The sequence below is a fragment of the Cibotium barometz genome, chromosome 47 (assembly GCF_041138505.1).
Source record: "Cibotium barometz isolate CiBa-2024 chromosome 47, ASM4113850v1, whole genome shotgun sequence".
Classification (NCBI taxonomy): Eukaryota; Viridiplantae; Streptophyta; class Polypodiopsida; order Cyatheales; family Cibotiaceae; genus Cibotium; species Cibotium barometz.
The window spans coordinates 30,420,724-30,560,973 of NC_141092.1; the positions used below are offsets into that span (position 1 = coordinate 30,420,724).

The 140,250-nt window shown below is 41.3% G+C and overlaps 2 protein-coding genes across 4 annotated transcripts; both read right to left on the bottom strand.

Moving 5' to 3' along the window:
* Nucleotides 1-7,431: 7,431 nt before the first annotated feature.
* On the bottom strand, nt 7,432-10,949 carry LOC147611574 (uncharacterized). Of its 3 annotated transcripts, none has more exons than XM_086784658.1 (6): nt 10,757-10,949; nt 10,135-10,442; nt 9,460-9,533; nt 9,008-9,113; nt 8,243-8,578; nt 7,432-8,034 (listed from the first exon to the last, which is right to left on the bottom strand). In XM_086784658.1, the coding sequence occupies exons 2-6, from the start codon at nt 10,393-10,395 to the stop codon at nt 7,675-7,677; spliced, it is 1,137 nt and encodes a 378-aa protein (XP_086640784.1). In that variant the 5' UTR covers nt 10,396-10,442; nt 10,757-10,949; the 3' UTR covers nt 7,432-7,674. The 3 variants fall into 3 exon arrangements, with proteins under 3 accessions (XP_086640784.1, XP_086640783.1, XP_086640785.1); XM_086784657.1 differs by having other exon boundaries at nt 10,135-10,495; XM_086784659.1 differs by lacking the exons at nt 9,008-9,113; nt 9,460-9,533 and having other exon boundaries at nt 10,135-10,949.
* A 41,897-nt stretch (nt 10,950-52,846) lies between these two features.
* Nucleotides 52,847-120,730, bottom strand: LOC147611575 (protein TAB2 homolog, chloroplastic-like). Its single transcript, XM_086784660.1, has 5 exons — nt 119,842-120,730; nt 93,028-93,097; nt 92,758-92,929; nt 53,398-53,541; nt 52,847-53,260 (listed from the first exon to the last, which is right to left on the bottom strand). Exons 1-5 carry the CDS (start codon nt 120,417-120,419, stop codon nt 53,001-53,003), a joined length of 1,224 nt encoding a protein of 407 aa, XP_086640786.1. The 5' UTR covers nt 120,420-120,730; the 3' UTR covers nt 52,847-53,000.
* Nucleotides 120,731-140,250: the final 19,520 nt, after the last annotated feature.

Below are 140,250 nucleotides of genomic sequence, written 5' to 3' on the forward strand. Positions count from 1 at the left end.
AGCTAGCCAATGCAAGCCTTAAGGCTTAGGAGTGTTTGCCATGGTGATTTAGATGGTGATTTCTTGGCTATGGAGAAGTTTCTTCAACAAATTTCTACCATGATTCCTTCATAGGAGCTGCACCATGTTTGATCAAATTGAGAGCTTCCTCTCTATGATTTGAATGCCAAAAATCATTGCTATGGACAAATGGTAAGTCTTCTTATGATTCATGAGCTATATCTTGTTTTTCTCCATGGATGAGCTTGGGGATTTACCATTAGGACTAGCATGCCTCAAAATGTTGAGAATCCACACCGTAGCTAGCAAAATTGATGCAATTGATGGATAATGGAATGGCTAATACTTTGATTAAAGATTATCTTGCATGATTCACACATATCAAGCAAGATTTAATAAATTGGTATAATCAAGGGATTTGAGAGATTCTTCATCATACAAATACTTTGATGCAATCTATGCTTAATTGATGCCTTCTTGGATTGCCTATTCTTCTCTTATGCCATGGTAAGGGCATACTATGGACATTTGATGTGTTGAGATCACTTGGAAGCTATGGTACTATGACTTAGAGATGAGACGAACATGAGTACATGCTAAGAAATGTAAATGGATATAATGTTGACATGAGCTCATGCAAACATTCTTGTAGGTGAAGTTACTAATCTCTTCAAACATTCTACACAAATCCCACACACATTGTATTCACATTTCTATTCCTTGAACCTTGAATGTGTGTAAGGGTACCTTGGAATTTGGTTGGAGAGGCCAAAGGGAGAATGTCTTGAATCTTCCTTGTCGCTGTGAGTGCCGTGGTAAAGCAGTAAGGAAGAGGATTAGGTACTTGGAGTGAAGAGATGGCCCCAATGCTTGCCATTGGATTCTAAACTTTGGTAAGAGGGTGGGAAGGCTTGGCTAGGAGATTAGCAAACAAAGCTCTCCAACCATCAACAAACAAATCTCTTCATCAACAACAATCAATCTTCATCAACACAAAGGTCATATGTAATATGCCATTGGCCAATGCATTATGCAATAAGGATATGCCTTGATGCTATGCCAAATGCCAAGAGAACATTGGTTGTGAATTAAGTACATAGGAAATTTGAGATTTAGTCACTAATACAAAGGAGACCACCAAATTTTTTTAAAAATTACATGCATGGTTGGGATTAAGGAAAATGTGGACACACATATGGTGATTTTAGATGCCAAAGATACTTGGAAGCAAGGGGTGGTACATGTGAAACATGCAGAAGGAAAATGGTTACCAAAAGAGCTCTTGAGCAAAATTTACAGATTCACAAAACCCTAATTCAATAAAATTACATTAGGGCTAGATTTTGGGAGATTATATAGGCTCTTAGTACTCCCTTACACCTTCCCAACAAGCCTTACATCTCTCCGTTTCCGACATCATTTGGATCCCCAACTTGCCATTTTTCATTAGAGATCAAACTTAGGTCCAGTCAGAAACAGCAAGCTATTTGGGACAAATGACATCATAGAATGGATATACATCATTAGAGCTTCCCAAAAATCCATATTACACTCGAATCCGATGTCGTTTGGGGGGGGTCAAACCTATATGGTTCACTTTGACCAAAAAGTCAAAATAGAGGATATGTGCACTTTGACTTTGGTCAAATCCTCTTAGGCATAGTTAGTACTTGTCATCACAAGCCCACACATCAAATTTCATCTAACTCCGATGAATTTTGAGTACTCTAGGCCTAATTTCTATTTTCACCAGTGTCGCATAAACCCTAAAACAACAGAGAATATTAGGGCTATTCGAAAATCTTCTATTCTTGCATATTTTCATTCTACGCCACAAGATCTTTCCATAGATCCCTAGATCATCAAATTCTAACACCATTTAAGCCTTCTACTAGCCATTTTTCATTTTCAGCCATTATGCCAAGGGAGCGTCCATCTAAGCAAGCAATGGAACTTCAAGAGATAAGGGAAGATAGGAAAATGGTGAGTAAGGATCATGTAGAGGAGATTGGTGATGAGGATATGAATTAAGAAGGTCACAACATTGCAAATGCAGCACTTAAGACAAATCATGTGTAAAGCGGGCCAAGTTTTGCAAATGTGGCAAAAAAATACATCAAATCCATTGGGACGAGAAAATGCACAAGCAATGCACAAATGAGATGTCACAATCCGTGATGATTATGAAAATCATGATGGAAAGCATGACGCAAAAAATTATCCAAGAGCTTAGGAGCTTGCACGATGACATGAAGACCAAGGATGAAGACAAGGGTGGACCATCTCACAAGTTTCGACAAGCTTATGTTGAAGACAAAGAAAATTATCACCCAAGTTTTCATTCTACTTATGGTGCTATGCGCAACCCAATGTTTCTATACACATCCAATGAAGCCAAAGGCAAGGGTCATGCATCTCCAAATGAAGGTTCAAGATTCCCATATTCCATTCAAGGGAAATACTCATCAAGGTGGTGCTTCAAGACGTCATGTTGAGGAAGATCTTGATGAGTTTGAGCATAACAATGGTCAAATGCCTTCTTCTTCATAAGCCATGGATGGAGAAAAGCAATGTGTTAAGTTCTATGGTAGTAAAGGCAAGAAAAGGTCAATCAATGTATGTGAATTCTTGGTACCGTTTCTTGGTTCACCTCTTACTTATACTCTATTTTGAAAGAGGTTAGCTTTCCTAAGGACAAACAAGGACCTCCATTCACAATCACATTTGGCCATTGCATAGAGTATAACTATGTGGATCTTTATGCACACATTGTGGGTGATGAAGTGGATGAGGCGCTTGCTGTAATTTCTGGACAGTAAGTAAATGAGGAGATCTCGATGCCGGTTCTCTCTCGACAAGACATCACCAATGTGTTCGTAGTCAATGGGAATACACAAGTTCAAAATGGAAATGCTTGGATTACTTTCACAAGTGCTTTGATTGATACATTTTCAGCTTATGATATGATGCCACGAGATCATAAAGACGTAATCATTGAAAATATTTTGGATGTGCATGCAATTGTGGTTGAAATAATAGATGATGATTCATGTGATCATGTACATGCCTATGAGGTTGCATTTGACATAGGTCTTACACATGAGGATGAGGATACATACATGGTGGAGACACATGCATTGTTGGTCATGGTGACATTAGGCATCTTGATAATGATGCTCATGCAGTTTTGTTGATGACTCATCTACCATCATTACTAGTGATGAGGAGAGCATCTATGGTGATGTGGATGATGTTTTCTCCCACTTCCTGTATGACCACTATCTGATTTGTTATTACTTTGGCAGCCCATCATGGATGGAAAGTACACGAATTACATACCAAAATAACGTTCTTGAATGGTGTCTTATAAGAAGAATTTTATGTGAGCCAACCAACTAGATTTGCCTAAGCTGATCAAGCATAAAAGGTATGCACTCTTAATACATCTTTATATGGTTTAAAACAAGCTCCCAAAGCTTGGTACCAGAAGATTCATGCTATTTGAACTGACAAGGATTTTAAAATAGTCCTACAAAAAGAACTTTATATGTGAAAAAGGACAAGCAAGATTTGCTTGTTGCCATTCTCTATGTGGATGACATGGTGGTGACAAATGCACCAATGAGGATTTTATTATAGCCTTCAAGGCTAACCTTGCCTCAAATTTTGAGATGTCAGATCTAAGTCTTTTGCACTACTTTTTGGGTATGCAATTTACACAGCAAGATGATGGTAAGCAATCAAATTACATCAAAGCACTACCTAAGAGGTTCAACATGGAAAGTTGCAAAGCAATTTTTACACCAATGGAACCCGGTGTAAAACTTAGTCTGCAGGAGCCATTTGACATAACCACTTATGATCAAGCTATTGGATGCCTAATCTATTTGTACAACTCGCCGCCAGACATCCAGTAGTATGGTGTGTCACAACTTTCAAAGTTCATGCATTGCCCACGCATTAAGTATCAGCAAGCAATTAAACGTATCTTTCAATACTTGCAAGGTACTCAAGATCTTGGATTGTTCTATGCAAGGCAAGGTGATTTAGAACTGCAGGCCTTTAGTGATTCCAATTGGGTAGGCAATTATAATACACAACAGTCCACATCTGAAAATTGTTTCTTTCTTATCAATTTGTGCATATCTTGGATAAGCAAGAAACAACCAACTATGGAAACATCACCCTGTGAAGCTAAATACAGAGCATCATTCACTATGACAGTTAAATGGGTATGGTTCATAAGATTGTGGAGGATCTTTGTGTCTCTTTACACACCCCTACTCTTATTCTCATTGACAGTCACAGCGCAATGGCAGTTGAAAAAAGTCATGTCTTTCATACTAGGAGCAAGTACATTGAAGTGCATTACCACTATGTCCAAGAGAAACTCCATGCTGGAGAGATTGATATGATCTATTACAGTATACATGACAATGTGGCAAATCTTTTCACTAAAGCCTTATCACATGAATAGTTTAAGACCTTCTGCAAAGCTTTGAGCCTCTCCCTTTTAGAGACTGATCTACAATCTCTACAAACCTCACATTGGTATTACAAGGAGGTTTGTTAGATATGTAGTAGTACTACACTGTGAGGTCATGCACTTATGCCATGGGCACTTTTATCCCACTGGGTTTTTTCCCATGGTAATCCAGGTATAAATGGGCACCTTAGGGTTAGCTAGTATATAAGCAACCTCATCCTTATTTTAGGGTTACAGATCATTTTGTGCTTCATTGTACCTTGAGTAGTCAACTAGCCTTACACACTCTCTCTCCCTTGTGTTCTCTTTCATCTGTGAACATTAAGTGAGTGAGTATATCTTTTCTTCCATTCAAACCTAACATTCTTTTGTCTCCCTAGCTCCAACTACATGTGCGTATGGCAGTATTACTCGAGACTTCAACCCAGGTAGCTTTTGGGAGTTTGGTAGAAATGACCGTTTGTGAGGGGCCTTGATCATGTTGTTCTCTCCATGAGCTTCTACCACCTCACCCGACACTGATCGTAAAGAGGTTGTGCCGATTCCCCGGATTGTTTTGGAGCTTATGGCCTTTCTCTTCCAATGAATCCTTCGGATGGCCCCATTCACTATCTTGGTGTCTGTGGTCTGGGTTTTTTAATGTTACTCTAGAAATTCCCTAAGTTCATTCCAATCATCCATAGCCTTCATTGCCACTCTCATGGCATGCTTGGCTAGATTTTTGATGTGTTTGCATATTGTCCAAATGGTTCCCTCTGTCCTTTGTTTTAATCATGTCTACTAACATGTTTTTGTCCTCCTTGAGCATCTTCCTCATTTCCTGCTCCTTTGTGTAGCATTCTTGATTATTTTTTCAACTCATCTTTCAACTCTAGTTCTACCTTGTGCTTGTCCTTGAGCTATTGGATTTCTTCTTCTGTTTTGTCCAACTTGGCCTAGACATGCATGATTTTTGCATTATGTTCCTTCATTGGTTGCTTCCTTTTACTTCCCAATTGTCCATGACGGCCTTGGTGGATTATCCTTCACTTCCTTTTTCAATTCCTTGATGGCCTCCTTGTCCTTATCCTAATGCTCCTTGTTTTCAACCCCTTGATGGCTCTTTTTCAAGTCCTTGATGGCCTTCTTGTCCTTATCCTAATGCTCCTTGTTTTCTTTGATCAATCTATATAGCTCTTCAATGTGCACCCAAAGTGCATGTTCTTCATTTGATTTCTCTTTCAATTGCTTAGCAACAGCCACGACATGCTTTCGTCTCACAACTTAATCTCGAGTATACTATCCATTTGTGTGTCTGCCTTGAGCACCTTTGATTTCTCTTCCAATTGCTTGACAGTAGCCATGACATGCTCTCGTCTCACAACTCAATCTTGAGTATACTGTCCATTTGTGTGTCAGCCTTGAGCACCAGTGGGCTTCTCCTCTTGTTGCACGTCTACCTTCTACTTTCAAACTTTAAAACCCTTCTTTTCATTCTTCCACTTCTCCTTGTAATTACCTGTTTTGTTCCTTGAGATTATCTGGGTTTCCAGTGTCAGACTCTTCATGGAAGCTAGACGCCTAGTTTTCTCCAGAGATTTCTCCTACCTCCAGATTCATGGGTTGTGTTCTAACTTGTTGTCCTTTGTCCTCATCCGCCGAGTTCCTGTCATCCTTATTGAAAATCACCAATTTTTGCAGGTGAGGTGGTGCTTCCAACACAGCTTTTAGGTTCTCCAAATATATTCCCCCTACACCTTTTCCATAATCTTCCCATTCTTCCATCTTGCCTACATCTAGCTCATAGAATTCTCAGGTGGTCTCAACATCATACATTGCCAGTCTGGACTCCACTTGGACCATCTTTACTTGGTCTTTACATCTCTCATGTATGCTCCGTACCACCTCTAGATGCTCCTTCGTTATATTCTCTGCAATTGTTTGGCCTCTTTTGCTTTGGTGGTGGCATCAACTAGACCATTGATGATTTGCATTTCTTGTTCCTGGATAACTCTTTAGTTATGTTCTTGTGGTTTTTTTTGTAAACATGGAACTTGCTCTTTAAGCTTCTACACTTGTAATGTTCTTGCTGGTTTACCATAAAAATACAACTTGCTCTTTGAGCTTCTACCTACTACTCCAGCCACCTCTTGCAAAGTTAATGTGATGTTTCAGATCTAATTTTTCTTTTTCTTCAAGCTATTCTACTGCTCCTTTGATACTCCTCTCGTTGATTCTAGCTTCCTTCCCCAATGTTTCATTTATGTTCTTGGTCTAGAACAAGAATGTCCTTTGGAGGATTATCTTGAGTGATTATAATCATTAATCATAACACACTCCAAAGTTCCAACTCCATGTGTTAAATCTATATAGTGATCAAGGAATGGAGCCTATCAAATGTCCGATTGCCTCAAAGACAAATCGATCTTATATTTTTTTAAATCCTTCTTATATTTCATTAAACTCTTTTACTTAAGCAATGTTTAATGGTCAACTTAATTGGGGCTGCTACTTTGAAATACATTATAGTTAATGATCATTACTTATGAATATGGATTAGTCATTTCTTTACAAAACAAGCCTAAAGTGTCTATAGTGAATGAATGGACCTTATCAAATATCAATGGCCTCAGACAAATCCTTCTTATATTTAATTAAAGACAAATCCTTGAATAGCGTTTGATATCTACTTGCTTATTATCATAGCACTATGGTATGATGGTTACTACAAACCATAGCACTATGGTATGATGGTCACTTTTTATGAAATGAGAAGCTGTTTTCCTTGATAAAAAATAAAGGAAACCCTTTGATAAAGTTTTGGCATTCACTTCCACTTGATAACTCAAATTAAAAGCAAGATTAACAGACCAGCTTCTTTGTTTCTCACATTTAAACAAACCGAGTTAATCTACCAACTAATTGGGTTCCTACTTGTGGAGCATATGAAATAAATGGGCCAATTCTTGCGAAATCTGAACAAACCTCAACAAACTAATGATTTTTATAGTAGCATTTTTTGTGGTTTTTTTGCAAACCAGGCTGTATGCGTTGGTGAGCTGTATATATTCTACCATGTTCTATACACGCTAGAAGCAAATGTAAAGTATGTATTGAGAAGGTAACTTATTTATGGTTTTCTTTTTTGGGTACGAAAAATAGCTTCTGAAGAAAACAAAGAGCTTTTTTGAATGCAGAAAAGAGATCACTCAAAGTAGCTTGAGGTTGCTTTTACCACCTGGTGGTTGTCTAACTCCTCTTGAACAGTCTCTAGTGGCTGCTGCCGGGTTCCCATCCGAGAAGATGTCATTTCCTAGCATTTCTCTGCGCTTTGCAGCACTCACAATCCTCTCACTGTGATTATTATTATTATTGTAGTTGTTGGTATTGTTGTTGTTGTTGTTGTTGCTGCTGGCCACGGTAACCTCATCCTCAAAAATATTGTTCCCTGACAGCTCTGCCACTTTTTGGTTGTGCTCTTGCCTCTTGCTTTGCACACAATAATGTTCTCCTCCTCCTCCTCCTCCTCCATCACAACCAAATGAGATCTGGCTCCGCCCACCCGCAGGCTATATAGTGTGTAAAACATATAATTATCATCAATCTATTGTGCATACAAACACTTACCCCTCTAAATTAAGCAATATATTAAATGTCAGGGTTTGAACCCTGCATCTGTGCTTTGGCGGGTTATGGTGTCACCCCTTGGGCTAGAGTCTACTAGCAACTAGATTTCTAACAATAAATTTAAGCCAAAGCCAGAATTTTGCAACTTACATTGGAGACTTTGACACTGGTTCTTGGGGCTTTGTTCTCTTGATGATCAGCTTCAGATAAGTTGTTAAGGTCATTTGTAAGGCATTTTGGGGAGGTGTTGCTGTATCGTTCATGGGTTGATCTGCCAAAGATGTTGCTGCCTTCAAGCTCCTTGGTTTTTGCTGAGGAGCAGGGCCTCCTTATAGACCCAGTGCCTCCTCCAACCTCAAAAAAACTGCCGCTGAGTTCACGCTGCTTCGCCGCCTCAGCTATGGAGGCAGACTTCTTTGGAGATAAAGCTGAATCCTCTATGATGGCATTGTAATGTGCTGGTATTGGGGTTGCAATTCCTGCAGCCTGCATATAACCCATCTCTCAGTATTGCAAGCCCATTAAATTCCACATGGTACATGTACAAGAATATGTATACGTATGTACGTGTATGTGGACATACTTGGCATGGACATGGATAAATAGGTATATGTATATGTATGTACATGTACATGATGCACACACACATATGCACATGCACACAAAGGTGTATGTATAGAAATTTCCATAAGTAAGATAAGATTTTTTTCCTTTCCAATGTTCTGCCGCCTGAGGCTTTTATGTATATTAATGTAGCTGTTATTCTACCCTTGTGTTATTACACGTTGAAGCTGCTAAGGCATTTCATACTTGATCAAACTCATTATGCAGAAACAAAAGTGTTCAAGGTTTTGCAGCATGAGGTTATAATGTAAAATCAGGTTATAATGTAAAATCTGAGTGTTTTCTTCTGACCAAAGTTTTTTTTGCTGGAAGAGCTGGTGGCAACTTTGAGGCTGCCTCGTGATCAAAAATTCTACTTCCAGTCATCTCCCTTCTTTTGGAATCAGAGCCAGGGCGCCTGCATTTGAGAAATGTGTAGAGCATGTGCACAAACAAACACACCCCACCCCACCAAAAGAAAGAAGGGTGCCTGCATTTGAGAAATGTGTACAACATGTGCACACACACATCTCAAATACAGAGCATGCGCCTGCGCACACATGAGCGCCCACAAACACACGCCCCTGCCCCCACCCCCACCGCCACCGCCACCAAAAGAAAGGACGGACTTCCCAAATTGAACAGCACAAATTTTCAAGAGGGGAACATTAAATGATTACGCATTAAACAAGGGCAGGTTTCAGCCATTCAGTAAGCTAATCAAGCATTCAATGGCAGGAAGCATTTCAGAAATCTTAGCACACCTCTTCTGCGATGGGTCCGACTCTTCTAGTGTTAGATTTGCACCAAATGATATAGTGCTTACCCCACCTGCAGGCTAATTGATCAAGATAAAAACGATTATGTTAGAATACGCAGGGCAGATACAGAATCATATAGTTACTGATAAGCAGGAACGATAACGCACATAAAGGAGATACTTATGCGCATAAGCAACTACATCAAGGCATATGAATAAGCGTAAACAGGTGCAATTTGCAGCATAATTTATATGATTAAGCATTTAAAAAATTACAGAATGACAGAGGCTTGGAATGGTAGATGAGGTACAGAATGGTGCGTACACATGCTTGAAATGATAAATCATTCAGATGATTGTGCATAAGCAGCTGGAGAATGACACCAATTAGCCATAGATACACTCAAAATATTGCATGAGTCAGATAATTTACGTGAGTAGGAACAGAATGGCACATGAAGAAGCATAGATTAGCTTCTAAATGAGAAGGTACGAAATCACACATAATTAAGAATAAGAAAACACAGAATGACACATGAATACGCATAAGCAATATTGGCAAATGATTTAGCATGTAATGACACACAAGTCCATTGACAGGCTAAGAAAAAAAACATGATTTAGATGATTCAGGTGAAGACTGGTGCATATTTTAGATGATGTCAAACATGAAAGGTACCTGGTTGGTGCGAACCAAAGAGCGGCTGGAGGGTTGGTGGAGGGGGCGTTCGTCGGAGGCATTCATGAAGGCGCTGCTGTCATTGGTGGCAGAGATGCGAGTAGAGTGGCCGTCATTGTGGGGGGGCGAGTTGGACCAGTGGAGAAGGTCCAGGCTAGGCAATGCCCTAGGAGCGGAGCCTGCTGCCAGATGTGGAGGTGGAGGTGGAGGTGGAGGTGTAAGGCTGGCCATAGCCTCTGCCTCCTCTTCGCTGGTTGACATCTTGAAAGCCAGAAAAACCCCAAAAAGGGCAAACACGGAAAGCAAACCTGTCACAGAAGAAAACCCTAAAAGCAAGGAAACCCTAAAAGACTGCGAAACCCTACAAGCAACAAAGGAATTACGAGGCCTCAGAAACCCGATCACGGACAAAAATCTACACCTCCATCTGGGATTTATCCCCCCCAAAAAAAAAATAGAAGCAAATCCATGACCTCAAGCGAAGCCACAAGAGAGCTTTGTTTCAGAAAAAATCAGAGCAAAGGAAGGCATGATATCAATAAGTTAAAGTAGAAAACGATGACGAAGGAGCTGTAGCCATAGCCATGCTGTTTTCCTGCTTTATAAGAAAGCAAAAGCTTACTTTGATCAGAGCGATGGCGGCAGTGCAGCCATTAACCAGGGGCTTCCAAGTCGAAGAAGAAAGCGATTCCCATTTCCATCAAACAACACAAGGAGTCATCGCCCAGAGAGGAGAAAGAGAGAGGCAGCAAAGTTGCAGGCAGCGTGCGCCCAAGAAACCCCCCAAGAAACCGTTCCATTCATCTGAAAATGAATCACAGAAGGACTTAAATATCTTATGGGTTCGTTTGATCGAGCTTTACTTCACATTGTTCACATTGGGCGCCGGCCCACAACAAGCCACCAACCCTTGTCTGTCTGCTTCGGGCTTCACACGTGCTAGGGCTCTATGCGTGATACAGGCTCCCACGAAGCCATAAGCATGATTGGGCATGCACCTCAGAAATTGTGGGGCATGCACCTCAGAAATTGTGGCACTTGCTGACCGCGAGTTAGTGGAGTGGTTAAGGTGGTGCTCGAGAGTCCCAAGGTCATGGGTTCGAGCCCCGCCTCCCCCCCCCCCTCTGCAAGGTCATGGGTTCGAGCCCCCCCTGCCCCCCCCCCCCTCTGCAAGCAGTGGCATGTGGGGTGTGTGTGTGTTGTTCTATCTAATTCAAGCCAAACTTTTAATAAATAAAAAGAAATTGTGGCACTTACTTTTGATGCAAAGCCATGTAGATTTTAGCACTCGATGTAAAAGTGCCACACTTCACACGCTCCAAGCGTTCAAGCATCCTTTGTTCACATCTATGTCATGCCTCCAATGTCTAAATGTGCACACTTCGCATTTATACTTGCCAACTTATCACATGTCGTTGTCCACTCAACCACAACCCTAGCAAATGAGATGCTCTAGCTTTATATTAGACACCCTCTTTAAATATTGTGAACTAAGCCTTATGTCCTTCACAAGGAGTGTCCAATTGAAGTGTTTAAAATAAAACTTTTTATATGTCCTTCAAAAGGAGTGTCCAATTGAAGTGTTTACAATACAACTCTTTCTATTTATCTATCTCCATACCAAGAGGTTTTGGGGAATGTTATCTACAATGGTTAACATTACTCCGAATGCATGACTACACCCTTTTTTGTACCGCGTAATACACTTAATGTAACAAATTTTAGGATATCTCTGAGCTTACGACCTCTGTAATGCTGGACGATAGTCATTTACCGAGCTTACGACTTGTGTAACGTCGGTAGTGTATACTTAGCCTAGCTATTTCTATAGAGCCTATGGGCAACTGGGCATTGTATATATGAGTCATTCTGATTGTGGTAGATAAAATCTATAATTATTAATGATTTTCCAATCCCAATCATCCAACTGAATCGTCTGGCTTTTATAATCGCTGGTCTGAACAATCGATAACTTCTCCAATTATCGACTTCTTTAATCGTTCAATCTATAGTTCAATCGTCTCTAAGTTTTTCTAATCATCCAATTGTGCTAGTACACCAATTGCCAGCTTCTCCAATTGCTTTGATTTACCCAACCAGTCCAATTACCTAATTGTACTTTTCCAATCAACGATTCAACTTTTTCAATCGACGATCATTACTTCTCCAATCACCTAATGATGGACTTTGTTGTGAATAAACCTCCATCACCATAACATAAAACTTGGCAAATAAACAAGAAGAGCATAAAAGCAAGATATGCACAACAGAAGAATGGGTTCAATCTCCCCCCATGCATGAGTGAGCACGCTTCCTCATGCATGTATAAAAAGCAAGTGCTCAAGATAGCTTGATACATTCCACTTTGGGCTATTAATATCAAAAAGTAACTTGGTCTCCAAGCTTGACTATTTACATTCAAATTGTAGCAATTTAATAAAATGAAACTATGGGCGGACGACCATCGGCACACACCAAAACCCGATGACTGTGCACCGACCAAAATCCATCACACCCACGTTACTCCGTGCATTAATCTACTCACCAAAAACACAAGACACATTAAATCTCACTTATCCACCCATCACAATGTGACCACTACTCCATGCTCTTGCATGTAGCCAGTCTCACGACCTTGTGGCAAATGAGCGTACCATAAATACCACATAAAATATCAACTAACTCCACAATTCACATTTCCATAACATACCGTAGGGTTAAAAAGCAACTGTCCTCAGTTGTGTGAAATAAACAAAAGCAAGAGTGGCCAACCTCATGCTATAGTGCTGCCTCCGTCGGCGAATCGGCACTAAATCAATGAGCTGCCTCAGTCAACGAATCGGCACTAAACTAACGTAGTGCCTCAGTTGCGATGAATCGGCACTAAACTAACATACTGCCACAGTTGCGATGAATCAGCACTAAACTAACGTGCTGCCTCAATCAACAAATCGGCACTAAATGAATGTGGAAGAACTATGACACTACCTCAGTCAATGAATCGGTGTCCATAAAAGAATCAATGTGAATGTGAGTGGTATGCTAGAATCAAGTGTCGGTAGTGTGGGGTAAGCGATGTTTTAGGAATCCACTGATAGAATGATTCTTATACTTCACCAAGTAGCGATGATACACAGTGTTAGTACGGGTTCAGAGTCATCCTCGAGGAGAGGAGGGTCATCAATAACAGGGTTAATATGAGTGGGGCCTTTAAAGAGTCTCAATAAACTAATGTGGAATGAGTTATGAATCTTCCAGTGAGTGCGAATGCCCAAGCAGAATGCATTTTCATTGATTTGTTGGATAATTGTGAACGGTCCATAAAATCTAGGAGCCAACTTGATCATAAGATGCTTGGCAATATTCTTTAAGCGTCTTTTCTCTATGCGAAGCCAAACTAGATCATTTTCTTTGAATTTCATTGGTTTTCGTTTCTTGTTGGCTTGAGCAGTGTATTTCAATTGTGCTCGCTTGTAGAGTAGTATGGTCATGTGAGCTAAAGTGTCAACAGTTGGAACATCACTAATTATGGTAGAGACAGGAATGAAAAGTTTCTTGCCATAGACAATTTCAAAGGGAGCTCGAACAGTAGTCGAATGGGGGTATTGTTGTAAGCACATTGAAGTAGAGGCAACTGTTGATCCCAATTAGAGGGTCGATCAATAGTGTAGGATCTAAGAAGATCCTACACTATTGAAGTAGAGGCAACTGTTGATCCCAATTAGAGGGTCGGTCAATAGTGTAGGATCTAAGAAGATCCATAATGGTGTTGTTGGTAGCTTCAGTCTAGCCATTGCTTTCTGGATGGAAAGCGGATGTAAAGTCCATTTTAGAACCTAAGTTCTTGAATAGAGCAATCCAAAAATGATTGCAAAAGTGGCTATCTCGGTCAAAGAGAATGACTTTGGGAAAGCCATGGTGAGGAAAGATAGTCTTAATGAATAGTTTAGCAGCTTGAGGGGCAGACACGGTCTTCTTTGCAAGGTACAAAGTATGCTTGCTTACTAAATCTATCAACTATGGTCCGTATCATGTCATTATGAGACGACGTAGTCGACAAACCAGTAATAAAGTCCATTGAAATCGGACCTTTGGCAATAGGTAGGGGCATTAAAAGACCAAAAGATTTACCACAATGGCGTTTAATTCTTTGACAAACAATACATTCAGACACAAATTTTGCAATATCATGTTTCATGTCAGGCCAAAAGAAATATTATTTACATGCAGCTAATGCGGATTGAATTCCTCTATGTCCCATATATGCAGGAGCATGCATCTCAGTTATGGCTAGTTTTCTAAATGGTGCAATGATACAAAGTCTCTTTTTAAAGAACAAAAATCCATTTGCATAAGAGTAATCATTTAGTTTCAGAGAATTGTTAGCATGTATGGCATTCCGTGCAGGTGAAAAATCAAGATCATCAGCATATGAGTCAATCATGGCATCGAAAGATTTCATTTGAATAGTAGACACATTATTCAAATAAGCATGTTTAAGCACATCAAATGAATTAGAATTGCAAACAAAACTTTGGTTATCATCAAGAGGTCTGTGATTTAAAGCATATGCAACTACATTAATGTGGCCTGGTTGATATTGGATCGTAGGGTGAAATTTTTGGATAAAGTGGCGATTCGATATTAAAGATTGGATCAACAAGTGCTTGATATTTTGTTGATCCGTCTTTATTAGTACCTCAGATTCCATGAGATAATGCTTCCATATGTTGAGGGCATGGATAATAGCCAAAAGTTCCTTGTCATAGGTACTATACTTGGCCTCATTGGGTTTGAGCTCTCATAAGCTATGGGATGGTCATCTTGCATGAGGGCTATGCCTACACCAGATCCACTAGCATATGTGACAACTTTTTAAAAAAAGGATGGTCAAAGTCTAGGAGTTGTCGGATAGGTGCATGGGTCAATAAGTACTTCAAAGTTTTGAAGGACTTCCATTAACTGTCACCCCATTGAAAAATTGTCTTCTTAAAGTAAGATAGTCAATGGGAGAGCAATGAGCGAGAAATTCTTTACACACTTGCGGTAAAAACCTACTAGACCTAGAAAAGATCTAACTTCATGGGCATTTTTAGGAGTAGGCCAATCATGAATGGTCTACAGTTTCGGTAAAAACCTACTAGACCTAGAAAAGATCTAACTTCATGGGCATTTTTAGGAGTAGGCCAATCATGAATGGTCTACAGTTTCTTAGAGTCTACTCGAATACCATTGGCCAATATACAATATGGCCTAAATATTCTATGAGTGTTATTTATAGGGATCAAGTGAGAAACTTTTATTAATTGATCCACGGATAAAGGATGAGGTCATACCATGCATCTCATTGAAGGCAATCTAGTGATAAAGTCCATACTTATGCAATTGAGGTCATACCATGCATCTCATTGAAGGCAATCTAGTGATAAAGTCCATACTTATGCAATTCCCATTTTGTCTACAAAATCTCCAAGGGATGTAACTTTCCTAGCCTTTTTAGTCTTTTGACCTTTGAACTTTTGGCATATTTAGAATTTAGAATATGTTGCAACACATCCTTCTTAGGTTTGAACTAAAAGAAACTTTTCTCACATGTAAGTCTTTACATTCTCAATTTGAAAGAAAGAACTTTTGTCAGGGTTAGCATATAATTGATTTTCCCTCAACAGATCAAAGATAATACTTAAGTTATCCTTGTGTTCTTCTTCAGAGTGACTATAAACGAGAATATCATCAAAGAAAACAATCACAAATTTTTGATAATCTTAAAAAAAAATTGTTCATCATATGTGCAAATGTGGTAGGAGCATTAGTGAGACAGAAGGGAATGACAACGAACTCATAATGTCTAGATTGTGTACAGAAAGCAGTCTTAAAGATATCAGCAGGATCCATACAGATTTGATGATACCCAAACTTTAAGTCAATTTTACTAAACACACTTGCACCTGTAAATTTATCTAATAGGTCATCAATTCTAGGGATTGGGTAACGGTTCTTAACAGTCACTTTATTTAGTGCTCTATAGTCTATGCACATCCTAAAGGTTTTATTCTTTTTCTGCACAAGCAAGACAGGTGCACCAAACGGGCAGCTACTAGGGCGAATGAGACCTTTGTCAAGTAATTCAACTACTTGGCATTGCACTTCTTGTTGGTGCAAAGGGTCGTGTCTATATGGTGCTTTGTGATGTGGTTGAATGCCTAGAAGAAGTTCTATCTTATGGTCTAAGTCACCCCCACAAGAAGTTCTATCTTATGGTCTAAGTCACCCCCACAAGAAGGGGGTAGATGGGGAGGATAGTCATCCGCAAAACAATTGTTAAATGAAGCAAGAAATTTTTGTTGTTGTGGTGAGAGAGAAGATTCTTTCTTTTCCACTTTATTAACATAAATCATGTACGCTTTCTCACGTTTCCTTAATGCACGACATGCTTGTGTGTGAGAGATGAGTGGAAACATTTCAAGAGAAGAGTGGCTAGATAAAGAGAGAGATTGATTATTGAAATTGAAAGACATAGTGTGTGTATGATAATCAATCTGTTGATTATGCTGGTGTCTAAATGGTATACCAAGAATGACATCTGTGGAGTGGAGAGGTGCAATAAGAAAATTTTTGTTTTTCCTTATAAGGACCAATAGAAATTTTGAGATCTTTTATTTCACGTGTGACATTGTACCTAGTTCCTTGAAAAGCAGATTTAACTTTATAAGCAGAAGGAGAAGTTTCAAGTTGGAGTTTCTTAACAAGTTTTTCATAGATGAAGTCATGTGAACTACCATCGTCATGTAAAACACATACTTCAAAACCATTTATATGACCTTTCATTTGCAATAAATCATGTGGCGAGGGAGGCATACCTGGATCAATAGATTCTGTGTTGTTCACCTCGGATTGAAGAGTGTCTTCACTCTAATCTGGAGAAAAATCGAGATCATCAATAGCACTATCCTCTTCAATATATTGGAGTTTTACCGATGAAGGGTTGTCCATTGGAAGCTTCAAAGGACACTGAGATTGTTTGTGGCCCTTTTTATGGCATTTATAATAAGAGATGGGATATTTGTGCTGCGAATCAGCAGGTGGTGCATGCACACTATTGTGGCTAGGTTGGGGCTTTGAATTTACATCATTTGGTTTGGAATTAGCCAACTTCAATGTTTTATCCATTGGCTCCTTCTGCAAGACTATTGCTTGTAGGGATGAGTTTAGGTTGTCCCCATGACACCCACGTGTCTATTGTCACGATGTTATGACTAGCTCGAGGGCTAATCAATGCGTGTTTGCGCTGAACATCATTTCCTATAGGGAAATCCAACCACACCATGATAGAATCTTCCAAAGGAACCATGGGTGTTTCAAGTATTATTTCAGCTTCAGATCTTGTTTCTGTTTCATATTCCCATTCACTTTCATCCTCTGTTTGGGTCTCAACTTTTTCAAGAGTAACCAATGCATACACTGGTAGACTTGGCCCTCTGACAATTCTTAATGAGGGCTGTTTGGAAACTTGCGAATCCTCACAGTTCTGTTTTATGTAGTTCGTTAAGTCCTTGTATAACTCAAGTTGAGCCATTAAAGGTGCAAGTGTTGATGTGACGCTGGCTTTATCATGAGAGAAGAGCATTCCTCCGAATGAGTTTTTGAGAGATTATTTTAATCTTGTAATGGAATTATCGCATTCCTCACGTGCTTTTTCAAGCTAATAGTTCGTACAATCTATCTCAAATGACTCTTCTGTAGAGAGTATGTCTTCCTCTTGAAGGGAAAGCAGTACTCCTTTAGGCTTTGTATCTTGGTTGTTGTTTTAGGTTTGGCATTATGAGGCTCAATCACAACCGGTGACCTTATAAGACATTCAACCAAGCGAAGCATGCTCTCCTGAGCTTGCTTTTTTCATTCCACATATGTCATATGATCATTATTATCCATTTGGGGTAGTTGGGTGGGTTCTAGTTTCTTGATTGGTCTATGTGGTGCACTGAGCGCGAAGAGTAAGAACTTGTTTCATCCTCACTTAGTGATGTACTAGAACTTGTTTCATTCTCTGACTTTCTTTGGTTTGTCAGTTTTTCATTATGTTTACCCATGCGACGAGATCGAATTTTTTTTGGGTCTTTGTATCATGTGTCGCACGTATGGGTGTTCTGGTTTGCGTGGTGGTCTTTGAGGTGGATGCTTTTGCATCATGTATAGCTTTTGGCTCTTTTGTGTTTATGTCCCCTTTTGGGTTTATGTCCTCTACTACAGGCTCCTTTTCCCTATCTTTTAATTCGACCTTGGTTTCGATAGTTTTTTGTCCCTTGTCTTTCTTGGGTTTAGAAGGTTTTGTTTTCTCTTTTGGGTTTTGTTTTAAAGCATGTTATTCTAACCATGTTGAGGTATTGTCATTTACATTCTTTTTGACTGTTTGTCATGCCTTGTCTTGTAAGCGTGTAGGCATATTCAAGGGCACCGTGGACAATTGTCCATTTTGTACACTTAAGATGTTAAGAGTTGTATTTTGTGAGACAAGTTGCATTGAAGCAACTCGTCTTGGGTATTCTTGTTTAGAACATGTGATCAATGCCACATCGTTCACACATTGGTCGCTCGCAAGGTATCAATGACTATGGGCATGGAAGTATTCTAAACTATGTAGTTTGCCACCTTGTAAGATCCACGACAATAGAAACACTAAAGTGTCCGATTAACTGCTTCCTAAGTAGTTTCTGTTTTGTGCACAGAAGATGGAGGTTTTGAGTCCATTGTGGATGAAGAAAGCGAGACACTTTTTAGTATCATGGTCAAAGGTTTTACAATATATGCAGTATTAGAAAAACAGGTGCCTTGTATGCATAATGAGGATTGGGATAGTCATAGTGATTACATTCAACACAAGGCATTTCGCTCCTCACTTTTAGAGACATTAAGGATGTCTGGTTCTAAAGGTTTTCATCCTCTCTTAGAGATGTTTGCGGTAAGGTTTTAAGTAAGGCTCTATAAAATTCAGGGAATGTTAATTCTGGGATCAATCTTTCTTTTGCCATTGCTTCACTTGGTTTAGATAAGGAACACCTCGTAGCATGATCATCTTTTAGCATGTTGTCATCTAAATGTATTGCTTCTTTACAACATTGATCGAATGTTTTCGGGTTGGATACAACGATCAAGTTGTGTAAGCTGTTATTCTTCAAGCCCATCATGAAACATCTCCTCAATTGAATATCATTTAATTTTTCCCATGACTCACAACATGAGTTCAAGAGTTTTATCCTAAGGATAAAATCTCTAATGGATTCATTTGGTTGACGCTTAATTGAATAGAGTTCTATTGCTGCACTCCACCGATCACCTTGTCTAGAAAAGCCATGTATAAAGGCTGATTTTAAGGTTTTGAAGTTGGTCTTGATCGTCGGCATCAATGCGATGAACCATCGACTAGCTTTTCCCTCTAAGCATAAGTTCAATGTATGTACCGTAGTGGGGTAGTTAGGATTTCCAAAGGCTTCACATCTCTATGCAAACATTTGAATGAATTGAACATGGTATGTTGTTCCATTATATTTGCCTATAATTTTGGAAATTTGTACGGCCGTATCATTGAGGTCGTATGTAAGTGCTCTTATTGGAAGAGACTCAGTGAGTCCTTGGGCCTCCCCCCTTCCTAGACTTTTCAGTATGTCCAAGGTGTGTGCATCTAGGAAATGGTTGGTACTTATAGGATTTGCGACGGGAATGTTAGGCAAGGGATCAAAGCCCGGTGGTATCGAAGTCATAAGGGGTGTAAAACTTGATGACATGCTTGTTATAGGCATGGCCAATGGCATGGGAAGGTGAATTGGCGGTATAGATCTCAATGGCTCGAAGATGATAGCCATTGTGTTTAGTCCTTGTGTGATCCCTGGCACTCCCTCTATCGTGGCCATGTCGAAGTGCCTAAATGCTTCTTAATAAGCAATTATATATTTTTTTCTTTTTTTCCTTTGTTTTTTCCTTTTTATACCTTCCCACAGCCCGTTTACAGCCTTAAGAGGCTTGGCGTACTCTTTATTGGATCAAACGGGTGTCCGTTTGCCCTAATTAGCTTAGGCGCTATATGCACATGAACGACCTTTTAAAGATATTTTCTGAAAAAAGCGTATGCTAGGAACTTCCCAGATGGAAGAGGAGGTCCTAAAACCTATTTTCCATCACTCTCAAGACGAAAAATTTTCCCAATGCGTACCTTTTATTGCGGACCTTTTCACGTGCCAAGCCGTTCATGTCCTGCACTTTCATGCCCATGCCGTTTACGTCCCAAGCCGTTCACGTGCCAAGCCATTCACGTCCCAACCGTTCATGTCCCAACCGTTCACGCGCCCAATCGTTCACGCGTCTAGCCGTTCATGCCCCAGCCGTTCACGTGCCAATCGTTCACGCGCCAATCATTCACCTCCTAGCCGTTCAGGTCCCATCCGTTCACGTGCCAGTTGTTCACATCCTACACTTTCACGTCGGACCTTTTCATGGCTTGGTCTTTCACGGCCTAGCTTTTCACGCTTTTTTTTTTAGTCTAGTGGAAAACACGAATTTCTCTTTTTGGGGAGGAATATTTTTTAATTTAAAATGAAAATAGTATGGACATTTTTCTAAAAAGGTAAGTGGGAATCAAAAAAGTCAACCTTTTAATGACACACCTTACACCCTTCATAAATGACCCCCAAAATGTATCCAATCATGAGCATATACTCATTGAATGCTCATTAGTCTTAATGAGTTATGTAAAGAAATGATTAAGATTAATTCTTTCACTAATCTTTTCCTCTTTTACACTAATCAAGAACTCAAATTAACCACTAATCCATAATTAATTCACACAATTGAGCACATCATTGGATGGAGCAAGAGAATGCTAATCTTTGTGTATCAACAATTGTGTAAATTAATCTAAAATAGGGGATTAATTAGACTTAATTATAGTCTCTTCTTTTAAAGCAAAATTAAGTAGAGAGTCAAACTTCTCCAATTGATGTGATTAGGTGTTATGATACATCTAGATGCTCTTAAAACACTCAAAAATCCTAATTTTGACTACTCATATGATCAATTTAGACCCCAATTAACACTTTTTCTAAATTTTTGGCCTCTTGAACAAGATTAATCACCCTTAATGACAAAAACCAATCCATTAAGAGAAATTAGTCAAATTCACGGATTTTTTTATGGTTTTAAGAAATTTTTTGAAAGATTAAGCTACTCTTAATGCTTGCTCACATTCTAATCCAAACAATTTCAACAAGAAATGCACAATTAAACTTAGAATTAATGATCTTAGATCTATGTTTAAACTAAAGTGAGCTAACATTCACTAAGAAATGCATTCTCTTACATTGTTTGATGAAAAGGATGCAAACTAAGCCTAATACAAACTATGTGCAAGCCCTAAGAACATGAAAAACCACAAAAACAACAACAAAATACAAATTAATCTAGAAATTAAGCAAAAAACATTATTTTCAAAATAAAAAAGAGAGCTATTCTACACCAAATCTCACACAAATTACCATTAAATCCACATCTTTTTCATGGCAAACCATTAATCAAGATAATGGGCAATGGGTTATGCGTAGATTAGAGGCAAAATGATGGAAAAAGCCAAGGGATGGCTCCTAGGCAGTGCCAAAAATGTTATGACTCACCCTAGCCCTCCTTTTTGAAACACATCCAAAAAGAGATTACATGGTGAGGATCTTTCCAATGGCCGAGTTCGTAACCCTTGAGGTCTCCAAGCTCTACAACTCCTTGAGAAGCAATTCTACCGTGTCTCCTTGCAAGCATTGTCACACCACTGCGTTACACTACGGGTCCTCGTCCCTCCTCGCACCTCACTTCACTTACACACACTCACTAGCATGCATTAGGGAGAGAGATTAGCAGGAGGATTAGCAAGAGCAAGACTGCATTGCACAATGGGAGAGTATGTTGTATTATGAGAGAAATTCACTTATATACATGGCCATAAGTGTTCACACTCACTTAAACTGTGGTCGGGTGGGCACTTTAGGCTCATAAGAGGCCTAATGCTATTACAATGACTACTCTCATAATATATCCATGAAGTACATCACTTAGGACTTCATCCTAACTTGCTACCACACGCTCTTAAAGCCGAAATCACCATAAATACTCTGTCACACCATTACGGGCGCTCGTCCAAGTTGTAGCTTTGGACACTATTGCTTCATATCTTGAATGTATGACCCTTTGGTATATCTACCATGACTCCTTGATGTAAGATAATGGCGGTAGCTCTTGTTAATCCTAGAATTGGATTAACAAGAGTTCATCATCATCAGCACAAGAGCTCCTAACTTCAATTCAAGCTTTATTTCAGCATCTTTGCTTCTTCAATTCTCCATAGCAAAATAAATTATGGCCAACAACTCTATCAATGATTTATTTAGTATTCTTTCCAAAGAGGATAAATTGGATAGGTCAAATTACTCCCTATGGAGCTTTATGGTCAAAAATTTCCTTATTGTTATAAAGGGCTTATAAGGATATATTAGTAGTGTGATGACCGCCACCCTGGCATAGTTACTCTTGCTACTCCTTAAAGGGGTCAGGGCCAATAGATCCAACAACAAGTTTCTCAAAGTACTACTAACCAAAGAAGATGGGATTTTCATGATGCTCAAGCTTTGGCATTGATTGCCTTATAGAACATCCATGCTTGCTTAGAACACCTTAGAAGTTATATATTAGGCTAAAAATGATGTAAGGATTGCCTTTCTCAGAAGACAACTTGATAATGAAAATATGCATGAAAAAGAGTCCATAACATTTAACTAAGTGACAGGACTTGAGAGAGAAACTTCTCAATATTCATTAAGTCATTCCTAAAAAGCACATGATTAACATCACCCTTAATTCTTTACATGAATCTTATGTGGGTTTCAATACTTCCCTCCACCTTTCATTGAGAGGCAGTGCAGTCCCTCTTACCTATTAGAGCTTGTAAGCTTACAGTTGTTTTTTCTATGGAAGACCAATTCCAACAAAACCTCTAAGGCTAAGGGTGATTCCAAATAGGCTAAGGGTGATTCCAAATAGCCAAAGAAGGTTACTCGACAATATTACAAAAAGCTTGGCCATGCAATTGAAAATTACTTGAAACTTCAAAACAAAGAAAAGAAGAAGAAGGAATCCAATAAGGGTTCCAACAGTTCTCCATCTGATGATAGTTCTAAGAGGACTCAACTAATATCAATGTCCATCAAGACTTCTCACTTATGGCAATTTGTAGTTAATCCTCAACAGAATGCATGTCTCAGTGCAACTATCACTGACAGTTGGTTTCATAATAGTGGTGCTTCTAAGCATATAACTTCTTAAAGAAGTTTGGTCAAACATATGCAAAGTGGTCCACAGTGTTACATGTGCTAACAATGCCTCTTACCCTGTTAAAGGTATTGGTGATATTGTTCTTATCACGTAGCCTGTAATGGCATGTGAGAGCTTGACTGGATGTGGAGCATGAATGTTAGAGTGCAGATGATGAGTTCATCTGGGGTTTAGGGTTGAGGATACCTTGGTCAAAGTGTCGACTAGCCATAGAGCTAGGCGATCGGGTGAACATACAATCAGATGGCCGGGCTAATGTGAACGGCATGCCACACCAATTTGCAAGAACAATCGTGGGCTACCCTCTAGGTGGTGATACCATCTCAGTAACAAGTGGAGTGGTGTCTAGGATTGAAGTTACATCTTATGTGCATGGAGCCATGGAACTTCTCAAAGTGCAGTGTGGATACGTGGGCGGAGTAGTGCAGTGCACAGTTACTGTGGCTCGGCAATGTGGAAAGTTTACTCTGACCACTACTACTAGGTTGGATTGATCCTTGTTTTTGTAGTTTTTATCTTTTTTTTTAATTGGAGATGTAGTACTCGAGCAGAAGGTGAAATCTCCCTAGTTGCGTACATGGACTGGTCGTGTTCGACTCAACGTGTAGGTCTCTAATTCTTGTATTTTTTTAATTTTAAACTTTTACATTCTTTTTCAAATTGGCCATTGGGAGTGCGTGTTTGGTTGGGTATGTGGTGCCTTAGTTAAGACCACTAATGAAATGGGTTCTCTCGGCAAGGATGTTGTTTCTCCCTTTGACCCAAACTCTAGACCAACTTGCATGGGATTGTGAGTGTTTATCGTTCACTATGAGTAATGATGATGAGAAGATAGAGACCTACAGTATCACAATTAAAGATTGTGATTGACCAACACATAGCATTGTTTAGTCTTGTCCATTAGCAACAAGATGCATTAGTCCAATTTTGTTTCATTGGACTGCTCCACGTTTTAAGAGAGGGGAAAACAATTAGCTTCATTTCTTGAAGTTCCTCTTTCGTGTTCTTTCTAAGGTTTGGATAATCCTAGAGTAAGGTCCATAGAGACCAAATGATTCTAAGATTCATAGTAATGTTAGAATGAGGTTTGAGTTTGGAGTTTACCAAACATAAAGGAACCTGGTGGGTGTTGATGATGTTATGTTCAACATGACTTGTAATAGAGTACGGAGCTACTCTACCTACCTTGGAGTATGTTATTGCTCCTTTTGTCCAATAAGATGGTCGTGCCTTGGAGAGGTCTTTTTCTAAAGCTAACTTGTACGGTTGGTCATTAAGATCCTCATAGATTGGCTTAATTACCAATTTATGTAGTGGGCCATTGAGACCTTATTGAATTGTTCTCACAAATACTCTAGATTGAATATTTGACATTGTGGAACTTAATCTAGTTCTTAAAATTAATGCCATGTTGAACTTTGGAACAAATTGTGCATCATATGCGATGTTGCATAGTTCGTCTAGTTGGAAACACCCATAGGTTTGGGTGCATAATCATCCATATGCTTGAGATTTTGTACCTATTTCTCAAGGAGAGGAAAAGGAGTCTACTTCTATGTCATAGTGAGCTTCATGCTCACTTGATGGTATGGGACATCGAGTGTTCATGAAGGTCATAATGGTCTTGGTGGTATGGGTCACCAAGGCTCATACTCAAAGGTTGACCCTTTGGTTCATTGTATGTTTGTTCCATGTGATCTAGTGTTTGAGACAAGATTGAGCTCACTTAATAGCGATAGAGTTTGAAGAAGCTCTGGGTAGCATAGCCATGATCATAAACTAGTGCTGACAGAGTGGTTTCTAGTTTGAGAGTGTTATAGAACCATTTGTGAGTAGTGAGACTAGTATTGTTGGATGGTTGTTATATGTCGGGGATGCCCTACAACTTTCAAGGAGTGTAGACTCGCCTATATCCAACACTCGTGTTCATTTTTTAGTGCACGTTGGGTTTCTACCGCACAAAATATGGAATGACTTTCATGAATAAGAAAATAAATTCTTATTTTGCTTGGGCTATTTAGTTTTGCAAAGTTCATGTCCTTGTAGAACCTACCAGTTTTGTAAGGCAATTGGAAATGAGTAGAGCATTACCAGTATGAGATGGGGTTACTACATGGTTAAAGTGAGAGAGTACTTCACTCCAAACGAGCATGGTTAAAGTGAGAGAGTACTTCACTCCAAACAAGCATGGTTATTTATTATCATTGGATCCAATGTAAACCATGACTGTGCTTTTTAGAAAGGAATACTAAGTCGGAGAGCTTAGCAAAGTATCCTAACATGTCTCATGAGTTTAGGGTTGAACACAGTGGTTCAAAAGTAAACTCAAGGTTTGGAGTTGATCTAAAAAGATAAGAGACAAGCCACAATACATTAGTGTTAATTCAGAATGATTACACGTAGATCTTGCTATACTGGTAGTATAGAATGCCCAATAGTTATCTTGATCATTTTTTTACTGAGGCATGGTATCGTTGTATGCGCGCGCACTTTCCAGTAATTATTGCATCCCTCACAAGAAAGGTGTGTTGATCTGGAGAGATTAGCCAAGGTTTTTGTGAGAAGAAGAGTGAGTGCTAATCTAGAGTGATCATAGGAATATCTTAGGTCATGTTCTAAGACGAAGCACTCACAAGGATGGACCCTTCATGCCCAATTGACCTTGTGTCAAATGGGGGTGACAAAATTTATCGGGGAAAAAGTGGTAGTTTCTTTTAATCAATATTGATTGTTGACTTCCACAATGAGCTCAAATTTTATGGAAGTCGCAAACCTTAGGTGCTTGATATTCTAGTAAAGCCCTGAACATGTCAATTCAGTGTGGCCAAATCGCTAAGAGTGTTCAGTGTGTACTTGGGTAGGTGTGGAAGTGTTTTCACACTATGCTTAGTCATGCGCCACATGAAGTGGATCCACAAAGTACTTGGGCAAGTTCTTGAAGGAATTTGCTATTTTTATTCACACTGAAATTGAGTCTAAGGCTACTATCGGCTACTATCACAGCCTAGCAAGTCATATTTTGATGATGAACCATAGAGTTCAGAGATTGACATAGTTGTTGACTAGATATCATTTAATCAATAATGATCTGGTGTAGCATGCCCATCTTCTCATTAATAATAAAAATATCCTTGTAATAGATGAATTTATAAGTTTTTTGTTGAAATTTGAGCATAATGATGAGCTATGGTGGATCAAACACTAGAATCAACATCATTAACAAAGTGATTAGTAAATAATTAAGACATAATTAGTGGATAATTAGCAAATAGATTAATGTAGGCATGGATACTCAAAAACCAGCAAATTCTCATTAGGGCTATGCCTCAATTTATAGAGTTTACATCAAGCATCAAATCCCATTGATTTCTCCATGATTCACTCCCAGAATATCTCCACCTCTTGCCTGATTCTCTCCACCTCTTCTCTTTTCCCTGAATATCTCCCAGAATAACTCCACACTCCTAAATTCTCTCATGCTACCCTTTATTCTCTCCCAGTAGATTCTTCTCACCTTTTCACAGGTTCTTTCGCAATTACATCTTCTCTTTTACAGCCTCTAACCAAGGGCTTGTTCCCGCACACACCCTATTCACTTGTATTTTCAACACCTCCCCTCAAGTGAATAATCCTAGCACATCTGGAACCTATACCAAGTTTCCCTCTTACTTGATAGCCTGCGACCACTGCCTCAAGTCCCTAAACTCCATAGTCCTTGACACTCTCTCTCTCTATGTGTCCAAGGCTACTATAAGTGCCCGCGACCTTGACTAAAGTGCTCGCACATACATCTACCACGTGGCCTACATCATTGGTGGCTCAGAGGTGGTTTTACTTTGTTTGGGGCAGGTTACATTGGGTTATGGGGTCTCTCTCTCTCTCTCTCTCAGAAAAGATGATCCGACTCCACTTCCTTTGGAGCCTCCATGAAGTTTGCCGATGTCGTTCCTTCTTCTCACTGGGTTTGCTGTAGTAGTCTCTCGCCATGTGTCTTGGCTTTCCACATTTGTGGCAAGTGAAGGTCCTTCCTCTCCTACTCTGCCTCTTCCTCGTCCTCGTCCTCAAGAGAATCCTCCTCGGGTGAAGAATGCTTTTTCCTCTCCTACTGTTGAGTCGAGCCCTTTCTTCTCTTTGCCTCTGCTCTCTTGCTCTAGTAGAGCTGCTTCTATCTTGTGTAGCTTCAATTCACGTACATTCTTTAGTGTTGCTACAATGTTTTCATAATCACCTTTGTCCACACTCTTCAGAAGTACAGCTAATGCTTCATCATCTTCTACCTTTTTGCCAATAGTAGCTGCCAGATGTTGCTTAATGCTTTTATATTTGTTCAAGTGTGTGATTAAAGGTTCACTTTCCTTCATGTCCAATTTGTAGAATTGCATTAACAGATTTATCTTTGAATTTTTTGCTTGTGTACCAAATAATTTATTGAGTTCATCCCATGCATCTTTTGCCCATTGTATCCCTGTGATGTGATGAATGATTTCATCATTTAAACTGAGTGCAATAAGTCCCAATGCTTTTTCATTCCTGCTCTTCCACTCATTTTTCCCTCTCTCTGGGCATTCATCTCTCCCTCTCTCTCTGGGCATTCATCTCTCCCTTCAACTAATCCCCATAGATTTTTCCTCATCAGCAAATACATGGTTTTTGTCTGCCATGTATAAAACTGTTCCCCATTAAATTTGGCTATTTTACTCATGGTGATGTGAAGGGGGTCTTACCTCTTGATCCAATTTCAAGATTCAAGGGTAGTGTCTACCCTTTTACAACTCAATCTGGTGTTTAATAGATGATTACAACAATTTTATCAGCATAAAATCACCAAAAATTACATTAAATTAAGGGTAACCAATTTGTACGGGATGGTTGGAGTATCAAACCAACTCCGATTTGCAATCTGAAGTTATAGGGATCTGTATCAGATACCTAATGGTTAATTTGAACCCTCAATTGCACCAAAATATAGTGATTAGAACTAATTAATCACTGATTAGCAAATTAATGCTCTGTTTTGTGTGCAAAAAACAGAGTATGCGGGGAGTCCAGATCTGGTGCCTTACACTTCAAATGAGCTCAAATGCTTTCAAAGGCATCAATAGCAATGAGTCTAGTAGAGGATTAAGCCAAGAAACACAAGATTTGACCAAATATTGAAAGCTTAATCTCTGTTTTACCAAAGTCACCTCTGCAGATTTGATGAAGAGCTTGGATCTCAATGTAGACTTGATGAAATTGAATTCTATCTTCACCAGCTTGTAAAGCATGCTTAAATACACCTTGGGCTAAGAGGAATTAGAGAGATTTGACTTAATGAAGCTGCAATGTTCATTTTCCTCAGAAAAAACACGCCTCAAAGTCGTTGATTTCTCCTCAACGCGTTGGCGGTTTTCGCTTCCGTTTCGACTGGCTGCAGCTCAAGAATGTTGACTACATTGGGCTAGAAGCACAAGACCTAATTTAGAGTGTACAAGAAGCTAGAGCTCCGCCACTGGCTGGGGGTGAAGGGGTGAAGTGAAAAATAACTAAAAATTGGATTATTTTCTTATTATCTACTAATCTTGATTAATTAAATAATGGGCTCATAAACCTAATTGATTCTAGGCATGGCTCTGATACCATGTTGAAATTTGAGCATAATGATGAGCTATGGTGGATCAAACACTAGAAGCAACATCATTAACAAAGTGATTAGTAAATAATTAAGACGTAACTAGTGGATAATTAGCAAATAGATTAATGTAGGCATGAATACTCAAAAACCAACAAATTCTCATTAGGGCTATGCCTCAATTTATAGAGTTTACATCAAGCATCAAATCCTATTGATTTCTCCATGATTCACTCCCAGAATATCTCCACCTCTTGCCTGATTCTCTCCACCTCTTCTCTTTTCCCTGAATATCTCCCAGAATAACTCCACACTCCTAAATTCTCTCATGCTACCCTTTATTCTCTCCCAGTAGATTCTTCTCACCTTTTCACAGGTTCTTTCACAATTACATCTTCTCTTTTACAGCCTCTAACCAAGGGCTTGTTCCCGCACACACCCTATTCACTTGTATTTTCAACATTTTATGGTGTAAAAATCAGTGATTTTATTAAACGAGCCATTTCTACTTAGAATCTTTAAATTTCAAGTCCAAATTTAGAATTTACATGTAGTTTTACCCTAGTATAGGATTTTATAGCATCCAAAATGGACACCGGATCAATCTTATACATGAATTTTAGTTTTTTTTTAGTTTAAAAAATGATGACCTTTAAACCGTAAATAAATGCACGACCGAGCATCCGATTGACAGACAGTCTGCACCCCAACGACAGGGAAACATCTCGGATATTTTTGCTGAAAAAACATTCCCTCCTCCCCCGGCACTCCAACACACAAATCGAGATCGGAGTCCTAAATTTGGAGACCCCGTCCCAAAAAGGACTGTACACACTCACTAGGGCGCACGTACAATGGTCGTGTAAGGACCAAAGGCTGACCACCCATTATATGTATGGTCCACACGTACCGCCATGTGGATGTCCATGCTGCCTCTGCCAAAAGGGTATATGCATACCACACCTTTGCCTCCTGTGCACCTCCACTGTACCTTTCCCCAACATGCTGCAGAGACTAGTGACCGGTGCACTTTGATGGTACACCGTCTTTTCACCTGTACTTTGCTCTGTACCCGTGCAACCGTACCCTACACCTAAATAAACCCCCGTGTACTAGGCCAGCAACTCATTGGATAGAGCACACCCTTAGGCTGCACCCAGCACAAGGCCATATCGCTAGTCTGCGCCTGCATACTGTACTACTGCACTTGTGCCTCATAGCCCTCACCGCCTTCCTCTCAGTATCCCCTAATCAACCATCTCTCAGATAAGCCCTTTTTCAGTCACCCCACCCTTGTGAAGGAGAGGGTGTCCTTAACTCTCTCCCCCCCATGTGAAGAGACTTATAGCCCTCACCCTCTTTAAGCAAAACGTTTTTGCCCTTTAGGACATCTCACAATCCCCGCCCCCATTTGCGTAGACTTCAATAAGATGTTTTTGAGCTTAGAGGAGGTTCATATGCTGTGGCTTTTTGCTGAGCAAACGATCTCGAAATTGAGATCCGACTGAAGCACTGTAATCACAGCATCGAGAACTACAAGGCGGTGATGAAGATGTCCCCATCCCAAAAACACCAAAATGTTACCTCAGGAGAAGCACGCAACAATGAGATTAGAGAAAATGCTCCTAATGTGGCTCCAACCCTCCCGTTGCAAGCTCCACAAGGGAACGGTGGCTAGGTTAGCTTGGTTATCATTTAAAAGGAAATTTAAATTATTCTTTAATATTAATATCAATAAATCAAGAAAGAAGATGCGAATTTTTTCATTAAAAAATGTTAGAAATTCTATGAAGTTATTATTTGAAATGATGTTGTATTTTGTAATTGATGGTGGTTAGTATTGAAATTGCTAATTTTAAGAAAAAGAGTACAAGTATGTTCTCTTGGCTTTGATGCTAACTCCATTTTCGTGCTTGTGTAGCCGGGCCGTGTCGTTTAGAAGCAAGGCCCAGAATCGGCCCATGGTATCCCTCATACCATTGGGAGAATGAGGTTCATCAATTTGAGGCAAGTGATTGTTTGTGATGCTGCCTAGTTCTAAGGGCCCAGGCTAGTGCGATGAATAAGCCCACCCTAGCGCGTAGACATCTCTCTGAGGGCGGGAGGATTGAGCAACGGAGCCTGAGGGGGCGACAGGCTGGCTTGAGTCCTCATGAGCTACCAACGATGAGGTGTATGGTCCCATAGGGGTCTATAGAGGTTGGAAGGCCGAATTCTAGATCATCGGCAATATAAAGAAAAAGAATAAAAGAGCCAGTTTGGCCTGTATGGAATTGATTCTTGTATCTTTTTTAAATATATATCTTGTCTTTAGCATTATTATATTGTGGAAAGGAATATGCAAGGAGGTAGGTATTTGATGTCCAAATTACAAAAAGAGGCATAAAAGTTAACCTTGTGGCTAGATGGAAAGACGATGCAATTCTTGGATTCTGAGGACGTCGCTTCATTGATATCACGCCATATTTCTATGAAGACATTTTGAAGACAATGCTCCCACAGATATCAAAACATTGGCCCCATAGATTATTCCAACACTAAAAGCTGAGTGTTGCTGTGAGGTAATGAAAGCTGAGTGCTATTGGGAGATCCTGAAATCTAAGTGTTGCTTTCAAGAAAAAGAGGTGATAAGAATCTGAAAAAGGCAAGAATCTGAGGATCTGAAAAAGAAAAGACTATGAGGGCAAATAGAATGGTGGTGTGATATCTTTCTCTCCTTGATGCATCTATGGGCTATTCATGTCATCCTTCTATGTGCAAAAAAGTCAGCATGTGCATGGTATTTATAGATCACAGAGAGTTATATAAATTGATTCAAGTCATTTTTTAACTAAATTTTCTTGCGCATTCCATGCATGCAACTACCTACCAATCCCCCACCTAGATCTATTTAGCCATCCTCTCATTTTGAACTTCCTAACCCTAGCCCCCCCACCAATATCTGTTTAGCCATTCACTCATTTTGCCAAGCAACCCCCAGCAATTGTGATAGAAAGATGACGTGAATTTGGGCGCCCTAATAGATCCAAGACACTGTGTATCGTACCATCCTTCTAGACCCTGCAAACGTATTCTCGGGGCTTTTTAATAGTATCTAGGTATCTTTCTAGTTAGGTCTTATGGGTTTAAGTGATGAAGGGATACTTGTGGTAGAGGAAACACCTGCAAAGAAGCTCTTTGATTTTTTGCAATTAGAAGGTGCACTTGATATTTTTGTCTCCTATCTATAGAATTCTTTAATGTGGCTTTGGACTTACCTTCACTCATTAATCATTTCAAAGAGTACTATAAGGAAGAAATGGAAGCTTTTCTTTCCTTGACAGAGGATGATGCCTTGGATTTTGAAGGTGTAAGATCTTACTAGTTCGGCAAAGACTTCTTTAGAAAAGGCTAGGCTGTAAAAGAAGTATGATGCACTTCCTATTCATGTCAAAATCACTATTAATCAATGCAAGTTTCATAATAGAAAATGCAAGCTCCTGTAACATAATGTAGCCTTGCTTTTCTATTTGCATGTACAAGCAGGTATTAAGGATGCCGGAAAGAGTAATCCTGACACTTTTGATGTGCAATCTATAGTATTTCTAGGGGATATTTAAAATCAAGAAGAATTGAATGATGTAAATATGGTTTTGGATAAGGAATGAAAAAAAAATATTGAGCAATGATTTTGATGTTGGTGATTTCAAGACAAGCTTAATTGTGCCAGAGGAAAAGGATGTTACTATAGAGGTTTCATAGAAGGAGATCACTCTCCCATGCTTACTATCCTTTCCACTCAAGGATAATAAAAATTTTTTACACCTCATAATTATCAAGAAGCTCTTGAATTTAAGAGAAGACTATTGCCTTGGATTAATAGCAGATGGTTGTCAAGTTGCTTCAGACTTTATAGATCCAAATGAGGTTGATGACTTTTCAATGCTTGATACATAACCAGGGAGCAATTTCATTGATGCACCAAGGTCCTTAGAAATGTGCCTTCTTAAAAAGATTGAAGAGAACAAGAAAAAAATCTCCCCACAGAAGAAGAGTTTAAAACTATTCAAGAAAGCATGGAAATTTCAAATATGGAAAGAGATTCACCAAAGACACCATGCTCAGATTGAGAGATCCCTCCACAAGGTTCAATCAACTTGTGGGAGGATAGGCGACTTGTTGAAGAAGAATACAAAAAGGTATTTATAAGAAAAAATTGAGAATCTATTTTTTTCAAGCTTTTATTTTTATAGTGTAAATTATCTTTCCTCTATTTTCAACTTAAGATAACAGATGAATATGAATTCCTTAGACAAGGTGGAGGTAAACATATTTTTGTTGGAAGAGATTGAGCCCTCGAACACTATATTTCAAAGATACCTCGAGATTATTTACCATTCAAAGTATTTAGATTCCATTAATGGCGTTAAAGGTTTTATCAACATACTTAGGATATTCTAAGATATAACATAATACAGAAAAGATCATGTTGATGGAGAAGAAAGAAGCTATACGTATATTTGGATATGGTCCATGGTTGTGGGCATCAAGAGCAGGGTATTTTTTATGTTATGCAGCTTATGCTAAGGCAGTTCTTGATTTGAATACCCGTTGTCTTGGAGGCTACTAACGCCAAAAGTTACTGAGATATAGAGGCAAGCTACTCGAAGAAGATGAGGGAAATAATTATCCATGAAAAGGAGGGCAAACTCTCTGAGGAAGAGAAACAAAGGAAGAAGGAGAAAAGAAGAAGACTATCCCTTCTTGTATTGAAAAAAAAATTAGTTGCATAGTATTTATCTTAATACAAAGTAATTTTCAATACATAGTGTAGGCTTCTCATTTGAAAGCTAAGACTTTCTTCAAAATTTATTGTATTTACGTCACCACGACTTTTTCTCTATCTTAATCTCCATCCTGCATAAAGATACGCTTTATTGAGCATGATGAATGTTTATAATAATATTAATATTAATAATAGTGGATATATTTTTGTGTAGTATAAACTAACCTGGCTTTTAAGAATTACATTGTATCATTGCATTTGCCTTTGGTAGAATGTGTTGAAGAGCTCTCGTAATGCATTTGTTTTTGTTTTTCCACCACCGTGTCAAGTTGTACAAAAGTAGTTATACGAGCCACAGTGTGTGATTTTTCCATGCCTTGAGTATTCCATACAAGAGGCCCTTAGTTCTTCAAAAAGTATAGGCCATGTGCAAATAAAATATGCTTCACATCAAAAAAAGAACATATTAATAAATTGATTTATGTAATATTAATTAGTCAATGTATGAGTTACATGAATCAAAATATCTTACTAAATAGAAGGTTATGTCCTTGTTCCCCCAGGTAGCTACAATTGTTTTCACAAGCATCTTGATTGCTGTTTCAAAATGACTTGGATAATCACCTTCAGTCATTTGCTTACATAAGAGTTTTATAAAATTATCAAGCTCTATCCAGATTCTCATGCGAAGATTTGTCATCTTTGGATCACCAGCTTGGTTAGTTGTGTGTTCGCATAGAGCTTTTCAACATTCCCATACTACTGTAACTTATTTGTTCTCATAGTTTGACAAGAACCTCCTAGCTTTGGCTCCTCCCATTAACACATATACCAGAACATCACCAATGATACCTGATTGCTTGTCATCCTTTTTAAGTTGCACATCTCCCACCATGAAAGCCCATTTTAGAGAGTAATATCTCACATTGCTCTAAACATACATCCAATAGCTCTAATGGCAAAATGAAATGAGCATAGTCAAGATGAAGCTTTAATAGCTTATCTAGTATTCTAATTTATGCTTGTAAAGTACAAATGGGAACTCTCTCTAGCTTTATAGGAAGTATGGGATCCCAATTGGATCCTCAGCACAATACATGGTTCACCCTTGACTTCGGCTTTTTTTGTTGACTTTTCCTTACTCCTAGTCTTTGATTTCCCTTTAGTCTTGGTTTGGCCATCATCACCAATTACTTCCTTTGTCTTGTTTGTAGATGGAAGCTTCGTAAATTCCATTGTAGGGTTTTTCCATTCCGGACTGTTCATGCATGCCATGCAATAGAGGCATGGGTTTACAGATCTAGGATCACCACACACCCCATACATGCACTTCAATTCTTTCAAGTTGACACTCATATGCCACTCTACCATAAAGTTTCATATCCCATCCACCACAAGCTTCTCACCTTATTCTGAGCATCAATGATTCATCTCTGACTGCCACTATGTAATGGTTGGTCTCCCTTACCTTGGGCATAATTTAAAGCTTTGTTCATCATTCCAATAGTGATTCTTTTCATTTTTTTATGTTTTAGGACGTGTGCCTCATCAAGCTTAATAACAAAAATAAGATTACTCTCATAGTCCTCTATTGTGCACACTGATTGAACTTCACCAAGGCTACTTGGACCCTTCTAAGTCTATAAATATGTTATTATACATGTCATACTTGAATGTTGATATATTTATTTTTTTTCTCCTCTATACTCTTTAAACCATTAATGTGTTTGTATTCAATTATGAACACTGAAATAACCAAACTTTGTTGGTGTCGTGCCATTGCTATAGTATGTAGCCAAGGTAAGCCAAATACACGAAGATGACGAAGCTTCATACCTTGGATGAGTAGCTTTGATATGGCTCTGTATCTCTTCCTACTTATTGAAACCTTGTCACAAGCCTCCACTACCTCATCAGGCTTGACCAAGTCACGAAAGTCATTGCAAAATTCTTAACTGCCCTTCTTCAAAGCCCTACACACTCCAAAAGCTTGAGCATTTCATTCAAGTAATTGTTTTTTATAGCAGACTTGATTATAGCAATTCTATCTAGACGATTATCCAAGCAAAAACCGCCCACACTATTCATGTAGCTTTGAGCAAGCATCATCTGTTTCTTCTTAACATCCCCATGTGTTTCTAGGCATGTAACACTCTTTAACTATCTAGATCTCACTCTTAACCCAAAAGAAAGGCTTTTTAGCTCGGTATTTTGGAGTGTATGTTCCTCCAATTTTTTGTTAGTTTGTCTAAGCTCTAGTATCTCTTCTTAAGATGATTGAAGTAGTCTTTCTAACTCATTTACACACTGAGTTTATGAGACCACAATGTCTTCTAGCCCTTTAACATATTGCTTGTACACACCAAGCATAGTTTCAGCCATGTGTGTGTGTGTTGATAATAATGGGAAATAAGGCTAATGTGGATGACAAGCCACATATTAGTGGGAGGTGTGTGTAACCACACTAATCTTATCCTCTATGGATGGGTGGTGAGCTTGGACTGACTACCTCCTCTCTTCCTCATATGGATGGCTATGGGCAGATGTAGCTCCCTAACAGTTCTCACTACAATTAGTGAAGATGAGGATCTTTGTCTTGAAAATGTACATTTTGTTCCAGATATTCACAAAAATCTTCGTTCTGTGCCCACTCTAGCAAGGGAGAATCTTAATGTTGAGCTGATAGATATTAAATACATTATTCATGAATAGAGAACAAGACAAACAGATTGTTCTACTGGGTCTTTGACCACGGGTGGGTTATACGAGTTGGACATGTATGACAAGTGTGATGTTGCTTGTGTAATACAATGAAACCTAGCACGTGTTGGTGGTTTAATGCTTTTGCAATAACAACAACATGGAATGTTAGAGGATCTTCCTCATCTTGATCCCCCACTAAGATATGTTTGTGAAGGATGTTAACACAATTCTAGGGTTAACAAGATATACCGCCATTATCTTACATCAAGGAGTCACAAAATAGATACACTAAAGGGTCATACATTCAAGATATGAAGCAATAGTGTCCAAAGCTACAACTTGGGCGGGCGCTCGTAATAGTGTGACAGAGTATTTATGATGATTTTTGCTTCAAGAGCGTGTGGTAGCAAGTTAGCATGAAGTCCTAAGTGATGTACTTCATGGATATATTATGAGAGTAGTCATTGTAATAGCATTAGACCTCTTATGAGCCTAAAGGGCCCAATCGGCCATAGTTTAAGTGAGTGTGAATACTTATGGCCATGTATATAAGTGAATATCTCTCATAATACAACATACTCTCCCATTTTGCAATTGAGTCTTGCTCTTGCTAATATCTCTCCATAATGCATGCTAGTGAGTGTGTGTGAGTGAAGTGAGATGAGAGGAGGGACAAGGACCCGTAGTGCAACGTGGTGGTGTGACAATGCTCGTGGAACACGGTGGAATTGCTTCTTAAGGAGTTGTAGAGCTTGGAGACCTCGAGGGTTACGAGTTCGGCCATGGGAAATATTCTCACGACAGTTGCGGTTCACCAGGTAATCTCCTTTTGAATGTGTTTCAAAGGGTTAGGGTGAACCTTAACACTTTTGGCACCGCTATCGGGGAGCCATCCCTTGGCTTTTTCCATCATTTTTCCTTTAATATACGCATTACCCATTGCCCATTATCTTGATTAATGGTTTTCCATGAAAAAGATGTGGATTTGATGGTGATTTGTGTGTGATTTGGTGTAGAATAGCTCTCTTTTTTGTTTTTGAAAAGAATGCCTCTTTTTCTTATTTTTTAGCTTAATTTGTTGTTTTGTTATTGTTGTTGTTATTGTGGTTTTTCATGTTCTCTTAGGGCTGGCACATAGTTTGTATTAGACTTAGTTTGCATCCATTAGATCAAACAATGCAATAGAATATAATTTTTAGTGAATGTTAGCTCTCTTTAGTGTTAAACATAGGACTAAGATCATTAATTTTGATTTAATTATGTGTTTGTTGTTGAAGTTGTTTGGATTAGAGTGTTAGCAAGCATTAGGAGTAGCTTAATCTTTCAAAAACTTTCTTAAAACCATCAAGAAATCCTTGAATTTGACTAATTTCTCTAAATGGACTGATTTTATCATTAAGGGCGATTAATCTTGCTTAAGAAGTAAAAAAATAAAAATTGTGTTAATTGGGATCTAAATTGATCATATGAGTAGTTGAAATTAGTATTTTTAAGTGTTTTCAGAGCATCTAGATGCATCAAAATACCTAATTATATCAATTTTTTTATTAATTGGATAAATTTAACTCTCTTTACTTATTTTTACCTTACAAGAGGAGACCACAATTAAAAGTCTAATTAATCTCTTATTTTAGATTAATTTACACATTTGTTAATGCACAAAGATTAACATTCCCTTGCTCTATCCACCAATGATGTGCTCAATTATGTGAATTAATTAAGAATTAGTGATTAATTAGAGTTTTTGATTTGTGTAAAAGAAGGAAAGATTAGTGAAAGGCTTAATCTTAGATTAATTTGTAATCAAATTTTTATATAACACATTAAGGCTAATGAACATTCAATGAGTAGATGCTCATGAGTTGTCAAATTGTCAATTTTTAGAGTCGTTTATAAGGGGTGTCATTAAAAGTTTGACTTTTTTTATTCCCACTTACCTTTTTGGAAAAATGCCTATATCTCTTCCATACCCTCGTGCGTGTGCCAAAAATAAATAAATTTAATTTTTACGTGAAGTCCGGTTCACGACGTGAACCATTATCTACAACTTCACAACCTAAGGGTTCACATTCTCGGAATCCACGCGCCAAAAAAATCGAATTTAATTTTTGAAAAGATGCAGGGAAAAAGACAACTTGAGCTCTTGCAAGCACACACACACTTACATAAACCCTAGAAGAGAGCACACAAGGTGAGAGGCTGAAAATTCTTCTTCTTCTTCACACAACAAAAGAGGTCTACAAAGAAGATAAAGTGACTAACACACATACTAAAGTATATACAAGCGAGCCATAATGTGAACACACTAAGAGGAGTGGGTAGATTTGGACTAGTCGGTGTAGTCCAGCTGTAGAATCTCTAGCAAAGATATGTCGGTGCCAACTACCAAACCCGCTAGTGATATAAATGTCGAACAGTCATACTGTAGGCGCCTCGTGAGTGTCAGCTCATGTTGAGCTTGACATATAAACACTCCCCCTCAAGCTCAACTCCAACTCATGAACTCCGAGCATATCTCGAAATTTGCGGAGCTTCTCAGCTCCCAAGGCCTTCGTGAAGATGTCAGCAACCTGATCCTGTATGTTGATGTAGGCCAAGTCGATGTCGCCTGCCAAGACCTCTCCCTCATGAAGTGGTAATGTAGCTCAATGTGTTTCGTCCGTGCATGGAAAACTAGGTTCCTAGCCAATTATATACTACTAAGATTGTCACAATATATGACAACCTTTCTCTCCACGTGCAACTCCAAATCAGAAGTAGCTTACGTAACCAAGCTACCTCACATGCTGCCACCGCAGCTCCTTTGTACTCTACCTCACATGCTGCCACCGCAGCTCCTTTGTACTCTACCTCTGTACTCGACAAGGCAATTGTGGGCTGCTTCTTGCTGCTCCATGTCACAACAATAGTACTCCCCAATGAAAACATAAACCCACTGGTAGATCTCCTGTTTGAGAGGTACTACCTGCCCAATCTGCATCTGTGTACCCATATAGCTCCATTGGTACACCTGCTGCATAAAATAATGTATAATCAATAGTGGTCCTCAAATACCAAAGTGTGCATCGCACATTGTCAAGATGTGGTTTGTGCGGAACCTAGCTCTCTAAGCCAACAGTGTAGCTCAAATCTGACCTGTTGTTCTTCGTGACATAGATCAAACTCCCCATAATCTTCATGTACATAGTGGGATCCTCTAACACACAACCTGCATCCACAATAAGCTTGTCATTTTGATCTAATGGCACCGAGATTGGCTTACAAGCCATTCCATACTTGGACATGTCCAATGCATACTGTCTCTGTGATAGCCAAATATCCTCAGGTGTGTGAATGACCTCAATTTCCAAAAAGTAACGTAGATCTCCCAAATATTTCATCTCAAACTTCCTTTTGTGAATCTTTCATCTCAAACTTCCTTTTGTGAGAAGACTTTTCACATACTCAATCTCTTCCAAGCTGTCACCCCCAATAATAAGATCATCTACATAAATGGTGATGATCACAATACCCTTATTACTCTTGTGCACATATAAAGAGTGATCTACATCTACCATATGAAAACCAATAGTGACAAGATACTCAGCAATCTTGTCATGCCATGCTCGTGGAGCTTACTTCAGCTGATACAAGGCCTTACGAAGCTTACACACATACTCTAGGCAACCTGTATCCTCAAAACCTGGTGGGGCTGATCCATATACACCTCTTCTTGCAAGTCACCATGCAAGAATACATTTTTTACATGTAAAAACCAACCTTTAATTGCAGCCACCGCAATCACAACTCTCACAATTGCTATCTTTACAATTGGGCAAATGTCTCCTCATAATCAATCCCATGTGTCTACGCATATCCTTTGGCTACCAATCTAGCCTTGTATCTGCTTATGCTACCATACTCACTTACAGCCAATAGCTTTCTTGCCTTCAGGCAATGGCACCAAATCCCAAGTCTCATTTCCATACAATGCATCCATCTCCTCATCCATAGCTTTCTCCCAACACACATTTCCAATAGCCTCATCAAAACATGTGGGTTCTACAACAACCTGCACAACTTTTGCCATATATGCATAGTGATGTGCCACATAACCATTCATAAGTCAATCTCTGCACATTATTTTTTACTCTTCCAGGTCTTCGTAACTTTGCATTCATGGCTTCCATAGCCTTCTTCACACCAGGTGTCCTCATTTGCTGGAATCCTAAGCTCCTCATCAAGGCTTATCTCCGAGCCACTAGGATCTCCATCAACAAGAGAATGCCCTACAGAAATGTCAGACATACCAAGAGGCTCAACCACTTTCTCTTTGCCTTCATGTGATGTACCAACTACATTTTCAAGACTGGTATTATGATACAGCTTGCCACTCCATGGTCTATCAACAGAAGTGCTGGATGAGGAGTCTCCTAGTCCACTCAATGACTGTGATTACTGACTTGCATTCTGTGCAACTACATTTCCACTTACATTAGTCCTCCCAACAGCATACTTTTCAGCAACATACCTACTCAAATCATCAAATTCAACAGCATACTTTTCAGTAACATACCAGCTACTCAAATCATCAAATTCAACATCCCTACTTACCCTCAATTCACGTGTAGCAAGATTATAACATCTATATCTTTTTTGCTCAAGGGAATACCCAATAAACACATATTTTCTACTTTTGGATCCAACTTAGTACGTAACTCATTTGGCACATGTACATATGCAATACATCCAAAAACTTTTGAGTGAGACGAATCAGGTTTCTTACCAATAAACTTGTCCTTTGGTGTTACATCGTGTATGGCTGCAATAGGAGTCCTATTCGTAATATAAACTGATGTAGACACAGCCTCATCCCAATAGCTATGTGGCATATTCTTCTCAACCACATTAATGCTCGTGCTATCTCTGCAATGTGCCTGTTTTTCTGCTCAGCAACTCCATTTTGTTGCGGAGTGTATCTCCACGTAAATTGTGTTTGAATGCCATTCTTTCGCAAGAATTTAGAGAACTCATTGGAGAAGTATTCTTCCCCTCCATCTGACCTTCGGCACTTCACATGCTTTCCTGTCTATTTTTCAACCATAACTCTGAAATTCTAAAAATGAGTGAACACTTCACTCTTCTCTTTCATAAAGTATACCCACACTTTCCTCATGTGGTCTCATCAATGAATGTTACGTAGTATCAGTAGCCACCCATAGACAGTCTTCACATGACCCCATACATCTGAATGCACAATATCTAGTACATTCCTACTCACATTTTTGTCATGTGAAAATACATGTTTTGTTTGCTTTCCAAATTGACATGCTTCACAAAATTTTTGCATACCTTCAACTTTAAACTTAGGCAGCCCTATCACAATTTGTTTAGTCCTCTGCATAGACTTCATTCTTTGTTTAGTCTGCATAGACTTCATTCTTTGCACATTGACATGCCTAATTATCTTATGCCAAATGTCTGTATGTGCAACAACTCCTGAACTATTTGCAAACATTGCAGCACTCACTTCAGGCATATTCACATTCAATGTAAACATTTTACCCACTCTCCAACCTGCACTCATCTTTGAAGTCTTCTATATAATAGCTATCAGGGTTAAACCGAACCTACAAATCCTACTCAATCATTTGGACAACAAAAACCAAATTCTTTGTAATGTTTGGAACAACATGAAGTACATCTGCAAGGTATTTCACTTTACTATCCTGCATGGACAGTGGCACATCTCCAACATAGGCAATCAGATGAGCAGTGTCATCCCCAGTTTCAACAAAACCTGGTCTTTCAAGACTCTTTATTTTCTTGAACCACTCACCATGACTTGTTATATGTGATTTCAAAGCACCTGAATCAACATACCATGCATCATCCTTACATGCTACTACATCATTTCCAGACACAACATTAACAACATAATGCAAATCAAACAACCTCTCATTATTCTCATTATTTATGCTAGAGGATGCATAGTTGTTTTGCTGCACTTTTTCATTTTGCATGTCACTCTGCTTCTCATAGCAATCTGCCTACACATGCCCAGGCTTACCATAGTAAAATCAACCTCGTGTATCATTATGCTCCCTTTGCCAATTACCATGATCTTGTTGACTCTCCCTGCCTCTAAACTGGTCTCTTCCACCTGTATGTTGTTGTTGTGAATCTTGGGACTGTTGCTGCTGCTACTGATCATAATTCTAATTACCTCTTTGCCCACCACCTTGGCCATGTCCTTGACCTCTACCTCGTCCTCTACCTGCACTTGTGTAGAAGGCCTATTGATCTGAATTGTTTCTATTTTGTGAAGACTATTGATCTTCACCCAAGTTCTTCTCTTCAATGATTAGCATTGACACCAAATCTGTGAAGTTGGGAATATTCTCCCGAGTTTGAATAGACATCTTGAACACCTTGTATTTTGGCCCAAGACATGTAGACACACTTCCATCTTATCATCAACATCACAGAAACACCAATTGATGCCAGGGATTCCACAATGCCCTTGATCTTCAAGGTATAATCATCCACATACATATTCTTTTTTTCCACTGTATGAAGCTCATTCTTCAACTGAATTTTTCATGCCTTGGTGTTGGTTTCATAGAGCTTCAACAAGGTTGCCCATGCCTCCTTAGGTGACTTGGCATCCTGTGTATGTCCAATCATAGTGTCATGTATGCTGATAGAAAGCCAATATATGACTTTCCTTGCTCCTTGAATTCTTTTATATCTACACAGTTGGATTAATCTCCAATATCTATAGTGTCTCCTCATGTTCACCTTCAATGTAATCCTAGTAACCTTTTCCCATCAAGAAATTTGTCAATCTAAAACTCCAAGAATGGAAGTTGTTCTTGTCAAGCTTCTCTATAACAATCTGGTTTATTCCATCATTCGACATCTTTTCTACAACACAAATTTACCAACAATAGCACTCTTGCTTGACCTGCACCACCAAACTGATGTATTCTCTGCAGCAGTAACGGTACTATACTGCACCCAAATTGTCACAACCAGTGACCTTACTTTGCATACATACACCCAATGGCAACTTTGAGACCTCTTTGCGGCACACACAGTGTCTGCACAACCAATCGCCCTTTCTATAGTTCCAAAAAATAAAGTTTTTTAAAGAATCAAAACTTACCCGCAGTGCTTGTGAACGCCCTTTCTATAGTTCCAAAAAATAAAGTTTTTTAAAGAATCAAAACTTACCCGCAATGCTTGTGAACGCCTGCAAATTGAAAAATGGAGGTCCAAACGCACCCAAAACACGTTTTCGGCCCTTAGCATGAACCAAGCTTTGATACCATGAAAAGATGCAAGGGAGAAGAGAGCTTAAGCTCTTGTAAGCACACACACATGCACACAAATCCTAGAAGAGATCACACAAGGTGAGAGGCTGAAAATTCTTCTTCTTCTTCACACAACAAAAGAGGTCTATAAAGAAGATAAAGTGACTAATACACATAATAGAGTATATACAAGGGGTTCATAATGTGAACACACTAAGAGGAGTAAGTAGATCTGGACTAGTTGGTGTAGTCCAGCTATAGAATCTCTAACAAAGATATGTCGGTGCTAGCTACCAAACCCGCTAGTGATATAAATGTTGAACGGTCACGCAGGCGCCTCATGAGTATCAGCTCATGTAAAGCTTGGCATCTCAACAATTTTTTCGTGAAGTCCAATTCATGACGTGAACCACTTTCTACAACTTCATGGCCTAAGGGTTCATGCCCTGAGAATCCGCGCGCCAAAAAAAAAAACTCTGAAAAACACCTCTATTTGGAGGCTCGTATCTCCTAAACCGTATATCTGATGAAGACGCTCTAGGGCTCATCGAAAAGCTGACATTACGCTCTTTGACTTTGGACTCGCCGTCACAAATCAAAATTGATCATTTTTGCCTTTGAACAACAGCCTCAAAATTCAACCTAGAAATAGGGGTAAAAAATAGCCCAAAAACCACAAAAAATGACAAAAAAAAAACAACGCGAAAAAGTTGTCGAGCTATATTCGAGCTACTTTTTGAGGATCCAAACGACAAAATCATGGACGACTCAGGGAAACAAAGTTGTACTCCAAATATACAACTTCCTCATACAGAGTTTTTCAAAATTCTTTTTGGAACACCCTAAAAAACATGCTACAAAACAAGGAAAAAAATCTCAAAAAAATTTCCCATCTTGAGACAATGATGGAAAATAGGTTTTAGGACCTTCTCTTCCATCTAGGAAGTTACTAGCATATGCTTTTTTCGAAAAAATATCTCTAAGGTCGTTCACATATGTAGTGCCTAAGCTATTTAGGACAAACGAACACCCGTTTGACCTAACAAAGAGTACACCAGGCCTCTTGAGGCTGTATCGGGTTATGAGAAAATATAAAAAGAAAAAAAATAAACTAAAAAAATCCGTGTTTGCTCATTAAGGAGCATTTATGCAATCAGACATGACCACGATAGAGGGATTGTCAGGGGTCACACAAGGACTGAACCCAATGGCCGACATCTTTGAGCCATTGAGATCTATGCCGCAAATGCACCTCCCAATACTGTTGGTTATGCGTGTAATAACAAGCGTGTCATCGAGTTTTACACCCCCTATCACTTCGATCCCACCGAGCTTTGGTCCCTTACCTATCATTCCCACAAATCCTATAAGTACCAGCCCTTTCCTAGATGCCCGCACCTTGGACATACTGACTAGTCTAGGAGAAGGGGGGTAGCGCAAGGACTCAGTGAGTCTCTCACAACAACAAAAGCACTCACATACAGTCTCCGTGACTCATACATAAATACGGTCGTACAAATTTTCAAAATTATGTGCGAATATGACAGAACTACAAACCCTGTTCAATTCATTCAAATGTTTGAACAGAGATGTGAAGCCTTTGGAAATCCCAAGTGTCCCACCAAGGTACATGCGTTGAACCTATGCTTTAGAGGGAAAAGCTAGTCAATGGTTCATCACATTGATGCTTGCCATCAAGACCAACTTCAAAACCTTAAAATCAACCTTTATACATGGCTTTTCCAGATAGGGTGATCGGTGGAGTGCAGCCAACAGAACTCTATTCAATTGAGCGTCAACCAAATGAATCCATTAGAGATTTTATCCTTCGAATAAAACTCTTGGACTCACATTGTGAGTCATGGAAAAAATTAAATGATATTCAATTGAAGAGAATAACAGCTCTTACACAACCTGATCATTGTATCCAATCTAGAAACATTCGATCAATGTTGTAAAGAAGAAATACATTTAGATGACAACATGCTGGAAGATGATCATGCTATGAGGTGTTCCTCATCTAAACCACGTGAAGCAATGGCAAAACAAAGATCGATCTCAGAATTGACATTCCCCAAATTCTATGCAGCCTTGCTTAAGACCTTCCAATCGACATCTCTAAGGGAGGATAGAATCCTTAAAAATCAACCATCCTTAATGCCTCTACAAGTGAGGAGCGAAATGCCTTGTGTTGAGTGCAATCACTACGATCATCCCAATTCCCATTGTGCATACACAAGGCACCTATTTTTCTATAGTGCATATACTGTAAAACCTTTGACCATGATACTAAAAAGTATCCCGCTTTATCCACAATTGGCTCAAAACCTCCAACTCCCGTGTACTAACAAAAACAGTCCAAAGGATAGAAAATGATCAGGAAGCAGTTAATTAAACACTCCAGTGTTTCTATCATTGTAGACCTCACAAGGTGGTAGACTGCACAGTTTGGAATACTTCCATGCCCATAGTCACTGACACTTTGCGACCCATGTGTGAACGATGTGGCATTGATCACATGTTCCAATATTGCCCAAGAAGAGTTGCTTCAATGCAACTTGCGCCACAAAATACAATTCTTAATATCTTAAGTGTACAAAACGGGCAATTTTCCATGGTACCCTTGAATGTGCTTACATGTTTACAAGCCAAGGCATGAGAAACAATAAAAAAGAATACAAAAGATAATACCTCAACATGGGTAGAAGAACATGCTTTAAAGCAGAACCCAAAAGAAAAAGCAAAACCTTATAAACCCAAGAAAAACAAGAAACAACAAACTATCGAAACCAAAGTTGAATTAAAACACATGAAAAAGGAGCCTGTAGAGGACATAAAGCCAAAAGGGGATATAAACCCAATAGAGCCAAAAGCTACACATGATGCAGAAGCATCATGTGTAGCCAAAAGGGGATATAAACCCAATAGAGCCAAAAGCTACACATGATGCAGAAGCATCCACATTAAAGATCACCACACAAACTACAAAACCCATATGTGCGAGACATAGGGTACAACAGCCTAAAAGAAAATTCGATCTCGTCGCATGGGCAAACATAATGAAAAACTGACAATCCAAAGAAAGTTAGAAAATAAAACAAGTTCTAGTACGTCACTAAGTGAGGATGAAACAAGTTCTGACTCTTCACTCAATGCACCTCATAGACTAATCAAGAAACTAGAACCCACCCAACAATGCCAAATTGATAATAATGATCACATGACATATATGGAATGAAAAAAGCAAGCTCAGGAAACCATGCTGCTTAGCTTGGTTGAATGTCTTACAGGGGCACCGGTTGTGATTGAGTCTCATAATGCCAATTTAAAAAAGCAACCAAAATACAAAGCCCAGAGAAGTACTGCTTCCCCTTTCAAGAGAAAGACATATTCTTTACAGAAGAGTCATTTGAGATAGATTACACAAATTATACGCTTGAGAAAACATGTGAGGAATTCGATAATTCCCTTACAAGATTAAAACAGTCTCTCAAAATCTCATTTGAAGGAATGCTTTTTTCTAATGAATGAAGCGAACATCACATCAGTACTTGCACCTTTAATGGCTCAACATGAGTTATACCAAGACATAAAGAACTCCATAAAACAGGATTGTGAGGATTCACAAGTTTCCAAACAGACCTCATTGAGAATTGTCAGAGAGCCAAGTGTGCCAGTGTACACATTGGGTACTCTTGAAAAAGTTGAGAGCCAAAATGAGGATGAAAGTGAATGGAAATATGAAACAAAAATGAGATCTGAAGTTAAAATAGAAACTGAAACATCCATAGTTCCTTTGGAAGATTCTATCATGGTATGGTTGGATTTTCCTACAAGCAATGATGTTAAATGCAAACGCGCATTGATTAGCCCTCGAGCTAGTCATAACATCATGACAATAGACACTTGGGTGTCAATGGGACAACCTAAACTCATCCCTACAAGAAATGGTCTTGCAAGAGGATCCAATAGACAAAGCATTAAAGTTCCAGGTTACTTTAGCTATGATACTCAAACAATCAGTGGAGATGTGGAATTTACATTCCATGTTACCCTAGATTCCCTTGAGTATGATGTCATCCTTGGTGGAACGTGGATAGGTGAATCGTTATATTCAATAAATGAATCCATGCAAATAGTCACCTTAAACACTCCTACACGAAATGTACAATTGCTATAATGGGAGGAAGAGACCTTGGAGGAGCTGGAACTTCCAACATATCTTACTGAAAAGATCCCTAGGATTCTTGTTGGAATGGAATTTTCAAATAAAATCACCACAGCTCAAGCACAGCTTTACCCAACACACGAGAACACAATCTCATGACCCTTGAGCTATGGGATTTGTTAGGGCAACCAACACTCACGGCACATCTAGAAAGAATTCCCTTTACACAAGACTTAAACATGCCATGTTTGCGATACTTTGAACATACAATGAACATACAATATGAACATACAATGTATATTGAAACTAACCCCCGTACTTGCAAGTTTTTTGTGGTTGAGTATATATTGGAAGAAAATTTAATCTTTGGACATAAATGGACTCTTGCTGCCCAAGCACCACTGTGTTTTGCTAGCAATAAAGTCATCATGGTGGTCAATGACAAGAAGTTGACAATACCATACTACAAGGAAGAGGATCCAACTTTAATGGGTTTCTATGATGCTGAACGCAAAAGGTTACAAGTCTCTTTCACAAAAACCCCTCTACACAATGACTACCATCTGCGTCAACAATCAACTCCGTTAGAGCATCTATTCCTTCAACCCCATCCTCACCTACGAAGTTCGATGCCAAAACCTCACCATCAACAGCTATTCCTAAAAAAGTTTCCATAGCCCAACCATCTATCTCTAACAACAAGGAACTCAAAGGAAAGACCCTGGAGTCTATGCATCTTCATCGACAAACCTTACCAAAGGAGACAACCACATGCTCAAAGGCCTCATCTCATCAACAACCACTCCACAAGAGACTCTAGTCTCATCATCGTCAACAATGCCCATGAATCTCAACTTGCAAACCTCAACGCTTGAAAATAAAACTTGCTTAAAAATTTAAACTCTCCATCCAAACAAAAGAAGGGAATATATGTCCAATGCATTCAAATATTTTTTGGCACAAAAAGGCATTCAGCATCAGTGTACAACCTCTTATACACCATAGAAAAATGGTGTGAAGAGACGAAATAAGAGTCTCATGGAGATGGTTAGATGCATGGTTAAAGGTTAGTAGATTCCACATAAGTTTTGGATGGTAGCGGTTCTATGTGCTGAACTCATGCCTCCTAAAGCTTTGAAGACTATATCTCCTTGGTTCAATCGAAAAGTTGAGCATATGCGTGTTTTTGGTTGGTTGGTTGTCATATGCATATGTGCCAACACAACATCAAACTAAGCTTAATGAGAAGGTAGTGAAATGCATTTTTATCATTTACAGTGTCGAAAGAAAAGATTGTTCTCTACAATTCTCACTAAGAAGATTATTATCAATAGGAATGTTGTTTTCGCAAAGCATTATGTATTTTTATTGATAATAATCCTTTGCAAAAAACATTTCTATTAATAGAATCCTTTGCAAAAACATCATTCCTATCTATTAAACAGATATGAATGTTGTTTTTTCAAAGGATTTTGTCTATTTATGAAAGTTAATAAACATGCCTATGCAAAGGATTCTGCCTATCTATTTATAGAATAAGCATGTATATGCAAATTCTCTAGACATATTTGATGGTTTATTACCTGTGCCACAATATTCATATTCTCAGTAAATTTTACTTACTAATCATTGTTTGATGCAAGAGATGAATGCTCAAGACATTGATGCACCAAGCTATGTTGCTACTAGATGCACTAAATGTTGAAAGATCAGCAAATCAATGAATCTAGGTTTATGTCTAGATGGGTTAGAAACACCTTGCAAGATAGGAAATTGTCTGCTCCTTTGGAGAGTAGAATCAAATCCGATGCTCAAACCACTTCTTCAAGAGATATTGCTGAGTTTGCATCTCTTAGTTCTCTACATGATGTAGATGAGTAAGTCTTTTGAGAATTTAAAAAGATTCAAATTAGGTGAAAGCCATGCAAGATGAAATGCATTTCATTTTTAAAAATGGTACTTGGGATTTACTGGATCTACCATTTGGTAAGAATGCTATTGGTACTACGTGGGCTTTCAAAGTTAAGATTAAGGTAGATAAATCAATTCACATATTCAAGGCAAGACTTATTGCAAAAGGTTATGCCCAATAGAAAGTGATTGATTATGGTGAAACTTTTGCTCCCACTTCTTACATAACCACTATCTGATTTATTATTCCTTTGGCAATCCATCTTGGATGGAAAGTGCATCAACTGAACCTCAAAACAACATTTTTGAATAGTGACTTATAGAAAGAAGTTTGTGTGAGTCAAAATAGCACTTTTGAATGGTGACTTTTACAGGAACAAGTTTATGTGAGAACCAACTAGTTATCCCCAACTTGGTCAAGAACAAAAGATATGCAAGCTCAATAAAGCTTTATATGGCTTGAAACAAGCTCCTAGAGCTTGGTACCAAAAAAATCATGCCTATTTAACTAGATCAAGCAATCCTACAAAAAACACTTTACATGTAAAAAAGGACAAGTAGAATTTACTTGGTGTCATTCTCTATGTAGATGACATCGTGGTGACATGCACTAATGAGAATTCCGTTACAATCGTCAAGGTTGATCTTGCCTCAACTTTTGAAATGCCAAATCTTGTTCTATTGCACTAGTGTCTTAATATATAGTTTATACAACAAGATGATGGTATAGTCATTAAGCAATCTAAGTACATTATGGCATTGCTAAAGGTTCACACCAATGAGACCTAGTGTAAAACTTAGTTTTACAAGATATTGGTGAACTTTGCGACAGACGCTTATAATCAAACTATTGAATGCCTAATCTATTTGTATGATTTATAAGCTGACATCCAATATGATATTTCACAACTTTCAAAATTGATGTGCTACATGTCCATGCACTAAGCATTGCCCAGACACTAAGCATGTTGCGTGCCCAATCACTAAGCATTGGCAGACAATTAAACATATCTTCACATACTTCCAAGGCACTTAAGATCTTGGATTGTTCTATGCCAAGGGGATGATTTAGAATTGTGCGCCTTCAATGGTTTCAAATGGACAGGCAATTATGATACACAACACTCCACATTTGAAAACTATTTCATTCTTGGCAAATCATGCATATCTTGGCTAAGCAAAAAGCAACCAATTGTGGCAACAACAAAAATGAATACAAAGAAGCATTCATTGTGAGAGTTAAATGTGTATGGTTGGAAAAATCAAAGGAGAATCTGTGTCCCTTCCTACACCCCTACCACTAGTCTCACTGGACAATCAAAGTGCAATGGCGACTGAGAATCATGTCCTTCATGCCAAGAGTAAGAACATTAAAGTGCATTACAACTATGTCAGAAAGACTTAAACAAGAGAGATCAATATGATCTATTGCAGTACACATAACAATGTGATAGATCTTTTCACTAAAGCCTTATCACGTGAAAAGTTTGAGGCTTTCTGCAAAGCTTTGGGCTTCTTTTCTTTCAAAGACTAATCTATAATCTTTGTGAATCTCACATTCGTAGTACATAGGGATTTGTTAGATATTTGGTAGCACTGTGAGGTCATGCACTTGTGCCATGGACACTTGTACTATAGAGAGATTTATAGATATTTGATAGTACTATAATGTGAGGTCATGCACTTATGATATGGACAATTTTAACCCATTGGGTTTTTTTCCATGGCCATCCATGTGTGAACGAGCAACTTAGGGTTGGCTAATGTATAAGCTACCTCGAACTCAATTTAGGGTTACTCTTTGGTTTTTGTACTTCATCGTACTTTGAACTATTGTTACAAAGTGAACTAGCCTTCTACACTATCCATCTCCCTTGTATTCTCTCCTAGCCTTCTACACACTCTCCCTTATGTCTTCTGTAATCTATAACATTGAGTCAACGAGTGTTTGCTTCCATCAAAACTAACATTTGGGATTTGGCTTTTAGAGTGTAGGGTTTAGCTTTAGGGATTTAGAGTTTGGGCTTTAGGGTTTGAGATTTAGCCTTTAGAGACTAGGGTTTAGAGTTTGGCCACAATCAATTGGACAGAGAATGGCCACAATCGATGAGGCCCCCCTCACTCCCTTGAAATCCCATTTGTCCACCATAAAGGTCGGGGATTTTAAGGGGCCATGGGTATTCGACCCTTATATACTATGATGGACAAATCGAATCAACTCCATATGGGATATCTAGAAGCCATCTCCATGTAATGTGGAGAGAGGATTAACTTGGAACACTCCTTGTAGTCAAAGCGACGCCATTGGGAGCTTGCACAAAGACAGGCACTCTTCATGACCACTATCAGACAGGTGGTGTCCCCACCCAATTACCTTCTCCAAAACATCCCCCAAGCCCTTGTGCTGATGACAAACGATGGTACCATCTCACCATGCCACAAGCAAGCTCCATAACAAGCATACAAAGTAGCTCTGATACCATGTTGACGATTATAGTGGCCACGACCAAGCTTTAGCTCACATGGTAGTGTTGCTAAATTCATTTTTCAGTTCACATTAGTGGATTTAAAATTTCAATTGATCGTAGGGGCACACTTTTCCTTAACAATGCATGCAACCGAAAACAAAGACAAATCTCCAGTTCATTGATATAGATGTGACTAAGCCAAAAGCACGACACTAAGCCAAGCCTAGGCTGTAGTCTGAAGCCAGCCAAGAAAGAGCAGACAAGAACTAACAAAAGTAGGACACACATAAAGGGAACAGGTTCTCATGGGCAAATTGAATACTGGGGTTGGCAATTCTCAAATTGATTATGAGCAATGCTATAACCCTTAATTTTTAAGCTTTATAGCTAACTCATCAGTGCAACTGCATGCTATCAAAAAACTGAATCCAAACAGTGCTGATACTTAACATTAACAATCAGGGAAGAGAACATGGTGTAACAAGCTCTAGACTCAAATTTTGCAACAGGATGGGATACAAGTCCAAGGAAAAAGCACAGGCATAACAGGAATAAATAGCAGAAAGAGCTTATACAGACATTACACCCGAGACTGAGGCCCGTCGTATAGAAGCCAAAATCCTGCACAAACATCTGAATCTAGAGATTGCTGGACTGCAAGGAAATGGAGCCCACCACAAGCTTTCTTTGTGGCCTCCCAGGCCTCAGCTTCTTGATCTGACTGGCGAGTTTTGCGGTAGAATGCATAAAGCCAACGGTCAGAAACCCCAGTGGAAAGCACTAGGCATTTCTTCACCCTATCCACCTGTATCGATGCCAATTCCAAAGCATTCGTCCAAGCTGCTCGCAAAATTGGAAAAACCTTAATGCGGTTCAGAGCACATGGACTTTGAGACATAGTTTTATGACTGCCTAAAACCAAGCATGGTACAAGGAAAAAAAACACGATCTGAAAAGACATGCTGCTGTTTGTTCACCTGCAAGAGGAGTAGCTCGTGATGAGGCTACAGCAACACCTGGAATAACAGCGTTAGGAGACAAATCTAATCCCAAAATATCTAGTGGAAAAAAACACCCAAAAGTGGAGCCTCGTTCAACAGCTGAAGCCTCCTCGATAACACCTGCACACTCTAGACAGTATCAAAAAGCAGCTACCTCTCTCTCTCTCTCTCTCTCTCTCTCTCTCTCTCTCTCGGGATTGTTCCTACGACATTAAAACAGCGTTCTTCTTCTCTCCATACTCCAACTAAGAGCGGGTTCACATGTTAATTGTTTCAAGCCTGCCGAAGCTTTCCTTTGCGGGGGCTTTGTTGTAGCCAAAGAAGACCCCCAGCCATGCGACAAAATTAGTGGTCTATTTACCTACTCCAGCACATCAACAAACTCTGCCACACTCAAGAGGCAGCTTCATGAACTAGAAGATTGTCTTACGACCCTAGAATGGGACCCTTCAGAAAGAAGATAATGTTGCAAAGGTGGAAAAAGAGATGAAGCAAGACTTACACAAGATCATTACCGCAATCAAGACCACGGTCACGGAAGATTTAGGAGAACACATCAAATAAATAAACTGAGGCAGACTAAGGCCCTTCAAATCCGAGTGGGTTGTTTACCTGAAGGAATAGTGATGAGGAGGGATACTTAGATGATCGAGTATGTGAAGCCGTGCCAATGATCGGCAGGGAGCTAGTATTTGCCAAAGTTTCACAACAAGGTAATCATGCAGTATTCAGTTATCATACCAAATTTGGTAAGAATGAGGCAATCAAACAGACACACAAACTTGACACAAAAATTCATCTCAAGAAGAATGCAGAGTCAACCAAATCGGAAAGAAGACAAGTGGGCAATCTATTGTGAGGGTAGAGCTCTCATTGAGGATTCTCGTAAGTCCAAACCAAAACCAAAACAACGAAACCCAGATGATTGGTGAATATACCTGATGCTTGGCATTGTGGAACTACTAGTTGATTAGTATAATGTTTTCTTGAATGGTTTGCTTTAAACTGCAGATTTATCTCAACACCGGCATGGTCTTAATGTTATGTCAGGTCGGCCCCAGCCATTTCCAGGCCAATAAAAGTCATCAAAAATGTCATAAAATGTATGCTGCACCATCTTTTTCTCTGCGTTGATCTCCACACCATGCACCCTTTCTTCTGCATTTTCTGACGCCACTGCCAAGCTCTAGACTGTGCCACTCCCGTAGAAAAAAACATGTTTCATCCATTCGAAACCTAAAACCTCAAAACCTCGCAGTACGGCAGTTTCGCCCAAATTTTGGGTTTCTTTTTTCTTTTTTTCTTTTTCTTTTTTCTTTTGGGGGTGCGGGGGGGGGGTCCCTAGGTTTTTCGTCCATATCTTCCTCATCACCTTCGAATTCCTCTCCTCCTCTATCTAAAAAATGTCAAAACCTTTGAAGTAAGGTAGTTTTGTTTTTTAAAATTTTTTGGGATTTTTTTTGCTTCCATCTCCTCCTCTTCACCTTCCCTTGTTTCATCTCCTCCCTTTTTCCCCTCTTCTTCATCTCCTCCTCTACTCCTTTCCTTCCTTCCTACGTCTTGTTGCTACTACTTTTGAGGATCTCATCACTTTTAATTGAAAAAGACAGGAGAAACAAAGAGAAGCAATGTCATAGTTCAGAAGAACACATAAACTTGGAAATTATGCAAATCCAACACAATCACAACCTTGTCCAATAGATCATGTCATAACATAAATAACATGATCACATCAAGAGAGTTTCCTACACAATACACAGACAGCACTAGGGGTCGAAGATAGGCTAACCCCCCCTTCCGTAAACTATATTACCAAAAGAGTGTTCTCATAAACTATATTACCAAAAGAGTGTTCTTACACATGATGATGCAGTAGCCGAGAACCATCAACAGTTCTCACTGAAAATTCTAGTGAACATGAATAAATAAATCCTTAAAAAAAGAGTTTCTCAGAGCACCGCTCTTCAAAACAGGTAGGTATAATGTGCAACCCACTTCAAAGTTTGGTGATTTGTCTTGACCAAGAACTCCCTATCATTAAAAATTATTCCTTGTCTTCAAAGTGTGGATGGATGACTGTTAACAGCTCTAAGTGTAATAATTCAAGCCAAGCCCTTTCAATTTTCTCCTCCTTTGTGCAACTAGATGCCCATCCTATTGCAACTTGGTCCAATGGCATGACTGTTGGCATCACAAATCACCTGAAATGGTATACCCCACCATGCTATGGCCAACATTGGTACCATCCCAGTGGCATGCTCCAACTTGTGAAAAGCTTCCAAAGCCTTCCTTGTGAGGTGTATTTTGTGTCTCCTAATCTTCACCCCTTCTAGAATGTCTATTAATAATGGTGTTCCAATGCTATTGGAGAAACTTTTCTCCATGCTCTCCATGCCCCAGTATGCATGTGCTTGAGCTCCCTTGCATCCTTGGAAACTGGCTAATTTATATAAGTCGTTGACCATGGCTTGCCCTAAAGAAATCCATCTGGGCCAATGATTTACTCTACATAGAAAACCTCCTTTTAAAAAATTCATTGTTCTCGCTTAGCAACTTCACCACTTACTTCATGTGCTCATGCACTCCTTTGGAATATTAGTGTCTTTAAGTCAAACTAAAGACCTTTAAATGCAATGAATAGAACTATCAAAGTGTTGAAGCCGATGCTGATCCTTGCCAGCAAACCACCAAGCAAGACATTCAAGTAAGCTTGATCCTTCTCATCTTGGGCAACCTGTTTGTGCCAAGTGTTGGGTAGCTCTACACATGTTTGTGGGATGCCCAGCCACTTGGATGCTGGCCTCATTTATCATGTTCACACTTTATCTATGAAAAGGGATCCCTACTTATTAGGTGTCCGCTCTGTCATAAGTGTCTACACGGTACACCTCGGTAATAACCATATAATAATGATTCAATCGAATAAAAAAGGTCCGGGTTTACTTCCACCACATGCAAAACCCATGTGAAATGACTCTTTAGTTGATACAAGGACAAGCATGTCCGTTCTTGGATTTCCAAAGTGCCCCTAAGTCTTGTGAACATTCACAAGCATTAAGGGGCTTCTTCCTCATCAGCTCTTGTATCCTTGCCACCAATAATATCTATGATGACCACGCCAATCTTCCACTTCTTGGTTGAGGGAGTCCTATAATGATAGAATATAATGCAGCACTCCCCCAACGTTTTAATGCTCTACGAGGAAAGCTTATGTCACCAGACTAGACATTTCCTAGTACGAAAGGGGTCTAGTGGAACTCAAGGACATCTAAATATTTGGAAAGTACAAGCTTTGGGAATGGAAGGTTATCCTGGAATACAAAGCATCGCACTCCTAAAATTTAGGAGAGTTACTATTTTTGGCCCAACTCTGATGGAAATTCCGTTTGCATCATCACATCTCGAATTGAGGAAATGGGGGGGACATGCCAAAGCACATTTGGCAGGAGGTCTATCACTTGGGATATAGATAATGGAAAAACCCATCTCTTAGATTGGGACATGTGGCAAGAAAGTGGATCAAAGTGAGACAAGTGGGCTCACATTTGTCACGTCAGCTATTGTGTGGCTCTCCACTTGTCATTATAGCCTTCTCTTGCCATTTTAGCTCATAGGACGTCCAAATCTATAAATTGGAGCCCTCTCTCTTAATTTGGAGTAGGCTCTCTCTTAATTTGGAGTAGGCTCTCTTGCTGCAAGCTCTCTTCTACCACTTTAGTCTCTTCATGGCTGTATGCATGCTGTATGAGCTGAATCAACCACTATACCTGCTATACCAGCCATTGTACCTGTTGTACCGGCTAAGTGGGGGGTTGTACGTGCTCAGATTTTGTACTTGCTGTTTTCAGATTTTGTACCCGTTGTACCAACCATTGTACATGTTGTACCGGTTGAGTGGAGGGCTGCACCTACTGTCTCAGATTATGTAGCTGTTGTACTGTTACATGCATCAAGGTTAATCGTGATAACGCGCAACAAGGCTGCCTTTATACCTTTATGTGGTGAGAATATGTAGCATCAACTTTAGAGAATAGGGAGAGAGTAGAGAATATAGAATGTAGAAGATGACATTGGATTGGGTCCCAATACCCATTGAAGGGCCCCCCCTTGCAAGCAGGAGTATTTGCTTATATTATTCTTTGGAGAAATGATGTACAATGCTGAGTACAAATGATATGAATGCCCAATGCAAGGATGAGGAGGCCCAAACGTCGGCGGAGTATCCAGCTATCCCAAGGCTCTGCTTAAGACTCTCCTTGGCCACTAATGCAAGTCCAAATGACTTAAGGACTGCACATATGCTGGCTGAGATGTAGAGTAACTTCCTTGTTGCCTCAAGATGAGCAGGATGCTACAATCTGTCGTTGCCTTCTGCTGAAGACCTGAATGTTGAAGTGGGAAATAAGTCCATGCTTTTTATACCCCCCTCAAACAGTAGTCGGCTGGTGCAAGAAGCCTCCACGACTGCTGAAAAGTCAGTCGGCCAGCATTAAATGCTGGTCAGGTACTGTACCTCCAGTCGGCTAACTCATTAAATGCTCCCAACTGCCCATATGCACAGTCGGCTGCCAACAATACCTGCTCGGGTGCTGCCCGGCTGTGAGGTAGGCCATGGCTGCATTTGCAAGGCTAGCCAAGCTGGGGGCTGCCTTGTGGCTGGCCCCCTTCTATCTGAATGCACCTAAAATGATTTATATGCAACTATTGCTAAGGCTAACACATACATGCTCTTGAATGATGCTTTCTCCAAGTGGGTTAAAAGGACTGACAACTGACTGACCTCTAAAGCTCAAAGATTGACCTACGTAGCTCGTGCCTGACTGTCCCTGGACTGAGGGCCCACAATAGGGTCACGGCATACAACAAATAATCCTAGAAAAGGCTCTACTTCTATACAAATGCTGCACTAAAGATCATGCCACTGTGTCACTGTGTACCCGAGTGCAGGGTGCACGTGACATTCCCACATGCTTAACTTGGCGGCAAGTTCAGAGGTTCCAAGTAGTCCACCAACAACTGGGGGTACTCCTGAAAGAACTCTTCGTTGAGCCAAACTGCTTCATGGGTTCCGCGGTCCTTAAACTTCATATAGAATTGTCGTATTCTTCGACCGGATCCATGCTTCCATATGTGGAGGAGAATCTGCTCTGGTGCTATAACTTCAGCTTTGTCAATCATATCTAGTTGTTGCTCTTCTAAGATATTCTGCAATGTTAGACCTACATATGGCTTCAACCAAGAAACATGAAAGACATTGTATATAGTCCAAATTTCCAATAACCTTAACTTTAAAGAGACATCACTTAACTTCTGAATGATTGGAAATGGACCAAAACTTCAGAATGAGAGTTTAGAACAACACTTGCCCACTTGCTTTAGCCGTTGTTTCATGATGCGGAGATATACCCAATCCCCTTAGAGTGGACATCTTGCTGGGATTTGTTGGCTTGCCGGGTGTATGCTTCGTGAGCCTTGGCAAGGCGCTCCTTAACTGACTCCATGGTTTCCAAGAATGTCTTGGTGGTCTTATTGGTCTCAAGAGATGGCGACACTTGTCTCGTCAAAAGAGATGAGAAACTGCGTCCAAATGCTGCCTCATACAGCGTCCGGCCAATACTCGATGAGTGAGTATCATTTAGGATTGCCTGCACCAAAGGAAGATATTGTTCCCATTTCGACTCCTGGTCATGGTAGTATGAGTTGAGAACGTCAAAGGCCAATTGATTGTAAACTTTTGTTTGGCCATCTGTTTGAGGATGGAATGCGCTGGACAACTGCGACTTAGTCCCTAAATTGTTAAACAATGCTCTCCAAAAGCGGGACATAAATTTTGGATCTCTATCTGATGTGATAGTCCGTAGCAAACCACCAATGGGGTACGGTCATACACTGTGTTTCTAGATCCAGCGGAGGTGGGAAGAGGGCCTACGAAGTCCATACTAACGTCATGAAAGGGTCCCTCAGGAATAGGCAAAGGCTGTAGCAACCCTGCTTGTTTGGTTGATGCCAACTTCAAAAATGGAGACTCAGAGGCAACTTCTTCATGGCCTGGAATGCCTCTAGAGCCTTGCCCGTGATGGACACTTTCTGACGACGAGTCTTCACGCCCTTGAGCAAGTCAGTAAGAGGTGATGCAAGGTCAAAAAACTTGTCCCAACTGAGAATGGCATAGACCTTTTCATGATCGAGGCTAATACGTGAAGAACTGATGATGTATCTTAGGTAATGGATTTCTTGTACTCCAAACTCATTCTTCTTGGCATTAATAAACAACTCATTGTCCTGCAAGAGCTGCAAAACCTATGCCAAATCTCGCTCATGTTGCTCTGCAATCCCTGAGAAGATAAGAATCTCATCTAAGAAGATGAAGATGCATTTGCCAATGAGATCCCGAAAAACCCAAGACATCATTTTGTTGAACGTCGCTGGTGCATTGGTGAGACCAAAGGGCTTCACCACAAATTCATAGTGGCCACGCTCAGTTCTAAAGGTTGTTTCTAGAATGTCGGCCCTAAAGATCCGAACCTGATGGTAGCCACTCTTAAGATCTATCTTAGAAAAAATCTTTGCACCATTGAGTCATTCAAGGATGTACTCTATTCTGGGCATGGGAAACATATTCTTCATTTTTAGCTTGTTGAGCACCCTGTAATCCACATAATCGTGCAGACTTATCTTTCTTCTGCACAAACAGAATGGGAGCGGTTACTAGTGAGGTGGATGGTCGGATAAAACCGGACCGGAGTAACTGAGCTACCTCCTATTCAAGCTCGCTCTCCAATGCCTTAGAAAGGCAATAGGTAAACTTGCTGGGAGGTTCTGAACCAAGAACCAACTCTATGCGACACGTCTACTGGGTGGGAGAGTAGGCGGGAGATCGTCACACAACATTGTTGTTGCTGTATTGAGACAAAAGACCAACCATCCGACCGCTGCTTGTCACAAAATTCCTTACAGCTCCTATTTTTCTACTGTTCATGTGTGGCATGTGGAGCCTGACATGACAGACATGTATGGCTGGTGTAGCCTAACATGGTGTGTTTGTGTGACATATGGAGCCTAACATGACAGTACATGTATGGCTGATGTAGCCTGACATGATAGTACATGTGTGGCTTGTGGGGCTTGACATGGTGTACATGTATGGCTCATGGAGCCTGACATGATGTGATTCCCTCGGACTAGCTATCATGGAGATCTTTTGTATTTATGTTCTGGGAAGAATGCGGAAGGATCATGAGCCCTAGACATTTTATCGGATACAACTGAGCAGATGGGTGTTTCTTTCTGTCTAGCTGCACTCATGTGTATGCATGACTTCGATTTTATCTTTGGATGACTTGTATTGTTTGCCTGGACAATGCTTGAGATTTCTACCTGCGTTGTCCATGGAACCGAGGACGCATGGGCACCCTCTACACGTGTATGTGCACACCTGTTTGGGAATGGCAAGTGGTCTACATGTGTTTTGCAAGTGGTAAGTGTACCCAAAAACCCAATTTACAGCTTTATGGTTTCATATACTAATAATTATGGGTGAAAGTTCACACACTTATAAGTGGCCGGACAACTTATAAGGTATTCACACTGGGCAGGACAATTTTAATACATGTGGCAGCCACAAGGTGGGCACCGGGCTAGATTTGAACCAACTAATGGTAGGCGCCCCGTTCTAGACCAGAAAAGCACACATGTGGGCTATTTTCAGCAAGGAAGCCCTATTTTGGGAGAAAACTCCAATTCTGGGGTAGGCGCCTGCTTTTTGGGGTGGCTGGGGGCTGGTCGACCTATTGGAGAGCAGGTTTGGTGGATTTTCTCGCATGAAATCTCATCCACGGGGAAGACGGTGGCTGTCCAATCATCATGCAAGCCTCTATTAACATTCGCAAGCTGTAAACAGCCACAGGAGAGACCGGTCGACTGGTATTCAAGCTGCTGTAATCTTTGGCGGGCTGATAACAGTCATATACAGAGGCTGGTTGACTGTCCGGGAGGCTAGAAGGCTGATGGTTTTCGAGGTACAAGCAGGTATCTGCTGATTGGTGGCCTTCTGGACCATAGACTATTGATGTATGACCTGTTTTAGGGTTTCTGAGGGCTGGTTGACTGTAGTAACAGCCTTAAAAGGCTGGTCGACCTACCCTGTGAACCTAACAGGTAAAAGAGAATGAAGAAGAGCTGTCCCGGACTGATGCGGGAGTGCTATGGGCTGTCCATGGTTGTCCTGCATGTGCTTTATGCCGAGAATGCTCTTGGTTTCTGAGGAGGAGTGTCCAACTCAGAGCTTGTGAATTGTTTTGATATGTTTTCATACTGTATTGGAAGAAACAGGTGCAGCCAGTGGTGAACCCTGGGCACCCGCAAAGTTGTATTGGAAGCAGACTCCTTTTTCGTAATCTACCATAAGGGGTGGGGGGGGGTTCAGCCCATCTTCTGGCCCCTAGTGTGGTGTACTGTGAAGTTTTGTTATCATCTTTATATCTGGCATGCTTATGTGTTTATTCAAATTTCATGATTGTTAAGATTTTCCGTGTACCGTCAGTTGCCTTTCCGTTTACATTGGTATCAGAGCTTGTCTGTCTATGCAGTTGTACCTAATATGATGCTAGATATGGCTGTAAGGAGTCATTATCCGTGAGAGAAGGTTGGGATTCTGAGGTAGCCCTTGTCTTATTGTCGCGCCTCGAAAGAGGTTACTTTTGGTTTAAGCGGCAGTCAGCGTGTGGAAAGACTTTGTGGCCCTCCTATTTGTGTAAGGGCACTGTTGCACCCTTGCAGTCTATTCCGTATCATACTTGGGGAACTGGTAGAGAGCGATTCCGAGGCACGGAAAATTCTTTTCTTTCTGAAAAGCTGGAGATACATTATGGCTAGCTAGCCAGTCAGATCATTGTGTGGAGGACTCTATCACCCGTACTCGCCGCATGCAGGAAGAAGATAGAGACAGGGATCATGTTGGGGCTTTGGCGGATAACAATCCACCGTTGTCTGCCAGGGCTGAGGATCAGCAGGATATTGATAACTTGATGAATGAGCTTTAAGAGCTCCGTGCTTTGCAAAGAGATCCTGATGTACAGAGAGTCATTGAATCAAAGTCCCATGTCAAAGCTGATGTGGTCACTTTTGATGCAATTGTCCAACGGATGGGAATCGACAAACCTCGAGAGTTGGCTGTTGCTTATTTAAAAAGCCGTGGTGACGTTTCCGATGATGAGAGCAAGTGGGTCTTCACACGGTAGCCTCGTAGGCTATCCCATGAAGGGAACTCCGATGATATGAGAGGGCATGTAGCCCGCACCAGTGATGTGAGTGGGCATGCAACCCACACCAGTGATGTAAGAGGGTATGCAGCCCGAGCAAGTGATGTAAGTGGGCAAGCAGCCCAAGCAAGTGTTTTGAGGGGGCTTGCAGCCCATGCAATAGATATGAGGGGGCATGCAGCCCGAGGAGATGATGTACATCAACATGTAGCTCGAGGGAATGATGAGGGGTTTTCAGCCCATTTGAGAGATGCAGAAGATCTTCATGCATTGTCGGTCGTGTCTCCACCTTCTAGGTATGTTCCTACTCCTAAAGTTCCATCCAGAGTGGAAGGTGTTACACAAGAAATCAGCCCTAGATCTGAGCACCGTCGCCATCGTAGACATGACGAGGGGGATGATGTATCAGAGCGTCGGGATGCTCGTCATAGCAAGAAGGCCAAAGAGTTCAAGTCAGGGGACAAGGACAGAGAATTCGAGAGCTATAATGGAAAGTTGGATACTACCAAGACACTACATTGCTGATCTCTTCACCAAACCTCTTCCTTGAGATAACGAGAGTCGGACCCCCGTGCTGGAGATGAGAGGAGGTGTTGGACAAGTCATCTCTAGCTCTCTTTTACTCCATTTAATGCCCCTTTTTGCCCTGATATTTATCTAATATTTTTAGGGGTTTTCCCCATGTTTCTCAGGCTGTTTTAGGCATTTTCATCAGTAGTGGACATTTGTCCTCGAGTGCTACTGGCCGATTGTTGTACATGAGATGTATATAAGCATAGCCATTGTGTCTTCATAATTCATTCAATACATTCAATAATTTTCAGTTCTTGGCTCAAGTGTTGGATCTCTCTTTTGTGATCTCTATTTGCTTCCTCTTCATATTCACATATTCTCACACTCAACCTTAGTGGAAAAAAGAGAAACTGTAGTCTGCTTCTTGGATCTCCAAGAAATGAGGCCGGAAACCACAAGTGGAACGCTTGGTATCCTGATCACCTACCCAATCAGCATCACAATATCCAACAAGCTCAGTGCCTCCTTTGAAAGAGAGACCATAGTCCAAGGTACTAGGATAAGTACTGAAGAACCTTGAGAGCGGCTTGCCAATGAGAATGTGGGAGAGTGGAAGAGAACTGATTGAGAAAACTCACACTGTAAGAAATGTCAGGCCAGTGATGATGAGTAGAGAGAGCAAGAATTGTCCGGATAGTGGTGTATCTGGTTGTAGAGGCAGGCAATACCCTCAGTCTGAGAATACCCCTTTGCAACCAATCTCGCTTTGTGTTTGTCCATAGAACCATCGACATGAAAATTGGTTTTAAAGACTCACTTGACCCAAAGGCCGGTCCACAAGCTCCCATGTAGCATTCCTTTCAATTGAATCAATCTTGGCCTCCATGGCTGTCCGTCACTCCGGAAGAGCAAGAGCCTCTTTAGCTTGTTAGACATCATCTCCTTGTTGCTAGCTTCATGTTTGGTGTCCTATTTTAGCCTCTAGGGCTGACCATGTTAGCTTGAGGGACTGGTCACCCCTCACTTATTTACCCATATTTTATCCCCATTTTATGGAGTCTTAGGGCACTTTTTCCCTAGTCGTGGAGGATCTTTTCCCTAGTCGGCTGCCTTCATGTTGGCATATATATAGCTGGCTTGCCTCCCTCATTCTTCACTGGTTGCTTAGCATTGTTTGTTGCAGTCCCTCACATATGAGATCTTCTTCCCCTCTTACTCAGGACATGCATTCTTGGTTGAGAGCTATCTATGTTTCCTCTCCATCTCTCTCTCTCTCTCTCCTGTGTTTCCACTTTCCTTTCTTCCGCTGTACATTCTATCATGGTATCAGAGCGTCGGTGATCTTCAGTGTTGGATGCTCCCTCCTCTCCCTCCTTAGGTGGTCAGATCTGCGTTTTTCAGCAAGTGTTCAGATCTGTGTTATTTTTCTCTCAAGTTGCTGCTGGTTGCCTGGTTTCATCTCGGCTCTTCTTCTCAGCAGCCTGTGGTCTTTCTTCATCAGTTTGACCTCTGAGAACCCCTTTCACACCTGTTTTTTGCACTGATTTCAGGGCAGCAGCACCTAGTGTGCTGCATTTTTTCTACACGTGGTTTTCTACAGCAGTTTGCAGCGTTTTCGGCATCTGCCGCTCCCTGTAGTGTTTGGCGGCCTGTTTTGTGCAGGATCTGTGGAGGCTTTCTTCTGTGACAAGAGTTTACAGATTTTGGAGGAGAGCAATGATCTTTTTAGGGATCCTGAGCAAAGTTTATTTTGTCCGAGAGTGTGCTCTTTGCAGTGTTTGTGCAGAGAAAGGAGGGTGTTTTGCCTGTGAGGTGTGATTCTTTCACATGGATCACTTGTTTGTTGCTGATTCTTGGGATCTGATTCTACTTATGGAACAGTCTTTTTCTCTCAGTGATGCTTTTGAGGACTTTGTTACCACTGCAGTTTATATTCCTACTTCCTTCCTCATTGTGAGGAGTCTACCTCTACCTTTCTTTGTGATGCTTCTGAGGATGCCCCTCCCCCTTCGAGTTCTCCATTGGGTTTGATGCAGTGTGCATGTTTGTTGTTTTGGAGGATGGATTTTTGGACCTAGTGGGATGCTTGGGATTTGTGGTTGCTAACCGTGCTTGGGGCACAGTGGTACTTCCAGAGTTTTTTGGATTTGGATCCGAATCAGGTTGGGCTTGTACCAGTCCGACCACATCTTTTTTTTCAGAGGGGGATGTGGAGTCCTTTCATCTGGCGATGCCCACCTCAGTGGAGGGTGCTTGTGTACAACATTGGGCAACTCATGGTACAGAGTTTGAGCAGATGGACCCCATCTTTTTTACAGTCTTTACATCTTGCGATGTTTGCCTTTTTCAGAGGATGCTTTTGTACGGTATTTGGCTACTCTTGGTACAGAGTTGGAGCACATTGACTCTATTTCTTCAGAGGGTTCCAGTGAGGAGCAGCTTGCTTCTCCCAGGATTGATTATCTACAGGATCTGATCTTGGTTGGTTTTGAGGTTGTTTCATACCTTCTCCAGGTTGGATACACGACATACGATTTCGGGGAGTGTTCTTACACTTGGGTTTGGAACCATTATTTGGAGCAACATGTCGTAGCCTATGGGGTTGTTTTTTTCCAAAGAAGCAATGTACACCTCGCAGCTTTTTCTGTTGCTTTTGTAGCTGAGTTGTTGAGGAGATTGCTTGTGGAGCTTTCCTGGTACCTGTTTCTGCAGTCTTTCATCTATGATCGAGGACAGCGTCTCTGGCTTCTTGGAGTTCACTCAGCATCCGGTGCTGAGAGGGGGTGTTAGACATCATCTCCTTGTTGCTTGCTTCATGTTTGGTGTCCTATTTTAGCCTCTAGGGCTGACCATACTAGCTTGAGGGGCTGGTGACGCTCACTTATTTTACCCATATTTTATCCCCATTTTTTGGAGTCTTAGGGTACTTTTTCCCTAGTCGTGGTCTTTTCCCTAGTCGGTTGCCTTCATGTTGGCATATGTATATAGCTGGCTTGCCTCCCTCATTCTTCACTCATTGCTTAGCATTGTTTGCTGCAGTCCCTCACATACGAGGTCTTCTTCCTCTCTTCCGCACATGTATTCTTGGTTGATGATATTGAGAGCAAGTCTATACTCATGTTTCCTCTCTCTCTCTCTCTCTCTCTCTCTCTCTCTCTCTCTCTCTTACACACGAGGAGAGAAGGCAAGAAGGCCTTCTATCGAGATGGTCGGGTCATCGTTGATGGCCGGCCCATGGGGGCCTATGGGACACAGACCAGGCCACTGACAGAGATACACATGGCAGTATGGAACTGTAATGGTTCACTATGGGTGCAGCCTGGACGACTGGAGCATGTTATGGTGGGGAGAGACATCATACTTCTGACAGAGACACATCAGAGCCCAGAGAGAGGGCTACCTCGAGTAGAGGGATTCTAGTGGGAGTCAGCATACAGGAGGACCACACGCCAGGGTACCTCGAGAGGGTCGGGGGGAGTAGCAGTTCTATTCAGACGGGAGCTACAGGGGAGACTGAGAGTGGTAGCACAGGATCCAGAGGCCAGATACATGTGGATCAGCTTACAGCTCTCACAGGACAGGGTTGTATACATAGCTCTATGTTACTTTTCTCCATCAGGATCCTCCTATGTCATTACAGAGGACATGCCACAGGAGGAGGAGACAGGAGCCTCGCCATACACTTGTCTGTCTTTCAGAGGAGATTATGCATTATTCTACACTAGGGGAAGTATTTCTTACGGGCGATTTCAATGCCCACACACAGAGCAGACAGTGTGAGGTGTATGACTATGATGACATGGAGATCCTCCATCCTGTGGATCCAGAGGAGATAGGGGCTAGTCAGGCATCAGAGGGCACTGGACCAGACAGAGGACATTATGGAGACCACTTACTAGAGTTGGGAGCCAGGCATCGTCTCGTTATTTATAACGTGATGCTACAGTGGCCGGGATCAGGAGGGCTAACATGCTTCCCACATGGGGGTCATACACGGACCAGAGGCACGGTGGTAGACTACATTATGGGGTCTTCCGAGGCATCACAGCTTGTCACCTCATTCTCCATTCCACCTCGTCCTATTGGGGCAGATCATACATACTTGGCATTTTCACTAGCCAGATCACCAGTATCACCAGCCCCTCACATACCAACGCCACACACTACCATATACTTCACACATGACATGGCAGACATATACACTGGCAGAGTAGAGGATGGGCTCCTACTCATGGATCCCCTAGCACCTATGGATACCATTACAGCCCAGCTGGCATCACTCCTACACACGGCTGCATTACAGAGCTTCCCACATCGTGTACACTCAGGAGAGCCTGCGAGATCTGGGACTATGCCCCAGAACAGATGGTATGATAACGAGTGCAGAGCCCTATACTCACGGCTCCGCATACAGAGAGCCTTGGGAACCATCACAGAGCACGAGTCAAGGAGAGAGATCAGGAGACTTACTCGCCGCAAAAGGCGGGCCTTTGCAAAGATCCAGGAGCTAGAGATCTTTCATTTCTTCATGAGTAGAGATAGCCCTGTCTCATGGCGGCACTTCAGAGAGCCCCGGACACCGACACCTATTGCAGACCCACAGACATGGCACACATATGCAGAGGGCCTATATCACGCCCCACAGCAGCCTCGACCTACCACAGCTAGCTTCTTTACCCACTCGATGGTACAGGAAGCTATCCGCCGCCTACAGCATGGACAGGCCGACGACCATACGGGCCTGCAGGGTGAGCATCTCATATATGCAGTAGATTCTTTGGCTCCTTTTCTTGCACACCTGTTTAACAGGGCACTAGCAGAGGGTTTGCCTGCGGATTGGACGATACACACCATTGTGCCGATTCACAAAACAGGGGATATGCTCGATCCGAGCAACTACAGGACGGTTATGGTTGGCCACGTGCTGGCCAAACTCTATGGTGCAGTGTTGGAGCAAGAGCTTAGCTTATATGCTGAGCGAGCCGGTTTACGCTCATCAGGGCAGGCAAGCTTCAGGAGAGCTTTCTCTACCACTGACCATGTATTCACTTTGAGATGTATGATTGATCAGGCCAGAGTGAGGAAGAGAAAGCTCTATTGCTACTTTGTGGAGTTCCGCAAGGCATTTGACACAGTACCACGAGAGAGGCTCTTTCAGCGCCTGCAGTCTCTTGGCATACCAGCAGATATGACATGGGGCATCTATGCATTATATGAGCAGGTTTTTGGGCGAGTCAGATTTCCAGGAGGTATGTCCGAGACTATTGCTAGCACCATTGGGGTGAAGCAAGGATGCCCACTTTCCCCCACGCTATTTGGGTTATACATTGATGAGGTGGCTGACTTCATTACACGGGGAGGCGGAGATTGGGTTGATTTAGCAGGTACCTCAGTACATATTATGCTTTATGCTAATGATATTGTATTAGTGTCTGAGTCTCTAGGTGGTCTACAGCAACATCTACATGCACTCGATGATTTCTACACACAGAGGGGTCTTATGCAGATTGTGCAGAGAGGAGGTGGAGAGTGAGGAGCATTATGTATGCAGATGCAGAGCATATACAGCCATCAGAGAGAGAGATCCCATTTTATTCAGAGAGCCACATTCCCTACGCCAGATCTTTGAGGCAACAGACCAGCGCATACTGGGGAGATTCATTCTAGACATACAACGCCACAGAGAGACATCATTACAGGCTCAGACAGCTCCAGAGGGGGGACGATAGACACAGATTACTACATTTTTTCAGAGATCCATCCCACTCCCAGCCCCTACACGGCAAGGAATTACTCTCCAGAGAGCAGAGACACTCAGAGCCCGCAGGAGACAGAGGACACCTGGCTTTCGGACACCACGCCTATACCAGAGAGAGATGACAGAGATCAGAGCTCAGTTTCACAGAGAGGGTGCGGAGCGACTGGCTCGCTTCAGAGCACACCCAGGCATGTTCTTCACGGAGTTATGGACACCCCCTTCATTGATGTATACCATTTTATACCCCCAGTATGGTACAGGATGGAGCTAGCTAGGTTGCATATCATGATTGTATACTCCATGCATATAGCTTTGCATTCTCCTAGTAGTAGAGCTCCATCCCCTTCACCACTCATTGTACTTATTGCACACCCAGATTCAGCTTTTTTAGTTCAGTACTTTTTCATTTTGTTGGGATGACAGAGGATACCCCATACAGGTACACCGATTTGTCTCATAGGCCGAGTTCGGTCTTTTGGAAGACGTTAATAAAATCTTTCTTTCTTTCTTTCTTTCTTTCTCTCTCTCTCTCTCCTGTGTTTCCACTTTCCCTTCTTCCGCTGTACATTCTATCATAGTTGTAGCAGGCTCATATGACTGCACTAATTTACTCATCAAGGCGAGGTTACAAGAATGATGAAGTTGTTGTAATCTCTATGCCCGTGTCAAAGGTGCTTCTAAGGAGTCAACAAGCTGACGAAGATCAACATCTCAGAGATTAGAGTCACGAACACTGGCTTCCAGCCATCAAGGAAGCCTGGGGGCAATCCTCTGCTGCACAAATGCAGGAGTAGTAGGAGAAGGTGAGGGCAGATAAACTTGGGATGGGGGGTGGAGAAGCTGATGGGGCTGGGGATACTGGGGAAGAAGAGGAAGAAGCAGGAGGATAAGGAACCTCTATGGTAAGCTCACGGTCAGAGCACGAATCATCGGACGAGGGTTCAACAAAGTGACAATCGCGAGAAATCACTAAGGACTTTGTCTCCGGATCCCATAATTTGTAAGCTTTGGATTGAGAGCTATAAACAAGGAATTTGCACTTCCTAGGTTTGGGATCCAATTTGGACCTGGCAAAATTAGCGATATGAGCATAGGCATCACAGTTGAAAACCCTGAGATGTGAAACTTAACGTTTCTGTCGTGTAAAAGCATCTCTGGTGTCATATTAGCAACCGCCTTTGTGGGAGAACGGTTGATGATGGAGACAGCAGTGATCTCAACTTCTCCACAGAAAGAGAGAGGAAGATCGGAAGAAGAAAGCATGGTAAGGGCTATCGCCTAAACGATCATGTTTTTGCATTCAACCACACCATTTTGCTGTGGAGTGCGAGGTGTGGAGAACTGACGGCCAATACCTTTCTGTGAACAAAAGTTGTGGAAGGCTTTGGAGATGAATTCTCCTCCATTGTCCGAACGGACCTATCGAACCTTTTGTGTGGTCACATCCTTGACCAGAGGCACCCACTCTTGAAAGCGGAAAAAGCTTGAGATTTTTCTACCAAGAGATACACCCAAACTTTACATGAGAAATCATCAACAATAAGCATGAAGTGCCTAGCACCACCCTGGGTAGTAGTCCGCATGGAACCCCACAAGTCCATATGGATAAGCTCCAGGATGTGAGAAGCCCGATGAGTAGCCTGATGAGGGAAAGGCTCTCAGTGTTGCTTGACATGCAAACAAACCACAGAAGTGGAGTGGGAGGGTTTTAGCTGCGGAAGACCCTCGACCATCTGTTGAGAAGACAATTGTAAGATTCCTCCCCCAACCCCTTTTTGATGTCTAGTATCTTCCCCTGTAATCAACCCTCTTCAGAAATATAAAGACCCTTGCTAACTATTTTAGCCTAGAGAGAGGAAAATTATTCTAGAGAGAGAATATTTAGATTTTGAATATTTTTGGATAGAAAAATATCTCTTATAATTCAGATGAGTTCCCCTGAAACAGAAATTCAAAAAGAATTTTCCAATGTGCAATTGGAATTAATTGGAAATAGGTATAAAGAACCTTAGTCTAAGGGTCTAGATTTTCAGAAATCTTTAGACTATGGTCCAATTAAGGTTCCTATGGGCCAATAGCATCAATCCATGTGTAGGGAAGAGATAAATCCAAATTTGTAAAAAGAAGATACCCAAGAATGAGTAAATGCTCACATAAGGTGAAGAGTTGAAAATGTACAAGGTTTATTAGTAAAAAACTATGAGCAATATTAAAATGATTCCATTATGACACATATGTAAGGAAGGGGAATTCTTTAAAGGAGGTGCATATTTCACATAAGATGAAGAGTTGAAAATGTACAAGGTTTATTAGTAAAAAACTATGAGCCATATAAAAATGATTCCATTATGACACATATGTAAGGAAGAGGAGTTCTTTAAAGGAGGTGCATATTTCACATAAGATGAAGAGTTGAAAATGTACAAGGTTTATTAGTAAAAAAACTATGAGCAATATTAAAATGATTCCATTATGACACATATGTAAGGAAGGGGAGTTCTTTAAAGGAGGTGCATATTTCACATGCTTGAATGAGTTTTAAACTCATAAAAATTGAGATATTTCATCTCTCCTCTCTCCTCATTCAAGTCTAGTTCCAAAAAGTTAGCTTAACTGACCTAAAAATGGTCAAATATTGACCAAACTGATTTAGAAAATTCTAGAATCAGTTTGTTTGGTTAGGAGCTCAATTTTTCCTATAAATAGAAGCCTCCCCCTTGTTGAAAAATAGATAGTGTTTATGCATCGTTACTCTACTCCACCTAAGCCAAGAACTGTGAATTCATTTAATAATTCACTAGTTTTTGGAGCTTCCCTCTTTCTTCAATCCCAATTAGTGGCTCCATCAACATACTTAACCAATTGATTGGTTGGGGGCCTCTACCGTGAACAAAGAATCAAGCAAGTTGTAAGGTAATTAGTGAATATTGATCTTTCTATAATTTCTCAATGTTTCTCTCTTCTCAACCCCTCTCAAGCTTGAGAAGTTTAATTGGTATGGTTTTTTTTTTAATGCTATTGAAGTTTAAATAGTAGTGAAGAGTTACATAATGCTATTGAAGTTAATTTTCATTTATGTTTAAATTCTAATGATTTTTATGTAAATTCTCTCTCTCACTCAAGAAATGGTCATACTCATGAACCGTTCTCAATCCAAATCAAGCTTTTCATAAAGCTTTTCCTTAACCCAAGATTAAGCTATGCTTGAGGCCAAACTAATGGCTTTTTTCTATGCTTTTAGTTTATGTATATTAATGATTCAATCCATTATGGATTGATAATCCAATTAGAGATTATTTTAATTATTTTCTTAATGATAAGCATTATCCCTTAGAAAAATTGAGATTTATCAGTCATAGCAGCGGAGCTATGACAAAATTTTTATAAAAAATTATGCATAAAATAATTTCATTCAAAGCATAAAAAGAGGACTTCCTACCATATTCTAGGAATTATCATCCTAGATTAATTGAAAGAATTTCATTATAATCATGGAGAAATTAAATTTTAATATCATGCATAAAGGATAAGTTTTTATATCAAAAGTGTTATTTTTATCATTTTTATTTCATGCATAGAAGTATGCATAATGGATAAGTTTTTATATCAAAAGTGTTATTTTTACCATTTTTATTTCATGCATAGAAGTATGCATAATGGATAAATTTTTATATCAAAAGTGTTATTTTTACCATTTTTATTTCATGCATAGAAGTATGCATAATGGATAAATTTTTATATCAAAAGTGTTATTTTTACCATTTTTATTTCATGCATAGAAGTATGCATAATGGATAAATTTTTATATCAAAAGTGTTATTTTTACCATTTTTATTTCATGCATAGAAGTATGCATAATGGATAAATTTTTATATCAAAAGTGTTATTTTTATCATTTTTAATTTTCATGCATAGAAGTATGTATAAAGGAAAATTTTTATATCAAAAGTGTTACTTTTATCATTTTTAATTTTCATGCATAGAAGTATGCATAAAGAAATTTTTTTATATCAAAAGTGTTACTTTTATCATTTTTAATTTTCATGCATAGAAGTATGCATAAAAGTTGATTATTTTATTATAAAAGTGTGACTTTTATCATAATTGAATTTCATGCATAGAGGTATGCATAAAAGTTGATTATTTTATTGTAAGAGTGTTACTTTTATCATATTGGATTTCATGCATATAGGTATGCATAAAAGATATTCTTTTTATACTAAAAGTGTGATTTTCCTCATAAATGGATTTTATGCATAAATTACATGCATAAGAGAAATTCTTTTATTCTAAAAGTGTAATTCCTACCAAATTGAATTTATGCATAGGAAGATGTATAAAAGATTGAGTCAAAAGTGTCATTCTCATCTAAATTGAATTTATGCATAGGAAGATGCATAAAAGATTGAATTTTAATTCAAAAGTATCATTTTCATTTAAAATGAATTTATGCATAGGAAGATGCAAAAAAAAGATTGATTTTTACTTCGAAAGTATTAATCTCCTTAAATGGAATTTATGCATAAATAAATGTGTAAAGAAATCTTATATCAAATATAAGAGTTCTCTTGTATTCTATAAATAGATATGAGATGTGATAGGATGTGATAAGAGGTGTATAAGATGTGATAAGAGGTAATAAGATGAATTAAGATGTGATAAGATGTGTATGAGATGAGGTAAGAAGTGTATGTGATAGGATAAGATGTATATGGGTTGTGATAGGGCGAGAATGGATGTGATGTAAAAGATTAGATGTGAAGGTATATGGGGTTATATAAATGGGAATGTGGAAATGGATGTATGTATGTGGATGTGTGGATGTGGAGATGGGAGTGTGGATGTATGAACGTAAAAATGGATATATGCATGAAGATATATATGCATAGATGTGAATGTGGATGTAGATGTGGATGTATAGATGTGAATGGATGTGGATGTATAGATGTGAATGGGAATGTGGATGTGGATGTATGTGAATGTGGATGTATGTGAATGTGGATGTAGATGTGGATGTATAGATGTGAATGTGGAATGTGGATGTGGATGTATGTGAATGTGAATGTAGATGTGGATGTATGAACGTGAAAATGGATATATGCATGAAGATATATATGCATAGATGTGAATGTGGATGTAGATGTGGATATATAGATGTGAATGGATGTGGATGTATAGATGTGAATGGGAATGTGGATGTGGATGAATGTGAATGTGGATGTAGATGTGGATGTATAGATGTGAATGTGGAATGTGGATGTGGATGTATGTATGTATGTGGATGTAGATGTGGATGTATAGATGTGAATGGGAATGGGGATGTGGATGTATGTGAATGTGAATGTAGATGTGGATGTATAGATGTGAATGTGGAATGTGGATGTATGGGAATGTGGATGTGGATGTATGTGAATGTGAATGTGGATGTGGATGTATGTATGTATATGGATGTAGATGTGAATGTATGGATGTGTATGTATGAATGTGGATATGGGATGTGGATGTATGAATGAGGATGTGAAAATGGAGGTATGCATGTAGATGTGGATGTATGGATGTGAATGTGGATGTGGATGTGGATGTATGGATGTGGATATGGATGTGTATGTATGAATGTGGATATGGGATGTGGATGTATAAATGAGGATGTGAAAATGGAGGTATGCATGTAGATGTGGATGTATGGATGTGAATGTGGATGTAGATGTGGATGTATGGATGTGGATATGGATGTGTATGTATGAATGTGGATATGGGATGTGGATGTATAAATGAGGATGTGAAAATGGATGTATGCATGTAAATGTGGATGTATGGATGTGAATGTGAATGTGTATGTGAATTAATGTGTCGTCGATATGAGAAAATGGATGAGAATGAGTACACATTGAATGGAATGTGGAATAAGTAATGTGGACTAAGGAGGGATAATGTGGAAAGACGAGAGTTCAATTTAGAAACTGTATTTTGTGACTGTTTGTAAATGACTGTTTTATGTCAAGAATGCTGGGGAAGCATTTTGACCGTCTTATGGATTAAGGTCATGAAGACCTAACTGTTAAAGTTGCAACTGCTGACGGAGAGTCAATGGAGGACGTCTCGCGTAGCAAGGTCGACCGAGGTCTTGACCAGCCTCGGTTCGATTTAAATGGTGAGCTTCCGGTACGGTGGATGAGGGACCAAGGAAGCGGCCTATGAGTGAAGCGCTAGGTCACCTGCGAAGGATCCTAGAGGGTGCTGACCATACGGTGCTCGGGCTCTGGGTCGCCGAAGATACCCACACGTGCGTCGTGGAAGATATTGTAACAAGGAGTAAGAGTTGTTTTGTGAAACTGGGCATGGATCTAGTTGATTGACCTTGCTGGTCTTCAATGGATGAGTCCATGGCTCTTTATATGGATCTGTTGGTTGATCTTGCTGATCTTCAACGAGAGTCCATCTTGATTTTTATAAGTGATTATATTGCCGAGTATTATGGGCTAGGAACTATTGAAAAGGCCCCTGTGTGGACAGGTGGTGAGCGTTCTAGTTGCCAATGATGCCATAGATACTCTGATGAAGGAATGATGGGAAATTATGAATCAACCAGATAAATTGGAAGATTGTGATCAGTGGTACTATGGTTTCATTAAAGGATTGTTTTAAAGTTAGCTGAAGCTAAGAAAAAGGCAATTTCATATTGGGTGTGTAAGTGGTGTGGCTAGTTTTATGTTTGCATGAACTTCCGGCTAGGGGACCTTGGAACTCTTTTCCTTGGTACCCGGGACAAAACCTAACCAAATTCCAAATTGGATCCCATCACTACAGTGGTTGGGCGGTTGGCTAACCCATGGGATCGGATGGGGTTAGGCTGGACTGATGGATCCGTAAATCGAGATTTAATTTCTATTATTACGATAGATGAAGTAAATCCCGGATAGAAATTGTTCTATGGATAGGAATCAACGGCTGTGCCTCTTGATGGGGAAAAAAGTGTTGATCCCAATGATCCAAGTGCAAGTTCTTCCTTGATTTGACCAAGTACCGTTAAAGGTGCAGTCAGATCAGTTTGATCAGTAATGATCTTGACTACGTTAGAGTAAAGAGTTATCCTGGTGGAATCGCCCGTGCTTTCCGGGTAAATGAAGTTTTTCCGGTTTCGGTTTTGGACAAACCGACGGATTAGTCTTTTGTCCGGATATCCGTGGGCGAGGCCTCGAGTGTGGGACCCCTGTCCCGCGCGAGAAGTGCTACTTCCGCTGCTAGTACCCCGAATCCGTTGCTCGGTGGGAACAGGGATCTCACAACAATTGTTGCTGAAGAGAAGTATAGTTTAAGTGCCTATAGCGAGCATGCCACAACGTTGTATCCTCCTCAGCTACCAAAGCATGATAGCTTTGAAGTTGTAGCAGATGAGATTGTGACTCATTCAAAGAGCCACCGAAGTCCTTCAACCTATAAAAGCTACCTTCCTATACACTTTTGACAACAATCTGGAAGGTGCTAGTGTCAATGATCTCAAGAACTAAATTGTCAAAGTAGACATCATAGCCTTTCCCTGCAATCCAAAACACTGAGAGCAAATTGCTAGAGAGCTTAGGAACATAAAGCACATCCCGGAAGGTAGAAGGCTGAACCGGGAGAAGAGTTAAGTCACGCATTACCCACACAAGAGGCCTCAAGGTTGGAAGCATCGCCAATGGACACCTTCGAAGAGCTAGGCTGAATATCATGCAAAATGGACCCGTCATGAGTCATGCGAGTAGTGCATCCACTATCAACCACCCAATCCGTAAGACGTGAGGTGGTAGGAACAGGTGAGTCCGTGAGAAGCTCCTCAATGTTGATGAAGATAGTCTCCTTGGTGGAAGAGGAACTTTGGGATTGGTTGGTAGATAGAGAGGTTTGATTGGTGGGCTTCTTTACAGAACCACTCTTCTTGCGACAATCAGGTTGAATGTGACCTTTGTGATCACAGTAATGACGAGTAAGATCCTTATGACCATGATTCTTAGCAAGTTTAGAGTCAACTTGGTTGTTGGTGGAACCCTTAGATTGCCATTTGCCTTTGCCCTTGACTTGAAGAAGCGTCTCGGAAGCACCTTGGCTGGTTTTCTTTCTCATGGCTCTATCTTGGAGCATGCCAACAATAGTATGCAGATTGGGAGTAGGAGATCTTTAGGTTGGCAAGCTGATTCTCCAAGGCAATCTTCTGAGTAGAGTTCTCTCTATGATACCTCCTTTGAATGGTATCCCACAATTTTTCTGTGGTCTCATCATCATTGTCATCAAATTGACGAGCAACAAATGGTTTAATGTTGAAGACGATGTTTCGCTTTAGGCACACCAAGCAAAGCTTTGAGAAAGAGCCCAAGATCAAAGAGCTAATACACTATGCGATGGAAATGTTCATGGCAACATAGGCATGGAATCATCTAGGGTTGTGGAGTAGCCAAAGACTGAGAGCATTGCCCTAAGCTTCCAAGATAAGAGGATCTCCTCGGAGATGCAATCATAGAAGGAGGTATTTTTGTAGAGGTATTGTTCCCCTTTTGCTTATTGTTAATCAAGAACATGCTTATACAATGCATGTAACAAGGAGAGTCTCACGTAGTATCACAGAGAGATCCAAGTACGAGGTGCCAAGTTGACAACCTCATAGAGCAAGGACAAAGGCACAAAAGTGGAGAATTCACTAGAGATTGAAACTAAGTAAGGAGGAGTTTCCAAAGGATACTGGAGAGCTTCCAAGACCGGAAGCCGATCAAGAGACGATTTCCCCAACTATGGAGTGTAGGTCTTGTGGGGGTGCCAATGTAGGGGGTCGAAGAGTCGAAGTACATACTGGATTTCATCTCAAATTACCAACAAATTCCCAAGGAGACAGTAACGTCGTTCATTCAAATATGTGTCACCGAATCCAGTACGGAAAAGGATGAAACAAGTGCTCCATAAGTTTCGATGGTACCAGAGTTCTTGTTGGTAGAGCATCCATTATCGAAGGAGCCAGACAAAAAGCCAATAGTGCCACTGGAGGTTGCAGTGGCAATACCAAAGAGTTGGGAGATGAGCCTACAGATGGACTGAGTCAAGAGAAGCGAAGGTTTATGGTTTGCCCTAGTGCTCCAAGTTTAGTAAGAGGGGATGCACACCATAATTGAGCGTGCATAGACATGATTATTTCTTACGCCCATAGGTGCCTAGGACATGCACCATTGGTTGGGATAAGTATTGGGCACAATACAAACAAATTTTATGACATTTTTTATGGCGATTTGTTACTTGAAAAGGACCGCTCTATATGCCGTGGGAAGTACAAAAGTTAGTGAATGCTCGAGAAGTAAACTCACCACCATTGTCGGAGTGCACTTTGACGACTTTGAGGCTAGTGTCAGCCTCCACCATAGCTATTAGCAACCCATTCTTTGAACTTTGTAAATGTCTGAGATTTCTGGGACAGGAAAAAGACCCAGACCTTCATGGAAAAATCATCCACCAATAAGAAAAATATCTGGCTCCTCCAAGTGTGACCGAAGTCATAGGTCCTCTCAAATCCAAATGGACAAGCGCTGAAGAGCGGTGGAAGGCCTGAAAGAGGCCTCCTGTGGAAATGAATCCCGATATTGCTTGCCTTGAAGACAAGCTGATGAGCAGATGCTAGACATCTGAGGTAGTCGAGGCAAGCTTTCCACCATTTGGCGCGAGACAAGAAGCTCCAGTGAAGAAAAGGGAAGATGCCCATAATTGGCATGCCAAATAGTATCCTCCTCTGTGAGAAGAGCTTGATGAGAGGCTACAAGTTGGAACATATGAGAGTGATCAAGATTGGGTTCATCCTGAAAACTAGTGATCTTGTAAAGACCAACCTCTTGTATGCCTCGAGCGATAATCCTGTGAGAATCTCTGTGAATGATCTCCAAAACCTGATCATTGAAGTATAAGCCATAGCCTTTCTGGGCTATCTTGGAGATAGAAAGTAAGTTTTTTGGATAACTTTGGAACATAAAGAACATTCTCTAGAGTCTAGGTATTGGGGCCTCCTTGAGGGAGTGACTAGAGGAATATTACCCATAATCAGTGTATCAACAGGTTGATTGTTCGCAAGTCGGACCTGCATAGAGACAAAGTGAGAGTCCTCCAAGATATCCTTGTTGTGAGTCATGTGATAAGTAGCCCTTGGAATCCACAATCCAGTCCTCAAGAGAGGTAGTAGTCCGTGCCTTAGAGGATGAGGTGCACTCTTTGACTAGAACAAAGGCCGCATCTTTGTCTTTGGGTTTGGATTCTTTGTTGTCGGAGTCCTTCTGTTTTGACTTTTTCTCGCCACATCTTTGTCTTTGGGTTTGGATTCTTTGTTGTCGGAGTAATTCTGTTTTGACTTTTTCTCCTTGTCTCTTTCTTCTTGAAGCAATCGGGCCGAAGATGACCAACCTTGCCACAGTAGTGGCATTTCCTCTCCGTAGATATGCCCTTATCTTTTTTTTTATCTTTATCCTTGGAGCCTAAAGCAGACGACTCCTTGGATTTGCCGCCATTTTTATTACCTCCCTTGGGTTGCCACTTTGGATTCCCTTTGGCTAAAACCTGACTCAGTAGGGGAAGAGTTAGAGATCTTCATGAGATCGAGCCTATCCTAAAGCATGCCAATCACCGCATTCACTAGGGGAAGAACAAGGTGAAAGGCAATGGTATGCTTAAAGGATTGATAAAATGGAGGAAGTTTGCAATGACAAAGTCATCATCGGGGGGATTTGGACTCCCAAGATGGCTTGTTGTTGACGGATCTTCTTGAGTTCCTGCACTTTGGCCATGACATCATCCGTCTCCGTAATCTTCAGCTCATTGAGTTGGGCTTTTAAATGAAGCTTGCGACTGTAAGTGTTCCTCTGAAAACGGGTTGCAAGTGCATCTCGTAACTCCTTAGAGGTTTGGGTAGCTTTATCCATACCGGAAAATTCCGAGAGATATGGCTGGTTCAAGTTGTAGGAGATGACTGTGTGTGCCCAAAGATCCATGCTGGTCCAGGAATTCACAGTCTGTGTGGTGAGTTAGTTGCGGGGTCGGGCTTTGGAGTGGAAGCATCTACGAACCGCCAAAGATCAAGACCCACCAAAAGGTTAAAGATGGCATCCTTCCACTCGGGATAATTGGAGCCATTAAATTTGGAGTCTTTCTCAACCTGGGGAACGGTGAAAGTATTTGAAGCCATCCTTTGCGTGAAAATTCCTTCTCTAAAGCGTAAGAAAACACAACCTACAGTTCGGAGAAGGCAACAAAGAGAGGAGAGTTCAGAAGCAAGAGGGAGGGAATGGGTGGGAAAAAGGTAAAAGAGGCTGTTAATTCCTGTAGATGAGAACACAGCCAAAAACCAACAACCACTAGCCAAACCATAAGCTGAGGTGAAAGTAGAGGGGTGAAAACGAAAGTCCCTCCCGATGCGCGATGAAGGTTGGGTGGGTGTGGCAACTAGAGCCTGACGTTCTAGTTAGTCTGGGGTGGGGACTTTTTGCAGCTAGAGGGGGTATCAACTAGAGGCAGCTCTCCAGAAGAAAACGCAGCCCTTTGTAGGTTGCCCAGGCTGAAAATGCAACAATATGCAGCTCTTTGGAGAAAAACGCAGCTTGTAGGCTTACCACACAGAAAACACAGCAATCAACAGAAAAACTCAGCCTGTAGATGAGTCCACAGCCCACCTCCTCTGAGAAGTAAAAAAGTATAGGTGCTATCCAGCAAATGCTCAGTCTCGTGAACCCAATCTGATACCATGACAAAGTGCCAAACAATGAAAAAGAACTAAAGTTCACAAATACAGGATGTGTAGGAACTGAAAGATCATATACACCAAAAGGTAGTTACAAAGCTGGAATAGGTAGCACGAGACACACCGTAGGTGCAGCCAGGATCCCATAATATGCGGAAAATGAGATGATACAATTGAGGGCAAAGCCCATGCTTATATAGCGGTTATAGAGCCCAGTCAGCCAGCATAAAGCAGGCTGATTGGAGCATAAAATGGAACATGCCAGAAAAAGGTGCCAAAAATGCGAAAAAAAAATCCAAAAAAATATGGGAAAAATTCCGAGGTTTGTGGAGGTCCTCCAGAGGTGCAAGAATAGTAGAGAAGCACCCTGAACAGTGGAGATGACCCCTCCAACACGGACGACTTGCCACTAGATTCCAATATAAAGGCAAGTCAAGGGCTATTCTCATTCATTCAGAGACAAAGGTTGCATAGCCAAGACCAAGGGGATGCACTCACAACATTTGGATAAACAAAGTACACCTTCAAATCAGTGTTTTTTGTTAATGCATTAAGGAGAGCAGTAAGTGTTTGTTCATGCATAGCATCACTTCATGCACATCACTTAGGGCTCAGATCTCATTTGAATCATTGCAATCATTGTAATTCCTCGTTCATTCAATAATGTAAGGTAGGAGTAGATTAGGTAAAGAGCCTCTCTTATCTACTTCTCTATGTCATCATTGTGCATGTGGTCAACATTCATATATATAGCTTATGGTTAATCATAATTAATTGCGCTTCCGCATAGTTAGCATTACTTTATCATGCCACATGTTAGATTGAGATGCATCCCCCATCATAGGCTGTAACTTTCGGGCGCAACGCACAGCGGTTCCGCAAAACACTTGACCATTAATACAATTAAACACTAGAATTGGCCACAGCCTTAACACATACACCACTTAATCCACAGAACTATAAAAGAGAGATGTGCACAACTCACCCCGCATAGCAACTCTCCTGAATTTTAGGAGTGCGATCCTTTGTACTCCAAGACAATCCCCCATTCCCAAAGCTTGTACTTTCCAAATATTTAGACGTCCTGGAGTTCCATCAGACCCCTTTCATACTGGGAAATGTCCAGGCTTGTGACATCCTCCCGAGCTTCTTAAAAGTTTTCCGCAACTTTATGCTTCAAGCCATATTTCCAAGATATAATCCTATCCCATCAAGTGGGCGAGACGAGACAATCTCAAAAATCCAACATAGCTGAAAATCCATGTCCCAAATTAATGGGCGAGACTAAATTAGTCTCCATAATACAATATCAAAATCACGTCCCAAAATAAATGGGCAAGACAAAATAGTCCCATAAGTCCATATCATAATCATGTCCCAAAATAAATGGGAGAGACAAAATAGTCCCACAATTCCAGATATCATAATTATGTCCCAAAATAAATGGGTGAGACAAAAATAAGTCTCATGTTCACTCTACCACATGCACTCCGTGTTGGTACTCTAACCACACACCTTGGATGAGAGGTAGGCTAATGTAATAAGATAAAACAATCACTCTTCGCAGGCATAGATAGCCACGTGTTCCATAAGCATTTCTCCTACAGATAGTTCATAGGCATTTCGGCCACCAATAGTTTGTTCGCATTTCACCGCTCTCTTAGTGTGTGACATGATCCTCGGGATCCAGTGGTTTAGACAGTATGCACCCATTCTTGACTGGAAGCAGGACACTTTCACCATCATTGAAGGCTTTCCTAAGCCTCTCATGATTCGCTGGGATTCCTAGCATTCCACTCATTTCCCACATTCAAAGAGCGATCACAAAAGGAGCAAAGTGTGCGTTACTGTACATCCCCTCTCAGTCTAATGCAATTCAAGTAGCACCCGCACGGGAGCAGTGTAAACACAAGGGCAACTGAACACGGAAAATCTTAACAATCATGAAATCTAAATAAACACATATAGCAACACTTCACAGTACACCACACTAGGGGCTAGAAGATGGGCTGACACCCCCCCCCCTATGGTTAGATTACAAAAAAGGAGTCTGCTTCCAATACAACTTTGCGGGTGACCAGGGTTCACCACTGGCTGCACCTGTTTCTTCCAATACAATATGAAAACAAATCAAAACAATTCACAAGCTCTGAGTTGGACACTCCTCCTCAGAAACCAAGAGCATTCCCGGCATAAAGCACATGCAGGACAACCATGGACAGCGCATAGCACTCCCGCATCAGCCCGGGACAGCTCTTCTTCATTCTCTTTCTTTTACCTGTTAGGTTCACAGGGTAGGTCGACCAGCCTTTTAAGGCTGTTACAACAGTCAACCAGCCCTTAGAAACCCTAAAACAGGTCATACAACAGTAGTCTATGCTCCAGAAGACCACCAATCAACAGATACCCGCTTGTACCTCAAAAACGATCAGCCTTCTAGCCTCCCGGACAGTCGACCAGCCTCTGTATATGACTGTTATCAGCCTGCCAAAGATTACCGCAGCTTGATTACCAGTCGACCAGCCTCTCCTGTGGCTGTTTACAGCTTGCCAACATTAATAGAGGCTTGCATGATGATTGGACAGCCACCATCTTCCACCTAGATGAGATTTCACGTGAGAAATCCACCAAACCTGCTCTCCAATAGGTCGACCAGCCCTCACCCACCCCAAAAAGCAGGCGCCTACCCCAGAACTGGAGTTTTCTCCCATAATAGGGCTTCCCTGCTGAAAACAGCCCACACATGTGCTTTTTTGGTCCAGAAGGGGGCACCTTTAGTTGGTTCAGATCTAGTCCGGTGCCCACCTTATGGCTTCCACATGTATTAAAATAATCATGCCCAGTGTGAATACCTTATAAGTTTTCCGGCCACTTATAAGTGTGTGTGAACTTGCACCCATAATTATCAGTATATGAAACCATAAAGCTGTAAATTGGGTTTTTGGGTACACTTACCACTTGCAAATCACATGTAGACCACCTGTCATTCCCAAACAGGTGTGCACATACACGTGCAGAGGGTGCTCAGGCGTCCCCGGCCCCATGGACAACGCAAGCAGAAATCTCAAGCATTGTCCCGGCAAACAATACAAGTCATCCAAAGATAAAATCAAAGTCATGCATACACATGAGTGCAGCTAGACTAGAAGAAACACCCATCTGCTCCGTTGTATCCGATAAAATGTCCAAGGCTCATGATCCTTCCGGAAGCTTCCTAGAACATAAATACAAAAGATCTCCAGGATAGCTAGTCCTAGGGAATTACATCATGTCAGGCTCCATGAGACATACATGTACACCATGTCAGGCCCCACAAGCCTGTCAGGCTACACTAGCCACACATATACTGTCATGTCAGGCTCCATATGCCACACAGACACACCATGTTAGGCTACACCAGCCATACATGTATGTCATGTCAGGCTCCACATGCCACATGAACAGTAGAAAAATAGAAGCTATAAGGAATTTTATGACATCTCCCCCCCCCCGGGTTTCTAAGCGGTTGACCGCAACTGAAAAGCTTCCAAGTAGGCCTTCAGAAGCTCTTGATAATCCACAAAATAATCCTCGTCCATCCATAACCGAATGGTTTTTAAACTTCACAGGATACCTGGGCACTAGCTTGCCACCTGCATGCTTGCGCTCTTTATGAAAAACTATCTGCTCAGGTTGCATTACCTCCTCAAGTTCATCCACTTTTGGTGGATCTTCCAAAATTGGTTCCATAGGAGGTGGTCCCACATAAGGTCTCAGCAAACTGACATGAAAGGCATTGTGTATTTTCCTGTGATCGGGCAATACAAATCTATATGTCACTTCATTTATTTTCTGCAAGATTTGGAATGGCCCGTAATACCTTCTTGAAAGCTTAGGAAACCGGCCTTCTTTACCTGGCTGCTTCCGAAGACTTGCTTTCTCAAACTTAAGTAATACCTAATCACCTTCCTTAAAAACCACCTCTCGCCTGTGTTCGTTAGCTGCCTTTTTTTGCTTAGCTTGAGATCTTTCTATGGCTGACCGAACCTGTGCAAACGCAGTATCTTACTCACCTGCTGCAAAGATTTCAGCTTTTGTTCGTAAGATACCACCTTGCCATAGACTATCTCAAATGGAGTCTTATTAGTTGAAGAATGCACTGTGTTATTGTATGCAAACTCAACCAATGGCAAATACTTTTCCCAATCTGACTTCTGCTCAGATACATAACACTTGAGCCAAGTAAAGCACAGCTGAATTTGCAATTTCACTCTGACCATCCGTTTGAGGATGATAAGCCGATGAAAAACTCAGCTTTGTGCCCATATTATCAAACAATGCCCGCCAAAATAAACTGGTAGTCTGAGGATCTCTATCCCCCACAATAGACTTGGGCATGCCATGATGTTTGAAATTCTGAGCTAAGAACAACTTTGCCATGTGCTATGGCTTGATTGTTTTCTTCACAGGAATAAAGTGTGCTTGTTTGCTAAAACGACCTATAATAGTCCATATAGCATCATTTCCATGTGCCGATTTCGGCTAATCTATAATGAAATCCATAGCAATGCTTTTCTATGGTTCCTGTGGAATGGGTAAGGGCTGAAGCAAACCAGGTGTCTTGTGTCTGTCAAACTTGACTTTCTGACACACTATTCACTCTCGCACATAAGCTTTAATATCCCTGCATAGAACTGGCCAAAAGAAATATCTTTCCAAAGCCTGTGTAGTAGCCAGAATACCACGATGACCAGCATATGGCGGAGCATGACACTCTTCCATAACCTTTTGGCGTAATTCACGCACTACAAAAATACGATTCTGCATCATCAGAAACCCATCTCCAATCGAATAAGTTGTGACAGTAGTACCATTATTCAAATCAGCCCAAATAAGCTGAAAATCTGTATCCAAAGCATACATATCTCGCATCCCTGATAAGTCCTGATGATAGGCAGTAGTTACGGCATGCACTTGAGGCCTGCGTGACAAAGCATCCACCACCAAATTCTTCTTGCCCGGGGGTAATCAAAATCTGAAAATGGAACATGGACAAGAAGTTTGCCCACCTTAGATGCTTTTTCGAGAGTTTAGGTTGTGTAAGAAAGTGTTGTAAACTCTCGTGATCTATTTTTACCATAAATTCAATCCCCAAAAGATAATGCTTCCATGTTTGAAGGGCATGAATAACGGCTAACAACTCTTTCTCATAAACCTGCAAATACAATTCCGCATGTTGCAGGCGGCGGCTTTCAAAAGCCACTGCATCTCCATGTTGGTTCAAAACAGCCCCCCAACAATCTCCACATGCATCACACTTGACCACAAAAGGTCTATGTAAATCTGGAATAATAAGAACTGGCCTTGATATGATGGCATCCTTCAACTTCTGAAAAGCTGTCTTTTCGGGAGCCGACCAACGGAATGCTACTTTCTTCTTCGTTAGATCATGTAACGATGAAGCTAAGAAAGCAAAGTGTCAAATAAATCGACGATAATAAGAGCATAAACCAATAAAGCTCCTAACTTGATGCACATTCTGCAGTTCTGGCCAATCCTTGATGGCTTGAATCTTTGTGGGATCCATGTGTACTCCATCTTTGGAGAAATATGCCCTAAATAGTGAATTTCTGACAAGAGGAATTCACTCTTCTTCCCATTGATGAAAAGTTTATGTTTCCTTAGCTCTTCAAAAACAATGGCAAGATGCTCTTTATGTTCAGCCTCACTCTTTGAAAAAATGATAACTATGGAGCATAGTGCAAGTCAGCATTCACAGCTTCATCACCCTGCTTCCCGTTCACACCGTTCACTTGAGAGGGGTTTGTTGGTCATGTCCACTCCCGGCTAGTTCAGGTGTGAACACAGCTTACTCACGGGCATTTTTTCCCTGTGACTGGACACAGGTTTTTTCCCCATGTGAACGCACTTATGTGTGTTGGGCACTTTGCCCTAGGCTACTTTATGTACTCACTTGTACTTTCATTTTATCATTATTGAGTATCTTTTCCAGCACTCTCACGTTTCTCTATGCTTGAGGTTGTGTGTGTGTGTGTGTGTGTGTGTGTGTGTGTGCGCGCAGGCTAGCTGCCCACCTACCCAACACAGCATAGAAGAAACACTCCGCAAAGCACTAAAGATTTCCTTCTAGTGCCGATGGAGCAAAACAGACTGCTAAAGTTACGACTTCAACAAGTAGATGAGGTAGGTGGTTGCGTGCATTGCCAAGGCTTAGGCCACAGCCTATGTTACTTTATGATCAAACTCCTTCTCTGTCATCACAAGATTTGATGGTGTAGAAGCGGCTATTGTGGGAGCTGTAGTTGTGAGATACCATCATGCCCAAGAGTGGAGTGCAAGAGAAGAGGATGGAGAGCTCAAGCCATGGTATGTGGATGAGCAGCCATGGATGGAAGAAATGAAATCTATATTAACGTCTTCGAAAGACCAAAATGACCTATGAGACCAAAAGTCACAATAATCTCGTCAGATGAAGTACAAATGTCAGTGGTATGTAACAGAAAAAAGTGAGAAAAGATCTAAAGATGTAGAGATCAAGAGTAACATGGAAAAATGGGAAACATGGGAACAATGGGGAACCTGGGAAGCTACTAAGAGGGGACGAAAGTGTCCACACAAAGACATCTCTAGGCACATGAGGGCTCATGAATGTGTGAGGGTATAAACGGGCCCTCAGTGGAGAGAGAAAGAAAGAGAGATATATTAAGCGTCTACTAAAGACCCAATGGGCCTATGAGACCAAAGTGATACAATAATGTCCATGGCATATCTCATCATGGAATGGAAAATAAAACAAAAAGAAAACATAAAATAGCTATCTCACTTAGGTGATACAAAACTGTCCATGGAAACTCATCATGGAGATACTAAGAACATAGAAACATGAGGGCAGCATCAACTCCGAGTAGATGGTATACCACTCTCCAAAATATCAAGCATGGGGCTAATGAGTATGGCCGAGAGGTCTCCCTCAGCTATGTCACGTGGAAAGGTAGCTTGATGGCAGTGGAGCATGTCCTGGATCTGGAGCTGATGAGGTGATCGTGGTCAACGGGGGGGGAGGGGGAGAGGGGGAGGGCGGGGCCGGGGCCGGGGGCGAGGTAACTCCTCTCGGGCGAGGTAGGTCCGGAGCAACTCGTGGAGGGTCCACAAGAGCCACTATATCGGTGTCATCCACCTCCTAGGTCCGGAAGAAACTAGTGATGGTTGGCTGGAGAGGGAAGGGGCGGGGTGGCTGGGCCGAAGCTCTCTCAAGAAGGTGTCCCTGTGTCTGCGAAGCTCAAGCAAGAAGAGGCCTAGGCAACGTTGGTCTTGGAAGTCAATGATCCTAGAGAGTGGACCAAATCCCTCACGAAATAGACAATGAAACATCCCGCGGATCTCATAGTATACTGGGCAACGGCATATGTAATGCTCCTCCGTCTCAACCTCTGTGTGGCATAATCGGTAGATCCTCTCCCCTCTAGGTCTCTGTATGAGCTTCCCGACTCTGAAGATGCGCTCAACTCTACATGTCTCCACTATGAGGCGATGGGATGAAACCCGTATCTGGCCAATCGCAATCCGCATGGCATGGGACATGTGAACACTCAAGTAGCCCGGCTGCTGGATGAATCAATTTTCAGGGAGTGTGAGGAAGCGATCTCTATAGAAGTGCATCTTCGTAGGGAGCTCCAAAGGTGTGGTCCACGTGCAATGGGTGTAGAGGCTGAGAAGATCTAACCAGATAACCCAATTGGTTTCCTCGTGAGAGTGCCAGAGAAAAGGGGAGTCCAATCTGTACTGAAGGGGGGTAAGGCGGTCCATGCGGAGCCCATATACTGAGAACCAAGTGGAAACTAGTGCATACCATACTCCAGAGTGGCCCTCAAGTGCTAGCTGTCTTGAGGACTCCAGGGCAAGCCTCGGGTACCTGTGGGGATCCATCCATGTGACTGATGTGATGGAGGTATGTGACTATCTGGAAGAGTGCATCCACTACTATCAAGCCAGCCCTTCATCCTGGGCTCCTGGAAATGTGCCTGGAAGCACTGCCGCTCAAGTAAGCTCAAGGCTACATAACCCCATGTCACTCTGGCATGTGCTGCGGGAAGCATGGTGAAGCGTGGGCCACTGAAAGTGACACCAAGGTAGACATAGGATGAGACAATCTCCACAAGATCCCCTCTATATGTGAAGCTCAATCTGGATATGAAGGGGTGAAAGGTAATGAAGACCATTACCTTGGTTTTACCAAGGTTAACAGAGAGGTCCCGCTGAGTGCAAAAGTCCTGTAAGGCATCCAACTGTCTCTGAAGCCTCTCTGCTGAGTCTAAGAGGAGGACGATGTCATCTGCATAAAGTAGTATGGGGATCAATATGCCTGCCAGTGTGGGACCAGCCCCGCCTAATCCGTCAAAGAAGCTCGAGATCTCATCAATGTAGAGACCGAAAAGAGTGGGTGACAGAGGGCAGCCCTGTTTCACCCCAATAGTGCTGGAAATCTACTGTGATGTACCTCCTGGGGCTCACTCGTCTAGTGACGGACTCAGAGAGGGCGATGATGCTCCAAACCATGTCAGATGGGACTCCTATCTCCTGTAGACGATGTAGAAGGCGGGCTCGGGGTACAGTATCAAAAGCTTTGCAGAAATCCACAAAGCAACAGTAAATCCTCTGATGTCGTGCTCTACCCTCCTCGATGATGGCACAGAGTGAAGATGTGGTCAAGGGCAGAGTAGCTCCTCCGAAAGCCAGCCTGTTCTGAGTCTCTGCATCTCTGCAAATGAACTGAGCTCCACCTCTGGCACTGATCCATAGAGTTTGGCCAATGTGTGGCCAATCATGATCATCCTGTAATTATCAGGATCAAGTGGATCTCCGGCTTTGAGGATGGGGGTGATGGTGTTGGTGGACCAAGAGGGTGGAAATCCTTCACAAAGGGCTCTATTGAACATGTAGGCTAATAGGGGCGCCAAGGTATCATCGTCATGCGAGATGTACTCGCGGCAGTGAGTCCCTCATGATCCTGGGCTCGCCCATTGCATAGTCTACGAATGGCCTTGAGGACCATGCCCTTTGTGAAGAAGGTGGAGGTGGTGGGACAGGGATCTGATGGAGGGGGTAGGAGTGGTTGATGGGGGATATGATAGAGGAAGCGTGCATAGGAGTGCCATTAGTCCAGGCAGGTGATAGGTGTGGGAGGGCGATGTTCTCGGAGTTTCCTCCAGGCCTCTTTGCAGTGAGATGGGACGACATACAAGAGAGAGCAAGATTGCCCAACAACACAGTGACTGAATTATGAGTAATAAAACATCCACCATGTACAATGCTTTTATAGGCACAAGGCCCTATCTTTTGTCCCTTATTAAGAGGTGGTTCACACCTAATGTGTTCACTCCAAGATCTAGACATCCTTTAACACGACTCAAACTCCAACTATTCCAACATCCTCCCTTGGAACGGAGATGGTAAGACCCGAATGCAAAAGAAGCAACCAACATCCAACTCCATCACATCACTGCAAAGAGGCGACCTTAGCTATGCGCACCTCCCGTGCCATGCTATTCCGTCAATCACCTTATGATGACTGAAGTTGAGATTATTGCTTAGTCACCCCGCCGACTCCTTCGGAGTCCTAACTGGGATAAGAATACATCTTTGCCTTTTAAAGCATCAAGGCTTTACAACAATTCCAAAAGAAATCCAAAATACTCAGATTCTAGGGGAGAGAACCCTTGACTCATACAAAATGACGAAGGGGAGAAGAGGCTTAGAATGCCCAATCGTCTTGGATCTCGCCTAAAGTCACGCTTTTGACCCGCTCCATCGCAACATGAATTTCTTCTTTATCAGCACCATGTTCTTTAGAAGAGTCCAGAACATCTTCTTCAAGGGGCTTGGCATGGTGCTGTACTTGTTCTTGCTCTTTCTTCATAAAACAGTCCACTTCTTCGTGCAGAAACTGCATCGAATCTTCTTTTTGGTCTTTCAATTTCTGTTTGTGCTTATGAAGGCTTGATCAATACCAATGCTGGTTTGCTTGTCACCGTCTCCTATTTTTATGGCTGTACATGGGATTCATGGGTGGTACTCATGAGGCGTCTATAACATATATGGGTTTACTCAAGACAGGCGGTGCCCGAGATTTGCATGGATGGTGTCCATGACATTTTGGTCTTCGCGTTGTGCACGACAGAAGACCTACAAATGTACAATGGGAAGATTGGAAATTTTTCCAGTAACATTTTGCATAGCCATGTGTGTGCTGGCTTTTGTTTTATTTGTGTGACATGTTTTGTCTGCTTGGACAATGCCTGGTATTTTGGCTGTAAATGTTCATGGGACCCGAGGACGCCTGGTCACCCTGTGGACGTGTGTGCACACTTGTTTGGGACTAAGACGGTATTCTTATGTGTTTTGCAGGTGGTAAGTGTGAACTTTTGCCCAATTTAATGTTTATAGCCATGCTACTAAGGTTTTATGGTTGCAGGTATACACTCACTCAAATGTGGGCAGGCTAACTTATAAACTTATAAGTGGGTTCACATCTAGGCTGGACTTATTAATGTACCCAGGACATTTATCAAGTTTGGGCGTCCTATTCCGGCTCCACGAGTTGCTAATCCAGGTCTGGATACACATAATTAGAAGGGCACCCAGCTAAAAGAAGCAAACCATGGCTCGCCTAGCACTCCAAGCTCTCACTTGTGCTTTTCTACTGCTCTCTTGCTCAGAATTGAGGATTCTCAGTTGGTTTTGAAGCTATAGAGCTAGGTGACTTCTTCTCTACTGTTTTTAGAGCTTATTTTTTGATGCCAGCTGTGTTCCAAAGGTGGTAGACTATTCTGTGGTGGACTTCTGTCGCGAGAAGTGTCAATTTCGGGGGTGATTTCTGATTTTGGAGCTGATTTTCTGTATATTCAGCAATACCAAGGCTGGTCGACTGCTTCTTCATCCTTCTATGGGCTGGTCGACTGCTCCCAAGGCCCCTACAGGCAAAAACGTTTTGCTGTTGGCTCTCATAATCTGTAGGCGACTCATACCAAGGTGCTGAAAACTAAAAGTCATGGCTGCTTTGACATCTTCTATGCTGATCGATTACTCTTGGGTGGGCCTTTCACTGATTGGGAACCAGGCTACTAGCAGAACATTCTCTCTCTTTCTTCTTTGCTGGCCATACAGCTTGGAGGCTGAAAATCAAAGTTTTGGGCAAGTTTTGGCCTCTGAAAACGCCGGAACAATGTCTATCTTACAGCAGAAGTTTAGAAGACACTCTTTGTGGTGTGCAGAGAAGGAACAGGATCTATGCATGGCTGGTCATGCTGAAAACCAATGTGGACAGCACTTAGAGGGTGGAACCTCCAGCGTGTGTCTGTAGGATTGAGTGCCTGGTAGGCCTCAACTTGTCCGGGCGGTGCATGGTGGCTACGGAAGCTCCCCTGGCTGTGGGCGAGATGCTACAGATTGGAAATGTGCAGTCAACAATGGACACAACACACCAGCAGGATTGGATTTTCCAGCAGTTTAGTAGTGGTAGCAACCAAAAAACATTAACTTCTTCCGTTTCACATGTGAAAATCTTGAAGACCAAAAGCACAGATACATAAGTTCTATGGGAACTACATCATCTTTCTTTCAGCTCCTTCAAGGAAAGATCTCCTCCTTTTGGTCTTGACACAATCTGTCAAGCATCCACTTGACAATCTTTTAGTCACCACCAAAGAAAGATAGGTTAGCATACTCTTCTGACAATTAAGACCTTTATGACATCTGTCATACTTTGAATAGGTTTCCTTGTAGCTATTCGTGAGAAAGATAGCTAACAAAAGTACAAACCTTAAGTGTAAATTTTGCAAGTTGGGTACACAACCATCAAATCCCACTTACAGGTGCCTCATGGAGAAAGCTAAAACATAATCATGTGACTAGATTCTGACCAAAGAGCTCTACAATTAAGAGGACCCTAAACCACATCAATGAAGGACTAGAAATAACAACAAATATGTTCTCGAAAATTATATTTTTAACTGTCATTGAATCATGAAATAAATACTTTCGACGGCTTAAAGCACAAGCATGGCAACCTGAAAGTGGAAGTTGAACAAATGCCCACTGATCACCTCGCAAGTTGTCAGGAAGTTCAAGAGGAAATGATTGCTCCACCTGTAAAAGAGGTGCTGCATTTTCCTGAAAACCAGGATGTTGGCTGTAAACAGATTGATACCTCTCATCTAGCCAACGTATCAATGAGATACACTGCATCCAACAAATCGAATAGAGTAATTTGTGAGAAGGAAATAAAACAAAAAGGAAACGCAAACTGCAACCTAGTGACTGAAGCATAAAGTGTATACCCTGCGGCTGGGAACAGCCTGAATATCAAGCTCCGCACAAGCTTTTGAGACAATATTTTGCATTTGAGACCTGGACAATGAAAAGAAACACTAGTAACCTCTCTCTCTCTCTCTCTCTCTCTCTCTCTCTCTCTCTCTCTCTCTCTCTCTCTCATACATGCGTACACTCATGTGTACTTGGGAGTCACTTTTACCGGACCGGTCTTCTCGATGAGCCATGCTGCAGAGGCTAGACTGATGCGAGGGTATGCTTCAGACAGTGCTTCCAGGCCCATTTCCAAGAGCCTAGGACCAAGATGTGGCCATTTGACACCTTGGTCACTCCGGCATTTATGAATGGAGAACCCTTCTGGGCACCCGATCTCACAGCAGCCAAATGGCCAAAATAGAGAGGCCTCAGGTCACGATGCTCTCCCATATGATACGCAGCAAACCATCGGTCCCACGTGATAAGATCCTGGCAGAGTTTGCTGCAGCACCCATGGTAGTAGAGGCACTCTTCGAGACAGTCACATACATTCACAAGATCAGTGTCATGGCCCCCTAGAGACTCCCGAGGCTCGCACTACAATCCAACCAACAGCTAGCAGCAGATGGGCACGAGTCATGGTATAGCGAAGTATGCACATTCTAGTATGACCCGGACTCCCCATTCATCAGGCTGTCTCGGGATGACAGGATGTCATGTGGAAGACGTGTAGGACTGATCTCAGGACAAATCCTGAAGGGCAACAAGGTAAAGAATTAGGTTAGAAGCAGATTTTGGAGCATTTGTTGCTGGTATTGGCAGGGGAAAAACCGGTGGTGAACAAGAGTGGCTGTCAGCCAGCGCATGAATGAGAAGAAGACCTGTCGGCTACAGCAAGAACACTTGAGTTTGTCCGCGACCTGGCCAACAACAGCCGGCCAATTTACTAGAAATTCCAAAGGCCCATTTAAGGCAACTTTGCTCATCATTTTGATTCATTCAATCCTTCCTTGGACTGGGTCATGAACTTAGGATTAGATTAGGTATTTCACCACCTTTTGATGGGGCAGCCAGTTGGCTAGCCAAGATGTACCTTTTTGTACTATAGAAAAACTGAATACTTAGCTATCTCTCTCTCTCTCTCTCTCTTCTCTCGATCTCTCTTGCTTGCATTTTGCATCAGGTTGTTCCAAGATGGTGTTTAGGGCTGAAAGAAGACTCCCAGAGCTTCCGCGTGTGATATTGGTATCATAGCATGAGGCTCAGCAAGGCTAAACATTGATTCAATCCCACATGAAGGTGCACAGTCCAAGGAAAGGAAAACAAGACATGGAAGAAGTTCCCACGTGTCACTAAAATCGGGGACCCAGAGTGATAGACAAACACTTCAAATACCAGACAGAGCTATGAAAAACACAGCAGTAGAGGCACAAATAATATAACGACACCACACTCAACCAGAACGGATGGCCCCCCCATAGGAACTTCTTTATTCAATTAGAAGCTTTTTACAAAAACCAAGGTGCGGGTGCATAAAGCATCGGATTTTCCACAAAGCATCAGCAAGACTCTTGCCCAGATCTCTGTCTAGAGCCAAGATACAAACAGCACCAAAATCTGTCCAAAACAGTCCCAAAATCAGCCCTGAATCAACCCCAAACACCGTCTGTTACACGGCCAATAATATCAAAGAGAAGCACATAGTAAAGAAACATCAGAAGACAGCTCGGCTGCCTGCTGCACGGCCAGCACAAGAAAGTACCCACAGAGGGTCTGCTGTGCGGCCAGCACTAAGAGAAGAGGGAGAGAAAGCTGCACTCGGCCAGCAGAGGCATGCACCTACTCCCCAAAAGAGAATCCCCACTCAACCACCTTGACTCAGAGATTGAAGATTCAGACTTCTCTAAGTGCTGTTGTTTATGAAGTAGAGCTTGCCGATGGTTCCACATCCTTGTGTAACACCGTTGCCAAACACCTCTTCTTTCAAATTCAGCACTATCGTGACAAATTGGATTTCCAAGTCATGAATTTGGCACATTATGATATGATCCTTGGTCAAGAATGATTGTATCAATATGATCCCCTGATCAGTTTCCGGAACCATTCTAAACAATTTGCTCAAGATGATATGCTTGTGGCACTCCAAGGAATCAGAGACCAATCTTCTACACCAACCCTTTCAGCTCTTCAAGTGAAACGGTGGGTCCACAAGAGTGGTTGTTCCTCAGCACTTTTAATGGTCTATTCAGCCAACGATCTTACCGAGGACATAGATACAAAGGTGATGTATCTCAGGCAACCTTTCTTTGCTCCATACTTGGACCTTTTTCTTCAAGAGCTTCCTCCGATTCTCCCACATCGGCAACCAGTCAACCATACTATTGATATCCTTCCTGGCAGTGCTCCACCTACTCGTGCTCCATATCGAGTTTCTTTTACGGAATCTCAAGAGATACAGCGATAACTTACTGAACTTTTGGAGAAAGGACATATTTGACCAAGCAAAAGCCCTTTTGGAGCTCCAGTACTTTTGGAGAAAAAGAAGAATAAGTCTATGCGTCTTTGCATCGACTATCGTGCCCTTAATAAGTTGACTATCAAAAATAAGTATCCTCTTCTGCGCATTGATGAATTGTTTGATCAATTGCTCCATGCAAAGGTCTTCTCCAAAATTTGAAGGCTTTCAGCTGTTAGGGTTAGGGTTTGGAGGTACTGCAAACACAAACGTGGGGAAGCAGAGAGAGAACACGACTCTAGTTGTGTATTCAGTTGATAATGTGAAGTACAATAGCCACATAATAAAGTGACCTAAAAGATGTGTTCACATGTCCGGCCATAAAATGTGCCGGGTGGACCAAAACACTTATAAACTGTTTATAAGTGAAACTAAGCTAAACTGGGGGAGAAAACCTCCACTAACTGAAGTAAAAAGTGCCCCAGTAATCTACTGATGATCACTAGCACTCCTCTGGGTGCATACAAAACCCAACAAACCCCCCTGGAGTGATATGTGATCACTGTACATCATCCACCAAAAGGAAACAAATTCAAAAAGCAGTGCGGAATGCTTCGAATTTCGGACGTGGTAATACCTTGGTGAAGATGTCTGCCACATTCTGATCTGTAGGACAGTAGATCAGACTGATATCACCTGCCTGAAGTCTCTCCCAAACAAAATGATAGTGAATCTCAATGTGTTTCGTGCGAGCATGAAACACAGGATTCCTGGCCACAGCAATGGCACTCTGACTATCAGTATAGATAGGTGTAGGCTCTTCCACTGAAATATCCATATCAGTCGTGAGATGACGCAGCCAAACACACTCAACAGTAGTAGTGTAGGCTGCTCTGTACTCTGCCTCACAAGACGAAGTGGCCACTGTGGTCTGTTTCTTGCTTAGCCAAGAAATGCATGAACAGCCAAGAAAGAAACAATTTCCACTAGTGGAATGTCTGGTATCAAAATCACCAGTCCAATCTGAATCACTGTAAGCGTATAACTGCATGTCACCCCCCTCAGGATAAAGCAATCCAAGAGACAAGGTACCCTACAAGTACCGGAATACACGCTTCACAACTTGCCAATGTGACAACCGCGGGCTGTGCATGAATCTGCTCAACTGAGATACGGCATACTGAATATCTGGCCGTGTAGTACACAAATAAATAAGGCACCCAACAGCCTGAGCATATGTAGTGGCATCAAAGGAAATACTGTCATCTTGTAGTGACAGTTTCATCCCAGGCTCCATAGAAGTGCTAATAGGCTTGCAATCCTGAAATTTAAACTTCTCCAGAAGTTTAGCAACATACCGAGATTGCAACAATCCAATGCCTCTGTTATCTTGCACAAGCTGTATGCCCAAATAGTAGTGTACGAGCCCCAAATCAGACATGTCAAATGTCTGTTGCAGTATCTCTTTAAAAGCTGCAATTTGTCATCATTTGATCCCATGAGCAAGAGATCATCTACATAAAAGACAGATGACCAGCAGATCTGTCTCTTCTTTCTTTACATACAAGGTGGCTTCTGATGGACTGTTCACAAATCCTTGAGTGAGTAGGAAAGCATCTATCTTTGCATACCAAGCTCTTGGAGCTTGTTTCAAACCATACAAGGCCTTTTTCAGGCTGCATACTTTCCCTTCATGACCATGTTCTGCAAAACCTATGGGCTGATATACATAAACTTCCTCCTCGAGGTCCCCATGTAGGAAAGCAGTCTTTATGTCCAACTGGTGAACAACCCAACCACGATGTGCAGCCAATGCAATGACACACCTAAGTGTCGACATACGGGATGTAGGAGCAAATGTCTCCTCATAATCAATGCCCTTCTTCTGTGCATAGCCCTTTGCAACTAGACGGGCTTTGTACCTGTCAATGGATCCATCTGCATGTCTTTTCAACTTATAGACCCACTTAGTACCAATTGCTTTCTTGCCTTTGGGTAGATCAACCAAATCCCATGTTTGATTCCTTTTAATAGAATCAAGCTCATCCTGCATGGCTTTGTTCCAATGCACATTGTCTCGTGCATCCACAAATGAATCAGGCTCATCATCATCCTGTAAACTGGCTGCCATAACCATACTCAAATCCATGATGTGTGCATGCTCATTGGTGCGTGTCTCCCTACGAGTACGACCAGCAAGAGGACCCTCTAGATGGCTGTCCTGTAATGTCCTCAAATACCATCTAGGTATATGTCTGGCTGCCCCATATTTGGTTCAGCTTCTGGCTCAATTTACTGCTGAATTTCTGCACCACCTTCATGATTTGCTGGCTGTCCTGTACCCTCATGAGTTGGATCACCAACTGTGGAATGAAACTCCATAGGTAGTAGACCTTCAAACACATCATTTTCAGCCTGATTTGCATCATAACCAGCCATGGATATTTCTGATTTTTCATCAAAAATCACATCCCGACTAGTGAATATCTTCGGGATAGTGGGTCATATAACCGGTAGCCCTTGCTCTCACGGCTATACCTAACAAAAATGCATTTTGTGGCTTTATCATCCAACTTCCTCCTCAACTCTTTGGGTATGTGTGCATATGCAAGACACCCAAAAATACGAAAATGTGATACCGAAGGCTTGCGGCCATGCCAAGCCTCAAAAGGAGTAATGGAAACCAATGCCTTTGTAGGACATCAATTCAAAATTTGACAAGCACACATGATAGCTTCCACCCAAAAGATATTGGTAGCTTCTTTGCCTTTAGCATACATCTGGCCATCTCCATGAGTGACCGATTCTTCCTTTCTGCAACCCCATTCTGTTGTGGAGTATAAGGAGTAGTATACTGATGTTTTATACCTCTACTCTCAAGAAAGGAATTCAACATGTGTGACATATATTCCCCCCCTCGGTCAGAACCGAGAGTCTTAACCTTGCATCCTGACTCTGTTTCAGCAAGTACTACAAAGGCCAAAAATGCATCATATACCTGTGATTTCTGTGTCAAAGGATAGACCCAGCATATACGAGAGAAGTCATCAATAAATGTAGCAAAATAGAAGCAACCTCCTAATGACTTCGTCTTTATGGGACCACAAAGATCACTGTGTATAAGCTGCAACTTTGCAGTTGCTCGTAGAGCCTGATCACGTGGGAAGGAAAACCGATGCATTTTTCCCAAAATACATCCTTCACAAATGTGATCTGGAGGCTTCTCCATAAGAGGTAGGTCTGTAAACATGTTATGTCGCTGCATAAGCATAAGACTACCAAAATTTACATGCCCCATGCGAGTATGCCATAACTCCGCATCAACCATAGCAGGAGTAAGAGTGAATGCATTATAAGCAGACTGATCCACTGGCTGAAATGCATCCAACTGATAAAGTCCATGACATAATGTACCAGTAAGCATCAAGGTCAAAGCATTGGCTTTGTCTCTGACCATGCATTTGTCATCATCAAAGTGGACTTGCATACCACAATGTGCTAAAGAAGAAATGGACAACAAGTTCTTCTTTATCCCTGGTACATATAAGGCATCTGTAAGGCGAAGAATAGAGCCATCAATGGCTCTGAGCTGAATCTCCCCAATGCCACGAACTGGATATGAAGCATTGTTGGCACACTGCACAGTTTTGCCAACAGGGACAGGGCCTACATGACAAAACAAATCCCTGCAAGATGTGATATGCTTTGAAGCACCACTATCAAAATACCAAGTACATGCATGCTCTGTCATACTGAGTGCCTGTGAAGACCAAGAGGCATCATAGCTGCATGTATAGAAACAGTAATCCCTGTCCTCAACAAAAGAAGCAGTCTCTGGAGGAGCTTTAGAGGCATCATTTACATACATCCCAGATTCTTTTGCCTTCTCTTTGGCAATCCTCTTTCTACACTCTGTGATGTAGTGACCTGGCTTCTTACAGTAATGACATTTGCCCTTCTTCTTGGGCTGTCCATCACTTTTCTTGGTATCCTGAGATGAACCACCATCACCTGAATTCTGATTTGAACTCTTTGGCTGAGATTTGCCTTTCCCCTTTTGACCTGTAGTAGTAAATGCTTGTTCAGCACTTGTGTTCATATTCATATTCTTCCTCATTTGCTCTTCTTGTAGCAAGAGAGCAACAAGTTCCTGATACTTGAGGGGTTCAACACCATTCCTCATGCTAAGATTCAAAGAGGTATGAAAAGCCAAGTAAGATCTTGGCAAAGAGTGCAAGATGGAAGCTGTGTCTCAGGAATAATCTCATCCACATTGATGAGTTGCGCTCTCAAATCCTGCAGCTTGTTTAAGTGGCTAGACATATCATCTCCTTCATGCATTTTTTTATTTTCCAGCTCTCTTTTCAAAAACGAGATCCGAGCCTCATTACGAGCAACATACATCTGCTCCAAAGTCACCCATGCATTCTGTGAAGAGCCAGCTGAACAAATATGAGGTATAATAGACCTCTGTACTGACAATGCAATGAGTGACAAGGCTTGTGCATCTCTGGCATCCCATGTCTTCTGAGCATTTGTTCTTTGAACAGGCAATGGCTGACCTGGAGCCTGTACCTGTTGTCCTCGTCCATGAGCACCCCCTTGGGGTCTCTGGAGCCAATGGACCTGGACGTGGTTCATCACCACTAACAAAATCCCAAAGACCTTTTGCCACAAGCACATTTTTCAACATAAAACTCCACAAGGAGTAGTTCATGCCGTCCAATTTGTCTTCCTTAGACAAATACGTGAATACATCACTCTGCTGTTGATTTGCCATTATGCCAATGCACAATGTTGTACCTGTGTATCAAAAAAAAAAACCCAATAGCAAGAACCCTAAAAGCAACAGTACTCCATTGAATGCAGTTAACCCAAATATGCCTGCACTCTCAATCCTCTGAATGTGCAACACAATGCACCACTGACTGAGTAGAGCACCAAAAATGGCTTACACAGTGCCAAAAATGCCCAAAATTACTGCACACAAAACCTTGCAAAAAACCTGTAGAGATTTCTTTGCCAGAAAATCTGCCTGTATCTGCCAGAAAATTTTTACAGAGAAAAATGCCCAATTTCCAAAACTTGTAAAGCTTACCACAACTGAGATTTCAACAGGTACAAGTTGACTGTAGTGTGCAGGTATGGATGACTAGACTGTTGTACTGTGCAGGTACAGATGACTGTACGGAGCAAATTGCAGGTACGATGACTGTACGACGGATGTACATGGTACTGTATTGAGCACTGTACTGAGCAGTGCGAACAGGTACACAGCAGGTACTCGTCGTAGGTAGCTGCAGGTACTCGTAGCAAGTACAGTACGGAAACAGTCGACTAGTGCTGTACGGAGTTAGACGAGCAGGTACACGACAGCTGCAGTCGTGGTACTGTACGGAGCACAGTACGGAGCAGAGCAAGCAGGTACAGGTTCATTCGATTGAATGCAGGTACAGTACGGAAGCAGGTGCAGTACGGTACTAAAGGCGGCGCTGACTGTACGGAAACACTTGTCTTGCTGCGCAGATGTGGAACAGTACGGGCAGGCAGAGTTGTACGGAGCAGGACCGTAGCTGTCAGCGAATTCGTACGGACAGCTGACGGCGAGGGTGGCTGGTGGAGATGGCCTGTACGGATGGCTCTGATACCAAATGAAGGCTTTCAGCTGTTAGGGTTAGGGTTTGGAGGTACTGCAAACACAAACATGGGAAAGCAGAGAGAGAACACGACTCTAGTTGTGTATTCAGTTGATAATGTGAAGTACAATAGCCACATAATAAAGTGACCTAAAAGATGTGTTCACATGTCCGGCCATAAAATGTGCCGGGTGGACCAAAACACATATAAACTGTTTATAAGTGAAACTAAGCTAAACTGGGGGAAAAAACCTCCACTAACTGAAGTAAAAAGTGCCCCAGTAATCTACTGATGATCACTAGCACTCCTCTGGGTACATACACAGCATAAAACCCAACAAAATTGATCTTAAGTCTCGATATCATCAAATTCGCATTCGCAAAGGTGATGAATATAAGACAGCTTTTCGCACAAAATATGGTCATTACGAGTACCTGGTCATGCCATTCGGGTTAACCAATGCCCCTGCAACATTTATGAGTCTGATGAATGATCTTTTTCGTCCTTTTTTGGACAAGTTCGTCATTATTTACCTTGACGACATCCTGGTGTTCAGTCGTAATATGGAAGAACACAAGGCACATCTTAAGATCGTTTTCCAGGTGCTTCGTGACAATGCTCTTCATATTAATCCAGGCAAAAGTGAATTCTTCAAGACATCCTTGGAGTACCTTGGACATGTTGTTTCAACAGACGGTATTTCCGTGGATCCAAAGAAAATACAGGTTATTGTCAATTGGCCAACTCCCACAAACATCTATGATGTTCGTTCTTTTTTGGGACTTGCCAACTTCTATCACACAAAGGTTCATCGATTTTCCGAAATAGCTACTCCTCTCACAGAACTTCTAAAGTCCGCTCCTGCATTCAAATGGACTGAAGCCGCAACACAAGCTTTTGGAAATTTAAAGACAGCTTTGACAACTCCTCCTGTCATGGCTATTCCTGACTCTACTCTCCCCTTTGATGTTTACACGGATGCTTCTGATATTGCCACTGGTGCCGTCTTAATGCAACAAGGACGTGCTATTGCGTTTGACAGTCATGAGCACTCTGCAATTCAAGGAAGATACCCGGTATATGACAAGGAATTTTTGGCTATTGTTCATGCCTATCGTGCATGGAAACATTATCTCCTTGATGCAGATTCAGTGGTGAAAACAGATCATCATTCTTTGAAATATATCTTCGCGCAGCCAGATATATCTTCGCGCAGCCAGATATGAATGCTAGGCAAGCGCGTTGGGTCGAATTCTTAGCCAATTTTCATATGACAATTGAGTATGTTCCTGGTCTTACCAATGTGGTTGCGGATGCCCTCAGTCGTATGCCGCCAGCTTCGGTCTTGGCTATTTCTACAATTGAAATGGATATACCTCATTTGAAAATGCATTTCAAATTCTCAATTCTCAGAATGCAACTCCTTCCGACTTAAAGATTTATGGAGCATATACAATAGTGGATGTAAACCGGCCTTCCAAAAAGCAAAGTGCGGTGAAACAAACACTCGCACATAAAACACTTCAACACCATTGAGGACCTAGAAAAGGAAAACAAACAGGGGGAGCTAGAGTGCTCCTGCAAAAAGTACACGGACACCGATTGGCCCCAAATCGCAGTGGCGCCCCTTGCGGTATTTCTTTAATTGAATATAAGAGCTTTGATTACAATATAAGGCTGGTAATTCAGCCGTCCCAGTAGAACTCCTGAAGCCTGCAAAGAACCTGCATCTGGCTTCTTGTCCACACGGCATCCACAAATAAATCCAGCCATTGTTCACATCGAAAGACTCTCTCACATTGAGTCTGCTTACAGAAGCTTTCTCTCATGATCAAAGCTGCCACAACCATCCATAGCCTCTCACACTATGAACAGCATCACACCCTGACACATCCAGTGCTCCAGCATCACAACACAGACTCCCAAACTGTCTCTCAAAAGAGAACTCGCATCACAGCATAGCATACCATACAGTTGACACACCTGTACAAACCCTCTCTACCTTCCAAGGGTACTATCCATCTCTGTCATGGATTCCCTGTCCCCTGTCCTATCAGTAGCAAGGCTGTACCAAACATGTGTCCACTCCTGTACCTTCTGCCTGCATGTGACCTATCTCCTGGAGAAACCCAAAAACATGTTTCCTCGAGAAAAAACCTACGACCTGTTTCCACATGAAAACCCTTAGGCCTGTTTCCCTTTGAAGCTTATGTCCTGTCTCCATACATCTAGTTACATGTTCCCTCATGAAACATCTGGCAACATAGAGATGCCCATAATTGTAGGTCCCCCTGTTCCTTTCTAGCAGGAAGAAAACAATCTGCTCCATGTGCACGCAACCATGCGAGCTTGCATCACTCCCATGCCAAGAAACATATTCAAGTGACCTGTACTTGCAGCCATAAACCCAAGCACATAGCTGAATTTGCAGCCAAACAAAAACAGCCCATAAATTGTCCTGTTTCCACCCTCTGAACTGTCAAACCCTTCCTCTCACAAAGGGCTAGAGAGAACCACTCTATAACAGTCTTGAGCCAGTGAAAAGAGAGACTCCGAAAGACATCACCTGCAGTCCCACTTGCTCACAAAGAAAGAGAAACTTACAGTCTTGATGTCACTTTCCACAAGAGAAAAAGACACGAGGAAAAGCCCCGTAGTGTCCTGCCTTCTTGTCCTGCAGTCCACGCCTTTGTGTCCAACTCTGCCTGAATGGACAGCCAGCCAGCTTCATGCCAAAAGCAAAGGGGAAAGAGGGATTCAATAGGCGCCTGTGTGTACTGTTGCGCAGCAGCCAGACAACCTCCTTCCAAAAGCCACGAGAGAAAGAGAGGTTCAGTCTGCGCCTGTGCTTTCTGTAGCGCAGCAGACAGCCAGTATTCTCTCCCCAAAAAGCATGCGGGTGGAACTATTCACTTGCGCCTGTAGCTTCTGTGCCTTAATAGCCCAGCCCGCCAGCCTTCCTAAATCAAAAGAGAGAGAAACTGAGTGCTGCCCGATCAGTACACAAGCCTGTGGCAAAGAGGGAAAAGCTTCAGAGTGCAGCCCAACCAGTCGCCCGCTTTCCCATGAACTAAATCTCCTGCGTGTAGCTGCAGTCCAGCCACCCACCCTTTCCAAGAGAAAAGCACATGTGCATGCTGCAGTCGACTCTTAGCAAGAGAGAGAGAAAAGCCAACGTGCTGTTCATCCCCATGCTTCCTTGCAGCCCACTTCTTCCAAAAAGCACACGCTTCCTCATCAGATAGGCGCCTCTTTTGCCTGCCAGCCCCTGTTCTTCCCAAAAAGCACACATGGCCCCAAAATAGCTTATGGGCCACGTTTTCTTCATAAATGGCATTAAAAATTACTTTAAAGGTTTTCTAAAACCTTTTAAGTTAAAATTCCTTTGCCCCCTTTCACACATGGGGTTATCCACACATGGGCTTCCATCTTCACTCCCACCTGATGCCATTTCACACTGTCCACCATGTCCCCGTGCACATCTGCATCTTATCCAGAGAAAAACACAGGGTCATGACAGTGGATGGTTTATTATATTATCAGGACCGTATTTGTGTACCTCATGATACTCATGTTCGAAGAGTATTGGTGAAAGAACATCACGAGGTCACTTATGCTGCACACCCAGGCATCAACAAGACATATCGTCTTTTGACAGCTTCATTAACACATTCTTCTAAAGGCAATACACAGATTCTTGTGGTGGTTGACAGATTTTCTAAAATGGCACATTTTATTCCGTGCAAGAAAGCAGCCCAAGCCTCAGATATTGTAGTACTGTTCATACAGTATATCTTCAAACTTCATGGATTGCCAAAATCTATAGTTTCTGATCGAGATCCAAAGTTTACAGGACATTTTTACATATTCAAGTCTCTTGGTACAAATTTACTCTTTAGCTCTACTTATCATCCACAAACAGATGGACAAACGGAACGAGTTAATCAGATTCTCGAAGAAATGCTGCGTCATTATGTTCAGTCTCGATTAGCTTTATGGGAAGAATATTTACCTTTGGTGGAATTTGCTTATAATAATTCTTATCATTCAGCTACTGGAATGACACCTTTTCAAGCAGCTTATGGCCATACTCTCCTTATTCCTGCCAACTTTGTTCTTCAACATTTTTGGTTAAATGGAGAGATCTTAATGATTCCGACTCTACTTGGCAAAGTGATAAAGACTTACAGGAATATCCAAAACTTCTTCGAGAATTCTTTCAAAGACAACCATCTCTTCTTAGCCGGAGTCTTCTTTTAACTGGGAGGGAATGTCACGATTGCGACTAACTCTCTTAATCTCTCCTTAATTACTCCTTTATCACTTATTAACTGAAAGGACACCTGTGAAGGGTCACACCCTTACACATGGGTCACTATCAAAGGACATGTCTATTCATTAAAAGACACACCCCTAAGTCCAAAGAACATAACCGTTGATTCAAGAGCCACACTCCTTCCCAGGGATGTGTCTCTTCACTTGTACCCTTTCGGCCTCTATTTAAGAAAGGCCCCTGTCTCTATGCAAACAACTCAGCTTTCCGCTCTCTAATTATCTTTAGTTCTTGTATTCAATTTTAATCATGTCTTAATAAACTAGGAAGTCCTCACACTAATGCTAAAGGGCAACAAGATAAAGAATTAGGCTAAAACCAAATTCTCGAGCATTTGTTGCTGGTATTGGCAGGCGAAAGACCGGTGGTGGCCAAGAGAGGCTGTCGGCCAGTGCATGAGTGAGAAGACATGTTGGTTGCAGCAAGAACACTTGAGTTTGTCCAGGACCTGGCCAACCACAGTCGGAGAGTTCACTAGAAATTTCAAAGGCCTATTTGAGGCAACTTTGCTCCTCATTTTGATTCATTCAGTCCTTCCTTGGATTGGGTCATAGACTTAGGATTAGATTAGGTGTTTCACCACCGTTTGATGGGGCAACCAATTGGCTAGCCAAGATGTAGCTTTTTGTACTATAGAATATAATGAATACTCAGCTCTCTCTCTCTCTCTCTTATATCTTCTGTATGCATTTTGCATCAAGCATGTTCCAAGATGGTGTTCAGGACTGAAAGAAAACTCCCAAAGCTTCCGCATGTGACACAGGTACCAAGTGATCAGAAATGATTTATTGAGACTACACATTCAGTATACCAGATCACTACACATGAACCACTCTCACACAAACGTCAATACTACATGGATACTTTCATAAGGCTAGGGCCAAATAACTTGACATATACATGTCACATGCCATGCGGATGCAGTGGGCCAGCAACGAGTGTCATCACACCGCCTCAGGATGATAGAAACAAGGAGAGCCATGGAGATACCTTCTGAGAAGAGGATATGCACTATATGCCAGAGGGAGATCGAGTCAGAGGAGCACTTCATATGCAGGTCACCGTATATTATGAGATCCAAGGGAGGTTCCACTGTCTCTTCAGAGAGGAGTTTGGACCCTTATCCAAGATCATGGATTATCCAGATCACCGGTGCCTAGGCCTCTTCCTACTAGAGCTTCATCGCTTACTTTGCAATAGCTCACAGCTTCTGCTCTTGCTACGGAGTAATTGGTGCTCAAAATTAAGCAAGATCAAGGCGGTTCAAAGGGGAAAGACAAGGCTATCCCAAATCTGCAACAAAAGGGTGGACAGCCACCTAAAAAGAACTTCCGGGAGACCCACAAGGGTGGTAGAGCTGAAAATACCACATCTAAAGATCAGGGCCCAAAGAAGAACAAATTCGGCTTAACCCCGGAGCAAAGAGGGCAATATACCAAGGAGGAAAAATGTTTTTCTTGTGGTAGCAAAGAGCACATGTTTAGACAGTGCCTTGACCGCAAACCTAAGCACGAGGACAAGCAGACCAAGGCTAATGTACATGCAGTTCCCGATGTGCAGGAAAACACTGAACATGATGCAAAAGAGTGAATGGTATGCAAAGCTTGGGGTCAAATCAAGGATCAGCCCGCCTATTCATGTTTGATGACTGTGCAACCGATAACTTCATCTCTATGCAAACGGCAGTTGAGAACATGGAACCTCAAATTGAAGCTGAAGCTGCATTTGTTGGTAAAGAGGTGCAAGTTACCCCATTGATAGGAAAGTTGCGCATTCATATCCAGGGCTACCTTGATAATGAACATTTCCTAGTTGCTCCACTAAATGGATGTGATGTATTGTTGGGCAAGCCATGGCATCATAGGCTTGAGCCCCACAAAGAATACAAGACCAATATGATTTCTTTTATGCATAAAGGCCGCATGCATTTTATTGATGCTGGCAAAGAAGGGGATTCCATCCCACTTGTATCACACATCCAAATTAATAAAGCAATCAAAAAGAGTCTTTCTGCGTACTTGGTTTTTGTTCGTGATAGCCTTGTGCCAAATCATCAAAATGTGGATGCTATGACTAATGATAGGCTGAATTTTCTTCATGCATTCAATGATTGTTTTGCTGATACATTGCCAGGAGAATTACTTCCCCAAAGGCCCGAAGATCATCGCATAGATCTTGTGCCAGGTAGTTCTCCACCTAACAAACCCGCATACCGAGTGAGCGCTGCACAACAAGAAGAGATTATGAAGCATGTAAATGAGCTTTTAGAGAAAGGTTTGGTTCAACCCAGTTCCTCACCTTATTACTCTCCTGTGCTTCTTGTTCAAAAGAAGGACGGCTCATTCCGCATGTGTGGACTATAGAGCTTTAAACAAGCTTACCATCAAGAACAGATTCCCAATTCCGCGTATTGATGATATTTTGGACATTCAGGACAGCCTTTGGACTACATGAATTTTTGGTAATGCCTTTTGGTCTCACCAATGCTCCTGCTACGTTTAATCGCATGATGGATAGGATATTCCGACCCCATCGCAAATTCACAGGAGTATTCTTTGATGATATCTTGGTTTTCTCCAAGAATGAGCAGGAACACAGAACTCATCTGGTCACAGTGTTCGAAGAGTTGCGGAAGCATAAACTTTTCATTAATGCCAAGAAAAGTGAGTTTTTCCTTTCAGAGATTCATTATCTGGGTCATATTGTATCCAAAGATGGAGTTACAATGGATCCTGCAAAGATAGAGACCATTCGGAATTGGCCCGAATTGCAAAACGTACATCAAGTACGTAGTTTTCTGGGATTATGTTCGTATTATAGGCGTTTCATAAGGCATTATGCTATGATTGCCACTCCTCTACATGATCTCACAAAGAAGAAAATCACTTTCAAATGGACTTCAAAAGAACAGGATGCTTTCTTGCAGCTCAAGCATGCTATGATATGTGGTCCAGTATTGATTGTTCCTGACTTAGTCATTCGTAGTTGAATGTGATGCTTGTGGTGATTGTATAGGAGCTGTCCTAAATCAAGAAGGGCATGCAGTTGCATACGAGAGTCGTCATTTGCATGATGCTGAGCTTTATATGGATATCTATGAGAAAGAGCTCTTGGCTGTAATTCATGCCTTAAAGATATGAAAACATTATCTTCTTGGGACTGAATTAGTAGTCAAGACAGATCATCAAAGCTTGAGATATTTTCTATCTCAAACAAAGCTTTCAGAGAAGCAGATGAGAATGGCAAACTTTCTTTCCATGTTTCATTTTCAAATTGTGCATACTCCAGGAAAGAAAAATGTGGTGGCCGATGCATTATCCAGGAGGCCTTATGTAGCTGCAGTCTCAGTGGCCTCTCATGGAGACTTATGTGCTATGCGAGAATTATATCATTTAGATGCTGACTTTTGCCATATATGGACTGATTTGATGGCTGGTCATTCACATGCCTCTTATGTTATCAACGAGGGTTATCTTATGAAGGATAATTGCCTATGTGTGGTGATGGATTTGCGTCCAAAGGTTATGGTGGAATGTCACGCTCCACCTTATGCTGGTCATAGAGGTATTATGCCCACTACACGCATGATTCAAAGATATTTCTTTTGGCCAACCATGCGTAAAGACATTGAGGCTTATGTACGTGCATGTGTTACTTGCCAAAAGGTGTAATTTGACAGGCAAAAACCTCCAGGTTTGCTTCAGTCATTGCCTATTCCCTCGCAACCTTGGGAAAGTATTACTATGGATTTTATTATGGACTTGCCTAGATCCCAACATGGGAATGATGCTATTTGGACCATTGTGGACAGATTTAGCAATCAAGCATCATGGTATGCCTAAATCCATTGTTGGGGATAGAGATCCCAAGACTACAAGCCTCTTTTGGAGGGCTTTATTTGATAATATGGGTACTAAACTTGAGTTTTCATCAGCTTATCATCCCCAAACGGATGGCCAAAGTGAAGCTGCAAATTCAGCCGTGTTGGATTTATTGAAGTGTTATGTGGCAGATCAAAAGACTGCATGGGAGAAGTATCTTCCACTTGTTGAGTTTGCCTACAACAATACAATCCATGCCTCCACGGGAAAGGCTCCGTTTGAGATTATTTATGGCAGAGTGGTATTGCCACCCATCCTTCGTACAAAGGATGAGATTTTTGCAGCTGATGAATATGTTCGTGACTTGGATGTAGCCTTTGGTCAGGTACGGACAGCCATTGCAAGGTCACAAGATAAGCATAAAATGGCTGCTGACAAGCATAGAAGACACATGCAAGTCAAAGAAGGTGATTGGGTTTTGCTGAAATTTGAGAAGGCTCGGCTTCGGAAGAGGCTAGGACAAGAAGGATCATATCCTAAGCTTTCTCCTCGCTATTATGGACCCTTCAGGGTGATTCACAAGATCAATGAAGTGTCCTACAGGCTTGCTTTGCCTAGTCACTGGAAGATTCACAATGCATTTCATGCGAGTCAATTTCGGAAATATGTGGGGCCAGATCCTGACAAGCTTGTCACTTAAGATCCGCCAGAGATTGATGAGCTTGAGGAGATCCTCAAGCCAGAACAGATTGTTTTTCACAAGGAGCCAAAGCTACCTGTGAAACTGCAGGGAAGCTTTCCAGGAGATACCTTGTGAAGTTTAAGAATTATTTGCCTATTGATGCAAAGTGGATAAATGAGGATTATTTTGTTGATTACCCACAGTTGTTGCAGGCATATCTTGAGGCTTTTCAGTTGAGGACAACTCTTTAGAAGCCCGGGGGGATGTCACCAATTGGCCGACCATTTGGTCCATCTCCAGTTTTTGTGTCTCGTTCACTTGAGGCCATGCCAGTGTCTCATGTGAAGAGGCCAATATTTTGCTGACATGAACGGGAGCCAGACTGGTGCCACCCGTGTGTTAGCAGGATGGTGTCGTATGGACGGGACCCAGACTGGTGCCACCCGTGTATGACCTGGACTGTGTTCGACCCATGGGATTGTCACGCCATGGAAGAGCCAGTATTCGTGCCGTGTTTTGCCTATGGGACTGTCACTCCATAGGGAGGCTCGTGCCTGGAACTGTGTCTTACCTATGGGACTGTCACTCCATAGGAAGACCAGGATTTATGTTTTACGTCGTGCCATTTTTGTGCTGACAGATATTTTGTACTTGTTCCATGAACGGGCGATATGTCCATGATACTATTTGCACATGCACTCATGTTCTGCATGTTTGAAACTGTTTTCGCATGACTTGTATTTTTGTGTTTGCTTGCTTGACGTGTTACTTACTGAGCGGGGACGCCTGCCAGTGAGTCATGAAGTTTGCTTTGTCTTCTGACGAGTTTGTTGCATGTGAACAGGTGGTAAGTGTATTGCACATGTTGGTTTAATATTTTATATTCTAACCTTTTGTTTTATAAGGTTATATGTTCACTCACTTAAAAGTGGGCACCCACTTAGGGGCCAAGGTGGGGAGCCACACTTGACTTGTGTGTGTGGGGGGGTGGGTGCATGGTCACCTACCCACACCACCATGGAACTGGCCGCCCACATGCAAACGTGGGGAGCCAGCCAAATCACTATGGTATTACTCCACTCCAACCCTTACAAAAGGAAGCCACCACCTCCATCGTAGAAAAAAATCAGCGATCGTTTCTTCCATCTTCGTGAAGATCAGCCAGCGACCATCTTCTGTGCATGTCCTCAAGCGACACCATCCCTCTGCTGGCGACTGAATTTGTTGCAGGTGGCTGCGTTGAATCACCAGCAGGCTGCCTTCCCTTCGCCATGCAACCTAGAAGGCAGCTGTGTGTGTGTGTGTGTGCCTCCAGACAGGCAGCCAAACAGGCTGCGCTGCCTACCACAGCAGGCGGCTGTGCACTATCTTCAGAGGCGGCGTGTACCATCTCTTGCAGGCTGTGCGCTGCCTCCTGCAGGCGCCAGTGTCTTCTCCAACAACCAACGCTTCTGCAATCCCTCTGCTGGCTGCGCTAGTCCTTCAGCTGGCAGCTGTTCACTCTGCACTACAGGCGGCGCAGGCTGCAGCCAGACGCCTCCTGTCCATACAGATGCGCTTCATCACCTCAACAGTCGGTGACTCTCCTTCTGTCCAGCAGGCTGCAAGTGACCGTGCGCCTCCATCTCCTCCACCAGGCTGCCTTTTCTCCACTACAGCCAGGCGACTATATTGGTTGCTCTTCCACACCTCTTTAGGCTGAGCCACCTTCTCCTATACATCTGGTGGCTGTGTTCCTACAGCGAGGCGTTACTTCTCCTAAGGCGGCTGCTCCATCTCCTTTTTGTAAGAGATTGCACTTGTTTTTCATTGGCGGCTACAAGAGGACTTTACACCTCCTAGGTGGCTACACCTTCTACACAGACACATCCGGATATTGGTCTTCAATCTACAAGTAAGTGAATTTTCAGATTTAAGTAAAGTACTTTGTGATAAATCTGATAAGGGATTCTCTCCACGGCAACACCCGTTCGGTGCCGGGTAGTCCAAGCTCTTGGAGAACCACGGTCCAAAGGTGCTGAGATCGGGAGAGCCAGGCGTTAGTATGGGAGCGCCTGTTTGTGCGTGGTCCTGGAACACCAGTGGGGCGCTCTCCGCGGAGTCTAGTGAAAGCACAGGACCGTAGAGATTGGACCACGCTAGTGGTCGTTGTTGCAGCTACAACAAAAAAGGCCACCAAGCGTAAGAAGAGCTCTCAACGAACTACTTTTTCATGTGCCAGGCTGATCACAGAATGTGAACATAAAATCAGATGAATCTTGACCATCCTCAAATAGGAAATCAAAGGACGAGATGTGGGGATATGGCAAGCACTACACGCATGGAGACTAAATTTTGCACACCATGCCACAACACTGAAGATCCTCCAAAGCTCAACAAGATCAGCTTGGAGAGATTGGGAACGTGCAGGGAGAAACTCTGCCAGTCTTCATCTTCTAAGGCAGACTCTATCGTAGCAAAAGTGCTTCTCTTATTGGGGGGAGATTCTCTTGGATATGTGCCTTTTCATGGCAAAGGGGGTTCATGTCACGTGCACCCTGTTAGAATTGTGCATCTCAGTGTTACGAGGTTTACCCTATTTGTTGGGTATTTAATCTGTTTTCTCCTATTTTAGGATGTCTTGAGTAGTCGGCCAGCTCTTCCTGGAGTCAGCCAACCTCCTTGCTTCACTATAAAAGGGGCCTCTCATATTCACTTGTATTCATCCATTCCCTTGCACATTGTTCAACATCTCTTGCTGGCTATTGCCATTGTAAAGCCTATTGCTATTATAAAAGGTGATCTTGTCCACAAGCTCTCTCTACTCTCGCTCTTGTTCAATTTATGCTTCCGCGTGTGCATTCTCCAACACACCCATGCGTGGTACTGCGTCAGGTCAATGCCAGGTCAGTCCTCTTAACGCACTTTAGAGAATTCAGCAAGTAGTCCTCCTGTAGGTGCATGTAGATGTAAGCCTTAGTAGTATGCATCAGAGCCATGTTAGTTGCATTCATATAGCAGGGGCCAGCCCCAAGGAGGGGACAGCCTTGCTATGGGTATTAAATACCTTAGCCATCATGTAGACCCAATCGGCAGCCCTTGTGAGGGCCTAGGCAGCAATCGGCCAGGCCAGACTGCAATTGGCCAACAAACAAACAAGCCCACGACCAACAGCCAACATTTAATGCTGATCAAATTAGTCATGGGTGGCAAGTGATTCAAAACAAGCCAACAGCCTTAAAACCAGCCAAAAGCACCCATACGGACATATAAAAAGGTGAGCCACCTCGGTCCATAAATCATCAGATAAAAATCGGAGTCATCAACCACAATCAAGCATGTGTGCTTAGGCCTCCAGCCTTTGCATACTTTTTTGAGGGTATTAAATAGCTTATATATATGCTCTTATTTCACTTATGAAAGCGTAAGTTAAGACCTACTAAACCAAGAGATGGCGGAACAATTAGGAGACTTTTCCATCATGTGACTGTAAGAGCAAATCTTTTAGAGACTCTCCTTTAGATTTATGTGTTAATTGAAAAACTATGACCATAGGGAAAAACTATGACCATAGGGTTGTCTTCTTCATTGAGTTGTCTTCTTCAAGTTTGAGGGACACATGCCATATATTTATGAAGATACTCTTACAAGATTCAATGAAATTATGCCATAGATTCTATCCATTTTCAGAAACAAAAATACTCAATTTGACATCAGTCTAGTTTGTGGTAAGTTAAATTATAAGGGGACAATCCCAATGAGAACTATTAAAGGATGAATTAGTGATCTTCCAAAGTTTATGACATGTGCAAGTTCATCTCCCTTTGACCTAGTTTGTATTGGAGATAATAGAAGACGTGATAGAAATTATTATCATGTCCTTTTTGTCTACATGTGAGTTTGCATAAAACTCTGCTAACACCAAGTACATGATCATATATCCTACTTTGAAAGGTTGTATGTCATGTGCATCGGCAATGCCATGGACCTTCTCAAGACTAAATCCAGAAGGGGCAAGCAGATAAAGACTATGAACCAGTAGAAGATGGACATGGAGCAGGACTTGGAGCAAAGCATGGATCAGAAGGGCTGTCGGCTGCATGGAGGATGACGTCAGCAGTACCAGAAGGCTGTCGGCTGCAGGACAGAGGGTGCTGGCAGCAGGCGCATCCAAGAGATCCAGTCGGCTGCATTTAATTGCATTTAATGAATCAAGAACTGGCCGACCAGCAGTCGGCCAGTTTCCTACATGCTCCAAGGCCTATAAAAAGGCACCCTTGCTCCTTGTTTTACTTATTCTCTCCCTCTAGGGGATTGGATCACTAGGGGTCCCATAGGGGACAGATTTTAGGGTTTATCACCTTTTTATGAAGGCAGCCCATGGCTGCAAAGACATGTACCCTTTTTGTACAATAGATATACTGAAATTCCAGCACTTCTCACTCTCTCTCTATACTCTCTCTCTACCTGCGTTTTTGCATCAGATGGTGCGTTTTTGCATCAGAAGGTTTCCAAGAGTGTTTAGGGCTGAAAGAAGACTACCCAGAGCTTCCGCGTGTTACATTGTACAAACCCAAAGTCCTACTTAGTTTAGAGACCTTCTTGATGGCCTTAAGCAATCATTATGACCTTTCCCCAGTAATGCCATTTGACATTAACTCACCTATGTCTTGGATTTTAAATCTAAGAGTTACAGTTAAATAGTTAAACTTGCTGTGTAAGACCACAAGAGTTCTCCCAAGCGCATGTTGCAACCCTAGGTATAAAGGACTTGAAGAAAAGTACTTCAGAGAAAATACAGTCGTTGGTGCGAAGCTTTCTTCCCCCCACGAGGTAAAACAAACCCCAATTATGCAACAATGGCATGGGGATGGTGTGAAACCACCCCCATGAGGGCCAGGAAGGCCCTGGCTGAACCCACCAGCCATGGAGGGGCTGTAGGACAGCCCCAAGGGCATGCCAAGGGGCAGCCGACAGTCCAAGAAGCAGTTATTGGGCTGTAGGGCAGGTATGGGGCAGCCCATCCAGGCTGCCCAGCCCCAGAACTGGTTGCAAAATAGGGCCCAACCCATCCAGAATCAGGTGCATAGGGAATAATGCGCAGCATTTAAGGTGATTTTTCTAGCATTTAATGCTGTTATCTCAGTCGTGGGAGACATTTAGAACTGGCCGCCTGTTTATCTACTGGCCGACTGCTGTTGGGAAGTAGTATAAATAGTGGAGGCCACAATCCCATTATTTCATCTCATTTTTCACCAAGAGCTCAAGCATACAAGGGCTAGACAAGGCCAAGAAGTTGCTAAGCAAAGGGGTGGAGGACTGCAGGTCAAGGGCAGGGATTTCCCAGCCAAGAAAGGTCAAGATTTCTGTATTTTCTTTTCAGATTCACATCATTCTAATAAAGCATACACCATCCGTGGTGGGGGCCCTACAGAGGGTATTTGGGACCCAATACTGTGTCCTCTCCATCTCTCCCTCTCTCTCTCTCTATTTTTTGCACATCTTCTTTCAGTTTTGTGCGTTAATTCCGTCATGAAAAGAGTGCCGTTATTCTGAGCATTGAAGTTACCGATCTTCTCTGAAGCTTCCGCATGTTACATGGAGTGAGAGTGCCAGACTTATTTCTCAAGAATGAAGACCAAGACAGTGTTCAGAGACAGGGCAGGAACGGAATGGCGACTTGAAACAGATGCATAGATCTTACTCAAAGTTAGAGTGGATTTGGGACCAGGCCGGGCATTCAATGAAAAGGTTGCCAGAGTGGGAAGGATGACAGAGGGACTCCGGGAATAGAATGGGATGATGACAGTCATCCAAGAAGCAAATTGGATTCCCGTCATCAAGTGTAGCAGAGGGGGATGTCATGTGCACACACATGTACATGCTAATCTCAGAGGCTAATCCTGGAGGCAACATGATAAAGACTCACTAGAACTAGATGTTTTGGAGCATGGAGTGCAAGTTTAGGCAAGGGATGGACTGGAGTGGACTCAGGGACCTGTCGGCTACATGGAGAAACAAGAAAAGACTGTGTCAGCTGCATCAGGCAGGCCAGAATTGGCATTTAATGTATTTGGGTCCAGTCGGCTGGCCGACCACCAGTCGGCTAGATCTTTGGCTGTCCAAGACCTATAAAAGGTAGGTTTTGCTCATTGTTTTACTCATTCAACTCCTCGTTGAGTTGGGTCTAGACATAGACTAGGATTAGGGTTTGTTTACCTTTTCAAGAAGGCAGCCCATGGCTGCAAGGGATTATGTGTCTTTTTGTATCATATGAAATACTGACTTTCCAGCCATCTCTCTCTCTCTCTCTCTCTCTCTCTCTCTCTCTCTCTCTCTTTCTCTCTCTCTCTACTCTCCCTTCTATCTGCATTTTTGCATCAGCATGTTCTAAGTGGTGTTTAGGGCTGAAAGAAGACTCTCAGAGCTTCCGCATGTAACATTGGTATCAGAGCATCAGGCTCAACAAGGCTAAACACTGATTCAGTCCCATATGAAGGTGTATAGGTACAAGGTACAGGAAAGTGCACAGGTACGAAGCCCAAGGCAAGGAACACGAGACCAGGAAGAGCTCCCAGCAGGTTGGTTGGTGGTGTTCCACAAAGCCCAAAGGGGATGGCAGTCCTGTGAGCCAGGAAAGGCTTTCGGGCAACAGTTCCAAGGGAGGATGATCCTCCATGGGGTGGAGTGAGAGTGCCAGACTCATTTCTCAGGAATGAAGACCAAGACGGTGTTCAGAGACAGGTCACGCAATGGGGACTGGATGGAACAGATGCATAGATCTTACTCAAAGTTAGAGTGGATTTGGGACCAGGCCGGGCATTCAATGAAAAGGTTGCCAGAGTAGGAAGGATGACAGAGGGACTCCAAGAATAGAATGGGATGATGACAGTCATCCAAGAAGCAGATTGGATTCCCGTCATCAAGTTTAGCAGAGGGGGATGTCATGTGCACACACATGTACATGCTAATCTCAAGGGCTAATCCTGGAGGCAACATGATAAAGACTCACTAGAACCAGATGTTTTGGAGCATGGAGTGCAAGTTTAGGCAAGGGATGGACTGGAGTGGACTCACGGACCTGTCGGCTGCATGGAGAAACAAGAAAAGACTGTGTCGGCTGCATCAGGCATGTCGGAATTGGCATTTAATGTATTTGGGTCCAGTCGGCCAGATCTCTGGCTGTCCAAGACCTATATAAAAGGCAGGTTTTGCTCATTGTTTTACTCATTCAACTCCTTGTTGAGTTGGGTCTAGACATAGACTAGGATTAGGGTTTGTTTACCTTTTCCAGAAGGAAGCCCATGGCTGCAAGGGATTATGTACCTTTTTGTATCATATGAAATACTGAATTTCCAGCCATGAAATACTGAATTTCCAGCCATCTGTCTCTCTCTCTACTCTCCCTTCTGTCTGCGTTTTTGCATCAGCATGTTCTAAGTGGTGTTTAGGGCTGAAAGAAGACTCTCAAAGCTTCCGCATGTAACACCAATTGTACTTGGAAACTACATAGAAACCAATGTCGACCACCATCTTTAATGGATTTTTGGATCGACAATCCCAAATCTAGATTGTTGACCCCAAAATTGTCAGATTTTGATCACCAATCCCAACTACAACAAAAGGGGACCCATAGCATCATTTTAGCAAGTCAAAAAATGACACTGCAAATGATGCTCCTAGCATATCGCGCTACGTCAACGGTAGCGTCATTATTTGTGGACGCAAAGCATTAGCAAAAATGATGCTAAGCATCAGTAAAAGTTGACACAAAGCATCAACCTAGTGTTCAGGTCATAACACACAAGGCCCCCAATCAACGCTCAAATTGAAACCCATCCACACAAGACCTGTCTTGAGACAGTTTGAAGGTTAAGTAGCATCCCCCAAACCATAGAGGTTAAGTACAAAGGATAGTACATCATTGTGACTCCGCAACATCTCCCAAACCATAGAGGTTAATGATAAGTACATTATGTACAATACATGATTGTTGGGACCGAGGGAGGGGAGGGGGGGGGAGAGGGAGAGGGGGAGGGGGAGGGGGAGGGGAGGGAGGAAGGCAAGGGAGGGAGGGATGGTTTTGTAAGAAAACACAATAGCGGAAGCAAGATCTTCATAATACAAAGCATTTAATTGCAAAAAGAGGTGGAAAGAAAACAATATTACTGCTTGCAAAATTCGATTACAAACTAATGGATATCCACCCACCGTATGCTCAAGGTAAGGAGCTTTGATAGCAATCTAGACAGACTCTAAACAGAGGATGTCTTGCTTACAAGAGTGCTTGAACACAATGAACTTGATGACGAACAAAGGCTGCCAAACTAGTCTATATATAATGCCAAGGGTCGGCATGAACGTAGGTCGGCCAAGTCCAAAATGACCAACCGACCATAAAATCCAATAGGGACCATAGACTACAACTAGTCTCGTTAAGATATTGTGCAGCTCCCACGACTATCTTAGACCATCTGGACCCTCAAACGAGCCTCACAACCTAAGAATAGTGTGTCCTTGGTTTATTGTCCAGCACTCACTAATGTTGTCACATAGCCCACACAAGTGTGCATCCTACTTCGCAGAGTGCCAAGTCTACATAAGCGTCTCCTAACCTTCTAGCCACATTTGGCCACGATCCGGTGTCTAAACTAAGAACTATCGGGTGCTTGGGTGCTCATCACAACGGCTACTCCTCACATAGGGAGCCTTACAAAACAGAGCACATACGTCACCCGCAATAACAACAAGAGTATTGAGCAAGTGCTTTTTCCAACAAGTTTGCCCTATTTCTAGTCCTTTGTAACATGCATATAATCTGCATCATTTGCATGTGTCATATGCATAATGTTCGGAGTTAGCAACTACCTTTTACAATGTTGTCAGAGCTTTGGTCACTCACTTGCAAGAGTGGAGGCAAGTTAAACCTTGGAGATCTAATCTATTTGCTTGGATTTATTTTTCAGCAGTTTTCTTTGCTTTAGTTTTCTTTGCTTTTTTCTTTTCACAGCTGACGAGCTAATTGCTTCAGCATAGATTGTCTGCTTGCTTAACTAACATGGCCACAAAAGTTACCAAACAAACTCTACAAAGAGTATTATCGCTGACACTCATGACCAAAGACTACACTCTAGGTCTCTAGTGTTCCTAGTTGCATCTGTCATCTGTCATCAGGTTTTAACCCCCTATTCTTGACACACACAATTCAGATAGTTTGGCATTCAATTGCTAGTGTTAGCCTTCTCTATCAGTGCATGAGGGATTGCCGATAAATACAGTTGGAGTCATTTTGTCTTATTCAAAATGACCGGCCTGCTCATCGCTTAAAGGCCAAAAATTTTCTCTAAGTATTGGTGCCCCTTGCATACCAAGGATGCAAGACGGTTTACATGCATATATTCAGCATACCAACATACGCATTGGGATGATTCACCCTAGGCTCATGCTACCCACTACATTACATTGACCAATATTCCCCAGATCCCTGGGTGCCTTAAGCCACTTTTTCTAACATCAAAAGCATAAGCCTACATGTATGATGGGCTTGACCTTGAACCATGGTGGCCCCTATGGTGCAGAATAGCCACTACTGGAAGGCTTATCACACAGGACCAAACAAGGTCCTATATATATCCACAGCCTGCATGCTGGATGTAATTTGATGCACTGCATGTGTCTCATGGTCTTCTGTTCGACCTTGATAGACTCTCTCTCAAGTGTTAGCGCGGTAACACATTGGGCTCCTGATCAAGAGATCCCAAGTTAAAGTCCCATTTCATGTACTGTTGTACCAATATATGGATCACATGTGATCAGCTGGCTTGGCTATTACCTTAAGTTTCTCTCTCTCTCTCTCTCTCTCTCTCTCTCTCTCTCTCTCTCTCTCTCACACACATGAAGTTACAGTTAAAACAAGCATTATTGCAATGGCAAATTCACCTGAAGAAACGGATTTTCTGAGGTTTAGGAAGCCCCAGCTGCATGACAGAAAGCAATGCATCCTTGAGGGTGAGACTGTTAATCACATTGTTGGGGTAGAATCTGGCAAACTGCAAGTTCCTGCTGCTGTCGCAGATAAGAAGTTCCCAGACTCGCTTGCCGCGAGCATCTAAGATCGGACGAGAGCAGAAATCCAGCTCCCACTCTCTGATAGAGCTCAAATCTGTACCAGGGACAATGACAGGCTCTTGGACGACATCTTCTTCCTGCACACCAGAGAAAGGCTGCGCTACACTCAATGATGCTACAATGCGGTGTTTCCGCTTTTGGTGACCGTCTCTTGCAGAACTTCCAAATGGAGATTGGTCTGTGGCATCTCTTCTTCCTTCTCCTGCTGATGATGCTGCTGTTGCTGCATCTACAGGACAGGCAGACCAACGAGGTACGGTTTTGTTGCATGAGGTTGCAGAAAAATGGACTCTGTTGGGCCAAGGGGAAGTGGGGGTGGGCAAAGAAGAGCTTCCATGGCCATTCCAAGCTGGGGCTAATGAAGCCCTTGCTCCAACAGCCAGGCTCATGATGTATCAATGGCCGAAACCCGAGGGCAAAACCTCTCTGTGAAGAGATGGAACAATCTCTGTCGATGTCAAGGAGACCGTATGCATACAACACTAGCGAATGCAGAGGGGGGGCTCTGTTCTTATCTTGGACACAGAGAAAACCAACAACACTGGCATACCTCCGCCCCTCTGCAAGGACCAAGACAAACCTGTGTAAGAAACTGCCTATTACTTCCTACCTCGTTGGCTCCTTGAATGTGCACTTCCCATAACTTGTGGCGCTCCACAATCCTTCGGATCTTTTAATTTATATTTTTTAAATTATCCATTTCAATTCCCTCCTTCAGTTCATGTTTGATGTACACTCTACCATGGGCATTAATAAATTCATACCCTAGCGTATCCTAAGGTATGGTAGTACAAATGCATTTATACTATATATAATATAAACGCATCTAGTACTATATATAGTATAAACACATTTATACTTTATATCAAAGATATCATGTATATAAAAGAACCAAAAAGGTGTTGTATTGGTTGTTTATCAGTGTGATAGATTCTATAATTGTGCATATACAAGACGATGCACAAGGAGGCTTGAGACACCTCGGTGAAGATGTATAGTACCAAGCTCAAAAGATGCAACTAAAGCAGGAGTTGCGTAATGTGACCAAAGGGAAGCTGAGTATAAATGATGACTCCGTGGGTCTGTAGATGCCCTTGCTTCTATTGGATCACCAATAGTAGATGATGATGATATGGTGTCCATGACCTTGAATGGTATTGGCAAAGAGTAAATCTAGTTTTCTATCTCCATTGGAGTTCGAGATAACCTTTTTTATTTTTAGTAACTGATTCATCTCCTTGTCTCTGAGGCGATGAATATTGGATCACCAATATTCATCATCTACTATTGGATCACCAATAGTAGATGATGATGATATGGTGTCCATGACCTTGAATGGTATTGGCAAAGAGTAAATCTAGTTTTCTATCTCCATTGGAGTTCGAGATAACCTTTTTTATTTTTAGTAACTGATTCATCTCCTTGTCTCTGAGGCGATGAATATTAGAGGAAGTTCATAATTTGGAAATGCACAAGAATAGGCCTTCTACTCAAATACATGTAGAGGTAGATATAGGTTGTCATCTCTAGAAGACTAGATGATAGTAGGTTTGGAAATTAAAACCAGCAGAGCAACAACGATGACAATAAGAAAATCAATCTCATACAAGTGGAAGAGACCACTCTAGAGGCAAGGAGGCACAGAGACCACTCTAGAGGCAAGGAGGCAGAGAGGCCGAGAAAGTTGGCAGAAATCAAAATACAAATAGCATAGAGTGTTATTACTGTGGCATACCAGGACACATCATAAATGACTGCTATTATAAAAAGTAAAATGATATCAAAAGTGAAAAGTTGCAGCAAGGTAACTATGCATCATCAACATTCTCAATTCCACTATAGCAAATGTATCAAGATTAAGAGATATTTGGTATGTAGATTCTGGCACCCCATTGTCTATACAAGATGGTAAAATTAAGAACTTCGCATATGTACTTCATGTTCCAAATGTTATTGAACAAATGGTTGAGTATAGTCTGGTTGAGGTTTAATTTCTTAATGATGTTTTGTGGAAGACTTTGAAAATCATTGCCGCTCGGTTGCAAAGGGTAACAAAAATGGCAAGATGTTTACTTTGGATGTTAATATGCCTAAGGTGAAGACAGCCATGTTTGCGCATAGGACATTGGTCATGTGATATGCAGCCAACCGAAGTCTATGTAGGCCAAAAATATTGTTACAGGTTTGCCGAAGTTCAAAGTTAATGGTATACACAAAGTATATAAAGCATGCTAGCTTGCTAAGCAAGCCAAACATGATTTCCTACATGAAAAGCATGTCAGTGCAAGACCATTAGATGTTACACATTCCAATGTATGGGGACCCCGACCAAGACCATAACAATGTTACTACTATGTTACATTCATTGATCACACTAGGAATGTGTATGTAAACAAAATCATGTGTATTATTTGCCTTGAGCTCACATTTTATTAGTTGTATTAGTCCATTTTGCATTGGTTTAAAGAGACACTACATCCTTTGCAAATGTGGAGGTCCACTATGTTTCTAGATGTTACATTAGCTCATGGATCTCCCACATTAAATATGGTTGTGTCATGGGAGATTACTTTAGCTCATGGATCTCCCATTAGATATGGTTGTGTCATGGGAGATTACATTGAGATATGGTTGTGTCATGGGAGATTACATTGAGATATAGGGTGTGATCTTTCTATTGCCAAATAAGAACGATGTGTACGATGCCAAGATACATGAGTTCTTCTTATCGATTGTGGCCTCGACAAAGGAATTCATCAAGATGGGAAGAAAGCTGAAGTGAGTAGTGGATTTTGATATTCCTGACGAGTGATGAAAACATGTAGAATAGAAGAGGGATTTCACCATGGAATAGATTGAGTGGTGAGTAGCATGTCATGACTGTTGTTGCAGCATCAAGCCTAGAAAATAGTGGGTGTAACACCTAGTGGATTGTTGCCTAGATAGTTGCCTAGATGCAATAAATTTTGATAATAACTTTATAGGCACCCCATCCATAAAAAACTCTTTAGTCAAAATAAAACCAAGTGTCAAAAGTCAAGATACTAGGAAAATAGAAGAGCCCAAGAACACACAAAAGACATTGCTAAGGTAGTGATCAAAGGGCTAGAAGAAGTGTGGAAAGCTTCTCCTAGGGAGATGGGCCATCCACATTTAGCTATAAAGTGGGAAATGAATTGGTACACTATATACAGGAGCAACACACAGTGCATGAGTGCCCGGTCTTGAGAGGAAGGGGGAACCAATGGTGTGGATATTGTAGAAGATATGTAAATCATGAATCATCCAACTACTACCATGCACAAGAAATGGCTAGAATGATGGGAACTCCTACACTACCACCCAATAGGTCCTCATCCATTACCTTTACTAGCCCCCCCACCACAGCTGGACCGAATGCTATACATGTAGCAATGAAATCCATGTTATATCTAGAAACCCATGCAGAGCATTGGAGGTTCCAACCAACACCACCAAGAATCATGCCGACAAGGCTAGTAGAATCTAAACTTTTTTTAGATGAACCCCCTAGTGCATCAAAATTTTACATTGACTATACAGACTCAATCCTTAAAAGCCCACCCAAAAGTGAATATTATTCAGGACAGCCAAGACCAGTGATGTGGAACACACAATACCTTAATGATGCAAATAGCATCAGGAGCCTACATGCTGCAGGACATTAATGGCCCAAGGAGAGTTCCTCTTGATTATTTAAATGTCAAGATCCTAGCTGAATCCCCCATAAAGGTAGATCTAGAAGCGACGAACAAAAACAAATACGCCACCCTTGGATAGATGGTGCATTTGGTGTGGCATTAGTGATTGCTCGCATAAGCACACAACTTCAAATCTATCTACCATCGCATCCTAGCCACCACTAGCAAGCCTTGGAATAGTGCGTGCCATAAGTTGACCGTCTTCAGATAAAGAACAGGAAGAAGCGATAATTGTGATAAGGCATAGGCTTAACAAAAGCAAAATCACGCAAGTCCTCAATCTACAACCTAAGCATCAAAAACTTCCAAAAGTGTTAAAAAGAAACAAAGTAAGGACCATAGCAAGGGAAAAGCTACATTGCTTCCTCGGAGCCATAAAGTACCCAATCAACCATTGGGACCACAAAAAGGCTTGGTGGTAAGGAGACACGAATAAGAAACCCAAAGGACCATCCACGTTATGTTGAGATCAAACATTCGCTTGATTCAGTAAGTCAAATAACCTTGGATGAAGAGAGCCCTAGAATATACCCTCTTGAACTATTTTTGGTGCTATATATAAGAACTATTTTTGGTGCATATTTTTTTGACACAAAGCATGAGGCGTATCCCGATTGAAATAATGGGTGAAATTTATAATATCTATAGTCCTTGATGAGTTGAAGATCCTTGCAAATTTCTTTAGACATACGACCACCTCAGGTTGCCCAAATTATTCATCATAGAAAACAAAGGCCCCTCTATCCAAATGTATTCACATACACTAAAGGGTGTAATCTCCTCTCACATACTCACACATTCTCTCACACTAATTAATTATGAAATCAAATGCTCGATGCTATGATTCCAACGATGAACTTTTGAGTTTGTATGAGGGAGATGAATAAATTAAGCTCGTTGTATTTAATACTATAAAACTGTTGACTGTTATTAATACTTAATCTCCCATTAATTGTGCCTACTTAAACTAGCCAATTACATCAAATTAAAGCTACTACTTAAAGAAAATGGGAGGGAGAGGGAGAGCTCGAGTTCCTTGCAAGCAAACATACACACACACACACACATATAAAAGAGAGCAAGACACAACAAATAGATGGATGGCTTAATTTTCTTCCATCTTCTTCTCTTCTCTATACAACTATAAACTAAAGAGATAAGAGTACATACTATAAGGGAAATTACTCTCCTACTATAACATATGATGGTTGCTTCACAGTGTAAATCCGCCGACTATATGAGCTGACACTATAACTATGACATACTCTAGTAAACCAAATGTGGCTGTCACACACCCTATCGTCCATAACATGTCCAAGCCATACTGCCTCTATAACAACAAAATGCCACGGCATGATCTCACCACCTCCATACATGAGAATTACTACAGCTTACCCAAGGCAAACAAAAGCCCCAAGTAGAGGTTACAAACAAAGATAAGGGCAAAGGAAAGATGGAAGAACATAAGAATACCTTTCTAGCATAGCCCTTAAATGCCTCTTTCATCATTAAACTCAAAAGAAAGGAAACCCAAAATTCAAACCGCTAACCCTAAGGAGGACCCATGGTGGCCTGGCATTGACACATGGAAACATGGTGGCCTGGCGCATTGACACATGGAAACATCCCTCCCACCGAATGCGATCAAACAGAAGATGAACAGCCATCACAAGAGAAAACTTCCAAAAGTGTTAAAAAGAAACAAAGTAAGGACCATAGCAAGGGAAAAGCTACATTACTTCCTCAGAGCCATAAAGTACCCAATCAACCATTAGGACCACAAAAAGTCTTGGTGGTAAGGAGACAAGAGTAAGAAACCCAAAGGACCATCCACGTTATGTTGAGATCAAAGATTTGCTTGATTTAGTAAGTCAAATAACCTTAGATGAAGAGAGCCCTAGAATATACCCTCTCGAACTATTTTTGGTGCTATATATAATAATCTCAAGAAGCAGAGCAAATGCATATTTTTTAACACAGGGCGTATCCCGATATCTTGGAATTGGGTCAGCATAACGACCTGGATAACTTTCTGATTGAAATAAAAAATGGGCCACCTACTAGGAATGACAAAAAATCAAGTGGGGCTGATAAAAAGCAAGACCCAAGGAAGCCAAGCAAAGAAAAGGATCAAGATGCCTCTAAGAAAGACAAGGACAACGGCCTAGAACAAAAGCATGTAGTTGAGACTAAAGAACTAGAGGGCACAACAGATTATAGACAGCAAGGCAAACAAAAGCCCCAAGTAGAGGTTACAAACAAAGATAAGGGCAAAGGAAAGATGGAAGAACAGGAAAATACCTTTCTAGCATAGCCCTTAAATGCCTCTTTCATCATTAAACTCAAAAGAAAGGAAACCCAAAATTCAAACCGCTAACCCTAAGGAGGACCCATGGTGGCCTGGTGCATTGACACATGGAAACATCCCTCCCACCGAATGCAATCAAACAGAAGATGAACAGCCATCACAAGAGAAAAGTTCCAAAAGTGTTAAAAAGAAACAAAGTAAGGACCATAGCAAGGGAAAAGCTACATTACTTCCTCGGAGCCATAAAGTACCCAATCAACCATTGGGACCACAAAAAGTCCTGGTGGTAAGGAGACAAGAGTAAGAAACCCAAAGGACCATCCATGTTATGTTGAGATCAAATATTTGCTTGATTCAGTAAGTCGAATAACTTTCGATGAAGAGAGCCCTATAATATACCCTCTTGACTATTTTTGCTGTTATATATAAGAATCTATAAGAAGCAGAGAAAATGCATATTTTTTTGACACAGAGCACGGAGCGTATCCCAATTGAAATAAAAAAGGGGCCACCTACTAGGAATGACAAAAAATCAAATGGGGCTGATAAGAAGCAGGACCCAAGGAGGCCAAGTAAAGAAAAGGATCAAGATGCCTCTAAGAAAGACAAGGAGAGCGGCCTAGAAAAAAAGCATGTAGATGAGACTAAAGAACTAGAGGGCACAACAGATTATAGACAGCAAGGCACACAAAATCCCGAAGTAGAGGATACAAACAAAGATAAGGGCAAAGGAAAGATGGAAGAATAGGAAAATACCTTTCTAGCATAGCCCTTAAATGCCTCTTTCATCATTAAACTCAAAAGAAAAGAAACCCAAAATTCAAACCGCTAACCCTAAGGAGGACCCATGGTGGGCTGGCATTGATACATGGAAACATCCCTCCCACCGATTGGGATCAAACAGAACTTATACATCCATCACAAGAGAAAAGTTCCAAAAGTGTTAAAAAGAAACAAAGTAAGGAACATAGCAAGGGGAAAGCTACATTACTTCCTCGGAGCCATAAAGTACCCCATCAACCATTGGGACCACAAAAAGTCTTGGTGGTAATAAGGAGACAAGAGTAAGAAACCCAAAGGACCATCCACGTTATGTTGAGATAAAAGATTTGCTTGATTTATTAAATCAAATAATCTTGCACAAAGAGAGCCCTAGAATATACCCTCTTGAACTATTTTTGGTGCTATATATAAACATCTACAAGAAGCAGATGGAGAAGTAGAGCAAATGCATATTTTTTAACACAGAGCATGGGGTGTATACCGATATCTTGGAATTGGGTTAGCATAACGACCTGGATAACTTGCTGATTGAAATAAAAAATGGGCCACCTACTAGGAATGACAAAAAATCAAGTGGGGCTGATAAAAAGCAGAAGCTGAGGAAGCCAAGCAAAGAAAAGGATCAAGATGCCTCTAAGAAAGACAAGGACAACGGCCTAGAACAAAAGCATGTAGTTGAGACTAAAGAACTAGAGGGCACAACAGATTATAGACAGCAAGGCAAACAAAAGCCCCAAGTAGAGGTTACAAACAAAGATAAGGGCAAAGGAAAGATGGAAGAATAGGAAAATACCTTTCTAGCATAGCCCTTAAATGCCTCTTTCATCATTAAACTCAAAAGAAAGGAAACCCAAAATTCAAACCGCTAACCCTAAGGAGGACCCATGGTGGCATTGACACATGGAAACATGGTGGCCTGGCGCATTGACACATGGAAACATCCCTCCCACCGAATGCGATCAAACAGAAGATGAACAGCCATCACAAGAGAAAAGTTCCAAAAGTGTTAAAAAGAAACAAAGTAAGGACCATAGCAAGGGAAAAGCTACATTACTTCCTCGGAGCCATAAAGTACCCAATCAACCATTGGGACCACAAAAAGTCCTAGTGGTAAGGAGACACGAGTAAGAAACCCAAAGGACCATCCATGTTATGTTGATATCAAATATTTGCTTGATTCAGTAAGTCAAATAACCTTGGATGAAGAGAGCCCTATAATATACCCTCTTGAACTATTTTTGGTGCTGTATATAAGAATCTACAAGAAGCTGATGGAATAGCAAATGCATATTTTTTTGACACAGAGCATGGGTTGTATCCTGATTGAAATAAATAATGGGCCACCTACTAGGAATGACAAAAAATCAAATGGGGCTGATAAGAAGCACGACCCAAGGAGGCCAAGTAAAGAAAAGGATCAAGATGCCTCTAAGAAGGACAAGGAGAGCGGCCTAGAACAAAAGCATGTAGATGAGACTAAAGAACTAGAGGGCACAACAGATTATAGACAGCAAGGCACACAAAATCCCGAAGTAGAGGATACAAACAAAGATAAGGGCAAAGGAAAGATGGAAGAACAGGAAAATACCTTTCTAGCATAGCCCTTAAATGCCTCTTTCATCATTGAACTCAAAAGAAAAGAAACCCAAAATTCAAACCGCTAACCCTAAGGAGGACCCATGGTGGGCTGGCATTGATACATGGAAACATCCCTCCCATTGAATGGGATCAAACAGAAGATGAACATCCATCTCACAAGAGAAAACTTCCAAAAAGTGTTAAAAAGAAACGAAGTAAGGACCATAGCAAGGGAAAAGCTACATTACTTTCTCATAATCATAAAGTACGCAATCAACCATTAGTACCACAAAAAGTCTTGGTCGTTATGTTGAGATCAAAGATTTGCTTGATTTAGTAAGTCAAATAACCTTAGATGAAGAGAGCCCTAGAATATACCCTCTTGAACTATTTTTGGTGCTATATATAATAATCTTAAGAAGAAGAGCAAATGCGTATTTTTTGGTGCTATATATAATAATCTCAAGAAGCAGAGCAAATGCATATTTTTTAACACAGGGCGTATCCCGATATCTTGGAATTGGGTCAGCATAACGACCTGGATAACTTGCTGATTGAAATAAAAAATGGGCCACCTACTAGGAATGACAAAAAATCAAGTGGGGCTGATAAGAAGCAAGACCCAAGTAAGCCAAGAAAAGAAAAGGATCAAGATGCCTCTAAGAAAGACAAGGACAACGGCCTAGAACAAAAAAATGTAGTTGAGACTAAAGAACTAGAGGGCACAACAGATTATAGACAACAGATTATAGACAACAAGGCAAACAAAAGCCCCAAGTAGAGGTTACAAGCAAAGATAAGGACAAAGGAAAGATGGAAGAACAGGAAAATACCTTTCTAGCATAGCCCTTAAATGCCTCTGTCATCATTAAACTCAAAAGAAAGGAAACCCAAAATTCAAACCGCTAACCCTAAGGAGGACCCATGGTGGCCTGGCATTGACACATGGAAACATGGTGGCCTGGCGCATTGACACATGGAAACATCCCTCCCACCGAATGCGATCAAACAGAAGATGAACAGCCACCATCACAAGAGAAAAGTTCCAAAAGTGTTAAAAAGAAACAAAGTAAGGACCATAGCAAGGGAAAAGCTACATTACTTCCTCGGAGCCATAAAGTACCCAATCAACAATTGGGACCAGAAAAAGTCCTGGTGGTAAGAAGACAAGAGTAAGAAACCCAAAGGACCATCCATGTTATGTTGAGATCAAATATTTGCTTGATTCAGTAAGTCGAATAACTTTCGATGAAGAGAGCCCTATAATATACCCTCTTGACTATTTTTGCTGCTATATATACGAATCTATAAGAAGCAGAGAAAATGCATATTTTTTTGACACAGAGCATGGAGAGTATCCCAATTGAAATAAAAAATGGGCCACCTACTAGGAATGACAAAAAATCAAATGGGGCTGATGAGAAGCAGGACCCAAGGAGGCCAAGTAAAGAAAAGGATCAAGATGCCTCTAAGAAAGACAAGGAGAGCGGCCGAGAACAAAAGCATGCATATGAGATTAAAGAACTAGAGGGCACAACAGATTATAGACCGCAAGGCACACAAAATCCCGAAGTAGAGGATACAAACAAAGATAAGGGTAAAGGAAAGACGGAAGAACAAGAAAATACCTTTCTAGCATAGCCCTTAAATGCCTCTTTCATCATTAAACTCAAAAGAAAAGAAACCCAAAATTCAAACCGCTAACCCTAAGGAGGACCCATGGTGGGCTGGCATTGATACATGGAAACATCCCTCCCACCGAAAGGGATCAAACAGAAGATGAACATCCATCACAAGAGAAAAGTTCCAAAAAGTGTTAAAAAGAAACAAAGTAAGGACCATAGCAAGGGAAAAGCTACATTAATTCCTCAGAGCCATAAAGTACCCAATCAACCATTAGGACCACAAAAAGTCTTAGTGGTAAGGAGACAAGAGTAAGAAACCCAAAGGACCATCCACGTTATGTTGAGATCAAAGATTTTCTTGATTTAGTAAGTCAAATAACCTTAGATGAAGAGAGCCCTAGAATATACCCTCTCGAACTATTTTTGGTGCTATATATAATAATCTCAAGAAGCAGAGCAAATGCATATTTTTTAACACAGGGCGTATCCCGATATCTTGGAATTGGGTTAGCATAACGACCTGGATAACTTTCTGATTGCAATAAAAAATGGGCCACCTACTAGGATTGACAAAAAATCAAGTGGGGCTGATAAAAAGCAAGACCCAAGGAAGCCAAGCAAAGAAAAGGATCAAGATGCCTCTAAGAAAGACAAGGACAACGGTCTAGAACAAAAGCATGTAGTTGAGACTAAAGAACTAGAGGGCACAACAGATTATAGACAGCAAGGCAAACAAAAGCCCCAAGTAGAGGTTACAAACAAAGATAAGGGCAAAGGAAAGATGGAAGAACAGGAAAATACCTTTCTAGCATAGCCCTTAAATGCCTCTTTCATCATTAAACTCAAAAGAAAGGAAACCCAAAATTCAAACTGCTAACCCTAAGGAGGACCCATGGTGGCTTGGCATTGACACATGGAAACATTGTGGCATGGCGCATTGACACATGGAAACATCCCTCCCACCGAATGCGATCAAACAAAAGATGAACAGCCATCACAAGAGAAAAGTTCCAAAAGTGTTAAAAAGAAACAAAGTAAGGACCATAGCAAGGGAAAAGCTACATTACTTCCTCGGAGCCATAAAGTACCCAATCAACCATTGGGACCACAAAAAGTCCTGGTGGTAAGGAGACAAGCCCAAAGGACCATCCATGTTATGTTGAGATCAAATATTTGCTTGATTCAGTAAGTCGAATAACTTTCGATGAAGAGAGCCCTATAATATACCCTCTTGAACTATTTTTGCTGCTATATATAAGAATCTATAAGAAGCAGAGAAAATGCATATTTTTTGACACAGAGCATGGAGCGTATCCCAATTGAAATAAAAAATGGGCCACCTACTAGGAATGACAAAAAATCAAATGCGGCTGATAAGAAGCACGACCCAAGGAGGCCAAGTAAAGAAAAGGATCAAGATGCCTCTAAGAAGGACAAGAAGAGCGACCCAAGGAGGCCAAGTAAAGAAAAGGATCAAGATGCCTCTAAGAAGGACAAGGAGAGCGACCTAGAACAAAAGCATGTAGATGAGACCAAACAACTAGAGGGCACAACAGATTATAGACAGCAAGGCACACAAAATCCCAAAGTAGAGGATACAAACAAAGATAAGGGCAAAGGAAAGATGGAAGAACAGGAAAATACCTTTCTAGCATAGCCCTTAAATGCCTCTTTCATCATTAAACTCAAAAGAAAAGAAACCCAAAATTCAAACTGCTAACCCTAAGGAGGACCCATGGTGGGCTGGCATTGATACATGGAAACATCCCTCCCACCGAATGGGATCAAACAGAAGATGAACATCCATCACAAGAGAAAAGTTCCAAAAGTGTTAAAAAAAAACAAAGTAAGGAACATAGTAAGGGAAAAGCTACATTACTTCCTCGAAGCCATAAAGTACCCCATCAACCATTGGGACCACAAAAAGTCTTGGTGGTAATAAGGAGACAAGAGTAAGAAACCCAAAGGACCATCCACGTTATGTTGAGATCAAAGATTTGCTTGATTTAGTAAATCAAATAACCTTAGACAAAGAGAGCCCTAGAATATACCCTCTTGAACTATTTTTGGTGCTATATATAAACATCTACAAGAAGCAGATGGAGAAGTATAGCAAATGCATATTTTTTAACACAGAGCATGGGGCGTATCCCGATATCTTGGAATTGGGTCATCATAACGACCTAGATAACTTGCTGATTGAAATAAAAAATGGGCCACCTACTAGGAATGACAAAAAATCAAGTGGGGCTGATAATAAGAAGCAGGAGCTAAGGAAGCCAAGTAAAGAAAAGGATCAAGATGCCTCTAAGAAAGACAAGGACAACGGCCTAGAACAAAAGCATATAGATGAGACTAAATAACTAGAGGGCACAACAGATTATAGATAGCAAGGCAAACAAAAGCCCCAAGTAGAGGATACAAACAAAGATAAGGGCAAAGGAAAGATAAGGGCAAAGGAAAGATGGAAGAAAGGGAAAATACCTTTCTAGCATAGCCCATAAATGCCTCTCATAGGGCTCAAGGGTTTGACACCCCAAAGGCTTCCATTTCCCGTGATCAATGTGCTTTCACGCCTCAGTTGCGCTCATACTTCCAATTGACACCTTCTCCCTACAATAGTTCTTCTGGGTGAGAACCATAGGTAAATTTTATCTTGTTTACCTCTACTTAAGGTAGTCATTGTGTTTTTGGATTATGTCAAGTACTAAACATAACCCTCTAGTCAAGGTATTCATCATGTTTGTGGATTATGTTAATTACTTAACATTATCTGGTTTGCCTCTAGTGAAGGTGTTCATCATGTTTGTGGGTTATGTTAATTACTTAACCTATCTTGTAGGTTTTGACAGCAAATTATGCTCCCTCCAGAAATAAATAAATCTAGACTCCATTGCTTGCACACAGTAATGGTCTGGTTTTCAAAACTATTCTTATTGAGACTAGCCCATCCCCCGACAATCTTTTCAAATCAAAGTTACATGTAGCAATTCAAAGCATACATGGCATGAATAACATAATTGAAAAGAAAAGAAAATATTTTTGTTCTTAGTCTTATTACAATAATAAGACTTTTAAAGCCTTATTTAGTAAAAGGTATGTGTAATGATTATTAGCGCAGTATTAAAGACAAGCACTCTCTATCTCTATAACTTTGGAGCACTTCTTATCAGGGTTGCAATAACCATCATAACATTATCGGGCTGCAATGCTATAAGAACATAAAGGTCACTTTGATTTCAATTTAGAGGATTATTGGGCTACAGTGCTATAAGAACATAAAGGTCACTTTGATTTCAATTTAGAGGATTCCTCTTAATAATCTAGCTGGTCTCTATGCTCCAAATCCTTTTGTGAAGAGGATAACTTTTCCTTAAAAATAATAATAGTTAGGGATGCCATGGAAAGTCCATCTACCCAATGTATGCATGTTCTAGGGAGATTAGGGTGCTATTTACACCCTTCCCTTAGCTCACTCAAAAGTTTATCTATATTGCTCATGATTTTGTTAACACCTTCCGATTACATGTAGAAATCTTGACATTAGTGAAGTATCTTTTGTGTTCAAAGGTGAGACATATTTGGAGAACATAAAGATGGACATTATAATTTATTGCTATCTAGTAACTACTAAAAAGGACAAAAAGCATGCTTCCACCCATAGAGTTCTCTTCAATCATTATCAATTATTCATGGGTGTGAAAAAGATTGACAGGAAAAACTATGTACTATTGAATTTTATTTTAGAGATTTGTTTTGATGCACAATATTATCCCTTGATGTTTTAATTTTTTGTTAGTTTAAGATCTTTCCTTTTATGCTTTAATGATGATTTATATCTCAGATCTTTGAGCCTTAATCAAAGGATTTTTTTGTTATTTTAGTTATCTTGAAATGAATAAAATTATAATTTTGTATCTTCGAGAAGACCAAGAGTCAAATTCATAAAATATGATGCTTGTCATTCAACATCAATTACTATTAAGATTAAATCACCCTTAGAATAAAAGATACCTAATAAGGGACACTTTTTATTAGGAAAAAAAATTCATATGTATATATGAATTTTTTTTCCTAATAAAAAGTGTCCCTTATTAGGTATCTTTTATTCTAAGAGAGAGAGAGAGAGAGAGAGAGAGAGAGAGAGAGAGAGAGAGAGAGAGAGAGTGCATTTCATGTTGAGAGAACAAAACATCTTTGATAGTGTCAAGGGGGACACAACCAATGTCTTAATTCATCTTCCATTATGTGTGTATATTTGATGTAAACTAAGAAGGTAGGATCCACTATCCAAACTTATCTTTGGATGTCATTTGGTTTCTTTTCCGTTAGGAGACTTTAATTTTAAAAAAGTTATTTTTATAAAGTATGCCTTTTGATTACTATTCTGGACTATCATGAAGGGCCTAGTGTATGCTTTAAAAGGGATAAGACTAATTACATAATTTACATCCCTTCTCTTGTCTCTTAGAACAACCACCTCTTTAGTTGTTGTTAGCAGTCTCAATACTCACTCTCCATCCATGGGTAGAGATGACCTTCACATTGAAGCCTTGAAAGATGCTCGAGAGTGCTTATTCATTTTCTACATCCAATATGATCGCACTCTAGTATGTTTCTTGAGCCCTTTGTTATGCTCTTTTCTGAGACTTCCAATTTCAAATCAGCAACCTTCCTCGTGTTAACATTATGGTTATTTCTTCAATTGTTATTCCAATTTCAATCTTTGTTATGCTTGTTTTTGAATCTCTTCTAATTTTAAATCAGCAACCTTCCTTGTATTAACATTATGGTTAATTCATTTATTCCACCATCACCACGTTTTTATGCTTGGAGGATATTTAGTATCTCATAGGTTTTTTTAATCTTTCCATGGGACAGGCCCAATTGGCATATCGTATCTATCAAGCACTCTCCTAGAGTGCATATCTTCTTCCATAAGTGTAACCCGATGAGAATTTGTAGCTAATATATAACTGCCTTGCAAAAACTAGATGAATAAATCTTTTGAAGCCTCTTATAAACAATCAAGAGCTTCTCTTTGCCACTTGAAAACTTGCAAGGTCTAATGTTTTTTTGCATATACTCATGTATAATCTTTGAAAATGTAGCTTCAGGATAACATTTGTAAGTGCCTCATGTGCATTTTTTAGGTCTTAAAAGCACTAACACTTTTTGTGAGAACCATCTCATGTTAACCCCATTTTGGGCTTAGCAAAGACACTCCCTCCTATACACGAGAGTAGCCAAATAAGTGTTATGTAAACCACACTCCCTCCTATACACGAGAGTAGCCAAATAAGTGTTATGTAAACCACACTCTAAAGGTTGTATATATTATGAGAAAAGCTAGTAATGGCCAAGATTTGTAGATTAGGTTTAAGTTTAGGCACCCAAGTGTGAATAAGGGCCAGTTGTATATAAGTGAATTTCTCATAATAAAAAAGCACAATCCCCCTTTTGTGCCAATTGAGTTGTGCTTATCTCTTGCTCTTATCTTGTTGAGATAAAGAGCAAGAGAGTTGAGAGTAGAGTGTATGACTCTTGGTACATGTGCCTCTTGCTCGTTGTGTGAGAGAGTGAGGGTGAGTGAGGGAGGTGGAGTATCTTCTTGGTGGTGGAAACAAGAAGGAAATCACACGAGCTTGCAGCTAGCAACCACCACTGGTGGAGCTTGGAAGCTATTAATCCTGAGCCAAAACCAAGGTACGTTCCCTACTACGATGGTTGTTGTTTATTCCACATTTGCTAGAATATATAACATTTTTGGTACCACTGTAGTAGTTATCTTTCTTCTTCCAACTCCGTTGAGTTATTTGCTCCTTTCTGGTATGTCAGAGCAAAGAACTCCTTTGAGTTCTTTTCTCCTTTAATAATCATTATTTTTAGTTATATTGAATTTTTGCTATGTCATGTGTGGATAAGGTTTCAGTAGAGTGCTAGAATGTGTGTTGGTGAAGTGATGATTTTGTGTTGTTTTTGAAGGGAGTGGTGTGTGAGTACTTGGGAAACCTAGAGGAAGGTATACCCATTACCTTGGTTTTAATTTTTTGGGTTTTTTAGCACACTACTTTTTCATGTGAAAAACTAGTGTGTGAGCTTTTATTCTTTTTTCAAAAAAATCATACAAAAACAAAAACATATTGTTATTTAAGTGATTATAAGAAATTGATTATCTTAGCCATAGTGAAAATGATCAAACTGCACTTTTTGAGTACGAAAAATTAAGCTTTGGACCATGAAAATAAGAAATCTCAGTAATTTCTTGATTTTTCATGCTGACGAGTTTTTCATGGCCCTAAAAAACCAAAGACTTTCATGTCGACAAAGTCTCAAAAATCACACCATAAATTGTGATATTGCTTGTCTAAAAATAGAAAATCCTTATCTTGACAATCTTATTCTCTTTTTCATTAAAGATTTTGATGTAAAAAAACTCTACCGATGAAAATCTAAGATTTTCATACGTGAAAAACTCCAAGATAATCACGCCATGAATTTCTTGAGAAATTCACGTTGGAATAATTTCATTAATTGAGAATATGGACTTGTCCACATGAACTAATTTCATCATTCAAACTCATCACTCAACCAAATAGCGAGACTGTATAATGGCACAACTATGAATGGTGGTACAAAAGTGGCAACTATGCAGTAATGGTGGTAAAGTGTGTGTGTGTGTGTGTGTGTGTGTGTGTGTGTAGTTATGAATGGTGGTAGAAAAGTGTGAGTGTATAGTTATGAATGGTGATGCAAAATTCACGACTATGTAGTGAGATGTTAACCAAATGTGTTTAATGTACCCCCATCCTAATTTAGATTTTATCCTCATAATTGATGAAGTAAAGTTGGAGAAGTGGCAAAAATGTATTGTAACTTTGGAAATTATATGGTTTAGGATGTTATTTCAAACATGTTATTAGAGGTGATTACAACCACCACTATGCTCCATTGGTATAGTACCTACTTCAATGCTAGCGATGTTGGATGCAAGGCTTTATGGTCCTTTGCTAGAGAGGTATCTATTTGGAAATTCCATCAAAAGTATTAGCATGAAGAGAATTGGGGGGTGATTTGGACACCATGCACTCAATTATCTTGTTGTTCTCTTAGTTTGAGATGCATTTCTTAGAAAGGGAAACAACCCAATGTTGTACTCTCATTGAGGCTAAGTACGAAGCTGCATGCTTTGCATCATGCAAGGCATTGTGGTTGAGGAGGATTCTACAAGATATGTGAGGGGTGCACAGAAAGTAGGCTACAAGATTGAAATGTGACAACCATAGTTGCATGACCATTTCTTGAAATCCTATGTTTCATACTCGCACAAAACATATTAAGATTCATGATCACTTTGTGTGCAAGCTCATCATGTGTAGGGAGTTTGAGATGGTCTATTGCTCAGCAAAGAATTGTGCAAGCATCTTCACAAAGGCTCTTAGCAAGGAGCATATGGAGAACGATATCTTCATCGAATCTCAACATTCGGACCTCAAAGATAGTTCACAATACATTGAGGGGGGATTTTTTATATCAATTCTCCACCCTCATATTGTATTATCTAGGCACTAGCTAACACGTGTTTGTATAGTCCCCATTACAAGGAAAACTTTGAGCAACCTGAGCACCCAACATATCCATATTCACACGAAAAGGTGGCCTAAAAGGACAAATGATTTAGAGACATATGTGATGCTGAACCGTTATCTCATATAAAGTTCACACATGGAGTAGGTAGTCTTTACTCTTGGACACCCAGTCCTAGTATTATAGGGCACCCTAAATAGGGCCCAAGATGAGCCCGAATGGCTGTGGGAGGTGGGCTACTATATAGCAGCATGTAGTTCTTTATGGGCTGAGTCTACACCATGGATGGTGGCACTGATTGTGCATGTAGTTCATCTTTATGGGCTGAGTCTACACCATGGATGGTGGCACTAACTATGCATGTAGTTCATCTTTATGGGCTGAGTCTACACCATGGATGGTGGCACTAACTATGCATGTAGTTCATCTTTATGGGCTGAGTCTACACCATGGATGGTGGCACTAACTATGCATGGACCTACACAGTCATGTTATAGTATACAAGCCTATATAGATAAAAGGTAGCCCCCCTCTCCACACACAATTCATGAGCTCACTCGTGGGAGTTTACTCCCTACATTCTACTAGCATACAACATTTAGTAGTTCCAAATTAGCTACCAAATCTCCCTTCACAAGAGCACAAGTTGTGGGCTTTATCCAAGAGGCATCTGCCTTATTAATTTGTTAATGTTTCCCCCTTTATGATGTAGGTCCGTCCTCAAACCTATGCAATAGAGTGCAAAGTTATGGGGGTGGTTCTTGTCTTTATGAAAGATAAGCAAAGGAACCTTTAGAAGAGATTCTTTATTATTACTCAAGTGTAGTCATGAAAAGATAGAGCTGATCATAGGGCTGCAATTAGTAGACAACACCCAAAGGAAAAATAAGTGAAAGGGCTTTGATTGTTAAGGTTAAAAAAGCCCAATGTGTAAGGAAGTGTCTTTGAATGTGGACCTTGAAGAAGTAGAGCTATTGGGGTGACAACATCAAAAGGTTGAAGGTAATGGGGCTATGTCGATGTTGAGGATCTTTATGTTGGTCTCTATAATGCATGTGCACTTGTAAAATAACAAATAAAGAGTACCTAATGAATGCATTTGAAAGATGCAAGTGACTATATGCTCAACATGAAAGGAACAACATGTTGTGCAAGGAAGAAGCATATGGCAAGAAGATAATCTAGACAACGCTTATAGTAGTGCCTAGTCTAGCAATTATTATTATGTTATGCTTGTATGTAAATGAAAAATGATTTTTTTTTGTTTTGTACGGATGAAATTAATGCAAAGGCAAGACTATGCCAATGGTCCGGAAAGCCCATAAGAAGTGCCTAGTCTAGCAACTCTCTATTATGTTATGCTTGTACATATATGAAAAATGATTTTCTTTCTTTTTGTAAGGATGAAATCAGTGCAAAGGCATGCCAATGGTCGAAAAGGCCATTGATGACTTGAGATTTTAGATGTGTATGTTCTTTTGTTTTTTTTATTTTTAATTATGTGTATGTGCTTTGCAAGAAAAAGACTTTGCCTCCAGCTCCAACAAGACTAGTCGGCGACTCACTCATACTCGTGACAAAGAGCGCTCTTTGAATAATCATGCAAAACTATGATCCAGTGGGTGCATCCATTCATAGGCACAAAAACCAAGTGGTGCTGAAAATCTATCTAAAACCCCTTTTATCAATTAGGTGTATAGGTATGCTCGGAAATGCACTAGACTACATCTAGATGAGATCTTTCACTAGGACGACAAGGCTTGTATAGGATCCCATTACAAACTCACAATAAAACCTTCTTTTTTTGGCAAGGTGGAGAAAATTGAGAACCCCCTGGGTCCATGTGTGAAAACTATTTTGGAGGGGTACTTTACGTGGCTATAAACAATGAAAAATGCTAGCAAGGGTTGGCAAGCATGTAGTAAAATGAAAAAATTAATATATAAGCATAGCCATACCTAATTTTGAGCCTTACATAGCCCTCTTTGATTGGTTGTTCAAGGAAAGGTAGTTGTGAACCAGAGAACCATTTTTATTTAAGGCCTATAGTCCTATTAGTGTAGGCATGGTTACAAGCTATATATGAAACTTTGTAAGCATGAAGTCCTTAATGAGTTGAGCCTCCAAACCTGACCTTAATGGATTTTGAGCTGAGGAAGGCCTCCATTTGACCAAGCATGGAAAACTTATAGCTTTTAATGGGTTAAGTCCATAATTTGAGTTTTGTAGCTTCAATTGGGATGACGAAGTAGTCAATAAGTTATCTATAGAAAACAAGCTTTCATTCGATCCCACTTTTATACAACTTCGGGTTGTGTTGCAAAGCTTTTAGTTTTTTGGGCTTTGAGACCTAGAGGTAAACACTTGAGAAGATCTTATGGGTATCGCTTCTTTGATCACCTCCTTACTCTTGCATTCAGATTGAAGTGTTTTACTTTGCCCACCATTTTGAATAGGCTTTGAGACCTAGAGGTAAACACTTGAGAAGATCTTATGGGTATCGCTTCTTTGATCACCTCCTTACCCTTGCATTCACATTGAAGTGTTATAAAATAGTCCACAATGCAAAGTAGACCTCACATACCTCAGTATGCATCTCAATGCATCCAAATGCGGCTTC

Bases quoted from the DNA above. Each gene is read 5' to 3' on its own strand.
- LOC147611574 (XM_086784658.1), bottom strand. From the start codon at position 10,395: ATGTCAACCAGCGAAGAGGAGGCAGAGGCTATGGCCAGCCTTACACCT. The intron at 9,534-10,134 runs GTACCTTTCATG...TTGATCAATTAG, and splicing joins CTTTGGTTCGCACCAACCAG to CCTGCAGGTGGGGTAAGCAC. The intron at 8,579-9,007 runs GTCAGAAGAAAA...GGTTATATGCAG, and splicing joins TTCCAGCAAAAAAAACTTTG to GCTGCAGGAATTGCAACCCC.
- LOC147611575 (XM_086784660.1), bottom strand. From the start codon at position 120,419: ATGAGCCTGGCTGTTGGAGCAAGGGCTTCATTAGCCCCAGCTTGGAAT. The intron at 53,542-92,757 runs GTTGCCATGCTT...TAGAGTGTGCAG, and splicing joins TGTTCAACTTCCACTTTCAG to GTGTTATCGAGGAGGCTTCA. The intron at 53,261-53,397 runs GTGAACAAACAG...TTTTGCGAGCAG, and splicing joins ACGAGCTACTCCTCTTGCAG to CTTGGACGAATGCTTTGGAA.